Source organism: Lampetra planeri, chromosome 37 (genome assembly GCF_965212315.1).
Source record: "Lampetra planeri chromosome 37, kcLamPlan1.2.h2, whole genome shotgun sequence".
NCBI lineage: Eukaryota > Metazoa > Chordata > Hyperoartia > Petromyzontiformes > Petromyzontidae > Lampetra > Lampetra planeri.
In genome coordinates this window covers 2,297,029-2,401,421 of record NC_136143.1, presented here as the reverse complement: position 1 = coordinate 2,401,421, position 104,393 = coordinate 2,297,029, and the positions used below count along the sequence as shown (strand labels likewise).

Sequence of the window (104,393 nt, the reverse complement as noted above, 5' to 3'; positions counted from 1 at the left end):
TACTCTAGTGAACATTTTATTTATTTTACCAGATAAGGCCCACAGAGCTGGACAGCTCTTTTTCCGAAGCGACCTGGCCACAATGATAGCTCAACGAAGTGGCTCATCGTCATGTGAACATGTATAGCAGCCAAATACTCTGAACGCGTGATGTTGATTCTAAATGTGGACGAAAAAACCGGAGAACCTGAAGAAAATTCCACGCGATCACAGGTAGAACACGCGAACCAGAATCTTCCAAAAATGTAACAGACTGCAGTTTGCCGGCTACAACCACATCATCATCTTCATCTTCACACGTGGGATTTGCAGTCGCCAGTAACTTTGGAATGTGCGTGTCTCTCCCTCCTGTAGCCGCGTGGATTTTTCTCTGGGTCCTCCGGTTTGTCCCGCCACATGTAGAGTCAACATCACGCATTTAGAGTATGCGGCTGCTCTGCATTTCTACATGATAAGCCACTTCGTTGAGCTATCATTTGCGGACAAGTCGGTTCTGATAAAGAGCTTCATAGCTCAGTGGGCCTTGCCTGGTAAGATACAAAGTTTCGTTTGAGTTTAGTTAGTCGTGGAGTGAGATCGTCGCGTGAGTGAAGATTGTCAATGTTGTGTCGTACTCCCTCTTCCACCCGACGCAGCCGACTGCATAAAGTCGTCGCCTGAAGGAACGCGCCAGTTGTGTTATTAATTTATTTCGCGCACCACCGGCGTCGATGCAGAGAGAGATCCGCAACGTTTAAAAGTTCGGCCCCGACGCTTTGCTGCGCCCATACCAATGCAAGCCAATTCAGGGGCACCCAATGTGACCTGTCCTGCGAGAGTCGGCCAATCTCCTGGCACCGGGAAACCGCGGGACTTCCCTCCTAGGGACCCTTCGGATGAAAACCCGTGGTGCCAGGCGATCCCCCGTCAGGCCACTACTACGTGTGTGTGTGCTGCGTGTGTGCTGCGTGTGTGTGCTGCGTGTGTGCGCTGCGTGTGCGTGTGTGCTGCGTGTGCGTGTGTGCTGCGTGTGTGTGTGCGTGTGTGCTGCGTGTGTGTGCTGCGTGTGTGCGCTGCGTGTGCGTGTGTGCTGCGTGTGCGTGTGTGCTGCGTGTGTGTGTGCGTGTGTGCTGTGTCTGTGTGCGTGTGCTCAGGGTGGGGGCCAGGGGGGAGTCGCGGCGCTGGCGGAGTTGCTCCGGTGACCGTGGCACCACAAACACTCTCAGTGTGTGTGTGTGCTGTGTGTGTGCTGCGTGTGTGTGTGTGTGCTGCGTGTGTGTGCTGTGTGTGTGTGTGTGCTGTGTGTGTGTGTGCTGCGTGTGTGTGTGTGCTGACTGTGTGTGTGTGCTGCGTGTGTGTGTCTGTGTGTGTGTGCTGCGTGTGTGTGTCTGTGTGTGTGTGCTGCGTGTGTGTGTGTGTGCTGCGTGTGTGTGTGTGCTGCGTGTGTGTGCTGCGTGTGTGTGTGCTGTGTGTGTGCTGTGTGTGTGCTGTGTGTGTGTGCTGTGTATGTGTGTGCTGCGTGTGTGTGTGCTGCGTGTGTGTGTGCTGCGTGTGTGTGTGTGCTGCGTGTGTGTGTGCGCTGTGTGTGTTTGTTTCATCCCCACCTTATGGCCGATGATAACCTTTTGCGTCAATGTGACCGCTTCCCCCAAGTGCCTCATAGCAGCACAACGTGATACAGATACTGTATTCAATCTAAGCTGGTCCATCTTCAAGAGAGCCACCGTAATCCACACGCTCGCTACGACGGCACATACAGAGACGGGCAGAGCCGATCGAATGAACTCGTCCGATCTTTATTGTAGGGTGCCGGCGAGACAGGCGGTGAAAACCAGACAACCTCTGGTGTGGAGAAGGCACTGAGTGAGGAGAGCGATACATCGTTTTAAACAATAACAACAACAACAATGCTTGGCATTGTTTGGGTTACCTCCGGCATCACCCGGTTTCCTCCCAAAGCTAAAATAAAAAAAACCTATACAATGTAACCGGTGCTGATCGGCCAACACATCCCGTTGCTGAAGACAAACACAGCGATACCCCGACTTGCGTCTCTTTCACGTCGTTTTGCAAAGACGTCGTCGCTTTATCATTAACGCCGCGACCCGATTTGCGTCGCCTCAACCCCACACTTACGTCGCTGACAGCATCACCGTCCGCTCTTTCTCGTCATCCATCACATCTCAGCCTTCGCCCTCCACCACCACCCACTGCTACCCCTGTACTTCGCTTCGATTGGCGTCGATTCTATAATCGCCGTCGCACCTTTCAGGAACGCATCTCCGACGTAAACCGGGGTATTGCTGTACCTGCAAATCCCTTGCTTGGGATCACACGCAGCAGCAGCTGCAACTGCAACAGCGGCAGCTTTGTCGCACACTACACTGCGATAACCTGGCAGGACCCTCCTGAAACAGGAGTCACGAGACTCGGTGAAGCTTCCCTGGGTTAAACGAGTGGAATAATAATAAAATAGCATTGTACATTGCATTCCTCAACTCGGACTGTGCCACACCGAGTAATCACGCAATGGACATTACTGAAGTGCTGTATGGCCTGACGAGTTGAATAAAACCAGAGGCTCAAACCAAAGGTTCAAACCAGAGGCTCAAACCACCAGAGGTTCACGGGCGGCCCATGCACCATGCAAGTGGGAACATCAGACGGCTCACATTCCCTGGCTCGCCAAAGACATTTTCACATTCGCGAAGATTTGCTCTCGAAAATGACGTCGCCGTGTCGTAACCACCTTCACCGACGTTCAGCACAGATGGGTCGACCCCCGGTGAAATCCGTGCACGGACAACGATGGTGGCTGCATTGAACGCGTGGGACGCGTTCCCGTGCCTGTGTTCGGTCATCCACACGCATCCACCGACTCGGGACACCCTGGGGACACCGAGATGTTAACTAACTCCGCCTCGTATACAGGAGGTCGTGGGTTCGATCCCTGTTGTGTATTTGGAGTCTGCGTGTCTCTCTCCCTGTGGTCGCGTTGATTTTTTCCCTGGGTCCTCCTGGTTTTCCCCTCCACGTTTAGAGTCAGCGTGCGTTTTGAGTATTTCTCTGATACATTTCCACGCAATAAGCCCCTTCGTTGAACTGTCATTTGTGGCCAGGTAGCTTCTGAAAAAGAGCCGTACAGTAGGGCTCAGCGTGGCCTTACCTGGTAAAATAAAAGAGTTTAGCACGTAGTTTATGGATGGGGTGAATCATTCTCGAAAGCACAGTCCTCAATGACGCCGTATTGCATGGTGAGCCCTGAACTCTGCCTCCTGAGGTCTTGGCCCCTCCACCACCTTTGACCTCATCAACTTTCTTTTCTCCCCCCCCCCCATTGTTTTACACAAAGTTAGTTTGCGTACCTGTGACGTTAGGCCTCACGTAGGCTTTGCCTACCTACCACTGTCACCACCAGGAAACCTTTGATCCTCGTTGTGACCATTTGGACAACGAGCAAAGGTGCAGATCGTGTTAAGTAAATATTTTATCGATTTACAAAACATCTTTCAGATTCTGTATTTAGACTTGAAACATCTGATGAGCCATGAAGCTCTTTTGGTGCCATTTGGGGCACACCCGTTTCCCGCGCCGAAATCTCCTTGCAGTGCAATCTCCACTTCCCTCTCTCTCTCTGTGTCCATCGCAGGCATCGATCACCCAGGTGGCTTCCACTCCGTCAAGTGCTTGATATTCGACGCCCGGTCAGATTGGGGTCTTCCTCCTGCCCCTGACTCCCCCCCCCCCTCCCGCGTGTTCCCTCCTGCCCCTGACTCCCAAGTCAAGAATTTGAGGAATGAATGAAGGAAGAGAGTCTGGACATGTCTAAGACCCCTGTAACATTACTACAGTCAACATTTTGGTTACCGCTTTTTTCACATAGGTCAGAGGTCACTGCTCGTACACGTCTCATCGTCAGTACCATCTGGTCCCTGGGTTCTTCAGGGCAAAATGAGCCCCTACTGGACTCTGTACGACAACAAACACTCAAGTGCTGAGACCATCCGGATTCTTATACACGAGGGAGGTTCAAGTCAGTCCCGGACTTTTGCTAACGGAGATGGGAGTTTTAATTTCAGAATCGTGGCCGCTGCACCGATTCTCAAAAGTCTCCATCCACAGCACAGCTCCTATCCAACCCACGCACACTCACACACACGGCAACACTCCCACCCACGCACACTCACACACACAGCACCACTCCCACCCACGCACACTCACACACACAGCAACACTCCCACCCACACACACTCACAAACACAGCAACACCGCTACCCACACACACTCACACACACAGCACCACTCCCACCCACGCACACTCACACACACAGCAACACTCCCACCCACACACACTCACACACACAGCACCACTCCCACCCACGCACACTCACACACACAGCACCACTCCCACCCACGCACACTCACAAACACAGCAACACTCCCACCCACGCACACTCACAAACACAGCAACACTCCCACCCACGCACACTCACACACACAGCAACACTCCCACCCACGCACACTCACACACACAGCACCACTCCCACCCACGCACACTCACAAACACAGCAACACTCCCACCCACGCACACTCACACACACAGCACCACTCCCACCCACGCACACTCACACACACAGCACCACTCCCACCCACGCACACTCACACACACAGCAACACTCCCACCCACGCACACTCACACACACAGCACCACTCCCACCCACGCACACTCACACACACAGCACCACTCCCACCCACGCACACTCACAAACACAGCAACACTCCCACCCACGCACACTCACAAACACAGCAACACTCCCACCCACGCACACTCACACACACAGCACCACTGCCACCCACGCACACTCACACACACAGCACCACTGCCACCCACGCACACTCACACACACAGCACCACTCCCACCCACGCACACTCACAAACACAGCAACACTCCCACCCACGCACACTCACACACACAGCACCACTCCCACCCACGCACACTCACACACACAGCACCACTCCCACCCACGCACACTCACAAACACAGCAACACTCCCACCCACGCACACTCACAAACACAGCAACACTTCCACCCACGCACACTCACACACAGCACCACTGCCACCCACGCACACTCACACACACAGCACCACTGCCACCCGTGCACCAAGTGCCCAAATGCCCAGTGCAGCACGCAAGCAAAACGTCTCTCGGCTCGAATCGTTTCGGGAGACGCGTCTCTTCCCACTCGTCCTCAGGGATCGTCGCCCAACCAAGCGCCCCCCATCCCTCAGAAGCAACAGTCTGGGAGTGACCTTGAAGCCACCCTCGTGCAAGGAAAATGTTTAAATCACGGACTCGCGCGCGCTCCCGTCGTGTCACCGCTGCCGCCGCTCGGAATCACTCCCACGAGCCGGCAACGCGATGTCATTCCAGACGGTGCCGGAGCGGAACGATCACTCGCTGGTGTGTGAACTTTCAAACCCGTGCCCGGCAGCCTGGAAGAACCCAGGCTCGGTGCGTATTGTCACTCAGCATCATCGTCATCATCGTTGCCACTTGGCATCATCGTCATGATCGCCACGCACCATCAAGGTCCTCACTTTGGTCCATAGCTCAGCAGGGCAGGCGATGCAATTTAAGCGTCACGAGTGACACAATTCGATGCTCACGTGCCTCGAATCGCCCGTGCCGAGAGGCGAGCACGACTCTGGCGCGTTGTGCGCACGGGGTTGCTTGTAAGGAACACGGCGGACGACGCCAACGGTAACAAGGAGGAACAACGGATCGCATGCGTGGTGCTTCTGTGACACTGTCCAGATTGTGCGCATTTTGTCCTTGGGGTTTCATTCGCCGAGCAGTCACGCCATCGCATTGGCGACCGAGGATAAATCCTTTTAGCGCTGGTTTTTTTTCACTCATATTTGATTGTCGTTATGAGAGTTATCGTGAGCCCACTGCAGAGTTATTCGTGCTTTCAACTTGAGTTGTACAGCACTTGTTCTTCTGTCATGTGGACAATGAGTCGCAGCTGTAATTTGATGTCTACGCTGTGAATTCAGCTGCTGCCGACGGCTTTAGAGCACAGCGAGCGTGAATCCCACAGACTCACACAGAGACCCATAGACTCGCAGAGAGACTCATAGACTCACGTGGGGACCCATAGACTCACGCAGAGACTAGTAGACTCATGCAGAGACCCATTGACTCACACAAAGACCCATAGAGTCAAGCAGGCACCCACAGACTCACATGGAGACCCGTAGATTCAGAGATCAATAGACTCACACAGAGACCAATATACTCACACAGAGACCCATAGACTCACACAGAGATCCACAAACTCACATAGAGAATCACAGACTAACGCAGAGACACATAGACTCACGCAGAGACCCATAGACTCACACATAGAAGATCCATAGGCTCACAGTGGACATGAGTTCACGATGTCTTCCACTGCGTGTTGCTGTGTCCCGCAGTCACATTTGGGAGATTATTTCATGTTCCGTTTGTGGAAGGGGTGACTGCCCGTGCCTCAGCTCGCTTGAAAGCGCCAACAAACAGACGCAAAGTAACGAGATCTTCAATCGAATCGTGACCTCGCATTTGTGACGATTCATCAAACTCTGGGGTGAGAGTGGGGGGGGGTGGTCAATGATTCCACATCTCGTATACACACGCAGAGTTACGGTGCGCTACATCTCAATTGCCCCTCTTCAAACAAACAAAAACACAGCCTCCGCCTGCAGTGGCATACGCTGACCTGAACTTGACCTCGCAGAGGTCAACTCGATAACAGTTCCCCTTTTGCAAAGTTCACAGAGTTCACAACTCCGTGGTCAGAGTCAAGGAGGAGCCGCGTTCGCCTCCGAGGCCACCCCGCGCGCTCCCCACGCCGTTCACCATCACCGCCTCCTCCTTCCCGTCCGCCGGGTCGCCCCCGTCCCTCTCGGCCGTCAGCGCCGCCGTCGCCACCGCCCTGCGGGGCCCGTGCGCGCTGTGCAGGCGGATGAGGTGCCACTCCCCGGCCAGCTGGGCCCCGTCAGGGTCGTGGGGCCCCGGGCTGAGGTTGAGGCGCGGCACGGAAGCCGCCGCGAGCCCCGCCGCCGACGCTCGCCTGAACGTCACGAGGCCGCCGCACGAACCGGGGGACGTGGCCCCCGACGGACTCCCCGTCGCGGCGGCCCTCGGGTCTCCGCCGCCTCCTCCGTCCGGCCCGTCGAGGTCGGCGTCGATGTCGAGCAGGGCCGCCGTCTCGCGGGGGCCGTCGGCGTCGTCGCGGTCGTAGGCGGAGGCGAGGGGCGCGGGGCCGGCCCACGAGTTGAAGCGCGCCGCCCTGGACGCTTCCTTGGCCACGTTGAGGCGTCGGGCCGTGCCCGCCGGGGCGAAGGTGGAGCGCACCGAGGCGTAGTAGTTGGACGGCATCGGCGAGGCGGCCGGCCGGTAGCTGCCGCGGCCGCGCCGCTGCCGCCGGCGGCACCGGTAGACGGCGAAGGCCGCGACGCCGGCGGCGAAGGCCACCAGCGCGGCGATGCCGCCGACGAGGAGGTACAGGCTCCCGCCCTGCCACAGGCCCAGCGGTGGGGCGGTGATGTCCGTGCCGTTTGCTGTGGTCTGAGGTTGAGGGCGGGTGGCGGTGGAGTTGAGCGTGGGAGGTGTGGATGTTGTTGTTGGTGGTGGCGGTGATAGTGGCGGTGATGGTGGGTCTGGTGGCGGTGATGAAGGCGGCGGCGGTGATGTTGATGATGATGACAGTATTGTTGATGATGGCTGTGTGGGTGATTGTGACGCTGCTGATGATGTTGATGGTGGCGATGAGCCGGTTGAATTCGCTGTTGATGATAATGACGACGATGGTGATGTTGGCGATGATGATATCGAAGGGGAGAATGATGAACGTGTTGGTGCTGATGTTGGTGATAATGATTGTGCCGATGGTGGCGGCGACGATGGTACTGATGGTAGTAATGTCGATGACATTGTTGAAAGTGGTAAAGATGACGACGATGATGATGATGGTGTTGGTGTCGTTGCGGATATAGTCGACAGCGTTGCATTTGGTGGCGCAGACGTCGTCGACGATGCTGTTGCTCGCGGAGGTGATGATGACGATGCTGGTGAAAGTGCCACCGCCACCGCTGCTACTGATGATGCTGCTGCTGATGATGAAGCCGTTGTAAGCGATGGCTGCGTCGCAGTCACCAACTCGGTGCCACTGCGCTTCATATTTCGTGACTTCTCTTCAACGGATGCAGCTGCAGCTGCAGCAACAGCAGCAATAGTGGCAGTTGACCCATTCGCAGCACCAGCAGGAGCAGCAGTGGTAGGACCAACAGCAGCAACAGGAGCAACAGCAGCAACAGGAGCAACAGCAGGTGCGGCAGGGGCACCTGTAGCAGTGATAATAGAAGCAGCAGCAGATGTCGCAGGAGGCTCCTGAGTCTCTGGAGTCGCGGCAGCCTCCCCGGTCCCTCGGGAGGCCAACGTAGATGCCAGGGCCCGGCCGGCCTGAGCCACGGCCACCGCCGCCGGCAGCGGCAGCAGCGTCGTTGTCGTCTTTTCTTGGGGGGGCACGGCGGCGCCCCCCACGGGGGGCTCACCCAGCGTCGACGCCGTCGGCAGCAGCAGCAGATTTCCCGGTGACCCCGAGCCGTCGGTCACGACCTCGCCCTGCGGTGACAAGCGACTTATTTAGCAAATGGTTTAACGCAGAGGGCCAGATTCACAAGAAAAATAGATAACTGAACAAGTGCGTGTCGTCGTCAGCCCACGTAGCCACCGAGCCACGTGACGGCCTCCCCCATCGCTTGGCACGTGCTAAGCGATGAGCGAGTGGCTCACGGAGCCGGACGCAGTTCGTTGGGCTCTCGGTTTGGTTTGTCGTCCCGTTGGGGTTCACGGGCTCGGTGATTCACCGGTGAGGGCGGTTGACGCGCTTTGATTTGGTTCTGCAGTGCGATGCAGTCTCAGGATTCGCGTGGCGATGTCCAAACGCGACACCGCCCGCGTCTGCGAGGCGCGCGGTTGGCGCGTTGACCCTCTAGATGGGAGGCGCTCGCGTCGCTGAACGGCGGTGAAGGAGGTCTTGAGGCAGGAATTGAATGGAGGGGTGGGGCGGGTGGTGGTGGTGGCAGGGAATCGACAGCACGGGCGGCTGGGTGAGGGGGTGCGGGGCCAGCAGAGGAGACTGATTGGCTCGTAGGTGACACTGGAAGGGGAGCGAGTGGGATTTTTGAGTTGGATGGACGCTTGAGTTGATCGTCGATCAACTGATTTTGTCCACTGATTTAATGATTGGTTGTTAAGTTGCAGTATTTATTGATTGGCTCTCTGATTGATTCCTCGATGTAAGCAATCCACTTGCTGATTGATTTAATAATTCTTTGGCTCATTCACTGATTGGCTTGTTTTTGCTTGATGATTGCGTGATGGATTGCACTGTTACTGGCTGTTACTGGCTGTTACTGGATGCACTAATAATAAATATATTCATTGATTGGCGAGTTCGATTGATAATTCTTCCCTAGTTTATTTACGATCGAGTAAATCGGCTTTCTTGATCGAGTGGCTGATTGTAAAGTCAAGCAAACGCTGTTTCTTTTGCTTGACTTTACCGGATCAGCTATCATCATCATCATCATCAATCATTGGTGGTGGGGGCTGTGGTCTGGTTCATTCTCGGGAGACTGGTAAGAGGTGGCGTTCACCTGCGAAGGGCCCGGTGTTGCCCACGAGGGTGGGAAGGTCACCGGGTGGCCAGTGGGCATCGCCAGGGTCACGGCCACCATGAGGCCCAGGCACCAGGCCCGCAGAGCAAGCAACCTCGCCATGGTTCTGACAGGAGGACACAAACAGGGAAGATGAACATCCCTCGCATTGCAACACAGCCTTAGAGGGCAAGCAAGCATTGTCAGAATTTGAACATTTATACTGGTAGGAGCCTCCTGGTTACACCAGCCCACAGGGGATTATTGTGTCCGTCCGTCCGTCGTGAATCCAAAAATGGGAGGGTGGGGCTGGGTGGAGAGAGGAGGGTGGGGAGGGGCTAGGTGGGGAGGGTGGGGAGGAACTGGGTGGGGGGGGGGAGGATGAGGAGGGGCTGGGTGGGGAGGGTGGGGCTGGGTGGGGCTGGGTGGGGAGGGGATGGTCACCCCGTGGTGCCCTTATAAAACTCAACGTTTAACCTACTCACGCCGGCTTGTGCCCGCCCTCACAGTCGGGCATATTTGCGGAATACACCACGCCGCCGTTGACCCTGCAGGCCATTGACCGAGCAACCCGAAGTTCCTACCAGCTCCCTCCGCAGGACAATGTGTTATATCCTGCAGGAATCCGATGAGCTAGAAAGTTTTTTTCCACAGATGTCCAGTCGGGGCAGGTCAGAACGTTACAACATCAAACAATACACAAAACCACTTGTAAACATCGACAAATGAAGCTAAAACTACGTTTCATCTTCCCAGGTAAGGCCCACTGAGCTCCCGTACTGCGAGCGTTCCGTGTGAATCATTCAGTTTGATAATATTGATACCCCGCTGCTTTCAAATTACCTCCTCGGCTTCACGCGTCATTGCAACGCTGTAAGTAGCTCCCACGGGCTCTGGTGGAGTAAGTGTTCTCAGGAGAGAGTCCTAGATCTCATCATTGATGGGAGGCGTTGCATTATTCTTCCATACTGGAATTTCCCCTGTCGTCTTAGTGGGGTATCTGTAAATGGATCGCCCTGCGCAAAGCGCCTTGCCGGGCCGTGATCGCCAGAGGGCGCCACGCACCCCTCGATTGATTCAATTCGCGTCTCAACTATGACGAGAATCTGTTCGTCTTCTTTGTTCTTTCGGTAAAGTCACGTAGAAAGGAAATAATAAAATAATAAAAATAAAACATAATAAAATACAATTCTCACGACGTTTCGGCCACAACGCAAGCAGCCGTCCGCAGGTGAAGAACAGGGCTGTCGGAAAGACAGCGTCCGAAAGACAGCGTCCGAGAATCTGTTCCCCCAATGGAGTCATTTGGGGAGTCACATTTTTGGAAACGGCGGCAGCGACGTCGTGGCAGCGTTCAGCGGCCAACAACGCGTGGATGTTCATGCTCAATGTGGAGGGGGGGAAAGTGAAAATCTCCGGAGGATCCGGAGAAGAAGGAAATCCACGCGACCGCCGGGAGAGACGGACTCAGGCTCCACACACACAGCGTGCTTCAAATTGTTTTTTTTTACACTTCTGAGAATTTGCAACAATACCGCATGAGATGTCCCTCCGGGGCTCTGGAGACCACCTGGAGAAGATTCCAGGCGTGTGTTGACAATGATGGCGAACAAGTGGAAACGCTTTGACATTTTTAAGCTCATGAACATACATTTGTTATCGTGTTACAGTGTATTAACCGTTCCTTATCCAATAAAAACGATAGTCCCATGTTAGTGTTAACATATTTTTGAAGCGCCCTGTACAACAGGCCGTCAGGGTTGGGATCGAACCCATGAACACCACGACTCCCTGCATACCAGGCGAGGGAGTTGACAGAGTGCACCGCCGCCTTGCAGCAGTGGTTCTGGGTCAACAATCTCTCATTGAATGGTTCCAAATCGGAAGCCATCCTGATTGGCACCAGACAGCCCCTCGCCACCTCCGTGCATCCTCCGCTGACTGCATTCTCCAATTCTCCCATCACATCTCATCCCTCGACAGCTACACAAACCTGATCATATATTGCAACGACCACCTCAAGGCACTCACGTCATTGCCGGCCACTCACCACCACTGAAATCTCGCCTTGAACACTGCAAACTCTGTCCTGGTTCGAAATTCATTGAGTATCCTCAAGAAACTCCACTGGCTGCAGTGCAATCTCGCCCGTGTCATCCTCGGAGAGAGTCCCTCACCTCCCCCTGCTACCCTCCACTGACTTCACATCGTCAGCAGGGTCAGCTACAAGGTCGCCTACTGCCAGTCGTCCACACTGTCACCCTGCACCACAGCTCCTGTCACCCTGCACCACAGCCCCTGTCACCCTGCACCACAGCTCCTGTCACCCTGCACCACAGCCCCTGTCACCCTGCACCACAGCTCCTGTCACCCTGCACCACAGCCCCTGTCACCCTGCACTACAGCTCCTGTCACCCTGCACCACAGCCCCTGTCACCCTGCACCACAGCCCCTGTCACCCTGCACCACAGCCCCTGTCACCCTGCACCACAGCCCCTGTCACCCTGCACCACAGCCCCTGACACCCTGCACCACAGCTCGTGTCATCCTGCACCACAGCTCCTGTCACCCTGCACCACAGCCCCTGTCACCCTGCACCACAGCCCCTGTCACCCTGCACCACAGCCCCAGTCACCCTGCACCACAGCCCCTGACACCCTGCACCACAGCTCCTGTCACCCTGCACCACAGCTCCTGTCACCCTGCACTACAGCCCCTGTCACCCTGCACCACAGCTCCTGTCACCCTGCACCACAGCTCCTGTCACCCTGCACTACAGCCCCTGACACCCTGCACCACAGCTCCTGTCACCCTGCACCACAGCTCCTCTCACCCTGCACTACAGCCCCTGTCACCCTGCACCACAGCCCCTGTCACCCTGCACCACAGCTCCTGTCACCCTGCACCACAGCTCCTGTCACCCTGCACCACAGCCCCTGTCACCCTGCACCACAACCCCTGTCACCCTGCACCACAGCTCCTGTCACCCTGCACTACAGCCCCTGTCACCCTGCACCACAGCTCCTGTCACCCTGCACCACAGCTCCTGTCACCCTGCACCACAGCTCCTGTCACCCTGCACCACAGCCCCTGTCACCCTGCACCACAGCTCCTGTCACCCTGCACTACAGCTCACGGTGGAACTCTGCACAGCAGCAGCGCGACTCACAACCTCCTCGTCTCTACACCCAGGACCTGTACCGTGGTCACTGCCAGGCGCCGTTTCTTTGCGGCAGTCTCCGTCGTCTGGGAGCGCGACCATCACCACCGACCCACTGCTGCTGCTGCAGCTGCAGCACGTTCACAGCAGCAGCAGCGCTCACTCTACACCAACTTCTAAGGGGCACCTAAAGGCCCCCCACCTCTCTCTTAATGGCCCCACCTCTCTCTTAATGGCCCCACCTCTCTCTCTCTCCCTCCCTCTCTCCGCGAGCTCTCGAGCGGCGCCGAGCGTGGCTCCGATCCTCACAGTCACGCTCACTGGACGATGTCCGGGCAACGCTGTGCGCGTTACAAACCGCGCGGCTGGTGTCGCTGTTATCGTTGTGTGATTTGGCTGTCATGCTCCAAATACGGACCACCCGAAAGCATTACCCGGTTGGGGATCACACACACACACTGAGATACATCCCCACCTACCACCGGCAGCAGATTACCGCCCGCTCGCAGGTCACGTGCTGAGTCACCCTGTGCCGTACGGGGACAGCTGCCACTCGGGGTGCCCCTGGGGGGGTCTGTGTCCTTCCAGTGGTTAATATGAGCTGTGACGTAATGCGCTCAGGCGTGTACACGCCCTTTAAATGCCAGGGCTACTATTAGTACTGCACTCAAAGGAGGCGATTTGAAAAGTTAGCTTGGGCCAACTGTTCATCAGTTTGAGAAAAGCAATTGTTAATCATTTTGAAAGATGCAATGCTGGTGAATCGCTTTCGTTTCAACAGTTAGTAAAACAAATAAGTGGTTAGTTTTTTGTTACTAATGATAAACATTATCAAAATTATTGACGGAAGAATTGTATGATAATTGTTTTTTTACCCACTATCTGGCAACAAATCTGACACCTTTTTTTACAAGGAGTCATGTTTGCATAGACCACAATACCTGCAGATGACGCCAAAAGGCGCCTTTTGGCGTCATCTGGTCCAACACATGTGAGACTAGGCTCTAAGGAAAGCTGTCTCGGGTGTGGACCAATCAACTTCAAGGACAGTGCATACATTATCAGAGTTATGTGTTTTTGTTTGCATTATGACTGCAGGTATTGTGGTCTATGCAAACATGACTCCTTGTAAAAAAGAAAGGTGTAAGTTTTGTTGCCAGATAGAAGGGTAAAAAAAACCAATTATCATATTTTTTACTGGCAAATGAGGTTCCAATGGAAGAATTGTATTTACATTTGAAACAAAAGTTACGCATCATCTCGGTGAAATAAACACGAGGACCACCCTCCGACAAAACGATTGAATAATTTATGAATAAAGTCCTCCAAATATCACTACATCAGCTCAAGCCTCGCGTAAACCACGTGTGTGACCACCCCCACTCTGAATCCCTCCCTCCCCACAGCCCTCTGTGAAAACAAACTGCAGACTCCGCTCCGTGGCGCAGCACCGAGGCCCTCCCTGCAGCCTCTTGCTCCCGTGTCTCCCTTCCTTCTCCATCCTTCCCCCTCTCATTCCCCATTCTCTCCCCTCCCCGCCCTCCCTTCCTGCTCTGTTTCCATGCATCGCGCACCTTGGCTCTCCCACCGCGAGGCGTGCCGCCACGCCTGCGGCGGTTGCGAGTCTGGAGACTCATAAGGAAGCAGGATAAGGATCGTGTGTTTGCGTAGGTGGAACCATTCCTCCCGCAACTACAGTGGAAACCCAGACGCTGGTTTCTCCATGCATCTGTTAAAGGCCACGCAACATGCTCCGGTGCCCGTCCTGCTATTGACTAATGCAGCGCGTGCTTCACTCGTTTCCAGAGGGCGGACGCTTTCGCTGATAAGACGCAATCATTGTGTGGGGGCCGCCACACCTTTTGAAACCGATGGGGGTTGACAGCAGCACGACGATGATGATGATGGTGGTGGGTGTTTTCACTCTTTCTGTGTTGTCGAGGGCCGCGCGTCAGGGGCCGCACTAAAGGCCACGAGGGGCCGCTTTTGGCCTGTGGGCCTTGCAATGAAGACCACTGGACTAATAGGTCTACTCAATGATGTCGGCCTGTACATAATGTATCCTTTGCATAGATTTTCCAGGTATGTTTCACTTTCATTTACGGCCCCGATTGTGTCAATCCACTGCTGGATGAGTGCCTCCCCACGTCGCGTTAATTGCCGTGGGGTTTATTTGGCCATACTTCACCACGCTGGTCGCTGCGGATTGGTGAACGTGGGTCGCATAGTCGGATTTTGCTTTTCAACGACAGTTTTCAAGATTCAAGTTAATTTTGTTTAGCCGGGTGAGGATGCAGGAGACCTGCAAGGATGAGTCTCGCCATGCAGGAGGGACCAAGGGTTTGCCAGGTTCGTAGCGCAGCGCGCTCACCGCTTGCACGGAACGTTCCCCTCCAATCGCTCATCCAGCCTCAAATCCCTGCGGATATCGAACCCGAGGTGCGCATTAATTTCGAGTGACTCGGTCACCAGGTGTTCACTCGTAAACGGACAGCGACTTATTCACGAAGTCAGATTGAATGTATCCATTATACGGCACCGACTGAAATGTCTCGTCCCGGAGTTGGATTCCAGCTCTTGTTTTGCTCGGTGGGTCGCAATAGACGCCAGAAGGAGGAACCGAAACTAATGGCACAATGAAGGCCTCACTCAGCACCCTGTACCCCACCCTGTGCCCACTCACCCCACCTGTGCCCCACCCTGTGCCCCACTCACCACACCTGTGCCCCACTCACCACACCTGTACCCCACTCACTACACCTGTGCCCCACTCACCGCACCTGTGCCCCACCCTGTACCCCACTCACCACACCTGTGCCCCACTCACCACACCTGTGCCCCACTCACCACACCTGTGCCTCACCCTGTGTGCCATGCTCGTTGGTTGTGGTCGAATGGAAACTTTCATTTGAGAAATAAATAAAGAATTCTTTCGTTTCCAAAACTCCCACGCGAGCAATGTGTTGAGGGCTGATCCCAACGCACGCTCGCGATGTTATCATTCATCAGCAGTAGTAGCAACATCATCAGCAGTAGCAGCAACATCATCAGCAGTAGCAGAAACATCATCAGCAGAAACATCAGCAACATCATCAGCAGCAGAAACATCATCATCAGCAACATCATCAGCAGCAGCAACATCATAATTAGCAACATCAGCAGCAGCAATATCATATTCAGCAACATCTTCATCATCAGCAGCAGCAACATCGTCAGCAGTAGCACCAACATCATAATCACCAGCAGTAGCAACATCATCATCAACAGCAGCAACATCATCATCAACAGCAGCAACATCATCAACAGCAGCAGCAACATCATCATCAACAGCAGCAACATCATCATCAACAGCAGCAGCAACATCATCAACAGCAGCAGCAACATCATCATCAACAGCAGCAACATCATCATCAACAGCAGCAACATCATCATCACCAGCAATAGCAACATCATCATCAGCAACATCATCAACAGCAGCAACATCATCATTAGCGGTGACGCGGACCAGCGTGTAGCGCATCCGGCCGCGAGCGTTCACGGTTCGAATCCAGCGGCCGCCCTGGTTATTTAGAAACATGAGTTGAGAGGATTTGGCTGCTGCGATAAATGTCCACATGATGAGCCACTTCGTTAGACTTAGCGTTTGTGGCCAGCTCACTTCTGAAAAATATCTACATAGCTCAGTGGGCCTTCATTATCTGGTAAAATAAAAAATAGTTTCGTTTAGTGTGGTGTGTATATCAACCGTGGTAGTCATAATAATAATGCTAAGCTCCTCCTGCTGCTTCACTCACAGTGCACGTTAAAGATCCCGTGACGCCATTCGCAAGAGAAGGTCATGGCGTGCCGTCGGCAGGGTACACTTTTTGCCAAATTTGAAAAACCTTAGTGAACGCCGCCGATGGCTCAGTTGAGATCACACACAGAGAGGAGCAATCATCGCCCTCCACTGGCAGAGTCGGATGCCCGTATGTAGGCCGCGTGCCAAGATCAGCCTCGTGCCGTCCCACGCGGGGACAGCTGCCGCTGGCGGGGTGTCCTTCCAAATGTGTGGAGATGAGATCTAAGTGAAACTCTTAAACATTTTCTACATTTTATGTTCAAGATTTCATGTTTTTAAACGGCTGCCCGCAAAAGGGGGACAACCAAAGAGCCGCACGCGACTCCGTAGCCGCAGGTTGCTGACCCCTGTTGTAGAGGAATAACATCGCCCAGCCCGTGGCTCCAGAGGGAGCTGAAGCGACGTCCTCCCGTCCATCACTCAACGCGCGTCCACTTCGCGGCCACGGCGTGCGTGCAGCATACGCGGATTCATTTGTCACTCGGAATTTTCCGGAACGCCGCTGCTGGGGCTGGCTTGGCAGGAGGGATCATTGGCGTAAGGCACTACCACTCAGTTTGGTGTCCTTCCTCCGCACTTTCCATTAGCATTGTTCACTATGTACGGTGCCAAAGAAGTTCAACATAGATACATGAACTAGAAACATTTTTTTAAATTTTAACCAGGTAAGGCCCACAGAGCTGTATAGTTATTTTTCAAAAGCTACCTGGCCACAATGATAGCTCAACGAAGTGGCTTATCATGTGCAATTGTATAGCAGCCAAATGCGCTAAACGCGTGATGTTGATTCTTAATGTGGAGGGAAAAAAATCGCAGGGCACGGAGACAAATCGCTCTGAGACACCACGCGTTATCATATCAGGGGCGCTCCATCAAACACAAATCACGATCATTATCAGCTTCCCTGCGCACTTTCTTAGGTGTACGTTCAATTAGTTTTTAATCAACATCACATAGGAGGACCATTGCCCGAAACGTCACCTATTTTCTATGTTTTTTTCCTTTTAAGGCCAAACGGTCTTATTATTGATATGGGACGTGTTGAGTTATTGTTGTTATTTGTGCATCACTGCCAACGCAGTATCGCAGAGTGATGGCGTGCAATGCCCCAGCATGGCCCTGTTTGATAGTAATGGGAAGAGGGCAACTCGGGATAGACACGTGGAGAGAGAGAGAGAGGAGGGGTTGGGATTGGCGGCTCAGAGACGTGAATGTGGAGAGAGACACGGAGAGACGCAAAGATAGGAAGCCTGAGAGAGACATTGAGACAGAGAGAGACCGATAGAGACACAGAGAGACGTAAAGAGACAAAAAAAGCAACCAACATCCAATACAACTCAACGCATCCGTCGATAGCAATGGGTGCGGCCTTCAAAGGAAATATGCGGTAGGCGACCTTTCGGGAAAATGTCCACATGAAGAGAGACTGGGAAATTGAGTCCGATAGAGACAAAAAAGCGGCACGCAGAGACACAGAGATAGAGAGGAACAGAGACAGGCAGCAGAGACGTGGAGAGAGAGAGAAACATACAGTCACGAAAGTCACGCAGTGTTTTGGGACAAATGTGTTTCTTGGAGTATTGTTGTTGTTAATTGCGCTTGCTGCCAACGCAGCAGCAGCAGCGTCGCCAAATAATATGTTTTTGTTACATAAAGGTCATCATGGTGATCATCATAATAGTCATCGCTAGCGTCATCACTCCCATTGTCAGCATCATCATTCACGGCAGGATGTCGCGGTGGTTCCCGAAGTCGATTCCGGGCCACGGCTACCATCAGTGGGGAGGGGTGTCCGATTCAGTCCCGAACTCCGCCGCGTTACCAACCCGCGCTGACTGCTGCCCAACGTGGGGAAGTAAAACACCCCCCCCAGCACCCCCCCCCCCCCCAAGACGCTGCCCAGTACGGTACAATCACATTAGCCTGAGTGAGCGTACTGGCCGTCTATAATGTAGACTTAGTCTGGTTCTTTCAGTAATAAAAAGGTTAATAACCAGGCTACAGTCTACATTATAGACTGGCAGTACGCTCACTCTGATTAAAAACCAGGCTACAGTCTACATCAGTGTTTTTTTAATTATTTTTATTATATTTGTATTTATTATTTTATTCACTTTTTTATATGTTTCTATCTACGTGACTTTACCGAAATAAGCAAAGAATATGAATGGCTGCAGTCACGAAAGTTTTAAGCCAAAACGGTACAATTAGGTGAGTGAATACAAACTCCATCTGGTGATGATGCTGCTGCTGCGTTGGGCAGCTGTGCACAAGCACACAGTCAACAATCAACAAACATAATCACCGTTTTTGGGTTGAGATCGCGTTATTTATAAATGTGTCGTAACCCTCCACCACCCGACACGGCCAATCAGTAAAAAAGTGTCACGTTGACAAAAGACAAATAGTTCACTTTTTTACTGATTGGCCGTGTCGGGTGGTGGAGGGTTACGACACATTTATAAATAACGCGATCTAAACCCAAAAACGGTGATTATGAATAATATTGGTCGCGAAAGCCTACGTGTTAAAATGAACAAACACTCAACACGTTCGTCAATAAATAACTGTGAACATAACAACATGTATAATTACCTACTATGTCATGGGACCTCCTTTGCCAGTACCAAAATATGATAATAGGTTTTTCCCATTTTTTCTGGCAACAAAAAAACACAAAGCGGAAACCTTTTACAAGGTATCATGTCTGCATTAACCACAATACTTGTGGTCAGAATGCAAACAAAAAACACACTCTGATAATATATATAAAAATACTCTGATAATATATGCATTGTCTTTCAAACTGATTGGTCCACATCAGAGACAGCTTTCTTTTGAGCTTCGTCTCAAACGGTGTTAGACCAAGCAATGACCCTTCTTGTGGTCATGGCCCGAACCGTCGCCTATTTCCTGTGAAGGCCACAAGCAGCGTTATTGATAAACGCGTCGAGAATTGTTGAATGTGGGCAGTAAGCAAGATGTGGTTATTGTCGTGGCTATCAGCGTCCCACCTTCTCCCTGTGCCCTTGCTCAACATTGCCCATAGACTCAACACTGCCCATAGACTCAACACTGCACCATAGACTCAACACTGCACCATAGACTCAACACTGCTCATAGACTCAACACTGCTCACAGACTCAACACTGCCCATAGACTCAACACTGCTCACAGACTCAACACTGCACCATAGACTCAACACTACCCATAGACTCAACACTGCCCATAGACTCAGCACTGCCCATAGACTCAACACTGCCCATAGACAAAACACTGCACCATAGACTCAACACTGCCCATAGACTCAACACTGCCCATAGACTCAACACTGCTCATAGACTCAACACTGCTCATAGACTCAACACTGCCCATAGACTCAACACTGCACCAAAGACTCAACACTGCCCATAGACTCAACACTGTTCATCGACTCAACACTGCCCGTAGACTCACCACTGCCCATAGACTCAACACTGCACCAAAGACTCAACACTGCCCATAGACTCAACACTGCCCATAGACTCAACACTACTCACAGACTCAACACTGCCCATAGACTCAACACTGCCCATAGACTCAACACTGCCCGTAGACTCACCACTGCCCATAGACTCAACACTGCCCATAGACTCAACACTGCCCCATAGACTCAACACTGCCCATAGACTCAACAGTGCCCATAGACTCAACACTGCCCATAGACTCAACACTACTCACAGACTCAACACTGCACCATAGACTCAACACTGCACCATAGACTCAACACTGACCATAGACTCAACACTGCCCATAGACTCAACACTGCCCATAGACTCAACACTGACCATAGACTCAACACTGCCCATAGACTCAACACTGCCCATAGACTCAACACTGCACCATAGACTCAACACTGCTCACAGACTCAACACTGCACCATAGACTCAACACTGCACCATAGACTCAACACTGACCATAGACTCAACACTGCCCATAGACTCAACACTGACCATATACTCAACACTGCCCATAGACTCAACACTGCACCATAGACTCAACACTGACCATAGACTCAACACTGCCCATAGACTCAACACTGCCCATAGACTCAACACTGACCATAGACTCAACACTGCCCATAGACTCAACACTGCCCATAGACTCAACACTGCCCATAGACTCAACATGCACCATAGACTCAACACTGCTCACAGACTCAACACTGCACCATAGACTCAACACTGCACCATAGACTCAACACTGACCATAGACTCAACACTGCCCATAGACTCAACACTGACCATATACTCAACACTGCCCATAGACTCAACACTGCACCATAGACTCAACACTGCCCATAGACTCAACACTGCACCACAGACTCAACATTGCCCACATTCAGACTCTGTCTTATCGACAGACCTGTTCTTCACCTGAGGACGGCTGCTTGCGTTGTGGCCGAAACGTCGTGAGAATTATTTTATAATGTTTTATTTTAATTATTTTATTATTTCCATTCTACGTGACTTTACCGAAAGAACCAAGAAGATGAATCCCTGCAGTCACGAAAGCTTTAAATCGAAACTTCCCATAGACTCAAAATTGCACCATAGACTCAACACTGCCCATAGACTCAACACTTACCATAGACTCAACATTTAGAAACATGCATTTATAGTATTTGGCTGCTATAAATTTTCACGTGATGAGCCACTTCGTTGAGCTATTATTTATGACCAGGTTGCTTCTGAAAAAGAAATACATAGCTCAGTGGGAATTGCCTGACAAAATAAAAAATAGTTTCCAGTTTATGAATGAATGTTGAACTACTTTCACACCATGCATAGCCAACAATGCGCATCGAAAGTGCGGGGGAACGACACCAAACTGAGTTGTAGTGCCTTATGCCAATGATCCCTCCTGCCAAGTTAGCCCCAGCAGCAGCGTTCCGGAAAATGCCGAGTGACAAATGAATCCGCGTGTGCTGCACGCACGCCGTGGCCGCGACGTGGACGCGCGTTGAGTGATGGACGGGAGGACGTCGCTTCAGCTCCCTCTGGAGCCACGGGCTGGGCGACGTTCTTCCTCTACAACAGGGGTCGACAACCACGGGCTGGGCGATGTTCTTCCTCTACAACAGGGGTCGACAACCACGGGCTGGGCGACGTTCTTCCTCTACAACAGGGTCGACAACCACGGGCTGGGCGATGTTCTTCCTCTACAACAGGGTCGGAGAGTCACCGTGATTCCCCGCGCCAACTCAGTCACTCGCTCACTCACTCAATCACTCACTCAATCACTCACTCACTCACTCACTCAATCACTCACGCACTCACTCAATCAGTCATGCACTCACTCACGCACTCACTCACTCAATCTGCCACTCATTCACTCAATCACTCACTCACTCAATCACTCACTCACTCAATCACTCACGCACTCACTCACGAACTCACTCAATCAGTCATGCACTCACTCACGCACTCACTCACTCAATGAGTCATGCACTCAATTAGCCACTCACTCACTTACGCACTCACTCACGCATTCACTTCCTCACCCGCGCACTCACTTGCTCGCACTCACTCACGCATTCATTAATTCATACACGAACTGACTCTTCACGCACTCAATCACTCACGCACTCCCTCACTCACGCACTCACTCACTCAATCAGTCAGTCACTCAATCACTTACGCACTCACTCAATCACTCACGCACTCCCTCACTCACTCATGCACTCAATCACTCACGCTCTCACTCAGTCACTCAATCACTCACGCGCTCCCTCACTCACTCATGCACTCAATCACTCACGCACTCCCTCACGAACTCATGCACTCAATAACTCACTCACTCACTCACGCACTCCACCCACTCACTCACAGCACACAGAGAGGCTCCACGGGCTAGGAGCGAGCACCAATTCGTGGTCGGCGAGTGAACCACGCCCAGCTGCCTTCGTCCCCCCCCCCGGCCCCCTCCCCCACCGCCCGCTCATTCATCCAAAACATCGATGACGCTCACACACCGCGGCAGGTACTCATTGTTATTGAAGGCTGAGTCGACCTAGAGGAGGACCAGGGCAAATCCAGGTACCGCTTTCGTGCTGATGTCACCCGTCGATGGGGAAGTGAACCTCGGTAAATTGTGTTAGTAAAAAATAAAATAATGTAATTAATTGTAATTACTGATTTATCCCGGAACGCCACACTGAGTCGTATGACTGGTTTTCAGGAGGGTCCTACCGCTACATCGGACTTCTATTTTAAGATCTTTTTTTTCAGCCACTTAGTGACGAGTACTTACACAATCCTCGAGGAAACCGGAACACCAAGAGAAACCCACGCCTTGCGCGAAGGGGAAACGCTCGATCCCCATGCAGATGGAAACACGTGGCGATTTGTCAACCTGCTGTACTGCATTCTCCTGGCCAGGCAGGGTCTAGAGGGAAATGTGGCACCAGCTCATTGCGTGGCTGCTGCTGCTGCTGATGGTGATCTCCGCTCGTCTGCGGCTCCTCATCCGCGCCTCTGAGTCGTCCCCCACGAGTCGTCGTCTCTGTCTCTCTTCGACAGCGAGGAGCAAATACCGCGTGGACGCGGCGCGTTACGAGTTGACAGTTCAGTATTATTATTTATGACTACAGTACCATAAGTACATTGCAGGGCTGCAACATTTCTACCTATGGTGCCGAGATGTTAACTACCTCGCCTGGTACACAGGAGGTCGTGGGTTCAATCCCGACCCTGACGCCTGCTGCTGTATGTTTGGAGTTTGCGTGTCTGTCTCCCCGTGGTCGCGTCGCTTTTTATCCAGGTCCTTTGGTTTTTTCACCTCCACATTTAGAATCAACCTCACCCGTTTATAGTATTTGGCTGCTATAAATGTCCACATGATGCTAATCCATTTCGTTGAGCTATCATTTGCGGCCAGGTCGCATCTGAAAAAAGAGCTATACAGCTCAGTGGGCCTTACCTGCTAATTAAAAAACAAACGTTTATAAAAGTTTAGTTTTTACCCTTACCAGCCGGTTCCGATTCGCAAACCCGTCTCTCCCCGTGGGTGTTTGGGGCACAGCCACACCCAGTGGCTGTGACTCCTGTGCAGCCTCTCGGGGGGTCTAAATTTAGCCACTGAACGCATCTCCAGACGCTGCACAAAAACAGTCGGAGGTACACACACACACAGAGCCGTCCCCTAGTACACACACACACACAGAGCGAATCGGGGCGACCGCCCCGGGCCCCGCGCTTTTGGGGGGTAAGGGGAGCGCGCTTCGTCGTGACGGTGTCAGACGTCATCGTTTGAAGGCGTCAGGGGTGAGGGGGGGCACACGGCGTGGGATTTACCCCTGGGTGGACACATTTTTTGATGCGAAGTTGGCCACCCGTGCGTCTCCGTGTGGGTACACGGGTCTCTCGATACGTGAGACTACGAATCTCTACGCAAGTCGTTCCGGTAGTGCGGCGGATGAAACAGTCGGAATCAGAAGACGTATTTACACTGGAAACTGGAGGAATCCGATGAGCTATGAAGCTCTTTCTCACAGATGTCCAGCGGTGGTGGCAGGTTTCCTGCTCCACCTCCGGCGTTGGAGGCGATCCCTCCTTGGGCTGGCGCTCCGCCGCTAGTCTCGACCCCTTACGTTGCCATCGTCGCTTTGTGTCTTACTGTACGTTGAACTATTTCGCACAGTACGTAGCCAACCGTGCTAATCGCCGTGACGCGTCATTTCCCAAGGCGCCCCCTCTCCCCTTCGCTCTCCTTATCTCTCCGTGTCCACGCGGCTCGCTGATCGACGCTGTTCCTCTTTTTCTTTTCCTTTCGCTCAGTGTCACGTGGACACAACAACTCGGACAATGACGAAGGATTGAGGAATGAAGGAAGGAACGAACGAACGTTTCCAGGGACGTACAGAGAGAGAGAGAGAGACGCGCTCTGCTGTGTCAACAGCAAGAACCCTCCCTTCTGCACAGGGGCAGACGAGCGAGCGATTCTCTGATTGGGGGGGTGGGGTGGTGCAGTCCACCACACCCGCCCGAATAATATTGGTCGTGAAAGCCTACTACGACGACTACCTCGTGTTACATTGATTCTCACCTCACTCTCATCTCTCTCTCTCTGGAGGGCATGCTTGCAGCTGCCTCTCGAGTGGAGCCCCCCTTCCGCCAGCATCGGGCACGAGCAAGCACTTGCAGGGCTGCGCCTCCTCCCAAACGGACGATAGAGATAATACACGAAGTGGGGTTGCGATCGGGCAAAGGTCAGCTGTTTGTACACAGCCGGGAGGGTGGTCGTTGGGTCGCACAGGGCACACGGAAGCGAAACGGAGGTGGCTCCGTCTTCCCTTCAGCAGCCCCCACGCACCGGCTGTCGCACCGCCAGCGTCGTTGGCGACTGACTGCACGGAGCGGTGGTCTTCACTGCAAGGCCCCAACGCCCACTGGTGGCCTTCAGTGCGGCCCCCGACAATACACAACTGTGTGTGTGTTGAACTTATTTCCCACCGTACGTTGACAACCGTGCTGCTGGTTTCAAATGGCGTGGCGGCCCTCACACACTGATGATATCTTATCGGCGAAAGTGCGCCCTCCCCCTCCCACCCCCTCTGAAAACGAGTGAAGAACACTGCCGTAGAGGACCGCAGAGCTTGGGCAATTGTTGCTAGCGTCGGCTCCTCGCCACTGCGTGGCTGCTGCAGCCTTCCCGCTTGTCTGTGGTTCCTCCTCCTCCTCCTGGCACCTCTGAGTCGTCGCCCCCCCCCCTCGAGCGGTTACTGCGCACTTACAAGTAAACATTTTAACTTGTTTTATAATCCGACCAGGCGGCTCAGCGGTAGAGTGAGCGAGTTCGTACCCTGGTTGTGAGTTGGCACGGCTCATCATAACTCTGGGGTCGATAAAACGACTACCACTTTGTGGGGAGGTCAACATTGGATTTTGTCCTGTGAGTGGACTCGCCCCCGCAATAAGAATGTGGAATTTCCAGCATTGGGCGAGGACTGTATACAGGTTATGAGCTCCGTCTTAAGGTTCCTTTGAGCAGGAAATCACTTTGCCTTTTGGCTGTGAAACTGGAAAAGTACCAAACCACGAACTACCGCCACTCGCCTAGGGGACAGGTGCTGTTCGTGAGATCGTAAACACACGTAGAGACAAAGACGCCCCGTATAGCCTTAACAAACTGTGCGGACAAGTGTTATTGAGGCCGGCACGGCGCACGAAGCGAAGGGTGGGCATCACCGCGCCTGGCCGCCTTTTGTCCCGAGTGCTGATGTTTACACATCGCACTGGGTACTCATTTCAGGCTGAGTCGACCTAGGCGAGACCCAGGTCCGGTTCAGATAATCGCCACGAGCTGTTATTGGCCGTGAGCGGGAATCGAACTCAGATCGCTGGATTCGAAGCGCAAACAGACGGACACACAGTGAGAGACACATCGTGACGCACACACAAAGATCCCCCTTATATCCGCAACAGACTGGAGGAGCAAGTGCTGTTAGCGAGCACCTATGAAGCTCACACAAGGGGGTGGTGGCCAACGCTACGCCCGGCCGCCTTTGTCTCCCCGGTGGCGATGTTTACACACCACACCAGGTACTCATTTCAGGCTGAGTCGACCTAGGGTAAGCCCAGGACCGGTTCAGATAATCTTCACTGGTGTTAGTGGCCGTGAACTGGAATCGAACTCGGGTCTTTTGGTTCGTAGTGCAGCGCTCTAAGCGCTCTGAGGACGCACATTCACGCACACACACAAACACACACACAGACACACACACAGACACACACACACAGACACATACACAGACACACACACAGACACACACACAGACACACACACAGACACACACACAGACACACACACACACAGACACACACACAGACACACACACACAGACACACACACACAGACACACACACAGACACACACACAGACACACACACACAGACACACACACAGACACACACACACAGACACACACACAGACACACACACAGACACACACACAGACAGACACACACACACAGACACACACACAGACACACACACACACACAGACACACACACACAGACACACACACACACACAGACACACACACACACACAGACACACACAGACACACACACAGACACACAACAACAACAACAACCGCCATTCGCCACTAAGTGGCGGTGACGTCACCACGACGCTTGTGCCAGGCCATGTGCACCCTGAGGCCACGTGAAGTGTCGAACGCCCGCTGGCAGGAGGTCACGGGGCAGACCCAGGTGCCACGGGTCGACTGACCGAGATGACCGAGATGACTGGCTGATGCACCACCTGTGCCCCCTACTGTGCCAACTTGCTGTGCTTTAGCCACCCGGCGCTCCGCTCGTTGTTGTGAGCGTCGCTCCTCCGCCCTCCGTTGTTGTTGGAGGGCGACTGCCTCCAACTGCCCAGTAGCGTCCTTCACGAGCCTCCTCCACTGAGGCCGATCTTGACACCGCTGGTACCAGTCATCGGCAAGTCCACTCAGCTCCACATCCTCCTGTACCACATCACTCCATCTCTTCTCTAGCCCGTGCCGCGCCCGTTTAGCCCCCTCGATCCGGCCGAACAAAAGCTGTTTAGGCATGCGGTGGCTGGGCATGCGGGCTACATGACCCAGCCAACGCAGCCTTGCCTGCCGGAGGAGCTCACTGATGGGACTTTGCCCAGATCTTTCAAGGACTTGTGAGCTCCTCACACAATCCAGCCTGGTTAAACCCAGGATGGATCGTAGGCAGGCCAGCCTAAATGTTTCCAACCGGCGAAGATGCTCCACTAGGGGGGTCCACGTTTCGCAAGCGTAGAGAAGGGAGGGAATGACCGTGGCCGAGAAGACCTGAAGCTTCGTGCGGAGCGACAGACCAGGTAGCTTCCACACAGCGTTACGCAACCGATGAAAAGATATTGCCGCTCGACTGATTCGGAGTGAGACCTCTGCTGATAAACTGGAGCCGGTCATGAGCACACTGCCCAGGTATGGGAAACTCTCTACTCTCTCCACAACTGCCCCATCACCGATTGGGAGTTGTGGGGGTGGAGTGCCCGATGGTACAAAATACCCAGGCAGGTGCTTAGTTTTGGTGGGGCTGATGGTAAGGCCCCACCTCTTAGTGGCACACTCCAGTCTCAGCAGCAGCGTCTCCAACTCCTCTTCTGAATGAGCAGCTATTACCAAATCATCGGCATACATAACGTGGTTGACCAATAGGGAGCCATCCCTTGATCGCACCCGGGCGTCGATCAGCCTCCCATTATATCTGTACCAAATGGTAATTCCCCCGGTACAGCTATTGAAGGCTTCACGAACTACGCAGTCGAAATAGATGTTAAATAATGTGGGAGCCAGAGGACATCCCTGTCGCACCCCAAGGTGTACAGGGAAAGGCTCCGACTCCCGGCCACGTAGTTTTACCCGGGCCCGCTCACCATCATGAAGGTCCTTAATGATCGTGAGCAGAGGGTCAGGGACTCCGAAAGCACGAAGAACAACCCAGAGCCCAGTCCTACTGATGGTATCATAGGCCTTGACCAGGTCAATAAAGCAGAGATGTAGGTCTTTTTGGAATTCCCTACACCTCTGCTGTAGCAGACGGACAGAAAATATGGCATCTGTGCAGGACCGCCCTTTCCTGAAACCGCATTGGGGCTCCACACACACAGACACACACACACAGACACACACACAGACACACACACAGACACATACACAGACACACACACAGACACACACACAGACACACACACACAGACACACACACAGACACACACACACACAGACACACACACACAGACACACACACACACAGACACACACACAGACACACACACACAGACACACACACAGACACACAGACACAGACACACACACAGACGCGTGATTCTCGTTGAACTCTCATTTCCTACTGCGCTCGGCTCAAAGTCCGCAGCCCACGCGAGTCCACGGCCACTCGCCCCCTCGTCCTCCTCCTGCTGCAGTTACCCCGCATAGCGTTACTCAGCACTCTCACCCCACACGGCCCATACCGCACATCAACCAGATAACCCCCCACCCCCACCACGTACTCCCCCGCGATGGTCTAATTAACTTTATATGGGCGGCTAAGCAGTCTACAACTACCCCTTGTAAAGATTGAAAATGAGGTCAATCATTGACCGAGCAATGAGCCAAGTCTTGGCTGAAACGCGTGCGCGACGACTTCTATGGACGTGCGTTGAACTTATTTCGCGCCGTGCGTAGCCAACCGAGCTCATGGGAGGTGCGGGGGAAGGACAACAAACGAAACACAAAAACAATTCTAAAGAAATTAGTTTTCAAAGACGTGACTGCTACGGGTGTTCGTCGCTACCCGCCGCCCGTTTGTCTGCAGTATATGTTTTGCGGTTCAATCGTCCCCCCCCGGCCGCCCCGGCAAATACCGCAGATGTATGCAATCACTATTTACCGTTAAATACGACCCGCCGTCTCTTTCGCGACAGACCACGGTTTTGTGCAGGAGTAGCGGACTGACAGACACTACTTTGCCAAATTTGAAACGTCACTCTCAAAGTACAGTACTGTATTTCATTTCAGAATTAGAATATGAATTTATCCAGGAGGAATCCGATGAGCTATGAAGCTTTTTTCCCACAGGATATCCAATACAGTAGCGGCAATGTCCCGTATAGTTGGAGGACGAATTCCCACCCTGGCGATCCCCTCGGGCCGTGATGCTTAACCTTCACTGCAGCCTTGTACCCGTTTGATTCTCGATCGTAAAAAATATATATAATGTTAATAAATACATAGATTGTATTAAACAAACTAGTTGCATCTTCTTGGTTCTTTCGGTAAAGTCACGTAGAAGGGAAGTAATAAAATAATAAAAATAATAAAAATAAAACATAATAAAATGAAATATTATGTTTTATTTTTATTATTTTATTACTTCCCTTCTACGTGACTTTACCGAAAGAACCAAGAAGATGAATCCCTGCAGTCACGAAAGCTTTAAATCGAAATTTAAACTAGTTGCACTTACGTGCCCGTACTTAATTTGTGTTTTCGATGATTCCCCTTCGAACAAAAATCTGGCCACATCTCGCACCCCCACAAAGGGCATCCCGCACGCCCAGGGAGTGGCGCATGCACCCCAGGTGAAGATGAATAAGAAGCACCGCGTTAGGAGTCAGAGACCGTGCCCTGACACGTCTCGATATGCGTTAGGGGCGAATGCGCGCGTGTTACGTAAGCAGAACTCCACACGTAGAAAAGGTGCGTTTCATCCCATCGGCTAATTGGCTTCCCATGCCTAACAGGTCTTATAGGTTACCGCAGGGTTACCTTAGGAGTAGCAGAGGCCGGTGGGTGAACGTCGCTCGTTGTAGTGTACATTGTCTTCCGTGTATGCTCGCCGTTTTCACGAAGCCACACTGAGCCATTGGGTGGTGAAGTATGGTCAAACAGCCCCCTCCCTCCCCCAGCCACGACCTGGGGGCCCTTATCTAGCAGTGGAGTAATGCGAACCTGCTGTGCGCGTTCGCATGCAAAGACAAAGATCTCCCTAAAGGATTAACAGACTGTTAGGGCAAGTGCTGTTAGCGAGTAGCAGCTATGAGGGCCGGCACGGCACACGAGGGGGTGGGCGGCCAGCACCACGCCCGGCCGCCTTTGTCTCCCCAGTGCTAGCGATGTTTAACGCGTTGCTGGTGTTGGCCTTGAGCGGGAATCAAACTCGAGTCGCCGGGTTCGTAGCGCATCGCGCTAATCGCTCCACCCCGCTCCACGCACTGACACCCTTCACGACCATACCACAATAGGCCGACGTTTCAGGTGATGGCCTTTTCTCCAGGGCAGAATATAAGGGGGCAAACTAGAACGGTTTTGCGTGTGGGCCGACTCAGCCGGTCATCTCGTCGAGGTCGCTACATTCACGACTGCCGCCTTCGGCGCTCCTGAGCAGAAAAACAAACAACGGTGACCCTTCTCCACTCGCTCGCGAGAGACGTCAACAGCCGCGTGACGACAGCTCTCGCTCAACTGCGCATCGTCTCCTGTTTACTGCCCCTGAGTCAGCGGTGGAAATTCCACATTCCTATGGCGGGGTGGGGGACGGTTCAAGTCTACCCATAAGAGAACAACCAATGTTTAAACACGAGGAGGATGTAGTAACTCGTAATGTCAGCCGTTCGTTTGTTCTATGACGTCTCGCCCTTCCTCTCTTACTCGTTCTGTACCTTTGGCTCTTGAACAACAATATAACATCCTTGACAACAACCACAAAAGAGAACAACCAATGTTGACTTCCCACACCCACACAGTGGTACTCATTTGTTTGTATCAACCGCGGAGGGATGGATGATGAGCTGAGTCAACCCTCACCCAGGAGTCGAACTCGCGGCTTTCCTGTCCCAGCCCGGACCCGCTCGCCACGTGGGGGGCGCGAACGCGCGCACGTGGGGGGGGGGGGGTGTGGGTGACCGGCCGGCCGACTGGGTGGGTGGGTGACCGGCTGGGGGGGTGACCGGCCGGCCGGCTGGGTGGGTGACCGGCTGGGGGGGTGACCGGCCGGCCGGCTGGGTGGGTGGGTGGCATCCGAGACGCGCAGCACGCGAAGCTCCCTTACCCCGCTGTAGTTCGATCCGTGGCGCTTCAGCAGCAGCAGCTGCTGCCCATTGTCAGACCCCGAGGGGCTCCCCAGGGGCACGCGGACGCGACCCACGCGCGCGCGCGCTCTGCGTCTGAGTCGAGGAAGCGACGCGCGCCTTGGGTGGGTAGGGGGGGAGGGAGAGAGGGCGGGGGGCGGGTGGCGCTTTTTACCTGGAGCAGCGGACCCAGGGGGAGGGGCCCGGGGGAGGGGGGGGAGTCGCCCCGGGGGAGGGGGCGGGGGAAGGAACTCGTGATGGTGATGCTACTGAGGATGCTGATGTTGGTGGTGATTTGTAAGTGCTGTTGGTGGTGCTGGTGATAGTGCACCTGGCCTGGCACAGGCGCCGTGGTGACGTCACCGCCACTTAGTGGTGAATGACGGCTGCTGTTGTTGTTGGTGCTGCTGCACTATCAACCCGGCGATCAGAGTTCGATTCATGCTCACGACCCACATCGGTAACGAATATCTGCACCTGGGCCTCCCTTAGGTCAACTCAGTCTCAAATGAGTACCTGGTACGGTGTGTAAACATCGTCGGTAGGGAGACAAAGGCGGTCGGGCGGTGGTGCTGGCCACCCACCCCCTCGTGTGTAGTACCGGTCTTCATCGGTGCTCGTTTTAATAACACTTGCCCCAAAAGTCGGTTAAGGCTATATGGGACATATTTATCTTTGTACTGATGGTGCTTGTGATGGTGATGATGGTGGTGACAATAACGATGGTGGTCGACGTGATAATAAAGAAGATATGGTGTTGGATGTGGTGTGGTGGGGTTGGTGATTAATAGCGATGGTGGTGGCGATGATGGTAGTGGTGATAAAACTACTGCCGCTGATGGTGGTGATTGGGGTAGTCGTGATGATGGTGGCGGCGGTAGTGATTATAGGGGGGAAGGGGTGGATGTCTTATGGGAATACACCGTTACAGGGGCAAACCGTATCGGCAAGTTTCGTTTAAGGCTAAGTCAACTTAGAGGTTGACCAAAACCGGTTCCGATAATCGCTACCGGTTAGCCGTGAGCGGGAATCGAACTCTGTGTGCCGGGTTCGCAGCGCAGCGCGCTCACCGCCACCACCATACAAAGCCAAATACAAAGATCCCCCGTATAGACAAACATGCTTTTGGGGCAAGTGCTGTTCGTGAGTAGCACCAATGAAGGCCGGCACGGCACCCGAGGGGGTGGGTGACCAACACCACGCCCGGTCAGAATCGCCGCTGCCTCCCTCGTGGCGATGTTTGCCCACCGCCCCAGGTACTCATTCGATGCTGAGTCGACCGAGGGAAGGTTCAGCATCGGCTCAGACAATCGTCACTGGTTCATAGCGAAGCGCGCTAACTACAGCGCCACCGCTCCCCACACACACACAGCGACCACACGCGTCCCAGCACACCCCCATCCCCGCCCCCCCTGCCCCCCCCCCAACTCGTAGCCCCCCAGGGCTCTCACTCAACCGGCTGCACCGCAAAAGCCGCGCTCAGCAGTCACGACCATCGCGGCAATTACGACAGAGCCGTGGCAGCATTCCTGTGTCTCTCATAGCACGCACACAGCACACACACAGCACACACACAGCACGCATACAGCACGCACACAGCACGCACACAGCACGCATAGCACGCACACAGCACGCACAGCACACACACAGCACACACACACAGCACACAGCACGCACACACAACGGATAGCACGCACACAGCCCGCACACAGCACGCACACAGCACGCACAGCACACACACAGCACACACAGCACACACAGCACACACACACATAGCACGCACACAGCACGCACACCACGCACACGGCACGCACACAGCACACACAGAGCACTCACACAGCACGCATAGCACGCACACAGCACACACAGCACGCACACAGCACACACATAGCACGCACACATCACGCATAGCACGCACACAACACACACAGAGCACTCACACAGCACGCATAGCACGCACACAGCACGCGCAGCAAACACACAGCACACACACAGCACACACACACACACAGCACGCACACAGCACGCACACCACGCACACGGCACGCACACAGCACACACAGAGCACTCACACAGCACACACACAGCGCGCACACACAGCACACACACAGCACGCACACAGCACACACAGCACACACAGCACACACACAGCACACACAGCACACACACAGCACACACACAGCACACACAGCACACACACACAGCACGCACACAGCACGCACACAGCACGCACACAGCACACACAGCACACACACAGCACACACAGCACACACACAGCACACACACTACGCACACAGCACGCACACAGCACGCACAGCACACACACAGCACACACAGCACGCACACAGCACGCACACAGCACACACAGCACGCACACAGCACACACAGCACACACACAGCACACACAGCACACACAGCACGCACACAGCACGCACACAGCACACACAGCACACACACAGCACACACAGCACACACACGGCACATGCACGCACACAGCACACACAGCACGCACACAGCACACAGCACGCACACAGCACGCACACAGCACACACACAGCACACACACAGCACACACACAGCACACAGCACACACACAGCACACACACAGCACGCACACAGCACACACACAGCACACACAGCACGCACAGCACACACAGCACACACACAGCACACACACAGCACACACACAGCACGCACACAGCACACACAGCACGCACACAGCACACACACAGCACACACACAGCACACACACAGCACACACAGCACGCACAGCACACACACAGCACACACACAGCACACACACAGCACACAGCACACACACAGCACACACAGCACACACACAGCACGCACACAGCACACACACAGCACACACAGCACGCACAGCACACACAGCACACACACAGCACACACACAGCACACACACAGCACGCACACAGCACACACAGCACGCACACAGCACACACACAGCACACACACAGCACACACACAGCACACACAGCACGCACAGCACACACAGCACGCACACAGCACACACAGCACGCACACAGCACGCACACACCACACACACAGCACACACACAGCACACACACAGCACACACACAGCACACACAGCACGCACGGCACACACAGCACACACACAGCACACACAGCACACACAGCACACAGCACGCACACAGCACACACAGCACACACACAGCACACACAGCACACACACGGCACACGCACGCACACAGCACACACAGCACGCACACAGCACACACAGCACACAGCACGCACACAGCACGCACACAGCACACACAGCACGCACACAGCACACACACAGCACACACACAGCACACACAGCACGCACAGCACACACAGCACACACACAGCACACACAGCACACACACAGCACACACACAGCACGCACACAGCACACACAGCACACACAGCACACACAGCACGCACAGCACACACACAGCACACACACAGCACGCACACAGCACACACAGCACGCACACAGCACACACACAGCACACACACAGCACGCACAGCACACACAGCACGCACACAGCACACACACAGCACACACACAGCACGCACAGCACGCACAGCACACACACAGCACGCACAGCACGCACAGCACACACACAGCACACACACAGCACGCACAGCACGCACAGCACACACACAGCGCACGCACAGCACACACACAGCACACACACAGCACACACAGCACGCACAGCACACACAGCACACACACAGCACGCACAGCACGCACAGCACGCACACAGCACACACACAGCACGCACAGCACGCACAGCACACACACAGCACACACACAGCACACACACAGCACACACATCACACACAGCACGCACACAGCACACACACAGCACACACAGCACGCACAGCACACACAGCACGCACACAGCACACACACGGCACGCATACGGCGCAGAGCGGCAGCGCACACGACGGGGTGGGTGGCCAGCACCATGCCCGGCCGCCTTTGTCTCCCCAATGACGATGTTAACACACCACACCAGGTACTCATTTGAGGATGCATCGACCTAGGGGAGGCCCAGGACCAGTGCAGATAAATTATATAATCGTCACTGGTGTTGGTCGCTGAGTTCATCCTGCAGCGCACGGACCGCTCGCCTACAAGCAACGACCCCCCCCCCCCCGTATAGCCGTAACAGACGGATGGAGCAAGTGATGTTAGCGAGCACCAATGAAGGCCAATACGCCACGCCCGGCCACCTTTATCTCCCTGGTGGCGATGATTACACACCGCACCAGGTACTCATTTGAGGCTGAGTCAACCTTGTGAGCGGGAATCGAACTCGGATTGCCGGGTTCTCAGCGCAGCACGCTAACTGCTGCACTACCGCTCCCTCACCCACTCACTCACCCACTCACTCATCCACACACTCACTTACTCACCCACATACTCACCCACATACTCACTCACCCACTCACTCACCCACTCACTCATCCACCCACCCACTCATTCACCCACACACTCATTCTCTCACCCACCCACTCATCCTCCCACTCACAATCACCACTGATCTTGCTGCGTATTCCCTCACACTGGTCGACTTTGCAATTTCCTCCCGACGACTCTTCCCTCCCCAGCTCTGACAATAACATCCCCAGCTCAATTCAGTTATACTCTCAATCTACTTACGACTGCTTTGATGATGGAGCTGCTTGTTGCTGGCCGCTTGGCGTTTCGGGAGGTTGATACCCCGTGCTCAGCAACTCGTATTACAAATAAATACTTACATTTGCGCCCGCACCGACTTCTGGGAGCGCAACGTTTCAGCAGCATTGGTTAAACACAAGCAAAACCCTGGGCTGGTTTCGACATTCAATGTCTCATCGGCAGAGTCAGGCTCGCTTTGAACCAATGCTGGTGAATTGCCAGATGTTTAAAGGCAAGGGCCCTCTTATCGGTTCGAGATATGGATCGTAGCTTGACACAGCACTATATAACACACCACGCAGACTAACCATTAGCGTCGTTGTAAACAGGAGTCGATTGTCCTGGAGCATGCGCGCGTGTGCGTGTGTGCTTCTGTGTGGCTGTGCGTGTGTGTAGTTGTCTTCATGTAGCTCGCTTCGATACGAACCCGGCGACCCGACTCATCTGAATCAGTCCTTGGGCTCCACCTACGTGGACTCAACCTCGAATAAGTACCTGGTGCAGGGTGAAAACACCCAGCACCGGGGAGACAAAGGCGGCCGGGCGTGGTGTTGGCACACTCACCCCCTTGTCTGCCCTGCCGGCCTTGAGAAGGTGCTCGCTAACAGCACTTGCCCCAAGAGTTTTGAAAAGGCTGCATGGGGTATCTGTTTCTTTGTGTTTGTGTTTGCTGTCTGCATACGCAGTGTGTCTGTGTGCAAGTCATAACTTGCCCTGTGTCTCCTGTAAGTTTGGAAACGTAATGTAAAGTGCACAGCCCCCCTTGTCAATCCACTGCTAGATGGAAGGTTGGTCATGGGGGGCTGTTTGACCATGCTTCACCACGCGGGCCAGTGTGGGTGTGGGGGGGAGACCCAGGACCGGTTTAGATGTCACTCGACATTCATGTTGTTAGCGCTAACCACTGCGGCCACCGCTCCACCCCGATGCAATGGGGACATGTAAAAGAATGAGCTTTGACTTTTTAAAATAAAATAATCATTTATTAACACTGTACTTCCTCATGTTTTATTATATTAATAAAAATACACTCACTCGTTTCTTCAGTCAACCACGGCACTTGAGCAACCGCCCTCCTCGTCCAGTCACGTGCGAAACGGAAGGCGTCCGCTAAGTAACGACCACCAGAGGAGACGGAGCGGTGAAATCAATTCGAGTGTCCGTGTGGATCCTCACATCAGATCTTGTGGGGGTCTTTATCCAGCAGTGGAGATATCTTCTTGGTTCTTTCGGTATAATCACGTAGAAGGAAATAATAAAATAATAAAAATTAAACATAATAAAATAATTTTCACGACGTTTCGGCCACAACGCAAGCAGCCGTCCTGCGTTGTGACCGAAACGTCGTGAGAATTATTTTATTATGTTTTATTTGTATTATTTTATTATTTCCTTCTACGTGACTATACCGAAAGAACCAAGAAGATGAATCCCTGCAGTCACGAAAGCTTTAAATCGAAATCAGTGGAGAGATGTCAACGACCTCGCCTGGTATACAAGAAGTTGTGGGTTTGAACCCAACCCTGACGTCTGTATATTTGGAATTTGCATGTTCACCCCGTGGTAGTTGCGTGGATTTTTCTTCAGGTCCTCCGGGTTTTCCCTCCACATTTAGAATCAACATCACCACGCGTTTCGAGTATGTGTCTGCTGCTTTAAATGTCCACACCATGATAAGCCACTTCGTTGAGGTATCATTTGTGATGGTAAGACCACTTCTGAAAAATAGCTATATAGCTCAGTGGCCTCTACCTGGGAAAATAAAAGGTAAAATAAAAAGATAGTAGTTTTTTTTTTATCGACCTTGGTCTATGATGATGGTCACATTGATGATGGCCAGGGACCAATGGGAACACACCATGAGCAATGTTTGACCTTTGACATTTATGTCAAAAACACCCGTGACCCCAAACCTTACCATGTTTACGTCCTCACGGGGCATTACAAATTCCTGGACTCTCTGCTCTTGCCTAGAACGTGTTCTGAGTTTGACAATGGGGTGTTTTAAAATTCATTTAGAAATATCCGATCACAGTGTTAGGGGAACATGTGCGTGTGGTGTATTCGATTCTTGAAAGGAGTTGGGGGACTGAAACAATAAAATCTCATCATAATATTAAGTACATTATTTATTACAAGATGCATTATAAAATAATTGTAATCGTGATCATTAACATTCTGATATGAATTATGTATAATGTTAATTGTAATATAATATAATGATGAATAATGATTAGAGATGACCACTCAGAGGTGCCAGGAGGAGGGGGAGGACCACAGACACAAGCTGTGAGGCAGCAGCAGCCACGCCGTGGTGAGGAGCCGCCGCTCCCAACAATTGCCCAAGCTCTGCGCTCCTCTATATATATCAAAGTCGTATCGGCCGATTAACGAGTGTTTACCACATCTGGGAATAAACCGAAGCACCCGGAGAAAAGCCACGTGTTCGAGGATCCCATACAGACGCAACAAATACAGAGTTGCAACTTGGCAGTACCGTCTTCTCCTGGCAGAGCCGGGCCCGCTACGGACGGCTCCGCCTCAACATGCACGGGGAAGGAGCGGAGTTTCACAGCGTCTGTGTGTGATCCGCCAACCCGTGACGACACGCGGCTGGGTCTTCTGCGGTGGCGAGATGTTAACTCCATCGCCTGGTATACAGGAGGCCATGGGAATCGATCCCGACCCTGACGCCGGTTGTATATTTGGAGTTTGCATGTCTCTCTCTCTCTCTTTATTCACGTGGTCGCGTGAATTTTTCTCCAGGTCCTCCTGTTTTTTCCCTCCACATTTAGAATCAACACGCGTTTAGATCAGTTGGCTGCTAGACATTTCCACGTTGGGCTATCATTTGTGATCGCCAGGTCGCTTCCTAAAAAGAGCTACACCGCTCAGTGGGCCTTACCTGGTGAAATAAAACAAAGTTAATCGTTTAAGAGTCTGAGCATTCAGATGAGACTTAACATGAGCGAACGTGGTCGTATTGGGGGATCAGAACGACACTCGGAAGGAACAACAACAACAACAGCAACAACAACAACAACACATGCAATATTATCAGAGCACGTTTGTTTGCACGCTTTGCCACAAGTACGTGTGGTTCTTGCAGACTTGACACTTGTTTATTTTTGATATTTCCAGAAAGGGTCAAACTTATACTCATTTTTTTCATCGCGGCGGTTGGGGGGGGGGGGTATTTAACCATACTTCACCTTGGTTGGTCAGCGTTGTCTCTCTAATCGGTGAATTATTGGAGTTGGTGGTGCCAGAAACAAACGTTCATGACGACATCACCCGCGCGCCGACGTCAGCCGAGAGCCGTGACGGTGGGCACCTGAGCTCGGGTCGGCCCGGTTCAGAGCGCGAGGCGTCGCGCTAACCACTGCACCACCGCTCCCCTCTGCTGGCTCCTCACTCGCTCGCTCACTGTACACTGGGCGAGGGCACTGTATCGTGGAATTTACGTCGCGCCTTTGAGGGCTGCATTTGGGCGTGGGTGGTGGAGGAGATGGAGGTGGTTGGTTCTGGTGGATTTGGGGGGGAGCGGTGGCGCAACGGTTAGCGCGCTGCGCTACGAACCCGGCCACCCGAGTTTGATTCTCGCTCACCAGTGGCAACACCAATAGGCGATTATCTGAACCGGTCCTGGGCCTCCCCTAGGTCGACTCAATCTCCAAATGAGTACCTGGTGCGGTGTGTAAAAAACATCGCCACTAGGGAGAGACAAAGGCGGGCGGGCGTGGTGCTGGCTGGCCACCCACCCCACATCGTGCGCCGTGCCGGCCTTCAAAGGAGCTACTCGCTAAGAGCACTTGCCCCAACAGTCCGTACAGGCTATACGGGGGATCTTTGTCTTTGGTGATGGATGTGGCGGTGGCCGCACCTCTGGCGTGCTTGGTGATTAGGGGCTATTACGCGTCCTACACTCCTCAGTGTCATCGCGAGCGATGGCTCTCCCGTGTGCTTTGGGTTGCACCCACGGGAGATTTGGTGTGGCGGGGGGGGGCTGTTACATATTTGGGGGGGGGGCTCTTTGCACGTTCACTTCCTTCCCTCGCCTGTTTTGTGATTTAGTTTTGTTCCCACCGCCGACGCCCGAGGAATGTCAAACGCTCCATTGTTACCCACCTGCGTTATTTCAGTCCTCTTATTTCGTTTTCTATGCATGGCATGGCATGGGTGGGTGGGTGGCAAAGGCAGCTGAACGTTGTGCAACGGGCACTCACGGTGATGCGACGGCTTTCATTACCCAAGGGGCGCCACGGTGTCGAGATGTTAACTACCTCGCCTGGGATGCGGGAAGTCGTGGGTCCGACCCTGACGCCTTTTCAATATTTGGAGTTTGCGTGTCTCTCTTCCGGTGGTCGCATGGGTTTTTTCCCCGAGTCCTCCAATTTTTCCCTCCACATTTAGAATCAACATCATGCTATTTAGAGTCTTTGACTGCTGGAAATGTTCACGTGATAAGCCACTTTTGTAGCCAGGTCGCTTGTCTGCAAAATAACTACAGCACAGTGGGCCTTACACTGGTCAAAGAATTACTCCTAGGATTCAACATCAGCAGCAGCCATGGTCACTCCACTGCTGGATGAATGCCTCTCCCTCCTGCCCCGCCCAACAACCCCCCGTGACCCCTCACGATCCTGCGATGAAATAATCCACACAGCGCCAGCTACACGCGAGCTGATTTCACCACTCCAGCTCCTCGACTAGACGTACCCTTTAGGACGCGTTCCATACCTTGGGCTGCCATTCCGTTATTAATCTTGCCCCTATAGCCGTGACGCCTGATGGCCGAGCTACCAGGCGGTCTATGAGAACACCTCCACACCTGCGATTAGCACGATTGGCTACGTACGGTGCGAACGAAGTTCAACGTACAGTACATACACGAGTTTAATCGTGTCACGAACCTGCGTTTGTTTTCTTGTGCGTGGCTTCCACTTTCTCTCTCTCCGTATCTCAGTGGAATCTAATCTGATTTATATTTAAAGCGAGAGTCCCTTCACTCAAGGCGCTTGACGTAGCTTAACAAAGCGGTGACAGAATGGAATGATTTCGATGGCAGTGGCGGTGCAAGTATTGAGGAATCGGTGCACGCATCGTACGTTGAACTTCTTTCGCACCGCACGTAGCCATAACGTGCTAACCGGAGGTGCGAGAGAGTGACGGCGATTGAGGGGTACTGACGGATCACGAAAGAGTAGAGGACGGGAAAGGAGTTGGAGGGGAGGGAAGGAAGAGGATGACCGATGGAGAAGAGGTGAGGATTTAAAAGAGGAACGGAAGGAGTTTAAGGAGGAGGAGGGGGGGGGGTGAATGTACAGGAGGAAGTTAACTCCTTGCGGCTTCTATTTGCTTCGGCGCGCACTTTGTCAACGTCCCTTTCGAGTGTCTCGGTTTCTCTTTCGTGACGCGCGCCGCGGGCCGCAGCGGTGGGGAAGCGTTTCGGGAAGCCCTACGCGTGTGCGCGATTTTTTTTCCTGGTTTTAAATCAAAATTCACCCCACCAGAGGGATTTTAATGGGTCGCAAATGTCGATTTTTTTATGTTGGAATTCAAAAGTGGATTCTCATTGCGTCAGATGGGTGCTCTGCAAGTAATTAAAATCATGTACTATAATTTCATGAACTTTTGTAATTTGTTATCCAAATTGCACATCTCGCAGTAATTTTGCATTTGTCTTTGAATTACATTCCGCCTATAAATTTGTTTGTATAATTGTGCCCATCCCTGCAAATAAATAAATGAGTACACAATCAAAGAGACGCAGTCCCCGCCATAGTGACGTGTAATTTCCAGCGATAGCTCAGGACCACCAACCAAGAGCGTCTCTGCTTTGCCAGAGTATACGTATTGTGTGTCTGGGCCTCCCCTAGATCGACTCAGCCACAAAGCGCGACCTATACCGTGACGCGTAAACATCCGCACAGAGGCGCCCGAGCGCGGCGCGTGACGCAGACTCACTCCGCCCACCGCGCGCGCAGCAGCAGCACCTGCCCCAGCAAAACAAAGACAAAGACTCCCCGTATAGCCTCAACAGACTGTTGGGGCAAGTGTAGTTAGCGAGCAACAGCGCCTATGAAGATCGGGCACGGCAAATAGGAGGGTGGGTGACCAGCCCCACGCCCGGCCGCCTTTGTCTCCCTGAGTGGCGCTGTTTACACACCCCCACCAGTCGACCTAGGGGAGGCCCAGGATCGGTTCAGATAATTATCGTCACCGATGTTGGCCGTGAGCGAGGAACGAACTTGAATTCCCCGGGTTCGTAGCGCTAACCGCTGCGCCACCGCTCCCCACCTGCCCCAGCATGCCACGGCTCCACGCGCGCGCACCGACGTGGCATAGTTTGGGTGTCCGTCTCATTCCTGTGATCAATTCATCCGGAATGCGCCCCCATCGCGTCCAGGATCCTGGGAAAGTGTTCCCCACCCGCCTTCGCACACCTGCACCGACCAGCGAGGTGAAGTATGGTCACATAACCCCCCACGACCCGCATGGCGTAAAGGGACTGCTTCGTCCAGCAGTGGATTGATAAAGAGCTGTACTGTACATTATTGTTACATTGTTATCATATGTACAATGTCTGTCTTTAATGTATATCGGTATGTGTATGTCTCGGTCTCTCGCCTTTCCCTCCATATGTGTGTCTCCCTGTCTCTCTTTGTTTTACGATCAAAGGAAACAAGAAGATGTTCGGTGTAGTCGGCACTTTGCTTCGTTCATCATTTTTTTATGCTTTGCTTTATGTAACCCCCCCCTATTTCACAATAGTTTTCCAGATCTGCTCTCCTTACCCCTTCCCTCTCTCTCTACCACCTCTCTCTACCACCCCTCTCTCTCTACCCCCTCTCTCTACCCCCCCCCTCTTTCTCTACCCCCTCTCTCCCTGTCCCTCTCAGCCGGTGTGCTCTAGTCCCCATTGAGTCTCTCACTCTGTCTCACCGCTCTCTCTCTCTCTGACTCCCTCCAGGTGTCCGTCATGACTTCTACCCGAGGCCACGCGCTGCGCACTGCTCTTGTGAGAGACCACGCCTAGGTTGGCATAGTTTTAGACTCACACACAGACACAAACATACACGCAACTACATGCGTACAAAGGTAAAGGTCCCCCATATACCCTGAACATACTGTTGGGGCAAGTGCTGTTATAGCGAACAACCATGAAGGCCGACACTGCCCACACGAGGGGGTGGCATGCTCACAACCACGCCCGGCCGCCTTTGTCTCCGCAGCGCTGATGTTTACACACAGCACCAGGTATTCATGTAGGGCTGAGTCGACCTAGGGGAGGCCCAGGACCGAGTCAGATATCACTCGCCACTGATGTTGGCCGTGGGCGGGAATATAACTCAGAAATGGTGGTGAGGGGCAAGGGCGAAGCTCAGTGTGCTCACCACTGCGCCACCGCTCCCCACCGCACACGCACGGCGTTCAAATGTTAATTCGTTTCAGTTGGCGGTCTTAATCTGTTGTGGACATTGCTACCAAAGTGGCACAAACTTTATCGACCGTGTCAGGGAAGAGCAGCTGAGTGAACCCTCGGACCCGAAGTGAATGCGTGTGTTCTGCTACAGCGCCACCTAGCGACACGCATAAACATTCGTGTTTAAGCTCCGTCGCTCTTATTCAGAAGCGACCTGGCCACAAATGACAGCTCAACGAGGTGGCTTATCACGTGGAACTTTATAGCAGCCACTTACTCTATCCATCTTAATTTGTACGGCGCCTTGATAAAAGCGTTTAAGAAACAATTAGCACATTTTACAGAAGTGTGATGGGACGAATTGATGGGCGTGCGTGAATATGATGATGATGCGTCAAATGAACGACACGAGTGACAATGAGTGGCTGATGATGAGTCAGTGTGATGGATGGGTAGGGAAGTTGGGAAAGGGGATGATGCTGTTCATGATGGGGAAGGGAGGCAGAAGAGGAGTTTGGATAAGCGAGGGATAACAAGCGAGTGTTTTAAGGAAAGAACGAAACATGGACGGTGAAGCTGATGGTTTGACGTGTATGGGCAGTTTGTTCCGGTGTAAGGGAGCCATAAGCGAAAAAGAACGGAATGGTGATTGGGCACAAGGAGGAGGGGAAAGAAACATGGGGACAGCAGCTAGGATTGTGAACGGAGAGGGCGAGAAGGAGGGTAGAAATATACATTCTCTAAACGAGTGATGTCCATTCTAAATGTGGAGGAGAAAACCAGAAGACACAGATAAAAGTCCCCGCGACCACGGGTAAAGAGACGTCACAAACTCCAAATATGCAACAGGCGTCAGGGTCGGGATCGAACACCACGACGTCCTTCATACCAGGCGAGGGAGTTAACATCTCGCCGCGGGGGCTGTAAGTTGCACGCGTGCGTGCGCTTGCCTTATACAGCACCTAACGGCTCTGTGCGACTCATGCAGTCCAACCTGCAGAAGGGGAATGCGGGCTCGGATGAACCTCACTTAGATCGGCGCTCATTCCAAACCTGGGGGGCGGGTTCGTAGCCAGCACAATGACCCGCACTTGTTTGTGGGTTTGGCCACGTGGGAGTTTGTTGCCAAATATCTTGTCATCAGCCCTCCACCACCCGACGAGATTGTCACTCGTCAAAAGATGAATTCAGCATCAGCCTACACGACGGACGCAGTTTTTGCCGTGAGCTCCAATCAGATGTAACGAGCTGTGTGCGTGTGTGGTGAAAGCACAATCAGCAATTGCCAGCCCACATCCTCGGAAACTGCTGATGGTTTTTGTATCATGCACAGAGGATGTGTGATGTGCCCGCATGTTTGTGTGGTTTGTAGAACTTCTATTTTTTCGGCCCGCAGGAATACTCTTCTGTTCTAGATTTGAAGCTTTCGCGACTGCAAGGATCCATACTCTTAGGTTTTTTCGGTAAAGTCACGTAGGTAATTTTTTTAAAATAAAAGTAGTAATAGAAATAAAATAAAATAATAAATCACGACGTTTCGGAGGCAACACAAGTCTCCGTCATCAGGTGGGACCGTCACAGCTAGATTTGCTGTATCAAGTGAGGCAAAGATTCCAAGATACAAGTTCTTAAATACAAGTTAAGGGGGGGAGGAGGGTGGGAGGAGCTTATCTGAGTGTTGTAGCCAATGAATGGAAAGTATTGGGGGGGGGCGGGGCTAAAAAAAAGAACAACAGGTAACATGCTAAAGGTGCACATGGTGCAAGAAGAGAACGACACTGCACATGTTGTTTTACCAAATGTTGGTGGCCATCCAAATACAAAAAAGGAGAGTGCTGTTAAACGCTGGGGATGTTAACACTCGGTAAAGTAGAATAGTACCTGTCAAATAAGATGGTCCAAAAATGTGTAGTTAATTTTTTTTTGCATGGTTAACAACATCTTTCCAATGATTACTCAGTTTGTACCCATCATCACGGTTGAAATTATGTCTGTGTTTGTATATCTGGATGGCTTCGTGTACAAACCTTTGATGGTAGCCAGAGGGTTTGCAAAGCACCTTGGTCTCGGAAAAAACAATTTCATGAGAGCCCACAGCGTTGTAGCAATGATCGGCAACGGCGGAAGACTCAATTTTGCCGTGTTTCAGATCTGACTTGTGCTCGCAGACACGATCATAGACATGACGTTTCGTTTCCCCAATGTAACAATCACCACAGCTGCAACTCAGTTTATAGACTCCAGGGTATTTCAAGTCAGGAATGACATCCTTCACAGATGGAATTAGATCACGGATTTTATGTACTGTACTGAATCGGACTTGGATCTTATGTTTGTTTAGAATTTTGGAGATATTTTTGGTCACGCCTGCTATGTTTGGCAACGTGATAGTTTTGATCGGAGTTGCATGTGGCTGTTTCTGTGTGGTGGGGGAAACAGCTTGGCGGATGGTGCGGTCAGTCCCATTGACTGCAGCCGCACCTTTACATCAGCCGCACCTTTACAACTTTTGGAACCTCCGAGTTCAACCAGTCTACACAACAAAGACTCATTCCTAGCAGCGTGCTTCAGCCGCACCGAACCTCACAATAATAATATCCAGGGCCTGCCTTGGCTCCTCCCACCCTCAACCAGTATATATACAAGGATTGTTTTCTTTGAATTTCTCTCACTTGATACAGCTATCGTGCTGTGACGGTTCCACCTGAAGACAGAAGCTTGTGTTGCCTCCGAAACGTCGTGATTTTTATTTTATTTTTTATTTTACTTCATTAATTTTTATTTGTATTTTTTACCTACGTGACTTTACCGACAAAACCTAAAAATATGAATCCTTGCAGTCACGAAAGCTTCAAATCTAGAACCTCTTCTGTACTTAACTCAGCTCAACTGGTATCAATTAATGGCATCTCACTATCCCCCAGGTGATTTGCTCGTTAGTTTCGATGTAGTTTATTTGTTCAACAAAGTTCCTGTGCCCGATACCATTACAATCATTGAAGATTTGGTCCAACAAGGATTGAATGGCTACATCATTGGACCTCCTTTGCCAGTACCAAAACATGAAAATAGGTTTTCCCCTTTTTTCTGGCAACAAACAGGTGTTGAGATGTTAAAACACCAAACTGAAACCTTTTACAAGGAATCATGTCTGCATTAACCACAATACTTGTGGTCAGAATACAAAAAAAAAACATACTCTGATAATATTTGCTTTGTCTTTGAAACTGATTGGTCCACACCAGAGACAGCTTTCTTTTTAGCCTCGTCTCAAAACGGTGTTAGACCAGAGGACGCCAAAAGGCATACAGCACAAAGACAATACACTATCAAAGTAATGAGAGCTCGGGGTGGAGCAGCTACATCATGGGACCTCCTTTGCCAGTACCAATAATAAAAATATAATTTTTGTTATTTGTTCTATCTACGTGGCTTTACATAAAGACCCAAAGAATCAAAATTAAAAAAAACTACGACGCTTCGATCGCAACACAAGCGGTTGTCTTCAAGAAAAAGGGAGTTAGCTTCCAAAGGCAAACTATTTATAAGGATTTGAAATGGGTGAAGCCCAAATCAGCAGCCAATGTCAATGCAAGTGGTGGCAGCCAACCCGACAGTGATTGGTTTTCGACCAATCAAAGGGCTGCCAGGTGAAAATTAGCCGCAACCTCTCATTGACATCTCTAATTAACATGCTCATTTTGTGTTTTTTTTTTGCTGCAAAGTATGACCTGTGTTTTGATTTAGTGTGCTGATCTTAAGTGTGCATTGCAAAATTACGATACTCCGACTGATGTTCCTGTTGTTGTGGAGTGACTCATGCAGCCAGCTATGGCTGCAGGGTTTTGGTAGTGCATGTTGTTCATGTCGTTTATTGTGAAAATTCCGTCACAGTTCCTATGATCACCGTTTCATTGCTTTCATGGCTTTATTTTGGTGATTTCGAAAAGTTTTTTGGTTTGGCCATGTTTGTTTGTTGTAGTACGGAGTAAGACTGTTGGCCTTAATCTAAGTTGTCTTGTGGTTGTTGTTGTTGTTTGACTTGCATCCTACTGGGCTTTTTGCACACAGCGTTGGTGTACGGTGTTTTTTCTGCAATATTTTTCAGTCTTTTCTTGGATTTTCTGTTTGCACTTAGTCACATATTCACTTTAAGATGTTTTCTTGTTCATGTTTTTTGTTTGTTGCGGTTGCCCCCGATTCAAGAGCCGAATGGCTCACAGGGCTATACCTAATAAATGAACTTGAACTTGGTAAGGATGCAAGCCCCCCGGTAGACTCCCCCTGGAACTCTACAGAGCAGCAACGTCCCACTGGGCTCAGCTGGTTTGGGGGCGCCTGGGGATTCCCCAGGAAGAGCTCGAGTCTGAAAGGGAGGTCTGGACCCCCCCCCCTACTCATCATGCTTCCGCCGCGACCCTCCCCAGGACAAGCGGATTGAGAAACGAACGAGAAACGAGCGAATAATTATAAAGTGACACGAAACTCTAAATAATGATGATTAGCGTCGTCGTGGGGAACGCGTTCTGCTCCAAGCGTCCTGTGGAGAATGTGCAACGCATGCTCGAGTTACTGTCTTCCAGTCTGCGTGCTTTCTGGGGTGTGGCGAGCGTGTTCTGTAGTCACCTTCCACAGTGTCCACGCTCCGTTGCCTTTCAACTTAAACCCGCGGTCCTTGAAACACCGCCTTGCGAAAGGCCGATTAAGCGAGGCAGGCGAACTCTGATCCCATCAGTGCAGGGAACTTGACGGCACGGAATAAAATCTGCACGGCTGGCAAACGTGCAACCGCTTACACATAAAATGTGTTTAGGGTAAATAATATGAATAAACCCATGTTCCTGAATTTACAGGAAATGCTGATGGGGTTTGCGTGTTTTTTTCTTCTTTGAAACTCGTGTGGGTTTTTTTTTCCGGCCTGCGCTATTATTCTGCTGTGATGAGGTTTTCTCGGTGTTTACAGATTCTATTATTCTCAGCATTGGCCCAGCAAAATTAGCCTCAAAAGTGTGGGACGTGGAGACTCCACACATACAGTTCCCAAAGGTCGACTTTGTCCCCCATGATATTCGGTGACCATACCGAGCTATTTCGCTCAGTGGGCCTTACCTGGTAAAATAAACAGTAATTTTTTTTACATTCAACTCAACGAAGCGTGGCGAGAGCTCTGTGCAAATCTGGCTTCCCAGCAGCGTAGGAATTCAATGGGGTGGGGTACGACGATGTCCTCCCACTCCCCCCCCATCTCCGAAGCTCGGCGCCTGGGGCCCCCCGAAGACGTGGGCTCCCCCCCCCCCCCAGGCCCACCCACCCCCGATCGCAGTTCCACTAAAACTATTCAACTTAACTAGGTTCATCTTACCAGGTTAGGCCCACTGAGCTATACGTTGTTTTTTTTAGAAGACACCTGCGTTCTAATCTCTGTGTTACTATGGCTGTCAGTCTGTGACATTCACAGTAATACCCCAGTTTACGTATTTTTGAGAAGCGACCTGACCACAACCAAGTGGCTTATCACGTGGAAATACATCGCAGCGAAATACTCTAAACGCAAGTTTCTAAATGTGGAGGGAAAACCTGGACGACGCGGAGATAAAACCACGCGACCACGAGGAGAAGATGCCAACTCCCAATATATAGGCGTCAGGGTCGGGATCAAACCCACGACCTCCTGTATACCAGGCGAGGTAGTTAACATCTCCTCGCCACCGTGGCGCTGTGGCTGGAGTCTGCACTACCTGCACGCTGCAGCCACAGCCGCTGCAAGCCGCCTCAGGCGCGCGTGGCGAGGCGTGACGAGCTGAGCGCGTCTCGGGGATTGGGGGCCCGGAGCGCGGAATGACGCGCCGCGATAGGAAAGATGTTTGTAGTGATGCAAGGCATTTACTGAACATCTCTGACAAAGTGCCTTATAGCTCATTGGATTCCTGCATTATCAATAAATATTCTGATGCTGACAACGCCACGTATCGCTCACGCAGGAAGGATCGGGGCGGGCACACGCACGCACGTGCATGAGCCTATAAAAAAGTTAAACTATTATAATTGTAAAACTAATAGAAAGTTAAACTAATTGTGATTTTACCAGGTAAGGCCCACTGAGCGATGTAGCTTTTTTTCAGAAGTGACACGGCCACAAATGATAGCTCGACGAAGTGGCTCATCACGTAGAAATGTATAGCAGCTAAAAACTCTCAACGAGTGATGTTGAATATAAATGTGGAGGGAAAACCGGAGGACCACTGGTGTTGGACCAGATGACGCCAAAAGACTAGGCTCTAAGAAAAGCCGTCTCGGGTGTGGACCAATCAATTTCAAGGACAGTGCATATCATTATCAGAGTTGTCTCTTTTTGTTTGCATTTTGACTGCTTGTGTTGTGGTTATTGCAAACATGATCCCTTGTATAAAGGCGTCAGGTTTGGTGCCAGATAAAAGGGTAAAAACCTCTTACTATAACAAGTAGAGCCATTTTTTTCGAATTCAAAAGCCGCAATGCGTGTGATGAATTCGAGACGGCGGTTCGTTAGAAACAACGTCACGAAGCAGTCCTTTAAAGAGCCGCACGCGACTCTGTAGCCGCAGGTTTGCCGACTCTGGGTCATTCATGTCGACCCTGGGTCACTCATGTCGACCCTGGGTCATTCATGTCGACCCTGGGTCACTCATGTCGACCGTGGGTCACTCATGTCGACCCTGGGTCACTCATGTCGACCCTGGGTCACTCATGTCGACCCTGGGTCACTCATGTCGACCCTGGGTCATTCATGTCGACCCTTGGTCATTCATGTCGACCCTGGGTCACTCATGTCGACCCTGGGTCACTCATGTCGACCCTGGGTCACTCATGTCGACCCTGGGTCACTCATGTCGACCCTTGGTCATTCATGTCGACCGTGGGTCACTCATGTCGACCCTGGGTCACTCATGTCGACCCTGGGTCACTCATGTCGACCCTGGGTCACTCATGTCGACCCTGGGTCACTCATGTCGACCCTGGGTCACTCATGTCGACCCTGGGTCATTCATGTCGACCCTGGGTCACTCATGTCGACCCTGGGTCACTCATGTCGACCCTGGGTCACTCATGTCGACCCTGGGTCATTCATGTCGACCCTGGGTCACTCATGTCGACCCTGGGTCACTCATGTCGACCCTGGGTCACTCATGTCGACCCTGGGTCACTCATGTCGACCCTGGGTCATTCATGTCGACCCTGGGTCACTCATGTCGACCCTGGGTCACTCATGTCGACCCTGGGTCACTCATGTCGAGACTGGGTCACTCATGTCGACCCTGGGTCACTCATGTCGACCCTGGGTCACTCATGTCGACCCTGGGTCATTCATGTCGACCCTGGGTCACTCATGTCGACCCTGGGTCACTCATGTCGACCCTGGGTCACTCATGTCGACCCTGGGTCACTCATGTCGACCCTGGGTCATTCATGTCGACCCTGGGTCACTCATGTCGACCCTGGGTCACTCATGTCGACCCTGGGTCACTCATGTCGACCCTGGGTCACTCATGTCGACCCTGGGTCACTCATGTCGACCCTGGGTCACTCATGTCGACCCTGGGTCACTCATGTCGACCCTTGGTCATTCATGTCGAACCTTGGTCACTCATGTGGAAGGGCAGATGGGGAAGGGCTGATGGGGAAGGGCTGCCCCCTCGTGTGCAAAGCCGGTCAGATCAGAATGTGTATTCGTCCTGGAGAGATCCGACCAGCGATGCAGCTATCATTCACAGATGTCCAGGAGTTCACAGATGGCCAGTAGATGAAGACACAGTATCGCAGAAGCAGTTTTGTGATGTAATTATGCAATTACCAGGCATGGTGATATGTTAACTACCTCGCCTGGTAGACAGGAGGTCGGGGTTTTGATGCTGATCCTAACGCCTGCATATATTATGGAGTTGATATGTTCTCCCTGGGGTCGTGTGGATTTTTCTCCGGTTTTTCTCTCCACACTTATAAACAAACGTTTAGAGTATCTGGCTGCTACAAATGTGCACGTGATGTGCCACTTGGTTGAGCTATAATTTGTGAGAACCAGGTCGCTTCTGGAAAATAGCTATGTAGTAGCTCAGTGGGCCTCACCTGGTCAAATAAAAATAGAGACAATTGTTAAATACGGCAAAACTCGATATACGGAATTTTGGTTTAGGCACAAATTTCAGGCACTACCAGTTCCGTATATCGAGGGATGTCCGTTATCTCCATATACTGTATACAAAAGGCAAAGTTGTGATTATGTGTCTGTTCAAAATGTTTAGCGTACTTCCAGACATGCAACAAACGTGCAATTTGCCATGTAGGTACTTTCCAGACTGTACACCATGCAGAAATTATAAAAATACACTTTTTTTGGGAGGGGGAGCTCAATAATGCATATATTTTTTGCACGACAAGTGAGCTGTGACGTCAAATCTGTCATGTGACCCGCGCACGTGGAAGCGTAACGCAGTGTAGTGTAGTGGTGAGCGCGCTGCGCTACGAACCCGGCTACCCGAGTTCGATTCCCGCTCACGGCCACCACCGGTGACGATTAGTTGAACCGGTCCTGGGTCTCCCCTAGGTCGACTCAGCCTCAAACGAATAAGTGGTGTGTGAACATCGCCACTGGGGAGACAAAGGCGGCCGGGCGTGGTGAATCCAAGTCCCGGGCGAAGCCGGGTAGTAAAACTAGTAATTTATAAGTGAGGCCAAACGGTATCCGCGTCCTTCATATGCCGCTGTGTTTCACGGCAGGGGGCGATGTTGCTGCTGCGCGTGTGATCCGAATTGGGTAATAAACTAAAATATTGAAACTATTTTTATTATTTTACCAGGTAAGGCCCACTGAGCTATGTAGCTCTTTTTCAGAATCGACCTGGCCACAAATGATAGCTCAACGAAGTGGCTTAGCAGCCAAACACTCTAAATGCACGTTCATTCTAAATGTGGAGAGAAAAACCGGAGGAACAGGAGAGACATGTACGCTCCAAATATACAAGGCGTCAAAGTTGGGATCGAACCCACGACCTCCTGTGTACCAGGTGAGGTAGTTAACATCTCGCCACTGCGGCGCCCGGTGTCACATTTAATAATGTTGGACATTGACGCCGGCACACAATGGGCTTTCTCTTTTCCGACGATGCCACGGGAACGTTAACGTCCATTGTGCAGTAGTTTTACGGTCGATAGAGCCGCAGTATTAATTAGGGCGGCCTGCCAGAGTCGAACCGCGAACCTTCGCAACAAGCCGGCGTCGTGCTCGCTGCCACCCGCTGGGTAACTGCCCGTGCTGTCACGAGCCCAGTCTTATCACCGCGCAGATATTATTCCGCGGACCGTTCTGAAGGCCAATTTCCCGAAACGTCTACTGCTACATGCTTATCCTCTTATAGCCACGCGATTGTTGGCGAATGTGTTGCACTCTCTTAGGTCACGTGCGTGTGCACGTTACAAACTGCTCATACCAGTCGAAGAAGTGAGTACAGCGTCGTGGATAAGAAAACACATGCTCGTATTTAATATTCACACGGGCGTGCTTTATTTGATTTCTTCCTATATACAGTATACTGTTATATATGTAATTTTCGTGAACGTGTGCGATATTTGATTCAATAGAAGTCCAGTTTCTAAAAAATATATTTACAGGGTGCTTCCAAAAAAATGTTAACACTTGTGAGAATTTGCAGCAATACCACAATAAATGTGCCTCCGGGCTCTGGAGACTACTTGGAGAAGATTCCAGGCACGCGTTGACAATGATGGCACACAAGTGGAGACTCTTTGACTATTTGAAGCTATTAACATTACATCTGTTATCATGTTACAGTGTATTATCCGTTGTTTTACCATTAAAAACGATAGTCCCATGGAAGTGTTAACAATTGTTTGAAGCACCCTGTGTTTAAACACAAGTTATTGAGCCACGTGCAAAGGCCCGAAACGGCAAGCGGCCAGCAACAAGCAGCACAAAGAAAGTTGTAATCGACACGAGTGCTTTGTACATTGCTTGAATTGAGCGAGGTCATCGTCGTTGTCAGCCAGTGCTCTTCGGTGCAAGGCCCGCGGGCCACTGGCGGCCCCTGGGGGCCTTCAGTGGGGCCCTCTGACGTGCGGCCCCCCGATAATACACAAAGAGTGAAAACACCCCCTAAATCATCATCATCATCATCGCACATAGTCACATATTCACTTTAAGATGTTTTCTTGTTCATGTTTTTGTTTTTTGTTTGTTGCAGTTGCCCCCGATTCAAGAGGCGAATGGCTCACAGGGCTATACCTAATTTAATGAACTTGAAATGAACTTGAAATGGTGTGGCGGCTCTCACGCTGATGATGTCTTATCGGCGCAAGTGGCCCCACCTCTGAAAATTAGTGAAGAGCACTGAGCTAAGAGCTTGGGGGGGGGGTAGGGATGACGATGGGAGCGGATTCCAGAGTAGAGCGGTGAGAGGGGAGAAGTGAGGCGACCTGCGGTGTGGTGAGTGACTGAGAAAGTGAGTGGGTGAGTGGGTTAGGGGTTGAATGAGTAAGTGGGTGAGTCAGTAAGTTAGTGGCTGAGTGAGCACATGAATGAGTAAGTCTGTGAGTAGGCGAGTGTGGGGAGCGGTAGTGTAGCGGCGACTCAAGTTCGATCCCCGCTCACGGTCGACACCAGTGACAATTATCTGAACCGGTCCTGGGCCTCCCCTAGGTCGGCTCAGCCTCAAATTAGTACCTGGTGTAATGTGAAAACATCGCGACAAGGGAGACAAAGGCGGGCGGGCGTGGTGCTGGCCACCCACTCCCTCGTGTGGCGTGTCGGCCTTCATAGGTGCTCGCTAACGGCACTTGTCCCAACAGTCTGTTCAGTCTATAGGGAGATCTTTGTATTTTGGTGGTGGTGGTAGTTGGTTAATTCTTAACATTCATGCACCCCAGCGTTTACATTTAAGCTCAAAGCTGCTACTGCGCGTGTATTTTTAGTACAGTCATATCATTATAATTATAAATCAGCAGTGAAGCAACGCAAGCAACACCGCACCTTACTTATCTGCCAAGACGCAGCAATCTCTACGTAATCATTGAACACTATAATACTGAGTGCGTATGATATACGTGTATGATTAACTTATTTTGCACCGTGCGGAGCCAACCGTGCTCGTCGGAGTTTGCGGGGGAAGGACAACAAACTAAACATAAAAAACAGTTCTAAAGAAAGTAATGTTCTACCTAGACGATGTTAAAGTGTATAGCTCCAGTGGCGTCCTAATATCGGAAGGAAAAGCGTTCCAGACGGCCGCAGAAGCGCATCTATAAGCGCGCGATGCAGTGACCATCTTTGGTCGATGGCCAGCCAAAAGCTGCTGCGAGGATGACTTGATGTACAGGCACTCTACGTGATACCGTGCAGGGTCTCCTCGATTAACGAACATTCGACTTACGAACTTTCAGAGATACGAACAAACCTGTCCGTATGTCCAGTTGCCTGTTCGGAGCGAGGGTCGTAATTTCAACCGCCGCGCAATAGATGGCGGTGGTGGCATCTACATATGCGGACCGAACATGAATAACCAGTGGAATTTACATGTACAGGAGAATATGCAACTTTTAAAAGTCATTCCCCGTGTTTAGTGTACACGTCGTACAACACGTTTGGAACCGACAGGAGTGAAGTTGGACTTACGGACAAATCGACTGACGAAAACAGACCTCTGGAACCTAACTCGTTCGTAAGTAGAGGAGTCCCTGAACTTTATATACAGTACAGGTAAAGTACCGTATATCAATTGCAGTATTACACGCGGAATAACATACAGACGGAACGCAGAAACACAGAACAGCATTAACTCAGACAGGCTGGTCAAGAACAACACTCTGCGCGTGGCCTGCAGAGGGAACACAATGGATCACGTGACGTGTTGGGCAACGGTCATTCCTCACAGCACAAGTCAACATACTACGAAGGGCAATTGCCCGAAACGTCGCCTATAGTACTCCTCCTTTTTTCAGGCCGCAGTGCGATTGACGAAGGTGTCGAGTGTGGTGTTCACTGCGCTTTGGCAGCAGCAGCATCGCCAAATATTCTGTTTCATTTTGCAGCGACACAGGGGCGATCCATTTACAGATACTCCATTCAAACTACAGGGGAGGGAATTACAAAACACGCTGCATTTCAATGCAGCAGGGTCGGCTACGCATGGCGCTAACGAAGTTTAACATTCATACACTGCAAAGCCTCCACACGTCTTCCACCAATCTGGACGCAGTCATTACATTTTAGAACGCTCTCCTGATAACACTAAAACTAAACAATTTTTTGTATTTTTACCAGGTAAGGCCACTGAGCTATACAGCTTTGTTTTAGAAGCGACCTGCCCGCAAAGGATAGCTCAACGAAGTGGGCTTATAATCACGTGCGCATTTATAGCAGAAGCCAAATACTCTAAACGCGTGATGTTGATTCTAAATGTGGAGAGGTAACCCGGAGAAAAATCCACGCGACCACGGAGAGAGAGACACGCAAACGATGTCACAGGGTCGGGATCGAACCCACGATCTCCTGTATACCAGGTGAGGTAGTTAACGTCTCCTAGCCACCGTGGCGCCCCAACACTTAGTCCAACATCGTCCTCGGGAGTTGCTTACAGCCATTGAATGACGCGTAAAGCCAATGAGGTCATTGGAAAGCAGTCACTCGTGTGGCTGATGCAGATGCAGAGCAACAACTACAATCTCACATTCAGGTGGTCATCAAGGCGGATAAACCGCGTCAGGAGCACCGGAGTGGATCGTCGCTGTGATGCCTCCTTCGTATTTGTGGGTCGGGGAATTGCGTCGTGACACGTTGTACAATCTGTTCTGGATGACCACCGTCGCACACTGCCGGAGATGGTCTTTAATGTTCCATTCGTGCATCAGGTATCCGCGTCTAGTGCCACGGTGTGTGCAGTAGATGCGGATTAGCGGTGGACCGTGAGCTCCGTGGAAGATCACACGGAACTATTCACACGGAAAGCAGCAACGCGAGGCGATCCATTTATAGATACACCACTAAACCAACATTTTGAAATGGAGAACACTTTGTGTTAATGCACAGCCTCCACGCGTGTCCCACCGATCGCAATGCGCGAGTTAAATCGTTGAACCCTCTCCTCTCTTAAGACACGGAGCCAATCGGTGTCACAATCATCAATCGGCTGCTGGTAATAAAGTCAGAAGGGGCATTGGAAATCAGTGGGGTATCTGTACATGGATCAGCCTGTATTGCACATGGATCGTAAATCGAATGATTATATCACGCCTAGCACATCACACACGCACGCACGTTTCCTATAATTTCATGTAACACGTTACAGTATATAAGTGCTGATGGTATGAATTACATTACGGTAAACAAACAATGCAACGCGGCTTTTTAAAATATATATTCAGGAAATGACTACAGTATTACACACAGCTGATAATATAAGGATCCCTTAACGGGACCCGCGTTAGTCGGATCAAGTTTAGAAACAGCGGGAAGTGATCGGCTCTAAAGAGTGACAGCGAAATGTTTGGGGGGTTTTGTTGTTGTTGTTGCCACCGCAGTAATCGAGGGTAAGAACCCAACGGTCAGGCTCCAATTCTTACAACAATAACAATGCAATTTATAACGCGCGCAAATTTTGCGGACGTAACGACCGCAACTCAGAGGCGCGGAGTCAAGCGCAGAGTCGCTCGAAGGCGTGGTTATAGAGGTGAGTTTTTAAGTCTCTCTTGAAGGAGGCGATTAAGGTGATGCTGCGAATGTGCAGAGGGGTGATGGCGTTCCAGACTGTTGGGGCTGCCACCGAGAAGCGGCGCATAGACATGGCCATCCTGGATCTTGGTATATCAAGAGGACGTTGGCACTGGCGACCAACGGAAGAAGTGAGCGTCGGAGCCAGGGCTGGAGGTTGGAGCCAGGGCTGGAGGTTGGAGCCAGGGTTGGAGGTTGGAGCCAGGGCTGGAGGTTGGAGCCAGGGCTGGAGGTTGGAGCCAGGGCTGGAGGTTGGAGCCAGGGCTGGAGGTTGGAGCCAGGGTTGCGGGTGGTTGGTGGCGTTGGGCGTGGTTCCGGCCACTCACCCCCTCGTGCGCCGTGCCGGCCTTCGAAGGTGCTGCTACTCGCTAACAGCACTTGCCCACAGGCTATACGGGGGATCTTTTTTTCTGTGGTGGTGGTGGTGGTAGTCGTAGTGGCAACAGAAGTTACGATGCGGTGGGTTCCAGCCCCGATTCCGTCACGCAACCCGAATTTCCCCCGCCACACGCGCGTTTCCTTCCACAGACGGCTCCGATGAACGCCGCGCACCCACGCCGTGCCTGGGGGCCCGATAACGACGTTCCCTCCTGGGCTGAGAGCCGCAGGCGCGCTCTGTCGCTCTGCATTCCAAGCGACGCCGGGGCGCACTGCGAGTCGCAGGGGATGACTCGAGGCATCGCTCGTCCCACATATTCAGATGGCGGAAACCCCGCGGCTCCTGAGCCGCATGCGTCTCTTGAAGGAACTGCTTCGTGAGACGTTATTTATTCAGGGACCACCGTCTCGAATTCATTACATGCATCGCGGCTCTTGAAATATTGATTTGTTTTTAAAAAAATAAAATCGATCTTCTTGTTAATCTGGTTACACGTAGTCCAGTGAGAGAGCACGAATTCCGTGACCCGCGGTATTGAAATTGACCACGTGCTGTACACATACATTTTGAGATGACGTTCAAATTAACAAACAAACAAAAACCGACGCAGTCACTAAATTCGAATCTCCACTGGATGGTCCATCGCTACCTGTTGGACAGAGTGCGCTACTGCACGTCGTATCGCAACGCGAACCCCAGCCATGAACGCAGGCTCAGCGAGCCACAATAAGGCACCCGTACGGCGGACAGGGATCCTTACGGCAAAAGTGTAGATCCTCGAGGCTCTGGGAGACAAAGGCACCTTACAACATTCGGGGTCCATTGTTAGTCCCCGAGGGTGAAGACAGCCAGACATCGGGCACCTCTAGGAGTCGCACGAATTCAGTTTAAATTTGCGCTGCTGTCACCATCCGCGAATCTCACCCAGACTCAGAAGAACAACAACAACACTGCTGCTGTTGCTGTGCGTACAGAGTCGAGCAACGCCGACGTCATTCGAGACCCAATCATCGCACCTCCTCCTGGCTGTGACATCGCTCCTCCTCCTCCGCGAAGACACCGGTGGTGTAGCCATCAACCGCTTCATCATCCCATCAACAGCGGGCCAATGCGCACCATATGTCCTTCATTAATGGAAAATTAAAGCCACAATCCACAGTAGTGCGACTGCAGCCATGCAAACCAAACTATGGCCCACTCTAGTAAACCCATCGAGACACACAGAGATACGCAGAGACTCAAAGAGATACACAGGTGCACATCGAGATCCATTCAAGACAAGCCACAGTAGTGCGACTGTGGCCATGCAACCAACACTATGGATCCCTACAGTCAACAAAAACGGTGGTCTGCTCTCCTTCAACAGAAGAGGAAGAGCATGGACAGCAGATCTCCACATTGGGCACCTAGGCTCCTGAACGCACTGCTTTGCGTGTGCTTCCATCACACGCAAGGATGGCATAGAATGCTCGAATCTAAGGAGAACACCGCTCATGGGCCCGGCAAGGCTTTGGAGAGTGTTAATGCCAAGTGCCCGAACCCCAGCAGTCTGGTTGGTATATCACGCTGGAATAAGAGAAGTGGTGATGGTGGTGGTGATGATGATGTGAGGATGCCCACTGCACGGTGAGTAACGGAGCTCGTGCCTGTCCGAGGCAGTACAGCAAGCAGGGTGTAATGCCGATGCTGCAACTGCTGCGTTGGCAGTGGTATATATGCACCGACGAATACAACTCAACACATTCGTCAATATCACTGTGTGGCCTTAAAAGGGATACAATATATAAAAGACGACTTTCGGGAAATGATCCTTGTTCACATTTTTTTTTATTTTAAGGCTGCAAGCAGCGTTATTGACGGATGCGTTGAAAGTTGTTTTAGTTTATTTGTGTGGCAGGGTTGGATATTCTCCTCAAGTATGCGTGGGCATTTTCCGCACACTCTCCAACCCAGAGCAATGTCTCGGTGGGGAAGGATAGGGGGAGAATGAGATAATTAATCTAAATCGGTCACCCACTTGGCGAATCACGTGGCTAACCATGTGACAATGTTAATATAAAAAAAACACCACTGGAATTCATGATTATTCCATCCGTTGTCTTTTTTTTGCAATACAACAATGATAAGATTCCAAAAAAACGCATACATCTGTGGACTCTTGTAACTTCCACACAGCCAAATATGTAGAATGTCCAATACTTGCTCAGGATAGCCCGCAGAAATCTGCTTTGAGTGAGGCAATATACACACTGAGACTCTTTGCTTCACGTATTACACGAGGATGTTGCCTACCAGTTTATCCTCTCTATGTGCTTTGAAGAAGGGACATTGCCCTAAAAGTCGTCTATTATATAGGTTTTTATTTTATGGCCATACACAATAAAGTGTTATCTGTTGAACACGTAGGCTTTCGTGACCAATATTATCCATAATAGAGATTTTTGGGATAGATCGCATGAATATAAATGTGACATTAAACCCGCCACCACCCGACACAGCCAATTACTAAGGTTTGTCACGCAGACACTGCGTGTTTTTTGGGGAGCTACAGAACAACCGTCGTTGGTTTTAGACAAAGTGGGTACTGATTTTAGCGAGCCACGAGCTCGCGCGCACGCGTGCGTGTGTGTGCGTCTGCACGCACACGTGTGACATAGAAACGCTAAGGCGGGGAGCCCTCTGCGGTCATCTGCGGGCCCCATTTTCCACGCATCTCCCGGAGAATGGGCGATGCGGTACTGCCCCGGTTCTGCGGAGTCCCGGGCAGGGTCTCGGCGCTGATTGATGGCTCGCGCGCTGCGTCGGCCTCAACCACCACCACCAGCGGCGTGGCACCACCACCGCCTGCCGCTCCGATCCCAGGACGCGAAGGCCCCGTCGCCTCTCCGCCATGCGCCAACAGCCCCTTGGCCTCCCACCACGGCGCCCAGCCAGGGATGGCGCCCAGGAGGTTGTCACGGCTGCCGTGCGGCCGCCGACCTTTCTCACCGCCGCCACCGCCACGGCCGGAGCTCGCGGAGGCTCCGCGGCGACGCCGCCGGCCCCGGCACGCACGTGCGGCCAGCAGAATGGAGATGCTGGCGAAGAGGGCCGTGGTGGAGGCCAGGACCAGGACGATGAGGCCGTAGCGCCGCCCCAACTCGGGGCAGTCCTCGCGTGGCGTGGTTACGTTGGCTCGGGAACCGCTGTCCTCCCCGCCTCTCGGGTCCGGGCTCTCGGTTATAACGTCGGCCGGGTCCCCGTGCTCCCGGGAACGATTGCGGCGACCTTGAGTGGCGTGGTCCTGCTCGGGGTTCTCAGTCTCAGAGTCGCGGACCGCGGGAGGTCTGCTCATGGTGCCACTGCTGCTGGAGTTTGAAAAGCTTACGGGAGTGGTGGTGATTCCAAAGTCTTCACCACCACCACCCCCCGTGAGTTTCTCGCTGGGACCAAGGCTGCTGCCGCTCGTAGCAGAGGTCCGTTCGCCATTATTACCAGTGGTGATGTCAGCATTGTCATCATGATCACCATACTTGCTGATGGTCGTGGGGTCGGTGGTAGTGGTCGTGGTGGTGTTGGCAGTGGTGATGTTATCACCACTGCCAACACTCTGGCGCTCATCAACTTGAGTGGTGGTTCCCTGCCCAATTTTGGTGGTGGTGGTGCCCTCCGCTTTGAGGGTGTTCGCCGGGGTGGTTGTTGGGCCAAGGGGCCTGTGCACGGTCCCTGTGGATGTGCCCCTGGTGCTCTGAACTTGGGAAGTCGGTATCCCGTGGCTCTGCTGCCAGTGCAGAGCAAGCAGCGCCAGTGAGACGAGGAGGGCGCGCCGAGAAGCCATGGACGAGTTCGAAGCCTGAGGATGAGGGGTGGAGATAATTGAGATCGTTATAAAGGGCGCAGCTTGATTTTCCCGCTTGTGCCGAGTAAGTGCTCTGTGGACACCATGGTGGTGAGATGTATACAGGAGGGCATGGGTTAGATTCAGAACCTGACGCCTGCTTGTATATTTGGAGTTTGATTGTCTCTCTCTCGCTGTGGTCATGTGGATTTTTCTCCTGATCCTCCGGTGTTCCCCATCCACATTTATAATCAATGTGCGTTCAGAGTATTTGGCTGCTATAAATTTCCACGTAATAAGCCACTTCATTGAGCAATCCTTTGTGGCCAGGTCGCTTCTGAAAAAGAGCTGTATAGCTCAGTGGGCCTTGCCTGGTAAACATTTTTTTTAGTTTAAATAAATAGTTTATACCGCACGTTGTTTGGTAGGATGTCCGGATATTCAGCTCTGCGTACTGGCAGCTTCACCTGCAGTAGTAACCAGGACGGCCGCTGGATTCGAACTCGTGAACCTCGCGCTACCCCTGGGCCCTGTCGTATGTACTGTATGTACGTATGTTAAACTTCTTTCGCACCGTACGTAGTCAACCTTGCTAATCGGAGGTATGCATGTCTGTTGAATTTCTTCCACACGGTATGTAGCCAACTGTGCTAAATCGGAGGTGCGGGGGAAGGACAATAAACTAGACCCAAAATAACAGTTCTAAAGAAATTAGTTTTCAATTTTGGTGGCTTGAGGCCTTTGGTCGGTGACCTCTGGGTGCTACGCTAATGCCGATCTCAGCGACCTGCAGAGGTGTGGACTCGAGTCATGTGACTTGGACTCGAGTCAGACTCGAGTCATGAATTTGATGACTTGCGACTCGACTTGGACTTGCATAACAATGACTTTGTCCCACCTATGAGATGTGGACTCGAGTCATGTGACTTGGACTCGAGTCAGACTCGAGTCATGAATTTGATGACTTGCGACTCGACTTGGACTTGCATAACAATGACTTTGTCCCACCTATGAGATGTGGACTCGAGTCATGTGACTTGGACTCGAGTCAGACTCGAGTCATGAATTTGATGACTTGCGACTCGACTTGGACTTGCATAACAATGACTTTGTCCCACCTCTGGCGACCTGCCTCCTCCCCCTCCCTGCACGCGGTTCCCGCACCTCCGATTAGCACGGTTGGCTCCGTACGGTGCGAAAGAAGTTCAATATACATACCTACATACGTGATACTTCCCACCCATCGTGGCCTCGTCTCTCTCTGCTTCAATGTTCTGTTCAAAACTTCTGATTTGCTTCATCCTGTTCTTCCATGAAGTTCCGAAGGACACCTAAGTACGCCGTGTTTCGAGAGGCCAGAAGTTTGTTATCTCTTTGTGTTGTTGAAGTCCAGCTCTCTGACCTCCTTGCCTCACACATCCGCCTATCTACACTAAAACTGACCTTTAGATTTAAAGCTTTCGTGACTGCAGGGATTCATCTTCTTGGTTCTTTCGGTAAAGTCACGTAGAAGGGAAGTAATACAATAATAAAAATAAAACATAATAAAATAATATAATATAATAATTCTTATTTTATTATGTTTTATTTTTATTATTTTATTACTTCCCTTCTACGTGACTTTACCGAAAGAACCAAGAAGATAAAACTGACCTCTCTACTCATCCGTGAGAGTTGCTGTGGTCCATCAAAAACCTGGCTTAACTATTAAAAAACGATTAAACTATTTTATTTTTATTTTACCAGGTAAGGCCCACTGAGCTATGTAGGTCTTTTTCTGAAGCGACCTGGCCACAAATGATAGTTCAATGCAGTGGCTCATCACGTGGACATTTACAGCAGCCAAATTTTTTGAACGCGTGGTGATGTTAATTATAAATGCAGAGAGGAAAACCGGAGGACCTGGAGAAAAACCCACTCATCCACAGGGAGAAGAAGGAAACTCCAAATATTACAGGCATCAGGATTGGAATCGAACCCACGACCTCCTGTACACTAAGCGAGGTAGTTAACATCTTGCCAACGCAGCACCCACAAAACCTGCCCTGACAAACGCATCGCATACGATCGCTTCCTCCTTGCAGTAAGAATACTACGACTGCATAGTTTGGATTCGTGCAGCATCTGAATGCGACCGCATCTCAATAAAACATTAACACTTACAACTGCAGGGTGGGGTGGTGGTGGTGGTGGCGGAGCAGTGGCTGGTGCACCGCGTGCTATAAACACTGGCGATCCAAGCTCCCCTGTTCCCGGCCCGAATGAACCCGTCCGTCGGTCGATCCTAGTGTGGTGTATTACTTTACATTGTCGTGCTTCTCAATTCTGGCTCTCTGCATCGCTTTACTATAATGCCCGCACTGTGTTCGCCTAAGTAGATGTTCTCGGGATTTACGGCCCGGCACTAAGCCTCACGCCCACGCCGAACGCTCCCGCACTGAGGGAGGGTTACAAAACTGTTTACACAACAACGACGACGAGAAACTCACCGCTATGCCCGTCAACACTGCCTTGTGGCACAGCAACGCATCTGCGTGCGCAGCCCCGGCGTCGTTCCACTGTCGGATGAGGGCCTCTCCACGTCGTTGGAGGGTTATTGACCATACTTCAACCACGTCGGTTAAAACGGGTTGATGAAGGCGAGGAACGTAGATGCGTGGGAGCCGGAGGGCGGGGGGCATAGCAGTGCAGTACAACAGTGGATTTTGCTGCACAATCCTCTGCTGCCTGCCACGTAGCGGCGCAGCAGCAACTGGTAACAACCTGTTGTGCATGGTGGTCGCCCATCCAAGAACGGAACAGGCTAGAAACCTGCTTAGCTTCCACGTTATTGACTTGATTTACCGTAGTCCATGAACCCAGAGCGGATGCTGCACTTTGTCGGTACCACTCGAGGTGGCATCACCCTCGCGGGCTTCAATCACTTGATGTGTGGCCAATTCCAGCAGAGTATGCGATAACCGCTTTAAATCTGTCTTCTTCCGTACGGCTGATAGTGTATATGCAGAGCAACGACTCCAATCTCACATTCAGGTGGCCAAAGCCAGACAACGGCCTCAGGAGCGGCGGAGTGTATCGCTGCGATGTCTCCTTCGTGTTTTTTTGTTGTTGCGTCATCATGTGCACCTCCGATTAGCACGGTTGGCTACGTACGGGGTGAAAGAAGTTCAACATATGTACATACGTGTTGTACGGTCTGTTCTGGATGACCGTAGTCGCACACTGGAGAGTTTTCCATTTGTGCATCAGGTTAACGCACCTGCCATGGTTTGTGCAGTGGATGATGGGGTTTAGGGTGGACCATGAGCTCTGTGGAAGACCAAACCGAGGGATCTTCTGTATTGGGTCTTTCACAACGTGGTGTTTGTCTGTGAGTTATTTTGAACCATAGCTTTCCAAGCTTCATCGGGGTTCAAATTGCATTGCATAAGCGCATGGGTCAAAACATGTGTGGGGTGATCAGATCATTCAGTAATTTCAGCTGGATGAATACATCATAACTACCAAAGCTTTGCCACCTTCTGTGGTACCATTTTCTGCTCTGACCCATGGACGAATTCTGGATGATTTGGTCACGTGCCACATTCTCATCAATATACAGGGTGGCAAAAAGGAGGGTTACTATATTTTGACAAATTACACAGGGCTATTTAATTAATATTAACAAATAATCAAACTGACTTCCACTAAGATTAATGCATACATTAGTTATGTTTTGAAATTATTTTGGGACTTTTTTTTAAGTTTACCGATGTAATCTTTGAACAGTCACCAATGATGTTTGTACAATGACGAATTTGAGGTGACCCTGCAGCAGCAGGAAGAAGAAAACGAAAAATGTATATTAATAATGACGAGAGATAAAATATTAACTTCAAGAATAAATTGTTAAAATGTTTTAATGCCAGTGTTAAAATAAATTCAATAGCCCTATGCGTCCTGACTTTTGAGCCACCCTGTAGAGCGGTGAGAGGTGAGACCACCAGGTGAAACCACGAGGTGAGACCACTATGTAAGACCACTAGGTGAGACCAACGGTGAGCCCAGCAGATAAGACCACTTGGTGAGAATACCAGGTGAGACCACCAGCTGAGACCACCAGGTGAACGAGCCTCTCACCTGCACAGTGGTTATGTCCCTCCTGTTATGTCACCCGCACTGCAGAAATCACCACGGCGCCTCCAGGTGAGTTCACCTGCACACGCGTATCCAGCTACAGCGGAAGAATCGCAATACAATTATACAGAAGCAGACCAAAGACAAAGATCCCCCCTTTAGCCTGAACAGACTGTTGGGGCAAGTGCTGTTAATGGGCCAGCACCACGCCCGGCCACCTTTGTCTCCCCAGTGGCGATATTTGAACACACCGCACCAGGTACTAATTTGAGGCTGAGTCGACCTAGGGGAGGCCCAGGACCGGTTCAGATAATCGTCACTGGTATTGGCCGTGAGCGAGAATAGAACTTGGATCGTCGGGTTCGTAGCACAGCGCGCGAACCGCTACACGACCACTCCCCCACATACACACACACACACAACTGCTTCCGCCATAAGAATGTGGAGTTTACACCACTGTCTGATCGTCAACGGAGATGAACGCGCCCCATAGCGCTGGTTGCTCACACAAGTGCTATCCAGGCTCAAACCTGCTTAGCTGCCGAGGCTCAACAAGATGGGGCGCATTGCCGATTACTGTCTGGAAAAATCGCGCTATAATAAATAAGATAGGGTAAAACACAGTCCGCGATAACACGTAAAATGGGTATGCAGGCTGAACAAAGACAGAGGCGCGTGGGGAGTACCGAAAAGCATCCAGCAGCATCCCACCTTGTGCGATGCTACGCCGAGGCAGCCGTACAACCGCTTATTCCTCCTCGCGCGACGCCGTTCTGTTCACTCAATCGCGTTATAGGAGAAACAGACTGGATTTGCGATTATCAAAAACTCGAGGAAGTTCCGAGCAGTATCGCAGTGACGCACACGATCGATCCCCCGCGTGGCTTTAGCGTCGGCTAACCTCCACCGCCTCTCCGCACGTGAAATACAAACACGGAGAGGAATGGGAGTGGGGAGTGGTGGCACAGCGGTTGGCGCACCGCGCTACGAACCCGGCACACGCGAGTTCGATTTCCGGCCACGAAGGTCACACGACTGGTCGGTTATGCGCTGCCACTGACCAGCACGGTGAAGTATGGTCAGACAACCCCCCCCCCCCCCCCATGACCGGCGCGACATGGCGAGTTTCTCATCCAGCAGTGAATTGACCAAAGAGCTCCAAGTTACTGTATTTCACTTTATCAGACACGAATAGTTGACTGAGTCACGGCGTCTTCCTGCTTAAACAATCATTGGGGTTGAGTGTTCTTTTTTATATTTTAGCAGGTCAGGCTCACTGAGCTACGTAGCTCTTTTTCAGAAGCGACCTGGCCACAAATGAAAGCGCAATGAAGTGGCTCATCACGTGGACATTGATAGCTGCCAAATACTCTAATCGCACGCTAATTCTAAATGTGGAGGGGAAAACGAGAAGTTAAATCCACGCGACCACAGGCGGCGTCAGGGTGGGAATCGAACCCACGACCTCCTGCATACCAGGCGCCACCGCAACGTTCATATCCGTTGGTCATGGAAATTACCCATTCTCATGACAAGGATCAGCTTCACCACCGCGCACCCATCGTTAAACTTACATCAAAGTGGTACTCAATTTATCGCCCCCCCCCCACCCCAGTGGGAAGACAAGGCCTGTTAACCTCTGACCAGAATTCAACGAGGGTTGGAGCGCTTGAATCACAGCCACTCGAGATCGGGTGAAACGATGGAAATTGCGGCCCTATGCCAATCCACTGCTGGATGAAGGCCTCCCCACGTCGCGTCATGGCGGGGGGGTAGAATATCCACTTGAGAACATCCAAACCTATCACACAAATAGCTAAAACAACTTTGAACACATCCGAAAATGGCCACAGCGCGTTAAAATATACAATAGGCGACGTTTAGGGCAATGCCCCGCTGTGCTTTGAAGGAGCCCCACGATCCGAAACGTCGCCCATATAAACTACCCTTTAAGGCCACACACACAGAGTGTTATTTATGCACGTGTTAGTTTTTTTTGCACCACTGCTGCCAACGCAACGACACCGTTACCAAAGCCAACTTCTCTATAGCAGAGACAAATTAAGATCAACAAAACAGTTAAAGTAAAACAAACATTGTACCCACCTCTTCACATAACCGTGCAGCATCTACACACACACACAACGGCACCGGCTGAACAAGAGAGTCGGCGTCGCAAGTGCTGCGTGGCTCAAACTCGACGCGTGATTTTGATCGGGCGTGCGAGGGCGCGTAGAGGGGGTGGAGGCGGCGGTCGAGGAGTTGGTGGCAGCGCGATGCTGGTTGGCAACCCACCGGTGCGTAGCAGGAAAACACCGCGCACAATTCGCCGTATTGTGTCGAGAGCTATCGCTCTGAGCCACCCGTGCTCACGGCTGCCTCGCCTCCCTAATCGCTACAGGCGCAGGAGTGAGCTGCGGTCTGTGGTCACCCCCCCCCCACCCCACTACCAAAAACACCGAACTTTTTCGACAATCTCGCGCGGAGGTCACTCGCAGGTGAATGTAACAGGTTACGGATTTCACGATGCCGTGGCGGCCCCAGCGGCACGTGGTGTCGTGCGTTCATTGTCACGAACGGCGTCCGTCTGGCCTCGCTCGGGTCACGGTGTCAGAGTTGTGTGTGTCGAAGGCAGTGGCGTGGTCATGCCGTGATCAACTCAGGGGGTGCCGGAAATCGTTCAGGTGGGGTCCCACAATATTGAATTTGTCTCGCATGGTCGCCAAACGTTACTGCTCTAAGTAAATTCAAATAAGGCGTGGAACGTAAATGAAAGCGTTTTCATAAACATATACATTTAAACCGCGTTTTAAATACGTTTGTTGTTGTTTTACACTGTTGCTGAAAAATCTCATGGTGATTTGAAGCTTTCGTGACCGCAGAAATCCATACTCTTTGGTTCTTTCGGTAAAGTCACGTAGTTAAAAATAAAATAAATCAGCAGTTGTCCTGCTGTATCGGTTCCGCCTGATGACGGTCGCTTGTGTTGCGATCGAAACGTCGTGATTTATTTTATTTCTACCTATGTGACTTTACCGAAAGAACCAAAGAGTAAATCTCATGGTGCTTGCCAAGGGGGCCCCCAACTCGTAGCTCGTTACACAACTGGTCTCATGTGAAGTGAAAGCATCCTCAGCGGTGGAGCCACCGCGAGGAGGAGGGAGGATCGCGTCTACCACCCAACAGAATGAACGACACCTCATTCCAGACCCAGACATCATTGCACCACCTCTTCTTGGCTTTGACACTCCTCCTCCTCGAAGACACTGGCGGAACCCTCAACCGCTTTATCAGAACATCAACAGCAGCGGGACGATGCGCACCACATCTCCATCACGAAAAAAAACACTTAAAAACAAAACAAGAGGAATGCGATTGTGGCCATGCACTATGGAGCATATAGTCAACCAGAGGTAGGAAACCCGCGGCTCCTGAGCTGCATGCGGCTCTGTAAGGACGGCTTCGTGACGTTATATATTAAGGACCACCGCATCGTATGCACGTGCATTGTGGCTCTTGAAATATTTAGTTGACCAAATTCGAAAAAAAATGCACTTTTATATTGGTTTTCCGACCCTTGTACTAAACCCATAGAGATATACTAAGTACAAGACACAGGCGTGTGATTGTGGCCTTGCAACACAACACGTGGACCCGCACAATGAACCCCACTACTGTCTGCGCTCCTTCAACGGAGCAGGTAGAGGGACAGCGACACGACACGAACTCTCTCTCTCTCTGATGGAGCCCTCCCTCTCGTCGTGCCTAGCAGCAGCAGCAGACCGCGACATTGACATGGAGCTCCTGAACCAAGTTGCTATTGCTCCAATCATCCGCAATCATAGAATAGCGCGTTAATTGCCGCATGTAGCAGAGTTTCGCGGTTAGAACCCCAGCGTCCGCCCTGGTTAATATTGCGGGCATATTTAACCGAAACGTATCTCGCGCAGTTGACGTCACTTTTTAAAAATTATAAGAGTGTATCCACGACAAAACCATCAACCAACCGACTTTGAGAATCCAGGTCCACTGAGCTATACAGCTCGTTTTCAGAAGCGAGCTGGCGATTAACGATAGCTCAACGAAGTGGCTTGCCATGTGGAAATTTATTGCAGCCACATACAGTACTTTAAACGCGTGTCGATTCTAAATTTGGAGGTGAAAACCGCAGGACCCGGTGGAAAATCACAGGAGGCTGCCTGGATTCAAACCTAGGCACTGAGAGGTTCCAGCCCTGACCTCTGAGAGAAGCCGGTAGCTGTGGTCTCACATTCTCGGTCTCTCCACGTGAATTGTTGACAAGGAGGTGGATAAACCTTGTGGTCAGGTCAACGCACTGCATCCTAAACTAAGCTAAAAACACATTGTCCTGCGGAGGGAGCTGGTAGGAACGTTGGGTTGCTCAGTCAATGGCCAGGGTCAACGGCGGCGTGGTGTATCCCGCAAATATGCCCGACTGTGAGGGCGGGCACAAGCTGGCGTGAGTAGGTTAAACGTTGAGTTTTATAAGGGCACCACTGGGTGACCAGCCCCTCCCCACCCAGCCCCACCCCTCCCACCCCCCACCCAGCCCCTCCCGACCCTCCCCACCCAGCCCCACCCCTCCCGACCCTCCCCACCCAGCCCCTCCCGACCCTCCCCACCCAGCCCCTCCCGACCATCCCCACCCAGCCCCTGCCTGCACGACGGACGGACGGGCACAATAATCCCCTGTGGGCTGGTGTAACCAGGAGGTTCCTACCAGTAAAACTAACTTTCTACTTTACCGGGTAAGGCCCACGGAGCTATGTAGATTTTTTTCCAGAATCGACATGGCCACAAATGACAGCTCAACGAAGTGGCTCGTCATGTGGACATTTATAGCAGCAGCCAAATAATCTAAAGATATAAATAAATACCCCACCCCCCCCGTAGGGGAGGCATTCATTCAGCAGCGGACGTGCGCATGTTATTGCCTTTCACATTTGTATTGTGTTGTTTTTTTGTATACTAAGCTAACATGGGCATCTGTAACTTCCATGTAAATAGGATTTGTAAAGGATCGATTCTCAATCTGCGACCCAACCGATTAATTGATCCCTTAGGCATTACTGTAATGTATGTCAATAAGCACATTTTTTGTTCACTTCATCTTTTTTTACAGAGCGTTATGGAAGTCACGCAACTCCATACTAGGAAAAAAAGCTGTGGTTAACATGAACAGTAATAAAAAAATATAATTAACTTGTAATAATTTATTATTATATGTGACCGGAAATGGCTACAGAAGACGTCATCCTTCACAACAATGTTACTGTACGACTTTTTTCCTTACCGAAGATGGCCGCCGTTACGCACCGTTTGTCGTGACATCACGCGATTGCGTCCAATCGCGCGTCAGGATTGCCGGACATTGACCAATGGGCGAGCACGCGCTTTTGGCGGGAACCGCGCGCTCGTGAAGCCACGCGGCTGGCGGGGCGTGTCTACGCATGCGCACTACCGCTATTGCAAAGTTAGCGCCAACTTGACGCGGCGGTGATGGAGGAGGAGGCGGCGCGGGGCCGCCGTTAATAAGCGGCCGTGTTATCGAGGCCTTTGCAACGACAACAGCAGCGGCGGTAACGAGGGCGGGAGTGCAGCCAGAGAGAGGGGACGACGATTCCTTGCGTGCGTCGTGCTCGCCTCTGCTCCCAGCCTTGCCGGCGCGGCCTCCGCATCTGACGGGAGGCCTAGCGCAGGCTTCCCTGCGGGGAGCTCCAGGCAAGACCGGGGACCCCGCAGGGCCTTGTTTTGTCGCTGCGCCTCGGGACGCCATGGCGACGCAGGCGGCGAGTAGCGGCAGCGACGGCAGCAGCAGCGGCTGAGTGGCGACTGCTCCGCCGCGTTTCTCGGCCGCTGCGTCTTTTGTTGAGTTGGGGAGCGCGGAGTAAACCCCAAAGGCAAGCGCAACGCCAGCGCACGGACTGAGCTGAGAAGGCGCTTGCAGATTGTTTATCGGCCGCGGTGAGGAGGAGGAGGAGGCCACGATGATGGAGAAGATCGTGTACGACCTCGACACGTCGGGAGGGCTCATGGAGGTGAGGGGGAGGCTGGTGGCGGCCTGTGTCACGCTGCTGTTGTGGCGCTGATGTCGCTGTCGTATGCTTTTGTTTGCCTCGAATGCTGCTACGCCTCGAATGCTTCTGTCGGTACTGTGTGTGTGTAACGCTGCTGCTCGTGTTTTGTTCTCTTCTAATTTTGTCGTGCGCCTCTAACGCTTTCACTCGTCTGATGGCTTTGCATTTCTGTCGCTGTTCCTCGACTCGTCGGGAAAACTCACGTAGGTGTTGTCATGCTTCTTCGGCTGTGGCGTTTGCTACCGACGATGGCCCTCTCGTGCTTTTGTTCCTCACGATGTGCCTGTCTAATGTCATGCTCGTCTATGTAACCCTGCTGTTTCTGCTGCTGTGTCTCATGCCTTTCCTCTGACGCCGCAGTTGTTTTCTCTGACGATCGTGCTGTTGCGTTGGCTTAAGGTGGCTGTGCTTCTTCTATATCTGTTGATCTTGCTCCTCTGTGTTGCGTCTTGGATTCCTCTGATGCTTCTGATTCTCTCGGTGTGTCTCTCTGATGCTTCGTCCCCTGCTTGTCATTCTAATTATGCGTATCCTCTCGCGCTTTCCCACTATAATTATCTCTGCTCCTGTGGTTCTAACCACCGTTGCTTCGCCTCCTCTGATGCTTTCTACCCTCCCTGCATCTCCCGTACAATGACTTTGCTCCCATCTCTCATGTGATGGCCCCTTCCACATGGCCACATGTGTGGCCCTGTGAAAGTCTTCACAAGGCAGCAGCAGTCTACAGGTTCATCAGCTCTCGCGATATTGCCCATGGGTACCCCTCGTTCGTGCATGCGCGTGTGTTTTTCGTATGCGACGCCACGGGTTGTGTTTCATTGTGAAAAATAACATTTACTCTTGGGGTCCAGGCGGCGTCTCGTGAGAGATCGTTGAAGGGGTTTTTTTTGTCGGCAGCGCTGGCTAGGCGAGGCGACCCTGGTGGTGAAAGTGCCTCGTCTCGCCGTGCGTGCGTGTTGTAACACAAGCTGTGGGTCCCCACTCGCACTCTCCATCTTATTCGGTTTCATCTACCGTACAGTACCTGCGGGTCGAACCCACTGGCGATTGCAACCAATTGATTATTGCCGAGGTCACTGATAATAATGCTGGAGGCGTAGAGAGACAAAGTATAACAAGCAACCTTAGGGTTTACCTGTGGCGTACACACTTCCCCTGTCTCAGCCATACTAAGCCGCCGGATGTTTCTTGTTGTTTATTTTTGAATTGTGAATATATGGGACTCGTTTCGTCTAGATGACAATTTTGGTATTCCCTGGTGTTGTAACACAAGCTGTGGGTCCCCACTCAACGTCTTATTCTGTTGTGTTTATAGACTACAACACGGCTCATTGCGCCTCAATAACGCAACCATATGATTATTATGAGGATCACAATGCTGGAAGTTATGTGAGCAAAATGAAAACATCCTTAGGATTACAACGGTTCATTGACAGTGGCCCAGTCTCGAGCATACCAAGACACCCTTAGGATCTCTTGCGGCTTACTTTTGAAAATCACTCCAGCTAGGCTGGAGAGTATTTTAGTATTCTCGGTGTGCAGTATCAATGCTCCAGCGTCACCTTTAGCATTCTCGGGGGTCATTGTAAATGCCCGAAGCCCTGGGAGCCAATTCAACAAACTGCACGGCTACACGCGAGTGGCTAGGTTTACATGTATAGGTACAGTGTCAGTAGTGGTCTTCTGGTATCGTCTTTCTAGAGGGTTGGTGGCATGTCGCACCTCCCTCCACTTCTCTCTGTCCTATGCCAATCTTGCCGCTTCGTTGGTCTGCATCTGTCTATCCACCCCACGTCCCGCAGTGTCAGTACTGTGTACTACCGTGCAATTATACAGGGGCTGAGGACAAAACACGTGGTGTAGGTGTTGGTGGGGATGATGGCTCAGAGTAGGGACGATTTAATGATGGCAGCCTTGCTGGGACAAAGCACCTGGTGGTTGTTCAAAGTACATGTGAATTTGGTGAAGAGGGCTTGTCGTTCTGGCGGGCCTCGAGAGCACCATGAGTCACCTGCAGGCTTCGGCATGAAGGTTGCAGGAATGGCTTTGATGCCCACCAACATAACAATCACTGCTGCCAAGTCCGTCAGTCTCCCAAGTGTTGCATTTTGTTGGTGACGCTGCTGCTGTTGCCACCGCTGATGCCTTTTTTAAGGCTGTGGCCCGAGCAAACGTGTAGGTTTGTTTCATCTTGCTGTGGGACGTTCATGTGCAGGAGCGAGAGGCGGGGTTGTTCCTTTCTTGCGAGATGTCCTTTGCATGCGCACGTGCGTGGCCCTGGTATGTGCCTGTCTTAACATGTGCCGCTGGAGGTTACGTTATGATGCCTTTTGGATCTTACGGAGCTTCTGAAGGTGGAATTACTTGGTGGTGGCTGTCTCTTGTGTTTAATGAACGGATGCTGTGTGATGCCCTGACCAATCACCCGGAATGTGTCCAATCTCGTCAGACATCGGAAGCCGAGCAGGGTTGATGGTGGATGATTGTGCTTGGATGGGCAAAACCATGCATGACAGGTTACAATTGGGGCTGCGGTTGCCAGAGGGTGGTGCAGCACCAAAAACCGTTGTTGTACAGTTCTACTCTGCTCCCACGTCTATGCTCCCTGACTTCACCAACCCATGCCGATTGACCAGTGTTGTGAAGTACGGTACGATCAACCCCCACGACCTGCACGGCATGGGGACATCCTCATCCAGCAGTGTATTCACGAAGGGCTGCACGTGTGTTTATCTGAGGCGGTCCAATTTCGTGTTGTCGGAAAAAATGTTGTCTTGTGTTTTGACGCAATCGTGCTCAACTTTATTGCTGTGCCCTTGCAATTCTATGCACTGGTTCTTACTCTGATTGAATGGGTGTGCATGTGTTCCATCATTATTGTTATTATTAATGATAGCATTAAACTATTGTCTGCAGCATGCATACATGCACGGTAGTTGTACATCATCAGCCATTATAAGTCTACTGCATTATAAGAGCCTCCCATATCAAATGGTCCTGCGATGTATTAAATCATAATTCCTGCACACGAGGGAATTTGATTGCTTCATCTCCACGTTGGATGACCTTTCGTACATGATCATCTTTTAGCTGCCACTCCATCAGTAGTCTCGACCACGGGCTATCGCACCTTCTAAAAACCTGTCTTGCCCAAAGCTACATGTCTTAACAGTCAATGTAACGTGTTTAAATTGCATGTGTGCTTATTCATGTATTCCCCTCTCTCGCAGTGTGGGGTAGGCATTGGTAATGATCGTACCATCAGGGCCAAATAGTCTGACTATTTTTGATCAGAAGTTAAACAGTGAGCTATTAGTGTTTAAAATAACGCATATGATCGTCCGAAATCCAGAAGTAGCCTCCAGATAAAGATGCTCAATCCTGATAGGGATGTGGTGTTTTGGGCAATGAAGGGACATGCCAACCTCTGCCCCCTTGTACCTTGCAATGCATGCACTTTACCTAAATACATAAAAAATATTAATTTCCCCCGCTCCCCTTACTCCCTCACACTGGTGAGCTTCTGTGCTCCACCAATGTGTGATTTACCCATGGGCCACCTCAAAGTAAATCTGGCCAAATCCATCTCTCCCATGTGTATACGAGTGGCAGCTGTCATTCTGTGTGCATCACAATACCACGCCCAAGCAGTAGGGGGCCTGTGTCACACTACAAGTCTACAGGACAATCACTACTGATCTCCCACAAAGTGGGGACTCTCTTTGCAACCTTCAAATCAGGAGTCAATTGCATGAACTAGCAATGCTGCGATGACATTTTTCACCAAGTGATATACATTTTCCCGTGCCGGTTTCCCCGGTTGTGCTGTACAGTTTTCCGGTGTGTTTTGAGATTGTAATGCCACTTCTCTGGCGTTTCTCTGCACATTGCTGGGAGATTCTTCAGTAACCTAATTGAGTGGCTCCTGGGTTATGGAGTGCTGCTTTGCAAACAGTTTATTGAAGGGAGAAAAGGTGAGCTGGTACGAGTGCTCTCATGTGTGCTGCATCAATTATTGTAACTTTTTTTATTGTATTTCTCAATTTGATTGTTTTGGTGCTTTATCATACCTCCAGTACGATTCAAAATTAATTACAAGTTCATCAGTTGCAGTTCACTCGGCATGTGTCTGCCATGAGTCATTGCAACCTGTTACGATATACAATGCTTATAACACACATTGTTTACAGTTTTGCAATACAAATATTAGGAAATTAATACTACCATAGTGTAGGCATAAATTTAGCCTGTACTACCATAATATAATAGGGTTACTGAAGTTATGTAGAACAAATTTTATTGTGTGATGGGTTATACAATTATTTAGAACATTAATGAATGTGGTTGTTCTTAATTCACATAATTTGTCACAACAGAAGAGATAAAACAAACTAAACAAATAAGGATATCACGATTTTACAAAATAGACGATCTAATTATTGTGGACCGTTATATTGTGCAGTATATCACAGTTCTCATCAAAGCACAGAAACCCTAGCTCTAACCACAGCATCGTCATCCAGTTGTATTGGGTTCCGGCTGCTGCTGCCACCGCACAACGAGCTCTGCAGTCGAAGGATAAGTTCTAACAACAAACTGGTCCTAACCCTTAATTCATCTTAAAAGGGCAAATGTATAGGTTCAGCCCTGCAGTGTTTTTTTTACCTGTGCCACTGCTGGTGGAATGACCTGCACTAGAGTGAGCTCGAACTGGCCAAACATCTTGGATGAGGTGGGAGTTCTTGCACTTCACCTGACCGCAAGTTACATAAAACTAAAAGTTATTTAAACTATTTTAATTTTACCAGGTAAGGCCCACTGAGTTGTACAGCGACCTGGCCACAAATGATAGCTCGATGAAGTTGCTTAGCACGTGAAATCTATAGCAGCCAAATACTCTGAACACACGTTGATTCTAAATGTGGAGGGAAAAACCGCAGGACCCAGAGAAAAATCCACACGACCACTGGGAGAGAGACACCGCAAACTCCAAGTATACAGCAGGCCTCAGGGTCTGGATCGAACCCACGTCTCCTGTATACCAGGCAAGGTAATTTATGCTGGTGGATGGACAGAAGTTGTACGGAGGATTTAAAAGACTTGCACCATTTTTTCAACTGTTATGCCAGGAGATTGATTTGAATTGGCAATTGGTTTTCAAGTTCAGTGTTCTAATGATTAAAAATAGTGAATAGTTTAGTATTACACCAGGGCAGCATTCCACCTCCTTAATCTTAATGTCATGTCATATCATAACTCAATGCAGCGTAGTGGAACGCTATATGCAGCTGGCAGAATTTGACACCTGCTCGATAGTTTACGTTCAAAAGGGGCTTCGAAACTATTTCCATTGATGGCACACGCCGTCGTCGCTCCCCTCCTTCAGCTGGATCCCACGATTGTTCGAAAACTAAATAAAGAATCCTGGAACTTGAATAGTAATGATCTCACGCTGTGATTTATTATTAAGATTGGCTGGACAAGGTCCTTGTATAGATACGTGGACCGTTACTTATTCAGTTGCCTGTAGTTTTGTCCCTTGTAAACCATGACTTCATAAACACTGTAGAAGATGGATATAATCATACCTTTATATAAGTATAGCACTCGTATAAGCAACATGTCCTTCCAACACACTGGTGGAGTTTGGGAGGGCAAATGGTAGCTTCTGACACAAGCACATCTTGGATATAAGGGCACCTTTCCTTGCTTCCAAGAGGTGTGATAGCCTTCATCCACATGCATGCTTGGTAATGAGTGTGTTGTGGGTGCGTGGGCGAGTTTAACGACACATTTATATTTACATTGTCTAACTCAAAAAAACCCTGTAGATTCATGTTAGGGCTACACCACTTTTGTAACAGTTTCAATGCAATAGCAGAGGTTTTAATCCACTTCTCGACCACTTTGGCATAAAGATGGAATGAGAACCCGCACCCAATGGTGTCTGCGAATGCAGGATTTTTTTTGGTTGGTCCTCTGCCAGAGCTTTTGACTGTCGGCCCATGTTGCACAATCTGTCACACTTGCTTGGTTGCCTTTTCTCTCTCTCTTTTACATTGTTTGCACGACTTTGTGAAATCTCTGCCGGACCATAGCCAAGCTGATCGATCGCATGCCAGTCTGTCCTTGCTAATTTTTTAGTGGAGCTGTGACATCACAAGCAGAGCTATTCGCGAGTTGGAGGCGTGAAGCATTGGGCGTCATCCCCTCATATGTGTGGGTTTCCTTGGGAATCTCTAGTTTCGTCCTACATGCAAAATAAAGTGTGAAGATATAGCTTTCGTCAATTCTTTGCTGGATAAGTTTCTCCACACTATTGTTGGTCCATGGGAGGTTGTTGACCACGTATCGCCACACTGGTCCGTGCGGGTTGGTGAAGGGGCACCTTGGATAGGTTCAGATATCATTCGCCACAGCCGTGGCCCAGAAATGTGCACTGGTCACCAGATTTATACCATGATGCGCATGCAAAACACGAATGAAATTAGCCAAACATCCCAATAGGTTCCCCCTGAAAAAAAAGTCTTGAGACTTGGGGAGGCATTCCCGAATTTATAAATGCATTATCAAATTGAACCCATTGCCATCCACCTCCCTTTAAAAGATTGATTTATGAAAAAATCCACTTTTGACATGCAGGATCATACACATGTACACACAGCTTGTAGTTAATCCATTGCTAGATTAGGGCCACACCACACTGCGAGTAATGGTAGTTAATTTCACCAAGCTTCACCGGTGTCAGCTCAGCGATTTGACCTCTTGAGCCACCTGGCCACCACGATCACCAATGTTGTGCGTAAGAGCTGGACTGGCTAATTTATCCTTATGGTGGTATCCCGGGGTACCAAATAATACAAAATGGCCGAGCCAATTAAATATTTTATTTCTGGGACACTTTTTCCAGGGGTGTACTTAACTCCACGACTGGGGTTATCAATCAATCCGAAATCAGTGCTACTCCGCGATGTCGAAACGCAGCGAGGACAATTGCCCCGTAACCCTGAACGCTCGTATGTACCATAGTGCATCGTGTACAGCTCGTCGAGATGAGTCGATTGCCACATCGCCGACCATCAACAGACTAAAACTGACTGCATCACGGACATGCGAGAGCCGGGGTACTATGGTACCCCGGGGTACCGCCATAAGGTTCAATTGTTCAGCAGTGGCCTCCAAATTCTTTAATTTCATCTCGCTGCCATCTCTTCCGCTGTTTTCCTTTGCTTCCGTTGTCTCCTCTTGCTCTCCACTCCATAGTCAATATTGTTTTCGATTCCCGATTTATGTAAATTTAAAGACCTAATCATCCCAGCTCGATTGTGTGTGTGGTGCGGGGAGCGGTAGTACAATGGTTAGTGTGCGCTGCACTGTGAACCCGGCGACTCGAGTTTGATTCCCGCTCATGGGTTAACTCCAGTGACAATTATCTGAACTGGTCATGGGCCTCCTTTAGGTTGACTCGGCCTCAAATGAGTACCAAGTGCGGTATGTAAACATTGCCACTGGAGAGACAAAGGTGGCCGGGCGTGGTGCTGCCCACTCAATCCCTCGTGTACCGTTCCGGCCTTTATAGGTGCTCGCTTAACAGCACTTGCCCCGAAAGTCTGTTGGAGGCTATACAGGCGATCTTTGTCTTTGTTACACTTGCACTTGTCTTCACCGCCCCATCTGTGTCTTCTGCCTAACCACCGCTTCTCTCCCGCATCCGAGCAGCAAATCCAAGCGCTGGTGGCACCTCCTAAGAGCGACGAAGAGCACGGCGGGGGCGGCGTGAGCGCCGCCTCGCTCGCCGCCTCACGCAGGCACGAGCGCGAGGCGGCGCGACGCACCGGCCGTGCCAACAACCATGACACCTGCGACAGCTGCCGCGAGGGCGGAGACCTCCTGTGCTGCGACCACTGCCCCGCATCGTTCCACCTGCAGTGCTGGTGAGCGCGCACCTCTGCTGCGTACTTCACTCGCCCCCCCCCCCCTCCCCGGGCACGTTAGTTCACTCGGTGTTCTGTCTGTAAATGGGTCCGAGGCGACACACAATGCTGCTGTGCCGCTGCTCTCTTCCTCTGTCCCTACGTGCTTCCTGTGCTGAACACATTTTCTAGCATCACCGTTATTTTCCCATCCTCTTGGTCTTTTGCTAAAGAATCTTCCCTCGATCACGTTATTCAGCTCATTCCACTTCTCTACCACCTACCCTATCTGTTTGTTGAACTTCTTTCGCACTGTACGTAACCAACCTTGCTAATCGGAGCGAGCTGTTCCCTCTATTTCCTGCCCAATCCAGATGTTCTTCTTGATAGATGGAATGAGTCCACGCTCTTCTCCCACTTCACGCAGGACCTATTCGTTTGTTTCTTTCTTTTTAGCACGAGTCTCAAACCCCGCAGAGCATCCGTTCGACGGCTTGGCAAGTTTTGCAGTCTGACCTCAAAGTCTGACGATGACAATTACCAAATTCTTCAGATTATACGGTGCATTTTTCCCCCTGTACATTTGGGAGTGTCTTTTAATCAAAAGCATACATTGTCATACGGAAGATGTGCTTTAATGTACTTCAGAATATTTTTTTACGGAAGATGGTTTTCCATAGCAATGCAGTTTCTCTCTGGAAGACATGTTTTGAACTAATTACCAGAATCATCTTCCAGAAGATGCACCTCCCCGTTTTTAAGCAGCAATATGGCTCTGTGATATGGTAATCTGCCGACTTTTAAAACGCCCATTAAAAGAAAAATACTCGTTGGTTAGGGGGTGCATCTTACTTTCCAGAGCATCTTCTATTCCAGAGAATGAGGTGTGATTTAAAGGACCGTGGCCTTTTTAAAATACAAATTTGGGGCAGCCGTACGTCTATGGCCGGTGTGATGAGAAGCTCACGTACCGCTCGCCCGAACTCACGTCAGACATTCGCCACTCGCTCAGCACTCACCACTGACCCCCCCCCCTCCTCCACCACCCCCACGCACCCCACTACTGTGGCACCGGTTCACCACGAGGGTAACAATGAGATAAAATAAACACACGGAAATCCAGTGCAGGAAATAGTCGTGTCATACAGTCTGCAGCTCAAACCCGCATTTAGCAGTGCAAATCTCCATTAGTGGACATGAACCGTTGGTGTAAATTCCTCATTGTTATGGCAGGAGGCAGTCTCTCCATAATGCAGACACTGTTGGCCTTCCTCAAAGTGGTACTGCTCTTTTACATTTTAATTTCCTTCGTATAAAAGTCTTAAGTACCGGTATATTTATTGGCTTATTAAGCTTTCTTTATATGTCCATATTTTTGGCATGACGTCTACACAAATACTGATTTGTACATGTCGTTAACGGCTGTGAAGGACACCTTATGTTTTCTTTTGTCGTGCATCTTCCTTGCATTTACAATTTCGCCTAAAATCATTGGAGCAAGGTTCTGGTTGCACGAAGGAACGAATTAAGGCATTGTTGAGATCAATTCCTGTGGCAGCCTTGCAGACTGAACGATAACAATCCCTCATTAATTACGTTTACCTGAACATTTGGTACTTTTTTCTAGTTATGGGTCTTTGCCAGTGGACGTGTTGACCTATGCGTCTTCCAACACAGAATTAGGTTGTGTTTATTTGATTATAACTCAAGGTTTTGAGGAAAGGGCACTGCTAGTTAGGAAACTGGAGCGCATCCTAATTTTGCGACGTATGAAGGGCACGTCATTGTGGTAAAACGCTCTGCTGTTTCCTTTTAAGCCTGGTCAACACTAAGTGATATCTACAAGAGATGATTGTTGCCAAAACAATTGCTCCATCTTTAACGACAACAGAATAAAGTCTTGTATTCTCGGCGAACCGTTTGGCAATGGATACGCACTCTGATGTCGCATTCTCTTTGTCCTGTTCCTGGGACCCTGAGAGTTTTAACAGGAAGTCATGTCACAGGATGTTACGTCCCTTATGCTTAGCTGTTGCACGTGGCTACTCTAGCTTGAAAGAAATGTTTTGATAATCCCGAATTATTTGCTGATTGAAATTGGCAACCATCTGTGAGTTTTTACCGGATGCACAGCTTGACCCAGAGATCAAACCCCGTGAAATTCTATGAAATTTCATTGTGCATCTTGTGCTTTGCCTGTGCACAAGATTGAATTTAATTTGAGTCCCTTCAGGTCAGCGACCCAGAACACATTTCCTCACCTGGCGCACCACATCTAGTTTCCCTCTCATTATGGCTGTAGCTCATAGTTGCCTGACACTGCCTGGAATTCAGTTACCCAGAAAGTTTTTGGTGACAAATGAAGCACTGCTTGCACTTGGGTAACCAGCTGCTCCATAGATGAGCTGCGGTAAGAAGTTTGCACGAGAGTCCTGCTTGGGTCTAATTATTGAATGCTGACCTGGACCTACAGCTCGACCCGAAACCATAACCCACTTCAACACTGCCATCTTTCCCCTGACCCGATCTGATCCGCTTTCATTTCACCCGCATCCCGATCCAAACCCGCACCTCTTTTTTTTTCAACATTTTCCATCTTTGTTTAGATTCTGTCTTATTCTCGCAGTGTCGTGTATGGCACATTTGAAATGAAAATCAACTTATAGTAGTTTATCGTCGGTCACCCATGGGTGATATAAGATGCACATTATCCGAATCGCAAGCCGTAAAAACGTCTTTATTCCGACCATAAACTGATCCGGGTGTGGGTGACTGCAGTCCCCGACCGATACAGGACTCTGGTGCGGGCGAGTGTAGAAGCACGCGGTGTGGTTACTAACCTAGCCCCCACCCTCCTCGCTCCCTCTTCTGGGTCCTCTTAGTGACCCACCGCTCAGTGCCGAAATGCTGCCGTCTGGAGAGTGGATGTGCCACCGCTGCACCATGAGGAGAACGGTAAGACACCATCAACATGTCCATCTTTACTGCTTAAAAATAAAATGCTTGGTGTTTTTCTCCAATTTCACCCCGATCGTTCTGTTAGCATCATGTATGTATATTGAACTTCTTCCCACCGTATGTAGCCAACCATGCTAATCAGAGGTGCGTGAGGATGACAACAAACTAAACACAAAACAGTTCTAAAGAAATGAGATTGCAATTTAGATTTTAAAGTACAGATAGTCCTCTACTTACGATGGAGACGCGTTACGACGACCCCATCGTAAGTCAAAAATATCGTAAGTCGAAGATGGCCTAGCCTACCCAGGAGTCTTAAAGAATGGTGATAATTTATCGAAACAGAGAAATTTACAGTACCGTACTGTATACTGTATGTATTTATTAATTACAATACTGTATTACACAGTAAAATGTAAAGTTAAAAAAAACAAGGTAAATTCTTAGCCTACCTATATGAACTGCAATTTAATAGAAAGTTTTTTCAGGAAACAATCCTGTCTGCTATAAAAACTTTTAACATGCATTGAGCACCGAGGCAACTTAACTCCGTCGACCGTTGGTGAGAGTGAGGCATCACGCAAGGCGGGAGATGTGTACATCCCGGCAGCGTCCCAACGTATAGTATCGTACCTTGTACGCTGCTGCGTTTGCCTGCCGTGCGAAATTTAAAATATTTTACAATTTTGTCGTATCGCCATCGTAAGATCGAAATATCGTAAGTCGGAACATCGTAACTAGGGGACTGTATATAGCTCCAGTAGCTTCCTAATATCAGAAGGAAGAGCGTTTCAGACGGTCACATAAGCGCATCTGAAAGCGCGCAAAGCAGTGACCGTCTTTGTTTGATTGTTAACCATTGGTTCAATATCAATGTGAAAAATGATTAAGCTTTATTATTGTAACTAAATAAATGTTAAATATCCCAATGCTGAAAAATTACCTGGCTTTACACATCAACATCACACCCGACTGTTAAAACCTGGCAGGACCCTCCTGAAAATATGCCTTGAGACTTGGTGAGGCTTTCCTTGGCAAACATACGTAATAATTAATTTATTCTGAAGCAGCATCTGTTTCACACCCCGTTGCCATCACCCCTGCCTGCAGAAGAAGGAGGGCAAGTTCAAACCGGGCGGCAAGAGCTGGCTCATCAACGGCCTCCTGGAAAAGCACTGCAGCAAGCGCCCCTCCGTGCTGCTCACACCCGTCGACGCCGAGCTCGAGAACGTTAAGCTGCAGGCTCTCCACTCGGCGCGCGCGACGGCGGTAGCCACCACCACCTCCATGCCCAAGTGGGAAACCTATGCCGCTCCCACCACCACTGCCGTCGCCATCTCCGCCGCCTTCGCCGCCGTGTCGCGGCCGCTCTGCGAGCAGCATAAGCCTGGCGGGCCTTCCTCCTCTGTCACCGAAGCTGGCGGCCACAGGGTGGCTGTCTGCGTCGACAGCAAGCGGGAGGGCTCTAACTGCACGGCCAAGCCGGGTCTCAGAGCAAACTCGCAGGACGGCGATGACTTTGCCGCTATCTCGGCGACAGGAGCGTCGTCGCCGCCCATCGCGGGGCCTTCGGAGGCGCGGGATGGGGCAACTGGAGCTGTGGCTGCCCCGACGGTTTCTGTGGCCCCGGCGACTTCAGCTGCAGCCCGACCCCTGACCCCAGCGACGTCCAAGTCGGGCAGCAGCACGCCCACGACGGTGGAGGTGGACGACGGGGACTCGATCGCGGGAGACGAGGGTAGCGGAGACGACGGAAACGGTGGGACGACGACGATGCTGATGGGACAGCAGGATGAGGATGGAACCAGGATGAGCGGCGTCACGTCGAGCAGGGGGATGGCCGCGACCGCGGCGCCACCCCTCTCCGCCGCTGCCGCCGCGTCGGCTGTGACAACGGCCGTGACGACGCCGGCGGTGGTAATGACGGTGACGAGGCAGAGGAACCCGTTTGAGATGCTGGTGGTGGCCGCCACGGAGAGGAACCCGACGCAGTTCCAGTTGCCATACGAGCTCACTTGCAGCACGCCCTTGCCTGGTAAGTGAACACTGAGGGTGTGCGGTTGCGATGGGCCCTGGTGCCATGATCTTACCACCAGAACCATCGTCCTCACTACTGTCATCACAACTTTTAAATCTAGATTGAAAACTAATTTATTTATTTAGAACTGCTTTTTGTGTTTAGTTTGTTGTCCTCCCCCCCCCACACCTCCGATTAGCACGGTTGGCTACGTAAGGTGCCAAAGAAGTTCAACATACAATCACTATCGCCTTCGTCACAGCCACCATGAGCACCACCACATTCACTAGCACAACTGCCATCACTATCATGGTCACCATAATTGCAACCTCCACTCATTATCGCCATAACTACCTTTACCACAACCAGCATCAACCTCCTCGTGCTCGCGAACACAACTTGGTGCTTGGTCTTTAAGGCTCTGTGTGTGTGTGTGAAAGGGACGAGTAAGAAGCGTCGGAAGGAGGAAGCGGGCGGGAAGCACGCACGGCGGTCGCCACACGAGCTGGACACCCACGGTCTGGTGCCTCTGCCGGCGCGACTCTGCTACCTGTGCAGCAGGTGAGCGTGGTGCCTCGCCTTGAGCACGCCGTCGACCCGTGGGCGTCGCAAGGATCCGCCGAGTCTAGAGAGTCGGATCGATTGTTACGCTCGCGGGCGGCGTATCAAATCTCACATGTCGCAAATGATTATTCGTGTTCGTGCAAATTGCACGGAACAAAGTTCAAAGAGGACTGATCTGTGCGAGACATTATGCATGGGACTGATAATCTAGGCGAGACGCACGGTAAAAGATAAATGGACTTCGTAAACGATGCGGACGTTGCAAATGAGACGCAACATTCGCCTAACGCCAGACAGATTAATAAGAAAATACAAACCAGATTGACGACTCGTGACAGGGACGGTGACAGTGTTGACGTTCTTAAACCTCCGTTCGTTTCTCTCGCTTTGGCTTCTGTCCCCGCTGATGCCATTTGCTGTTGGCAGGAGCTGCCGGGTGGCTCCGCTGGTGCAGTGCGACTACTGCGCGCTGCTCTTCCACCAAGACTGCCTCGACCCGCCACTCACCTCGATGCCCACGGGACGGTGGATGTGTCCCAACCACCCCGAGAGCCGGCCGGTACACCACACGCGTACACACACGCACAAACGTATATTCACACATGGTCACACAAGAACACTTGCTCTCGCGCAGACACGAGCGTACACGCTGTTAAGCGCTCACACTTATACAGACTAATTCGTACACACACGCTTGCACGCATGCGCACACAAACATTCGTATGTGCACTCCCGCACATTTATACACACTCCCCTGCACACATGCTCTCATGTATGCTAACAGTCATGCACCCTTGTACACACTTGCGCTGGTGTGCACTCACGACTGACCACCTCTTGCTCTTTCTCCCTTTCCACTGCCCTCGCTCGCTGTAGCTGAGCGGGGTGGCGTTGCCCCTGAGTGGGCGCTGCCAGCTCTTCTCGCGGTTTCAGGGCCCCGTGCAGCAGCACACGGTCTCCCTGGGCTTCCTGCGCCGCGTGCACCGCAAGCGCCCACCCAACCGCTCCCCCGCTTCCACCACCGCCACGACCGCCTCCACGCTCGCCCGCAAGGCCCTCAAGGTTGGTGTGACGACATTGGCCATGCTCGCCATATTGACCTGGCCACTACTACATATTTCGTTGCTTTTTGGTTTGAAATTATGGCATCGTCGCTGTTTGTGTTCGCCAGTCTTCGACGAGATAATCCGAACGTGTCCAACCTCGACATATTTTGGAAATTCAACGAGGTTGAGCCTTGGTGATGCCTGGATGAGCAACCACCATGCATACAATGCGTGTTATAGTCTGCTGCAGGGTTACGTTGATGGCAGCAGAGGGTAGTATAGAAAAATCCTTTGGTGTACTTTATTTCTCCGGTGGCACACCTGTGCTCCCCACCTTCACCATCCGCAATGATCAGTGCTGGTCGTGGGGAAAGCATCTCATCCAGCAGTGGATGGACAAAAGGGCTCTACATGTACATGTGGTTGTTCAAGTGTGTTCCTATTTTGTCCGGTCAGGTGGTTGCGATTATAAATTACACCCAAAGCGTAGCCTTACCTGAATATTGCCAGGTCAGCTTGGCTGGCGCAAATGGTATTTCACAGACACTGCGTGGCTTATCCAGACATGCAGTTTTTCTGTAATGGTACCATAAAAAAAACTTTGCGGCGCCGACAACCCGGCACCAAGCCACCTCCTATCATCTCCCGCTGCTGCCCTCTGGCCTGACATGACACCTGACCCTTGACCCCCGACCCAAGGTTCCGGCTGCCATCAAGGCTCATTACGAGCACCGCCCTCCGCTGGGGCCGCCCGCGGGCGTGCGGCAGTGCCAGCTCGTGTGCACGGAGCCGGAGCCGCCCAGTGCCGGGCCTCGCCTCGCTGCTGACCGCGAGCAGGAGGAGGTGAGTTCTCTCTCGGTTGTAATGGTCAATTGAGCACAATTGCCTTCGTGTGTGCCAAGCAATGCTACCGACAGGCACCAGAATTGTGCATACTTCTGTGTGTGTGACAGAGGGCGGTGTAGTGGTTGTTGTGGGGAGTGGCAGTGTAGCGGTAAGAGCTGCTGCGATACAGACCCGGCGACCCGGATTCGATTCCCGCCCACTAGTGACGATTATCTGAGCCGGTCCTGGGCCTCTTCTAGGTCAGTGCGATGTGGTGTTGACTACCCACCCCTATCGTGTCCCGTGCTCACTAACAGGACTTGCCCCAACAGTCTTGTCAAGGCTATAAGAGGTCTTTGTAGTGCTTGTATGTATGTTGAACTTCTTTCGCACCATACATAGCTAACCATGCTCATCGGAGGTGCGGGGGAAGGACAATAAACTTAACACAAAAAGGAGTTCTAAAGAAATGGTATTTCATTCTATATGATTTAAAAGTGCATCGCTCCAGTGGCTTTCCAGACAGCCGCAGAAGCGCATCTGAATGGGCGCGCGATGCATTTCACGTCTTCATGTACTGTGCTGTGAAGCCTGGCCATCATCCCCTCGTGTGCCATTGCAGCCTTGATAGGTGCTTGCTCACAACCCTTGCCGCACTAGTTGATAGAGGCTGTACGCTGGGTTTCTGTGTGTATTAGGCTTCTCAAGTGGTTGTGATTGAACCCGGGATTACGAGGGTTCTCAATTATTCTTTTTCTGTGGGTCTTTAGGTAAAGTCACGTGTCCTCTGATGTATGAAGTCACCCATGGAAGTGGCTGTCTTACATTTAATACTCTTGTGTGCGATTTACTTTTTTGGATGGGCAATTTCTGCCGATCAGTCGTACTACGATTTTTTATTCACTTATAAGACTTGTTTCATTGATTTAAATTAAATTATTTTGCCTGTAGTTAATGTACCAAATAACATGTGTAAGATTCAGTTATCAACAATGCAAAATGAAGTGGTCATGATTCATGAATTTTTTTTTTACAAGAAATACAAATGAGACTAGATTGGATGATACAAATCAGACAAACAATGTGAGTGAGATGAAAGAAACGAGCCTAACAATACAAAAAAATAGACATTGCACCCAAGATGGACATAACATACATGGTGGACAGTACAAACAAGATAAACAATACAAGTGAAATTCGATCTTACGAGACGCTAAATAAACGAGACGGACAATACAAATGAGACATTACGTTACATACAAGACACACAATATAAGAGTAGTATAAGGAAGACAAAGATTAATCCATTAATTGAATCTTGGCCTTGTTGAAGGGGTGGCAAATATTTGAAGACCTACCTTTCACCACAGGCATAAATGGCAGCTCGACCAAGTGAATCACACCCCTGACCACTGGGTAAAGGAATCTCTGCTTTCTGCTGACGTAGGCTTGACTTTTTACTGCACATCGCGAATACAGATTCACCTCTATCCACCTGGGAAGGGCACCTCCACTCACCTGGGAAACCACTTGACTCTCAATCCAAAAAGTCAATGTGGATGTTCTCATTGTGTGCGCTTGTGCCGACCGCGTGCAGTGGCTGCGGAACGTGCTGGCGCTGCAGTCAAGCATAGCGCGGCACCTCGCCGTGAAGCAAGCGCCCTCAGCCGTACCGCGTTCGGCGTGCGGCCCGAGTGAGGGGTTGTCGAAGCTCGCGACCTCTGACCCGGCCCTCCCTCGCCTCCACGTGGCCGCCCCCCTTCGGAGCAGAGTGGCGCCGGCAACGTTGTCGTCATCAACGTCATCGTCATCATTGCCGCCTTCGGTCACGGACGTGAAACTCCCTCCACGTCTTTCTAGCGACATGAAGGTGAAGGGAGAGGCAGAGCAGGGCCACAGTCCCTCGAGGTCCAATGGCCCTTCGCTGGGCAGCAAGGATAGCGGTGGCGGCGGCGCTGGTTGTGACGTGGCCGAAATGGATGCGATGGACTCGTGTTGTGAGTCGTCGGATTTGGCACAGCATGGAGTCCTGGCCGGCCAAACGAAGGCATGTGGCCTAGGGGAGGAGGGTGGCTGCGGTGTCGTGAATCACCTTGCGCATGCAGCGCATGCGCCGCAAGCACGGTACGGTAGCGCGACGACAGTAGTGCTGGTGGGGGAGAAGGGTGACCGGCGCACTCTCCTACCCGACGGACCCAAGGTGGAACCGGGAGCCCCAGGAGGGACTGGGCCACTTGGGGACCCGACGGGGAGTGGCGATGCAGCCACGACAGCGCTGACGGCGACAGCGGCCGCCCTTTGCCACCTCAACGCGTCGCTGTTGGCACTTATGGACGGCAAGACAGGTACGCCAACGCTGACTCTAACGTGAACCCCAACCCCTGCTATCTCCTACAACTAAACCACAAATCTTAACACTCTCTAAACCAAGCCATAACTAAAACCTCGTATAAATCCGTTAATTTGGTATTTGTGCCATTCTTATGGTGCAAGAATATTGTAAATTTGCTATGTTGCACGAATGGAAACTTAAAACTCTGCATTGAGGGACCTGTGGTCATCCAGAACAGACCATCTTACCTATATGTCATTTTTTGTCTGTCTATGTGGATGAAACTTGCGACGGATTTAACTCACGAACCGTGGGGTTTTCGTTTAAAAAAAGTACCCAGGTACCACGCGATAAGCCCCGTGGTGAGCCAGCGCTATTCGAATTTCGCGTCTGTCAACTTTAAAGTAGTTAAATTAACAATGTATTCCCTTTTGTTATTATATTACTCCGCTGAGCGCGTGCCAAAGCACTCATCTACGCATGCGCGACAAAGCAGAGCCGTGGTTGCCCCTAGCAATGCAGCCTGCCAAGGTGCCACCTCGGCCGGCTGGGCAACCTAGGCGAGGCCGGGGGCTCTGCACGGGACTCGGCCTCACCACGTCTGTGTGCAGTGTCTGTGTGGTGTGTGTGTGTCTGTAGGGCAGTTGTGGAGAGAGTGGAGAGTTTCCTATACCTGGGCAGTGTGCTCATGACCGGCTGCGGTTTAACAGCAGAGGTCTCACTCCGAATCAGTCGAGCGGCATTATCTTTTCATCGGTTGCGTAACGCTGTGTGGAAGCTACATGGTCTGTCGCTCCGCACGAAGCTTCAGGTCTTCTCGGCCACTGTCATTCCCTCGCTTCTCTACGCTTGCGAAACGTGGACCCCCCTAATGGAACATCTTCGCCGGTTAGAAACATTTAGACTTGTCTGCCTACGATCCATCCTGGGTTTAACCAGGCTGGATTGAGTGAGGAGCTCACAAATCCTTGAAAGATCTGGACAAAGTCCCATCAGTGAGCTCCTCCGGCAGGCAAGGCTGCGTTGGCTGGGCCATGTAGCCCGCATGCCCAGCCACCGCATGCCTAAACAGCTTTTGTTCAGCCGGATTGAGGGGGCTAAACGGGCGCGGCACGGGCTAGAGAAGAGATGGAGTGATGTGGTACAGGAGGATGTGGAGCTGAGTGGACTTGCCAATGACTGGTACCAGCGGTGTCAAGATCGGCCTCTGTGGAGGAGGCTCGTGAAGGACGCTACTGGGCAGTTGGAGGCAGTCACTCTCCAACAACAACGGAGGGCGGAGGAGCAACGCTTACAACAACGAGCGGAGCGCCGGGTGGCTAAAGCACAGCAAGTTGGCACAGTAGGCTGCACAGGTGGTGCATCAGCCAGTCGTCTCAGTCAGTCGACCTGTGGCATCTGGGTCTGCCCGGTGACCTCCTGCCAGCGGGCGTTCGACACTTCACGTGGCCTCAAGGTGCACATAGCCTGGCACTAGCGTCGTGGTGACGTCACCGCCACTTAATGGCGAATGGCGGTTGTTGTTGTCTGTGTGTGTGGTGTCCGTCTGTGTGTGTTCATACTTTCTAGGTGCTGCTGCTCGCTACGAACTAACAACAGTCTGACACCACCATTACCACCACGCGGTGGTGGTAGTTGTGTTGGTCTCTGTCATCGTGTATTTTGTCTGTTTTGACTATAGTAGTTACTACTAGAGTCAGTGGATACTACTATCGTCAGTAGTTACTACTATAGAGTCGGTAGATGCTACTGCAGTCATTAGATACCACTAGGGTCAGTAAATACTGCTACAGTCAGTAGTTACTACTGTACAGTCAGTAGATACTACTATAGAGCCAGTAGATACTACTATAGAGCCAGTAGATACTACTACAGTGAGTAAATACGACTTCAGACTCAGTAGATACAACTATAATCATTAGATACTACTGTAGAGTCAGTATTTACTACTGTAGAGTCAGTAGTTACTACTGCAGTCAGTAGATACCACTATGGTCAGTAAATACTGCTACAGTCGGTAGCTACTTCTACAATCGGTAGATACTACTATTGAGTCAGTAGATACTACTGTAGAGTTAGTAGATACTACTGTAACGTTAGTAGTTACTACTATAGTCAGCGGATACAGTACTTCTATAGAGTCAGTAGTTACTACTATAGATACTACCGTAGGGTCATAAGATACTACTGTAGTCAGTAGATTCCACTACAGTCAGTATATACTGCTGCAGAGTCGGTAGTAATGACTATAGAGTCAGATACTGCTATAGAGTCTGCAGATACTGCTATAGTCAGTGGATACTACTGGAGAGTCAGATACTACTATAGAGTCATGTTCTTGGTTCTTTCGGTAAAGTCATGTAAAAGGGAAATAATAAAATAAATACAATACAACATACAAAAATGTATTGAATTTTATAATGTTTTATTTTGATACAATTTTATTTAATTATGTGAAATTTGTATTATTTTATTATTTCCCTTCTACGTGACTTTACCGAAAGAACCAAGAAGATGAATCCCTGCAGTCACGAAAACTATAAATCGAAATACTATAGAGTCAGCAGATACTCCTCACTCTATTGTATGTAGGGTGTGTAGGTATATATGCCTAATGCGGGGATACAAATATTTTTTCAGGAGGCTGGAGGTTGACATTTTTGGAAACCTTTTAGATAAACGATTTACCCGCCACTTCCTATAACTTTTTGGACTTCTGCAACCCTCCTTATAATTTTGTTGACAGACAAATGGACAAACGGAACGCCGGGCTTTCACATTAGCTTAGTACTTGTGTGTGTATATGTTGTGTTTTTAAGATAAGTTTTGAAATATATTTTTCCCCTGGGCAACACCGGGTACTTCCCGCTAGTACAACATATAATGATAAATGCCCGATCCACAAATAAGGAGACCTCACAGCGATACACTCCACTACCCCTGACGTGGTTATCTGGCTTGACCAGCCTACGAAAGAAGACGGACGAGTACAGTCTGCCGGTAGGAGGTGATGTCACTATTTGGTTTTACCCAATTATGTAATTTGTGAGTAATTTGGAACGTGACTCCAGCACATGTAGCCTGTTCTTTTTTTAGAAGAACGTCACGGGCTCTTTAACATCCGCTGTTCATGGGTAACGTATTTGTTGTGTTTTAACGTAGCCATATTGAACCGCGCCACCTGCCGATAGCAACCGAGCCTTTTGCCTCGCCCAGGACCCCACTTGCCGGACCTGGATGAGCGGCTGGTGAGGGTGCTTGCCTGGCAGAGGATACAGCAGATTCTGAGCGGTCGCCCCACGCCGCCTGTCATGACCACCGCCGCCGTTGCTACCGCCACTGTCCCCGCCATCCCCCGGGCGTCGGACGATCTCAAGCCCGCGCCAAGCCTCCTATTCAAGACCCCGGCACTTCCCGCGCCAACCGCGAGGATTGCCGCCCCGGAAGCAGAAGCTGCAGGTGGGAGGATGCCAGAGACGTGGCCGGGAATCTGCTTTGCGATAATGGGGGATCTACGTTCACGGTGATGTCTACCATGATGTCAAGGGCGGAAGGGTCTCCGCGCTAAAATGAACATTGGGCAGGCCTCCTCCTCCTCTTTGGCAGCCTTCAGCGCGTAGGTGGCAATTACACATTCCTGCTGCAGGGCAGCGTCTTAACAGGACAGTCTCTATTGACCTACTTATAAGTGGTTTAATTAAGTACGTTCGAGAACGTTGTCCTTTAAGACAATACAAACACAAGCATTCACAACATCAAAAAGTAATACAATCTAACATTTTGTTATAAGTGTGGTGTGGTGTTTTAGTATATGATGATGTCCATTGATATTGTGTTTGAGGATTGGTAACCACTTGTGTATCGAAAGTTTAAGAAAATAAACTTTTTGTAAGTGTTAAAACTGGGTAGAAATAGGGAAAACAAGAAATGGTTCCTTTTCCGTCGTGAAGCCACCAGCAGTTGAAATGAATGGAGCAGAAAGAAAATTGGTCCACAACCTCATAGCAGATACGATAACGTCGATCAAGAGTAAATTACTTATTCGTTACTCGCATTATATTTTGTGTTATGTATTTTATAATTTTGCGAATAACTAGGTTCCATATTTAACAGAGTCTTTGCCTATAAGTGTTGGTTCAAGTAAGCCTCACTGCTGATTTAACACTGAATGTCGAAACCAGTCCAGTGTTTTACTTTTGTTGAGCCAATGCAGTTCAAATTGTCCACTCCCAGAAGGCCATGCGGCTGATCGCACGTGGAAAAAAAAACATCTTTTAACGTGGAGTGACAGGTGTGAAGGAGGTGTTTTGTCAGTTAACTGTTACTAATGTATCTGACTTTGAGCTGAACGCTTGGTTAGCGCACGAGGTTAGTTTTAGTTTTTGAGGCACCGGGGTGTTGGCATTTGAGACACTGCGGTGTTGGCTTTTGGAACCACGTGGTGTTGGCGTTTGGGACATCGTGGTCTTGTTGTCCCCGTGCACAGGACCGGCGTTGACGGAGGTGCGAGCACGCGCAGTGCTGAGCTCCGTGGACGGGCGAGGGGAGCCGGTTCGAATGCGCTACAGGGCCCTGTACATCGGCACAGGCACGCGCGCACACCCACAAATACAATCGAGCACACATGTTCAAATACACGCGAGCACACACAGATACACATGTTGCTGTCTGCTTATCTTTTTGAGCCTTCGGTCCTGTGCTCTGCAACTTTAGTAAAAAAAAACCTCATGTTCATAGCACACGTATGTTGAACTTCTTTCGCACCTTACGTAGCCATCCATGATAAATGGAGGTACAGCTGAAAGACATCCTGTATGTACAGGCCACACACACGCTACACATTCAAGGCAAATTGAGCCCACTTATCTGACATGGAACTAAACAATCACATTCATTTTTTTTCAAATAAAAAGATATACCACTCAATGTTCCTGCGAAGCGCCTCGTGGTGTAATCGTTTATTTATTATTTTCTTCTTTTCAAAGGTGCCGACATGGATCTCTGCCTGACCAAGTTTGGCCACTGCAATTACGTTTCCGGAAAGCACGCCTGCATCTTTTTCGATGAGGTCGGTTTCTCCATCGTAACTTTTTGTGACTTTTCAATCTGTTACGCGCCGCGTCAGATAACGTCCAGAGCAGTGGTTCTCAACATGTTTTGGCTACTGTACACCATCCCTTGTTTCAACCGAGTTATAACCCCCCCCCCTTGCCTGACCCAACATGGTTCTGAGAAATAATGTATGAATAATGAACATAAATATCGTAACCAATTGTCCATTTCGTGAGATATCCTAACTAGCGAGTAACTGCAAGCGAAATAAAACAAAATTCAATGGACGCTCTGCACGCACGATGGAATTTGTTTGCGCTCGCTGGTTACTCGTGAAAACCACATTGTTTACGATCAATGAGTTTAGAAAGTATTTAATAGCGTTGAAGGGTACCATATGAATTTAAATGTTATCGTTATTTAATATTGACAGATTCATACATTCTAGATTTGAAGCTTTCGTGACTGCAAGGATTCATATTCTTAGGTTTTTTCGGTAAAGTCACGTAGGTACAATTTTTTTATTTTACTTTATTAATTTTAATTTTTTACCTACGTGACTTTACCGAAAAAACCTAAGAATAAGATTCATACATGCTTATTCATCAATGACTAATGTATAATATAATTTCACACATTTATAAATCACCTCATGTACACCCTGGGGCATTGCCACGTACCCCAGGGTTCCGCGTACCCCCAGTTGAGAACCACTGATCTAGAGATCAAGGACTTGATCTGATCTGTAAAAGCTCCATCGTTCAACATAATAGTTGAAAGTTATTTCCGACTCGAACGAGCACGCACGGTGCAGTTTGTGTGATCCACGATTTTGGCTCTGTGAATCGCATCTGGAGCTCTAGATGACTGCATCTAGAGAGTGTGAAAGAGACGAGAGAGAAAGGGATGAGAGAGAGAGATAACTTTTGGAAGCTTGAAGCATCTGCAGACTTTGCACGTACGATATATTTGTAGGCCAATGTCATTATCCGCAAACAATGTGCTTTTCACGAGCATCTCCGGAATGTATATCCCTCGCAAATAACGAGGGAACACTAGTTTAGCCTAGGGTTGTGGAGCCAGCTCGACACTGACGTCCGTTCCTCCCGTCAGTTGTGATGCCCCATTTGCTGTGCGCCTTCCGCGTTGTGCAGAGCACGAGCCAGTATGAGCTGCTCAACTACAGCGAGCACGGCACGCGTGTGGACGGGGCGCTCTACGGCTGCTCGCTGATGGAGCCGCGCGGGCCCCCCACGCTGCCCCCCAGCCCGCTCGTGGCGCGAGTTCGCAGCATCATCCGTGCGTGTCACACAGACCGCGTGCATGCGCGCACACCCGTGCACAAATGCATTCGCACGTGCACACTCGCATGTATGTATGTTGAACTTCTTTCGCACCGTATGTAACAAACCGTGCTAATCGGATGTGCGAATGCATGAACTAAAGAACGATTATAAAAGTGCGGTTTCAAACACGCGTGCACTTACACGTGTTTTATACACACACGTGTTTAAACAGCATGCACAAAGACTTAAGATCCTCTTTATAGCCTTGACAGATTCTTAGGTCAAGTGCTGTTACCGAGCACCGATGAAGGCCAACGTGGCACACGAGGGGATGGGTGGCCAACACTACCCCCGGCCGCTTTTTGTCTCCCAAGTGGTGATAGTTACATAGCGTATCAGGTACTCATTTGAGGCTGAGCCGACCTCGCGGACGCCCAGGACAGGTTCATATAATCGTCACCATTGTTGGTTGTGAGCGGGAATCGAACTCTGTTTGCTGGATTCCTGGCGCAGTGTTCAAATGGCTGCACTACCGTTCCCCAGATATACATACAAAGATAAGATTCCCCATATAGCCTCCAATAGGCTGTCAGGGCAAGTACTGTTAGCAAGTAGTCGACACATACGCACTCGCATACACATGCGTATGGACACATGCACATATGACACGTATGCATGCACGTACCGCATACATACTTGTCGTGCGCACACGCACATACGTGAACTTTAACAGTGGACGCAGAGTTGGAAAAAATATGAAGGATGACGATGAAAATAATGTACGTTTTTATCTCACATCTCATCAATGCATGCCATCATTCCATCACCCATTACCCAATAACTCCAATGCCACATCCCATCAATCTGCCATTCCTCTTCCTTCACCCCATCACATAATTTCAAATCATCCAATTACTCCCAACACCACATCCTATGCCCGTCCCCATCACTCAAATTCGTCATCCCATCACCCCGTCATTCCATCGCCATATCACCCCATCGCTTCATTTTCCGATCACGCAACTTCTCCACGGCAGGCAACAACAAGAAGCCAACATCCGAGATCCGCACGAGTGAGGCCGCTGACCTGGGCGTCATGAGCGCCGACGACTTGCGTCCTTCTGCCGCCAATCCTTGTGGCTGCTCTCCCCGGCTCGCGCATCCTCACCCCTGTGGCGGTGGCGACGGCGTCGTCCAACGCTGCCCATCGAGCGCCGGCCAACGCGGCCCATCGAGCGCCGGCCGTCCGGCACTCGCCGGCTGGGAGGGGACAGCGCTGCTGAGGCACGGCAGTGACGTGCAGCTGGGCTGCCTGCGCTTCGTGTTCAGCGTGGCCGAGTTCGCTCCTCTTGTCGCCTCCGAGTCGACCGCGCGGCTTGATGCGCGGTCGACTGACGGCACGGCCGCCGTGACGACAGCGACCGCCGGCGCAGCGCAGTGTGGAAGTGCGGGTGCGCAGCACAGGACGCTTGGCGGCGGCTTGGACAAGCAGCCGTCCGTGTCGAGGTCCTTCTCTGTTCCCTGAGCGCGCAAGTTCCCCCCCCCCCATTACATTTTTTATTTTGTTTTGGTGGCGTTTTGTATTGAATCATGATGCCGTTTGTGTGATCGACCGAGCGACGCGCTGGGCCACTGTGCAGGCGCGCAGGAGAGGAGGAGGGCACTTTCGCACGTCCTGTGCCGAGGATTTATAGAAAGAGGGGACGGCGCTGCGGACGTCAGAACCACCTGGCTGCGTACGAGTAGCACGCGCACGCGCACACGCACACACGTATATATAGGCACATACGTTAGTAAAGTTGTTTGTACGCCTTTGTACCGTTATTATTGTCTTCAGTAATATTGTAATAATGATAATACGACTTTTTACATTTCTAGTATCGTCGACGAGCCTGTATGTTATTAGCGCCGAGTAGGCAGAAGATACCAGCTAATGTATTTTTGTCTTTCCTGTGCTGTGCATTGATGATTGTATTTGAGTTTTGTGATGAAACATTTTTTTATATACCAACTGTACTTTTGCCTTCCGGGGAGGGGGAAGTTGAGTACAAAAACTTTCACTGCCGTCTGACCCTCACCTTTGACCTCCCTCTTCATCCTTGACCTCTCTCTTTACCCTTGACCTCTTTCCCCCGCCCCACTCTCAGCCTCCCGTCGCAGGAAGCTGTTTCTTTATGACAACAATAACAAAGCACGCACCCGCGCTATTATTTACGCGTCCTGAGTTTCGTTTTTATAATGTATTAAAGACATTTATTTTTATTTTATTTTAATACTTGATGAAGCTGCCGTCTGGGTGCTAGCATTGTCACTGGGGCTGCTGGCGTGCTCGTGTGTGTGTGTGTGTGTGCGTGCGCGCTCGGTATCATCTCGCAAAAGCCGAGGGATCCTTCAGATGAGAACGAGTGCTCCGTGTCGGATGAGATGAGGGTTGTATTTGAGATGAGATACGGGTTGGATGCTATGAGGGTCAACCGAATGAGATGAGGGATGTTTCAAGACAGCTTTTTCTTTTATCAGACAGTGTTCTGTATCAGATGCAATGAGAGTTTTTATTGCATGACACGTGTCCAGTCCAACTTCACATGACCGTCTTGCTGGGGACTGAGGTGTAGATGGATAGGCCGGATTTGTAGAAATCTTTACAAAATGACGGGCACAAAATACTGCACTGGGTGTGTGCGATTAGTTGGTCAGGGTGTATATGTGACAGATGTGGATGTACTGTAGTATGTTGGAGGTGAGAGTTGTGTATTGGATGACATGAGGTTTATGTACGAGATTATTCTGTATTGAATTGGATCCGGTTTCTCGAGATGAGATGAGGGTAATGTATTGGATTAGATGAGGTGTATGCATCCGATGAGACGAGTTTCGTATCAGACGAGAGATGGTGGACATAACATTGACAAACTTCTAAGAATTCAAACGACGACCCGTGCACGGTTCGTTCATTGAGAATCGGAGGTGGGATTGGTGGATCATGCAGTGATTGGAATAGTGAACCGGCTCCAGAGACGAGATACCCTTCTAAATGAGCAATGAGGTGGTGTTTGCATGAGATAGTACAGCAAGTAGGTTTACAATAATCTACTGAGCGCTTGAGTTTTTGTCGCACTTTAGGATTCTTGTCACAAATAAAACTGGGGTGGTGCAGTGCGTTTAGGGCTAACATCAGTGGCGAGTAATATCTGAACCGGTCCAAGCCCCCCCCCCCCCCCCACCAATCCACACTGGCCAGCTTGGGGAAGTAAGGCCAAATAATCATGACCTAGTGATCGTGGGTAGGCCTTTATCCAATAGTGGGTTGACATAGGAGTGGAACGTATTTATTTTACGGTCTAAAATGCAACTATTACCAGTCATTTGAAAACAACTACGGCAAACATCCCAAGCAAGAGTTCTGAATTGGCCTTGGCGACTGACGTGGTTAATTCAATATCTCACATCACGGTAACACCGTCAGTGGTGTAGCTGTCGAGTGTGCAGGCGATACAATTGCACCGAGGTCCAGGCACCCGGGCTATGAAGAGGGGAATAATTGGACAAGGGGCCCCATTTTAATCTTTACACCAGGCCCAAAGCTGCTCATTTATTGCAATGTGCATATTTTAATAATAGCAAGGATGCCTCAACTGACGGTCAAGATTTTTCTAGAGATGCATGTTTTGTCGGATGTTGTGCCACGGGAGGTCGTAGATTCTATCTGACCCTGACGCCTGTATATTTGGAGTTTGCAGGTCTCCTCGTGGTCGCGTGGATTTTTCTCCGGGTCCTCTGGGTTTTCCCTCCACATTTAGAAACATGCATTTAGAATATTTGGCTGCTATACATTTTCACATGATGACCCACTTCGTTGAGCTGTCATTTGTGGTCATGTCTCTTCCCAAAAAAAGAGCTATATGGCTCGGTGGGCCTTACCTGGTAAGATAAATATAGTTTAGTTTTCTCTGTCTGCGCTTGGGAAGACACCAGAGTGGGGATAACGAGGTGCTCAATCGCAGCTATTCGAATAGGTCAACCCACTTACTGTACTGCCTTCTGCTGGTACCCCAGTGGCCCACCCCAATAGTTGGGTGTCTCGCACACACGATCTGCCAACCGCGTGGCCAGGATCGGTTTACAAGATCACGAAAGAGATGTGCACGGTCTGGCTCCTTTTCATGGATCTCACTTTTTTTAAACGCTCACAATCTCTTTCCATATCGTTTCGGTGAGGTTTTTGTTAAAGCGTCGCGTTTCTGGTTGCGTACGACCGATTATTTACCTGCACGCGTGTCCTCGAAATAACGTTGGCGCTTGCATCCTGCCGTTGCGCGCGTAATGGAGTTTTGAGGAGGGGGTTGGGGGGGTGGGAATGAATATTGCAATTGTTAAACAAAAATGAAGAGCATACAAAGCAATTATGTCTTTGTTATCCACATCTCCGTGCGGCGCAGAAACCTCGCGCGCCGGTGTGATCCCGGTTCAAATAACGCGCCGTGCGGTAACTCCTGCAGTTTTGACTTGCGATTTGCGGTGGTTTAAGTGGTGTTTTGACCTCGCTTTAATATTTCCTTTTTATGTTTTTGTATAACGTGAAAAGCAATATAAATAACACAGGCTTGTAAAATAGGCTACATTTTTTGTCGCCGTGGAAACAATCGGGATTCGTTTAAGAAAACCGATACTTACTAGCCCGGTATTTCGTGGACACTTTGCGAATACCCCCCCACTCCACCCACTTTTACCACCCGCAAAGGTGACATTCTCTGAGCTCGCCCAACATCAATCCTCGGTTATGGCGTTCAATCAGCCCCCTAATTCCTCCGATGTCTGTAAAATGAGTAACATTTTATGGGAAGTCGGCATCGATTGTGTTGTAGAGCCATTGATCCACCCCCTCCACCTCATAGAGTTTGCACAACTGATTCTGGGCCACCAGTGGGGAAGGAATGCCGACTCGGAGATTATTTTCACATGCAGGCACTTTTTGGAGGACATTTGACAGTGGGGAATAAACACTTAATCACCCCAGTTGATACTTTTGGTCGCACACGCTTTTTCCAGCTTTTAATTGGTGCAGGGAAATTGCTAAATTTCCGCTATACTCCCGATTTCCTGTTTTCCCACCTGAACAATGTTCTCTCTGCTAACACATCACTCAAACTCCGTTTAGTGTTTTTATATGCAACCAGATGCGGATATGAACATCGCCCGTCAGCTCGCGCTGCCAGATGACAGTGTTAACCTGTGACATTGTTTTACGTTACTAAGCCACCTGTAGTCACCGCGTACTTGAGACTGAAGCCTCCTCACCCCCAGTAGCAGAACGCACGCACAGCAGCCGCAGCTCAAGAGACAATGCAAAAGGGACGATGGGGGGAGCTGTGAGTGGAGGGCCTCCCAAACTCCAGCCCTCGCCGGTCTGGTCCCAACCACAGTCCGGCTTTCCGTGTTTACAATTATTCGCCGTTGGCGGTGCAAAATTCGTTTCCGTGAATATGGAAAGTAAACGGGAGCGTTCGGGTCGTCGTGGGTTGGAGTTTGAGACGCCCTATTTTTCGGGCCAAAGACCTCGCAGCTCCTTTACACTTTCGTGTGTCATTTCATTTCTGTATTGTGGCCACGTGGTGAATTAATGGACCCAAAGGGTCTGGCATATGAGATTGTCTTCTCTTACTTTGTTTAATGTTATATTATTATTTTTTAAATAATAGTGATGATAATTACTACGTTGTCGTGGTTGCACCATTTTATACGTATTATGTGCTCTTGTTGTTTGTGTGGTTTTTTTGTTGTTAAAGCTATTGCTATTATTAAGGGTTTTTTAAAACGATGGTCGTGGAAAGACTCCCAGCAGAAGCGTCGCGTCGTGCAGTGGTTGTCCCAGTGTCGCTCGCGTGTGTGTGCGTGCGCCTTGCCGTGTGCACTACTGGCGTATGTGTTGTACATATGTACATGTGTACATACAGGACGTGTTTTGTACACGTACAATCATATGTGGCGTGTGGATTGTAGTATTATGACCACATTCGTTGTTATTATGATCATCAGCATCAGGGCTTAATTTCTCATGGCCCCCAAACCCCCCCCCCCCCCGGAGACCCCCCCCCTCCCCCTAATATCTGGATCTGAGCCCTCGACATCACCGGCTGAAATTAAGCCCTGATCACCACCATCTGTGGCTGGCTTTTTCCGTTCAGAAGTAGATGATGCATTTTGAATACACAACTTTGAGTGGGATTTCTGCTGCGATCGAACGATTTTTAAGCCAGCCCCCCCCCCCCCGCAATACACACACGTGTACACATGCCAACATACGTGCTGCACGCGTTTATATACGTGTGTGTGTATGCGTATTAATACACAGGAGAGTCTATGCACTTTATAGAGTGTTTAGTGCGTATGCAATACATATACAGATTAAGTTACCAGTTCGAACAAACGGGGGAAGGTCTTGTGTTCAAGGTCAAATCCCAACTGGGGATTGACTTGGCCCATCATTCCTCCGAGGTCGATACAATTAGTACCACTTTTTGGCTCAGGTCCTCTGATTGAGACGAGCACGAATTAATGCCGTAATCATGGAGGCACTTTGACCTATTTTATAACGTTTAATTCAAATCTGTCTCGTTAAAGGGAATAACTGAAGTTTGTGAACAGCAGGTCTCGACGTTGACGAGTTCATTGAATTCCTGTTTTGTTGTTGTCAACGTTTACCCTTTTAAAATTATCTTACATCATCAATGCGCACTGATCGGCTGGCGTGGTGAAGTATGGTCAAACAAACCGCACCATCCTCTACGAACCACACACGGTATGGGGGCAGGAGTCTCGTCATCCAGAAGTGGATTTATCAAGAGGTTTAACTTATTGTCGTGACCGTGACCAACGATGTAGTAGCAAGAGTTCACCGTAACTTACCTATGTATATGTGTGCACACGCACTATGTCGCGTTGCGTACGTGGGTGGTCCTGCACGCTAGGGTGGTCGCGATCTGGCGATTGTCCAGGATAATCTATCTCTCGGTTTACCTAAATATCCCTGGTTACTTTTTTTATATCTCATTCTCCGAGAAGAATAGTTGTGAAATCACAAACACAGTAATTACAGTTTTAAATAAATAGCAATGTCCCAATGAACGTGGTTGTTTCCTGCACGGACAACTTCAAGTCAACGTAGACTATTGCCGTAGTTTGGTGCAGTTATTTATTGTGCACCTGACGGCGTGTACGTTATAGGAGTGTTATAGATTACAACGTTGCAATGATGAGAAGACATGGCAGGCGTATGTTGAGTGAAGTCCAGTTGAAGAACTTTAGTAATCTGAACCGTTCGGCAAAGCTCAAAAGCAGCCGAGTAAGCATGCCAACGTTGGCATGTGGTTGGGATCGCAGGATCAGCGTTGGCTCAACGTTCAGCGAATACTGCGAAGACTGCAACAATATAACCTCAATTACAAAAAAATCATGGCATTCCGCGTTGTATTGTGGAAATGGAATAACACCGTAGTTAAGAATGTGACGACCCGAATTTGATTTCCAGCCACGGCTAGCATCAGTGGCGAGTGATATCTGAACCGTCCAGCCTAAAGCTTACTAACTCGCACTGCCCATCGTGGTGAAGTATGGTCTTGCAAATCTTTTTGCTTTGGGGTCATACTACATGTTCGGCAATTGCAATGTTTCGATCCACGTGCTGTTCGGTCATGTCGAACAACACCGTACAATATTGGAGAGCCGTACAGGCTACAGCACAACTGCGAATAACTTGCGCAGAAGTGCAGTTGAACAACCACCATTATCGACAGATCGTGTTTGGCGGCAGGGTGGTGGCACGGTGGTAACACTTTTTGCCTCGCAGCAAGAAACGCCTGGGTTCGGATTCCTGACTCTGGAGTTCGTAAGTTTTCCCATCTGTTCTGCATGGGTTTTCCATCCAATAACTAAAAATCAACATGGCCATTCATCCCATTGCTGAAAAATTACCCGCAAATTACTCGATTGGGATGACGCAGCCACTTCGTGTCCTTACCACGAAAACTAGAAGGAGCTTCTGAAAAAGAGTTGAGAACTGCGTGAGGATTTCCATAATAAGCGTTAAATAACTAAGATCATCCTTCCAACCAGTGGATTGGCAAAGGAGCGACTAAATTGTATTTTTTTACTATTATTCACTATCATGGGGATTTTTTAAAATATATATCGCGGCAACCCTCGTGCAAAACGCGTGCGCAATGGACGAATGAGCGAGCGAGAGGTGATGTCAGCGAGTGGTGCACACGGACGTTGTATCTGTGATGTCAGGACGTGCTAATTATTATCGTGCATACAACGCGTGCCGTTCATGTAGTTTTGCTATGAAGGTGTCTAGCGAGTTTCAAAACAGGAAGAGAAAATAATGGAAAAAAATGAACATTAAAACTTTTTTTTGTAAGAAAAGAGTACAGTATAGTAATAATTAAGAACATAAAACGCGTACAGTCGCCTTTAACTTGCGGGCGGACCCGGAGGGAAAAGTCAAGTCTCGTATACGGCGCATGTTTGTGAAGTAACTTTTTTCTATGTATGTGTACAATTGCCGTTTACTGTTTTATCTTTCACACTTTTAAAGTGTAAATACTTGGCTTATATAAACGTTACAAGTTTTAATGAAAACCCCTGCCTCGTCGCGTCTGCCTTCGCACCGTTACCTCTTGGCGTTCCTCCAGCAATGCTGTGCACATTTTTTCCCGAACTTTACTATAAATCACCACTGACTTTCAAACAATTTAGCAATGAGGTGACACCAGCCCGGTCACGTTCATCTCA

The 104,393-nt window shown here is 50.7% G+C and overlaps 3 protein-coding genes across 8 annotated transcripts; 1 reads left to right on the top strand and 2 right to left on the bottom strand.

Moving 5' to 3' along the window:
• Window positions 1-1,756: 1,756 nt before the first annotated feature.
• On the bottom strand, window positions 1,757-31,451 carry LOC144730886 (uncharacterized). Its single transcript, XM_078611690.1, has 3 exons — window positions 31,305-31,451; window positions 9,688-9,814; window positions 1,757-8,650 (listed from the first exon to the last, which is right to left on the bottom strand). Exons 2-3 carry the CDS (start codon window positions 9,808-9,810, stop codon window positions 6,806-6,808), a joined length of 1,968 nt encoding a protein of 655 aa, XP_078467816.1. The 5' UTR covers window positions 9,811-9,814; window positions 31,305-31,451; the 3' UTR covers window positions 1,757-6,805.
• Window positions 31,452-52,955: 21,504 nt separating this feature from the next.
• LOC144730884 (uncharacterized) lies at window positions 52,956-67,798 on the bottom strand. 4 transcript variants are annotated; one of them, XM_078611688.1, is made up of 4 exons: window positions 67,616-67,798; window positions 66,221-66,315; window positions 65,513-65,606; window positions 52,956-61,408 (listed from the first exon to the last, which is right to left on the bottom strand). In XM_078611688.1, exon 4 carries the CDS (start codon window positions 61,391-61,393, stop codon window positions 60,239-60,241), a length of 1,155 nt encoding a protein of 384 aa, XP_078467814.1. In that variant the 5' UTR covers window positions 61,394-61,408; window positions 65,513-65,606; window positions 66,221-66,315; window positions 67,616-67,798; the 3' UTR covers window positions 52,956-60,238. The 4 variants fall into 4 exon arrangements, with proteins under 4 accessions (XP_078467814.1, XP_078467813.1, XP_078467812.1 ...); XM_078611687.1 differs by having other exon boundaries at window positions 66,221-66,289; window positions 67,616-67,797; XM_078611686.1 differs by having other exon boundaries at window positions 66,221-66,282; window positions 67,616-67,796.
• A 3,197-nt stretch (window positions 67,799-70,995) lies between these two features.
• Window positions 70,996-101,438, top strand: PHF12 (PHD finger protein 12). Of its 3 annotated transcripts, XM_078611685.1 has the most exons (15): window positions 70,996-71,568; window positions 79,327-79,541; window positions 82,403-82,475; window positions 83,589-84,513; window positions 84,936-85,056; window positions 85,486-85,618; window positions 85,936-86,121; window positions 86,805-86,948; window positions 88,528-88,800; window positions 89,131-89,275; window positions 92,479-92,721; window positions 93,749-93,850; window positions 94,248-94,330; window positions 95,469-95,685; window positions 96,638-101,438. In XM_078611685.1, the coding sequence occupies exons 1-15, from the start codon at window positions 71,518-71,520 to the stop codon at window positions 97,123-97,125; spliced, it is 3,399 nt and encodes a 1,132-aa protein (XP_078467811.1). In that variant the 5' UTR covers window positions 70,996-71,517; the 3' UTR covers window positions 97,126-101,438. The 3 variants fall into 3 exon arrangements, with proteins under 3 accessions (XP_078467811.1, XP_078467810.1, XP_078467809.1); XM_078611684.1 differs by having other exon boundaries at window positions 88,528-89,275; window positions 95,469-95,613; XM_078611683.1 differs by having other exon boundaries at window positions 88,528-89,275.
• The last annotated feature ends 2,955 nt before the right edge of the window (window positions 101,439-104,393 follow it).

Coding starts and splice junctions, on each gene's coding strand:
- LOC144730884 (XM_078611688.1), bottom strand. CDS start 61,393: ATGGCTTCTCGGCGCGCCCTCCTCGTCTCACTGGCGCTGCTTGCTCTG.
- PHF12 (XM_078611683.1), top strand. CDS start 71,518: ATGATGGAGAAGATCGTGTACGACCTCGACACGTCGGGAGGGCTCATG. Junction 85,619..85,935: donor ACCACCCCGAGAGCCGGCCG/GTACACCACACG, acceptor CGCTCGCTGTAG/CTGAGCGGGGTGGCGTTGCC. Junction 92,722..93,748: donor CCCGGAAGCAGAAGCTGCAG/GTGGGAGGATGC, acceptor CCCCGTGCACAG/GACCGGCGTTGACGGAGGTG.
- LOC144730886 (XM_078611690.1), bottom strand. CDS start 9,810: ATGGCGAGGTTGCTTGCTCTGCGGGCCTGGTGCCTGGGCCTCATGGTG. Junction 8,651..9,687: donor CAACACCGGGCCCTTCGCAG/GTGAACGCCACC, acceptor TTGTCACCGCAG/GGCGAGGTCGTGACCGACGG.